Genomic DNA, 117235 nt, shown 5'->3' with positions numbered 1-117235 from the left:
GTTGCTGGGATCCAAAAAAGAAAGAAGAATATGCTGGAGAGGGTATTAGAGATACAGTTCCAAAGTAGATCTGCCAACATAGAACTTTATTCCAGCTTCAAAGCTGATTAGAAGGTAGCAAGACTATTCCTAAAACCTGCGGCACACAGTAGCATTTGTTAGAGCTACTGGGATCCCTGTCCAAGCATTCAAAGAAGAATGTGAAGGAGAATATTAAAAATCCTCAGTTTTGTGTTATGCAATTTGTTGAATTGTTCCAAAGTAGATTTAACTATATAGAACTTAATTCTAGCTTCAAAGCTTATGAGAAGGGAGCAAGATTATTCTTAATATTTTTCATAATACAGTGATAAAAAGCAAGGAAAAAATAATATAATTATATTACACTGTAATTAGAATTAAAGGGACATTCCTGATTTGCTGCAATTTTTAAGATGTTATCCACTAACAGAGACTTTAAATGATTGTAATTACATATCAAATATATTTTTCTGCATAAAATATTTGTGGCTGTATATTAAACGTGTTTCTGAATGTTCTAATATTTGTACTAGGTTAAATTTCATTTATTTTCAAAAATATAATTTTTTTGTACGTACAAAATTATTTGAAGACAAAATCCAGTTTGGGCTTCTTACAAATATTAAGATGATCAGAAACACACTGAATATACAGACACTGATATTCTAAACCAGAAAATATATTTAATATGTAAGTTTAATCACAGAAATATTTTATTAGTCAGAAACATCTTACAATGCAGCAAACTCAGGAATGTCCCTTTAATGCATGTGACTATTATGATACAAAAGGTGGCTATTGACAAAGGAGAATCATTGATAATAGCAACAACAATCCACTTTCAATTAATATGTTCTGTATTAATACACACTAAAGTTAACATAATCATGAGACAAAATGTAACAAGAAGAAAAAAATCCTTATTTTTTCCATCAGAACAATAGAAGAACTTTTCACATTTTCGGATGCTATAGGTAGTTTGTTATTATAAAAATAATAATTAAATTACTATTATATTTATTACAATTTGAAGCTTTATTGTTACAGAACCAAAAAAATAAAAAAATAAAAATATGATCTTGCTTGTGTTATTATTAATAAGTATGTTTCAAATTGAATACCTCTAAATGTCATTTAAAACTCCTCACCCTAACACGTTCATTTTAAAATGACATTTAGAGGTATTAAATCCACGATAATCTACCTCAAAAATGAAATGAGAATGTTTATCTCCTAATTCATCTGGACAAAAGACAAAGTAGAAGGCAAGGTTTTATTTTCATAAATGTATCAATCAATATCTGTAAGTTTGTCTAATATTCATATATATTTTTTCTTTTTAATGTGACAATCATAGTTTTGTGTAGATGTACTTTATGTATTTAAATATGTGAATGCAAGATCAAATAAAAATGACCATAATCATAAATCATAATCATAAATTTTCATCCCCACACCCCGTTTTATTATTGGTAAAAAAATAAAATAAACTTTGTGTGTAGCATTTCCAAAAATTAAATTAAAAATGCAAGTTTACCCATGCCCCCATTTTGAAAAACCTCCACATTGGTTGGAAATCGAGCATTTACTTTATTATAGTCTAACTGAATCCATTATACTGGTTATTATTTTTACAGCATGGAAAGTATATGTCAACATTTGAATTTCTTCGCATTCGTAATAACATTCAAAATGGTACAACCATCACTTTTGTTTAAGTCTTTGACTTCATTTTATTTTGTTATTAACTGTAAAATAGAATAGAATAGATGCTTAAGACACCCCAGCACGGAAAATACATGGGCCATTTCTTAACTGTGGAAGAAGAAAATAAAATCCTGGTCCTCACTTAGAAATCTTTCCTTTGTGTTCACATCCTGTGTTTGATGTACTTCTTCCACTCGCATCCGGTCTTTAAAAAGCCAGTCTATTCCACAGTATGAATCATTTGCTTGTTGTCCACCTTTTCTGACAATACAGCTAGTTTATTATACATAGCAGTATACATATATATATTATATATTCAGTATTCACCATCTCTGCTTCATATTTGCTCCTGAGTAAGTAATATAGATTTAGCGGGACCTTTTTGTGTTCAATCTCTTGGCATTAAAGCAATTTTTTATTTTTTTGGGTTAATTTTCTTTCATAAGTCATATAGGTTTGGTTAAAACCTTTTGTATCCAATCTCCTGACATTAATGAATGTTTAACAATACCCCAGCACAAAAATACACATCGGCTATTGGGTGTCTCCCGACATTAAGACAATTGCTTTTGGTTTTAGTTTGCTTTCATTAGTAAGAAACGTTTGGTTGAAACTTTTCGTGTTCAATCTCGTGATGTTAGGATCTATTTTTTTAAATTTGCTTTCATAAGTGAAATTTTTTGCCTTCAATCTCCCGACAGCATGGCAGATTTTGCGAAATTCCCTCTGATAAGAACTTCATCTATACACACGTCCGTGAGTCCTGAGGTGTCGACCAACTTGAGTGACATGACGCCATTCGCGTCGTCTTTACGCACAATGAAAGCAACGAGGTCTTTGTTCTGCACCAACTCGACAAACTTGAACTTAGCACTCTCCGACCAGTCACTGCCTGTGGGTTCGATACCTGAAATATTACACAGTCATACAAACAATATATATTATACAAATATTACATGCACAGCAAATACAGTGAACACAGTCATGCAAACAATATATATTATACAAATATTACACACACAGCAAATACAGTCAAGACAGTCATACAAACAATATATATTATACAAATATTACACACACAGCAAATGCTGAACGAATGAATGAATGAATGTTTAACAACACCCTAGCACAAATATACACATCAGCCCATATAATGGATTAGGATAATTCAGGATTAAGTACCATGCAATTCTGCACCAGAGACAGACACTCTACTGACTGAGCTAGAAGCCCCCCCCCCCTTCCCTCCCTCCCCCCCCACATATATAATGGATTAGGATAATTCAGGATTAAGTACCATGCAATTCTGCACCAGAGACAGACACTCTACTGAGCTAGAAGCTAGAAGCCCCCCCCCCCACCCCACCCCCCCCCCACACATAATGGATTAGGATAATTCAGGATTACTTACCATGCAATTCTGCTTTTATCGCAGCAAACGGGAGCTTGAGATATTTGTCTGGCAGGTCGAAGATCTCTGTGGCTGGTGTGATGTTGAACGTCGCTTGGTCCGGTATGTAAACAGAGGCCTGAAAGAGTTAAAAGTTTGTTTTCTTTAATCAGGAGTGGGACGTAATCCAGTGGTAAACGAAGGAAATATTTTATTTAATGATGCACTCAACACATTTTATTTACGGTTACATGGCGTCAGACATATGGTGAAGGACCACACAGATATTGAAAGAGGAAACCCGCTGTCGCCACTTCATGGGCTACTCTTTTCGATTAGCAGCAAGGGATCTTTTATATGCATCATCCCATAGACATGATAGCACATACCACGGCCTTTGATGTACCAGTCGTGGTCCACTGGCTGGAGCGAGAAGCAACCCAATTAGCCCACTGACGGAGATCGATCTCAAACTGACTAAGCATCAAGCAAGCGCTGTGCCACTGGGCTACGTCTCACGACTCTCCTGTGGTAAAGTGCACGTCTGATATGTGGTCAGTCTAGGATCGATCCCCGTCGGTGGGCACATTGGGCTATTTCTCATTCCAGCCAGTGCACCAAGACTGGTATAGCAAAGGCCGTGGTATGCAATATCCTGTCTGTGAGATTAATCATGTAAAAGATCCCTTGCTACTAATGGAAAAATGTAGCGGGTTTCATCTTTATGATCATGTCAAAATTACCAAATGTTTGACATCCAATAGCCAATGATTAATAAATCAATGTGCTCTAGTTGTGTTGTTTGGTAATTTTGACATATAGTCTTAGAGAGGAAACCCACTACATAATGGATCTTTTATATGCACCATCCCAGAGACAGGATAGCACACACCACAGCCTTTGATATACCAGTCGTGGTGCACCAAATCTGGATCAATCTCAGACCGCCCATGCATCAAGCGAGCGCTTTACCACTGGGTTGCATCCCACCCCAAGACGCCTGAAAGACAGAAACATATCAGCTGAATCTCAAACTGTCATATATTTGGATCCACTACGAACAATTCAAATTGACATCCCACCACAAGTGAGCACTAACCTACCCTACCCCCATCACCACCAAAGAGATAATCTGAAAATCATATAGAGAAACCTCTCAAAACTGGACCCTCTGTCAACCGGAATTCCCTCAAAACCAGACCCTCTGTAAACAGGAATTCCCTCAAAACTGGACATTTTTCGCGGGCCCCTTTTAAATATCTGTACAGAAGAGAACCTCTCTTAAACAGGATACCTCTTAAAACTGGACTTTTTACTTGGTCCTGAGGATGTCCAGTTTAGAGGAGTTTCACTGTACGTGAAAAATCATTCCCCATTCCCATGTTTTGGAGGGAAATATAAAAACTTATTTTATTATGAAACCTGAAGATTTATAGGGGATTCTTCATGCCAGTACCAGCTCCAACCCAGAGCGAGTGCTCTGCTAGGCTCAATGGGTAGGTGTATTAAAGCAACATACACAGAGTTTCATCCACTTCATGGGTGCGATTATGGGTGTGTTTCCCGAGTGTATGACCCCACATGGGGGATGATTACCCAGCATGCACGGCAGGTTCTGTGTACCCCGGGCTCGGGTCATACCGAGATACCGAGACGGCCCTGTCAAGTAGTCCCATACCGAAATGGAAATACTACGGCTTACTACGGCTTATCTCATCATCATCCATGTTTGTAATGTTCAAAAACGAAAAATGTCTGTATCTCTGTGTTAAATGTTTATGGCGTTTTAAAAAATAATAAAAAATCATAAGATTTTATATGTTGTTACCTCTTCCTCCCTAAAACCTTTTAATATTACTCGATACCAAGCGCCGTCTATGCACCCTGCATATACCTTTTCCAGCTGCAAGCTCTCCATTGGTAAAGGACGCAACTAAAAAACCAGAATGAATAAATGTTTAATGACATCCCAACAAGAAAAATACATCGGCTATTGGGTGTCAAACAAGGGTAAATGTTAAATTTTAATTTTCGCCCAGCGAGAACACTGTATATGCAACCCCTGCAACTCAAAGAAAGAAAAAAAAATTTATTTAACGATGCACTCAACACATTTTATTTCCGGTTATATGGCGTCAGACATATGGTTAAGGACATACAGATATTGAGAGAGGAAACCCGCTGTCGCCACTTCATGGACTACTCTTTTCGATTAGCAGCAAGGGATCTTTTATATGCACCATCCCACAGACAGGGTAGTACATACCACAGCCTTTGATATACCAGTCGTGGTGCACTGACTGGAACAAGAAATAGCGCAATGGGGCCACCGATGGGGATCGATCTCACACCGACCGCACGCTGTACCACTGGGCTACGTCCCGTCCTGCAATTAAGTAAATGTCCACGGCAAAAAGCCTGTCATTGAAAAAACTCTTGAATATAGTCTAACGGCAAAAACAAATGCTGTGGACAATTAAAAACTCAACGGCAATCTCCACAGCATTGCCGATTGACATGCAGCACGAATACAAACCTCTATCGAATTGTTGAACTCGTGGTTCAGTTCCAGCATCATCCGATGGAAACCATCCATCATTTCATAGAGAACAAACTGTAAGTAAAAAATAAAATAGTCGTCGAGTTGTACAAATCTTGCACTCTGAAAATGTGTGCAATAAATAAAATAGTCGTCGAGTTGTACAAATCTTGCACTCTGAAAATGTGTGCAATAAATAAAATGGGGGGAAAACAACTGCTATGTAATTCTGTATTTATTACATACCACCTCTGTATATTATCATGATCAACAAAAGTTTAATTAAATAACACAACTCACTTTGTCTGGAAAGACTGGGGAAATCATCTTTAGTCCTAACTTTCAATATGCATATTTTGCACGATCTTGTAACATGTGATATAAAATTTGATGTTATTATTTTTAGAGAACATCGGGGGGTGGGGGGCAGGTGCTGCTCTTTTGATGCACGATTGATTTATGATCTATAATCAAAGTTCATCAGTTTAACAAATCAACTGTGAGAAAGAAAACAGAACAGAATGATAAAAACAAGAATTCTATGAGATTAAATTTCTCGCCTACCATAAACTTTACTGGGTTTCAGTGCATGCAATGAACATCCCTATGACCCAGGACTTTTAGTTTGTGGGAAACGGATCAAAAGGCAAAACGTTAATGCAAAAGTCGATGATGTCGTCAGAAAATTAATACCTATATCTTGCTTTTTTACTTCGTAAAGGCAAGACAAAAAACAAACCCCCAAATAATAACAGTAACCTACCACAAAATGTGACGGGTCCACCACCCATATAACATGGATATCCATTAACTGCCCCTGCGCGGGAGTCAGAAGTCTCGGAGGTAAACCCACCGCGTCCCCACTGTTCATCACAGCATCCCTTTTTAACCCCATTTCTCTCTCTATCACGGCACTTTTTTCTGTACCGGCAGCTGTTTCACTCCCGACATTCTTTTCCGATCCGGAATTAGTTTCTGTCCCAACATGGCCTTCCATCCTGGCGTCCTTCTCTGTCTCAGTACGTCTTTTCGTCCCATCATCCGTTTCTGACCCACCACTTGTTTCCGTTCCGGAATAAAACAAATTATCTTTATCTTTTTCCGACAATGAATCTCTGTCTGATCCAACGTCACTTTCGACACATCTGTTTATTGGTGACAGACACAAGTTTCTCAAACTGGTATCTATTTCTGTTCTGGAATCTATTTCTGCCGTGGTATCTCTTCCCGTGCCGGCATTTATTTCTGCTGTGGTGTCTCTTTCCGAGCTGACATCTATTTCCGCTTTGGTATCTATTTCTGTCCCGGCATCGTTTTCCGTTATTACGTCAGTGTCCCCAGCATCCACATCTATGGAAGTACAGTCGGAGAACATTGAGAATGAGAAGGAAGAGTCGCCGATATCGACACCCTGTAACTTGAGCTCCAAGGCAACAATCTCATTAATATTCGTGTCCTCCTTAGATTCCGTGTCGAAGAGGACCACAGAGATATCCTCGTCCCTGCAAAACAAGAGATAAAAACCAATAGTCCCCTCTGGTTGGACCGGTAGGGGAATAATAACCAGCCACACCAAATAACCCTCTCACAACAGACGACAGAAACAAGAGATAAAAACCAATAGTCCCCTCTGGTTGGACCGGTAGGGGAATAATAACCAGCCACACCAAATAACCCTCTCACAACAGACGACAGAAACAAGAGATAAAAACCAATAGTCCCCTCTGGTTGGACCGGTAGGGGAATAATAACCAGCCACACCAAATAACCCTCTCACAACAGACGACAGAAACAAGAGATAAAAACCAATAGTCCCCTCTGGTTGGACCGGTAGGGGAATAATAACCAGCCACACCAAATAACCCTCTCACAACAGACGACAGAAACAAGAGATAAAAACCAATAGTCCCCTCTGGTTGGACCGGTAGGGGAATAATAACCAGCCACACCAAATAACCCTCTCACAACAGACGACAGAAACAAGAGATAAAAACCAATAGTCCCCTCTGGTTGGACCGGTAGGGGAATAATAACCAGCCACACCAAATATCCCTCTCACAACAGACGACCGAAACAAAAGATAAAAACATTTCCAAGAGGCATGATCATAGTCTAACAACAGCTGGGAACAACTGAAGAAAAAAGGACATCTGTTATTTAACGGATACACTCATTTTTATTTACCGTTATATGACCACACTGATAATGAGAAGGAAGGAAGGAAATGTTATATTTAACAATGCACTTCACACATTTCATGGATGGTTATATGGCGTCAGACATATGGTTAAGAACCACACAGATATTGAGAGAGGAAATCGGCTGTCGCCACTTTGTGGGCTACTCTTTTCAATTAGCAGTAAGGGATCTTTTATATGCACCATCCCACAGACAGGGTCGTACATACCACAGCCTCTGATATGCCAGTTGTGGTGCACTGGTTGGAACTAGAAATAGCCCAATGGGCCCATCGACGGGGATCGATCCCAGACTGACTGTGTATCGAGCAAGCACTTTACCACTGGGCTACGTCTCACTCCTCTAATAATGAGAAATGAAACCCAGTGCTTCCACAAGCTTTTCTATTAGCAGCAAGAGATCTTTTATATCTTAACATCCCACGGACAGGACAGCACATATCATGACCTTTGTTACACCAGTTGTGGAGCAGTGACTAAAACAAGAAATAACCCAGTGTGCCCACAACGTGGATCGATTCTAGCTGGTCATTAGTTAGACGAGCACCTTAACCATTGGGCTACATCCTGCCCCAGGGGAAAAAAAAGAAGTGTATTTTGTTTAAAGACACTACTAGAGCACACTGATTATTAACCATCGGCTATTGGATGTGAAACATTTGATAATTTTGAAATATAGCCTTAGAGAGGAAACCTGCTACATTTTTCCATTAGTAGCAAGGGATCACTTATATATTCCATCCCAGGCAAGATAGCACATACCACGACCCTTGATATATCAGTAGTGGTGCACTGGCTGGAATGAGAAATAGCCCAATGGGCCCACCAACTGGGATCGATCCTAAACCGACCATGCATCGGGCGAACATTATACCACTGGGATACGTACCGCCCCAGAAAAAACTAAAGAGCCACATCAAATATTCTCACCTGCTCATAACTTCAGCTACCAAGATCTTGCCAAGGGCAAGGTCAAGTAAGACTTCCAGAGCTGCAACATGATTTACAAGTGTTTCAAACCCATACAGGTGACACTGGATAGCCTGAAAGAGAGGAAAGGAAAGGAATGTCAGATACACCTGTCAAGAAAACACACTAAGGCTCAACAGACTGAGTCAACTCCTGTCACTGCTATGATGATAAATAAGAAAACAACTGAACAAAAATTTATTTGTTTGTTTTGTTTAATGAAACCACTAGAGCACATTGATTTATTAATCATTTTCTATGGATGTCAAACCTTTGGTAACTTTGACAGACTCAGGAAACCCGTTTCATTTTTTATTAGTAAGGAATTTGTTTATATACACCATCCAAATAGACAGGATAGTACATATCATGGCCTTTGATATATCAGTCGCGTTGCACTGGTTGGAACGAGAAATAGCCGAATGGGTCTACTGATGGGGATCGATCCTAGACCGACCACGCATCAGGCAAGCACTGTACCAGTAGAAAAGCCACAAAACCTCTACAGACTGAGCTAAATAGCTCTAAAGACTGAGAGGGGGCGAGACGTAACCCAGTGGTAACGCACTCGCTTAATGCGCAGTCAGTTTGGGATCGATCCCAGTCAGTGGGCCTATTGGGCTATTTCTCGCTCCAGCCAGTGCACCATGACTGGTACATCAAAGGCAGTGGTATGTGCTATCCTGTCTATGGGATGGTGAATATAAAAGATCCTTTGCTGCTAATCGAAAAAAAAGAGTAGTGGCAACAGCAGGTTTCCTCCCTCAATATCTGTGTGGTCCGTAACCATATGTTCGATGCCATATAACTGTAAATAAATCCTAAATAAATGTCACTGCCATGATGATAAATAAGAAAATCGTGAACAGACCTGATACGGAAGTGTTCTGTTCAAATCCGGTGGAAGAGGTCGAAGTTTACTCGTGTCAATGATTTCTTTATCACCATGGTCACAAAAATAAACAGATGCCTGAGAAAAAGAAAAAGCAGAACAGTTAAAAACACTGACTTGACAAAAAAAAAAAAACAGCGCATTATTTTAATCTACAGCTATTGTAAGTTTCAAATATATGTTAAAGGTACTTAGCTAGCAGGCTTCCACAAGTAGCAGGATTAGTGACACTTCCCAATAAATGTTAAAAATATTGGTTGAATGAATGAATGAATGAATGAATGAATGAATGAAATGAATGAATGAATGTTTAACACCACAGCACAGAAATACACATCGGCTATTGGGTGTCAGAAAAGGTAAGTATATGGAAATATTATTTATATAATTAGGAGATAACCATATGGAGTTTTTAGATTTGCAGGGGTTATTGTCCATTTGATTCCGCAAATGTCATTTTTGACCGAAGGCGTTAGCCCGTATCAGCCATACATTTAATATGTTTGGCTGATATGGGCATGGCACATGACTTCATCTTTCCTGCACTGTCTGTAGGAAAACTGTCATTCTCCTAGGACTGGTTTGACAGAAACAACTGGCAACTACTACTTAATATTTCAGAAATGGCTGGACCAATGGGACGCCTTTACAGTGTAATGAATGTAACAGAAAGTTAATTGTAACGATGTAGCAAATTAAAATTTATAAAATGTCACTGTGAATTGTAACATTATACTGAACAAAATGTTCCCCTATTAAAGAGATATTACCTTTCCATCAGCAACCGAGTAAACTCGAACACGGTGAAAGAGGTTATCGACGCTGGCGATGCAAATCATTCCGTCTGTGATCGGAGAAGTCGAATTGGTCAAACTGTAGAGTCCCTCCATAATTTTCTCCAGTTCTTCCAGGCGATCCTAGAATGTCAAGACAAACTTTGACTAACAACAGAAAACGATCCTAGAATGTCAAGACAAACTTCGAATAACAACAGATAACGATCCTAGAATGTCAAGACAAACTTTGACTGTAACAACAGAGAACGATCCTAGAATGTCAAGACAAACTTTGACTAACAACAGAGAACGATCCTAGAATGTCAAGACAAACTTTGACTAACAACAAAGAATGATCCTAGAATGTCAAGACAAACTTTGACTAACAACAGAACGATCCTAGAATGTCAAGACAAACTTCGACTAACTACAGAAAACAATTCTAGAATGTCAAGACAAACTTTGACTAACAACAGAGAACAATCCTAGAGTGTCAAGACAAACTTTGACTATCAACAGAGAACGATCCTAGAATGTCAAGACAAACTTCGACTGTAACAACAGAGAACAATCCTAGAATGTCAAGACAAACTTTGACTGTGACAACAGAGAACGATCCTAGAATGTCAAGACAAACTTCGACTAACAACAGAGAATGATCCTAGAATGTCAAGACAAACTTCAACATTAACAACAGAGAATGATCCTAGAATGTCAAGACAAAATTCAACATTAACAACAGAGAATGATCCTAGAATGTCAAGACAAACTTCAACATTAACAACAGAGAACGATCCTAGAATGTCAAGACAAACTTTGACTGTGACAACAGAGAACGATCCTAGAATGTCAAGACAAACTTCGACTAACAACAGAGAATGATCCTAGAATGTCAAGACAAACTTCAACATTAACAACAGAGAATGATCCTAGAATGTCAAAACAAACTTCAACATTAACAATAGAGAACGATCCTAGAATGTCAAAACAAACTTCAACATTAACAACAGAGAATGATCCTAGAATGTCAAGACAAACTTCAACATTAACAACAGAGAATGATCCTAGAATGTCAAGACAAACTTCAACATTAACAATAGAGAACGATCCTAGAATGTCAAAACAAACTTCAACATTAACAACAGAGAACGATCCTAGAATGTCAAGACAAACATCAGAGAATGTAGAGAACTGTTTCAACATATATGATCACTGTCTCTCTTTAAAAGATAAACAAATAGAACAACAACTATTTTAAGGGTTTGGGGTTGTAGTATCTATATCTGTGGTGTAATGTTGATAGAAATGTTGCATGTAAAAGCTTTAGCCATGTGTTACTACTGTCTTCTGTGATAAATGATTTAGTGGTACACACTCAACGGTACAGAGCGAAACTACTCACTGAGTACTCTTCCCCAACAAGCCTCATGTTAACCTCCAGGTTTGGCGTCAGGAAGGAAACGTACACATCCCAACATTTATTATCAGGAAGAACCAATTCATCTGGAATATTAATGACAAAAAAAAATTATTATTAAGTTTTTAATGAAGGTATATTCAATAAAACAATCAATAATCATAACTTTATGTTCAAGCAGAACTGTCAATAAAACAAAAAATAACACTCAAATTTTTTACATTTTTAATTGTAAAAATATTAAGAATTTTTTTTATCATAATGATTTTTGCGTCAGCTGCAACAAGCATTCTGAGAGTACTGCTAAAACAATACATGTCCACTACCAGGCCAAACAAATATTCATATCGCCTATCTTTGAAAAATGGGTAAATTGACATGCAAGTTAAACTGGATCTGTAACAGTGCATGACAAAGCTATATTCAAAACTTCAGCTCAATATCCTGAGGCATTGAAAAAACAAATGTCAGGAATTTTTTTGAATTTTTTTATTTCCCAAGTTCAAGGGCCATAACTATATGAAAAATGGGTAAATTGCCACAAGAGTCAAATTTGATCTGTAACAGTACATGATAAATTTATTACAAAAAATTTCAGGTCAATATCTCAGGGCATTGCGAAAAAAACATCCGGAAAACTCTATGTGGAACAATCAGACAGAGAAACAAACAGACAGAGAGACGGAAGGACGGAGATGAAACCTATAGTTCCCATAAGGCTGGTAGGTACTGGGTTCACAGCCCGGTACTGGCTCCTACCCAGAGCAAGTTTTAACAACTCAATGGGTAAGTGTAAGACCACTACACCCTCTTCTCTCTCACTAACCACTAACAATAATTAACAACTAACCCACTGTCCTGGACAGACAGCCCAGATAGGTTGAAATTTCAGGTTCAGTATCAGTATCGGTATCAGTATTTTTGGGGTGATTTACCTCAGTATCTGTAAGGTATTTGGTATTAATACAATACCAATACTGATACCGAGAGTTATTTTCGGTATACTCAGCTATAAATGCATGCCCGAGTTAAGTCTCACCCTCTAATTTCATCTAAATAAAATTAAATTCCATATACAAGGCTCTCATCTCGCTCTTCTTCTCAGCTACTTTGTGTTCATCAGATATATTGTTAGTGCTTTACAAAAGGGTGGATAACATTTTTCAATACTGAGATTTGCTCGGTACGGTAAATCCGTATTGACATGATACTGATACCAAACAGTATATATGGTATACCGCCCAGCTAATAGACCTCACTATTGAGCCCATTAGACTATTTCTCTTTCCAGCCAGTGCTCCACAACTGGTGTAACAAAGGCCGTATGACATCCAACAGCCGATAATGAATCAGTCAATGTTCTTTAGTGGTGTCATTAAACAAAACAAACTTTAACTTTAATCTCTTTATAAGGGGGTGGGGCGTAGCGCAGTGTTAAAGCGATCACTTGACGCACGGTCGGTTTGGGATCGATTCCCGTCGGTGGACCCATTGGGCTATTTCTCGTTCCAGCCAGTGCTCCACAACTGGTATAACAAAGGACATGGTATGTGCTATCATCTCTGTGGGATGGTGCATATAAAAGAACCCTTGCTGCTAACTGAAAAAAGTAGCCCATGAAGTGGCGACAGCGGGTTTCCTCTCTCATTATCTGTATGGTCCTTAACCATATGTCCGACATCATATAACAGTAATAAAAAATGTGTTAAATGAAAACATTTTTTACTTCTTTAACCCTCATGTACTCTTCTATCTGAATAAAACACAACTGATGCACGTCACATGCTGTGAAGAATTCACAATGCAATACTCTTTATCTAAACTGAACGAATCGGCAAGAACCTGACAATACTAAGTTAAACTGGCTATTACCTGGCTCTCCGTCAATTTCTCTCTCTTTCGTATCTGGTTTTTCTGCTTCAAGACCATTGCGATTAATTTCCACCGAAGCCAGAGAACATTCCACCAGCTGGCGCTCTATAAGTTGTCGATTGATAGACTCGCTGTCGCCTGAGACGTTCAACTCAACCTCGCACTGTCCAGCTGCAAAGAAAGGAATGTTGGATAACACCCAGCACATTATTTATTTAACAATTGTGCTATTTGCCCACCTCATTGGGTACGGTCTTGGTATTATATCTACATTAATTTTGGCAAAGAAGATTTTTGTGTGTGTGTGTGTGTGTGTGTGTGTGTGTGTGTGTGCATGTGCGTGCATGCGTAAGATTATCTTTAAGATATAGTCATTTTTTACTCTGTGTGTATGCGTGTACGCATGTCTGGTGTGTGTGTGTGTGTGAAAATGTATCTTTAAAAAAATGAAGTCAGCGTTAACTATGTATGTATGCATGCATGTGTGTGTATGTGCGAAAGATTTTATTTAAGAAATAGTCAGTTTTTACTGTTTGTATGCACACGTGTATGTGTATTTGAAAGATTATCGTGAGGAAATAAAAGTAAGTTTTTACAGTGTGTGCTTTCATGCATGTGTAAGTGCGTGTGTATGTGTGTGTCTAAGATCATCTCTAAGAAATAAAAACAGTGTTTACTATACGTATGTATGCTTTCATGCGTGTGTATGCTAGTGCGTGTCACAGATTATCTCTAAGAAATAAAAACAGTGTTTACTATGCGTATGTAAGCTTTCATGCGTGTGTATGCTAGTGCGTGTCACAGATTATCTCTAAGAAATAAAAACAGTGTTTACTATGCATATATAAGCTTTCATGCGTGTGTATGCTAGTGCGTGTCACAGATTATCTCTAAGAAATAAAAACAGTGTTTACTATGCGTATGTAAGCTTTCATGCGTGTGTATGCTAGTGCGTGTCACAGATTATCTCTAAGAAATAAAAACAGTGTTTACTATGCATATATAAGCTTTCATGCGTGTGTATGCTAGTGCGTGTCACAGATTATCTCTAAGAAATAAAAACAGTGTTTACTTAGTGTGTATGTGAGTGCGTGTGTATGTGAATGCCAAATATTATCTCTAAGAAATAAAACCAGTGTTTACTTAGCGTGTGAGCCACTGTCGTCGCCTCCAGTGCATTCTCCTTGACCAGCTCAGCAAACGCCAACACTGACGGTGACGTGCTACCATCCGTCTGAAAGGAAAATCAATTGATTAAAATAAATAATACAATTGATGGTCTATACTGTAAGGAAACTGGCAAACAAGACTACTGGACTCTGTTCCACGAAGCTATCTTAGCGCTAATATCACCTGAAGTGCATAACTACTTTATGCACATAAGGTGATCTTGGTGCTAAATTTGCTTCATGGAACAGGGCGCTGGTACAAAAACAAGAATTATTGTTTTTTCAAATTTTATGCATTTACTGAAGTATAACAGTCACAAACTGAATAAAATAGCAGTGATTCTAGATTATGGTAGCCCCACTCCTGTGGCTAGTGATATTCAATGTTGGGCTTGTCAATAACTACTTTTACCATGCCCAACGGTTAGTGAAAAAAAAAGATTGTCAAATAAGTCTATTTTGTAAATATGAAAATCCTGCCCCCATTCCTACCTCCCCAATCTGAGTGTTTTTAAGCTGTATCTCCCTGCCTGTGATTATTACTATTAGTAAAATTGTATTCAATTGTTTTCCAGACATCTTTTCTTTAGCTCTTGTAAAAACTAAGCCATAACGGGTTTTTTTTTCTGTTGTTTTAGTTACAGTGGGAAAATGCCATTTCTATTCTTTTAGTAGCTGAAACTGCTCCTTTGTTTGAAAATAGGCCCCGTGCTTATAAACGTTTTAAATTCAAGAGTCTAATAACATCTCGAGACAATAACATCATGGCAATCCATTCAAACTGCATGTGTGACATTATTAAAGATTTACATCTAGGCTCTAAACATTTTCAAGCACGGGCCCTTATAACAATGGCAGTAAATTTAAGTTAGTTGTTATAAACAGATACTCACTGCAGCGTCAACGACCTTGACACCGAACAAGGCACAGGGAATTGCTTGCACTGGAATATGAGCTATCTCTGCAGACAGCGGGCGGATGTTGTCGACACTAACTCTCTCTGTGTTACCATAGTCAACAAAAGTAACCTTCACCATCTGCAAGAAAGAAAAAAACATGTTTGTTAGGTAGTGCCATGGAACAGACCATCTTGATCATCAAGAAGTGCATATTTTAAACTAAAGCGATTTCTTGTGGTCAACTGTGGGTGCCAATTGAGACACTCGGTGTAATGTCCGATGGAAAAATTTAGCAGCACTGTCTACATTTGTCACGAGAAACAGAAAATGTTCTAATCAGTATGACTCTGACACAACTAGTCCTATAAGACTAATGTCATTACGATTTAAGTATTCTCACCGTCTTCGCTGGTGTTGTGTCAGACATAAGGCTGGTAGGTACAGAGTTCGCAGCCCGGTACCAGCCTCGGTGGTGTCGTGGTTAAGCAATCAGACATAAGGCTGGTAGGTACAGAGTTCGCAGCCCGGTACCAGCCTCGGTGGTGTCGTGGTTAAGCAATCAGACATAAGGCTGGTAGGTACAGAGTTCGCAGCCCGGTACCAGCCTCGGTGGTGTCGTGGTTAAGCAATCAGACATAAGGCTGGTAGGTACAGAGTTCGCAGCCCGGTACCAGCCTCGGTGGTGTCGTGGTTAAGCAATCAGACATAAGGCTGGTAGGTACAGTTCGTACAGCCACCCAGAGTTCGCAGCCCGGTACCAGCCTCGGTGGTGTCGTGGTTAAGCAATCAGACATAAGGCTGGTAGGTACAGAGTTCGCAGCCCGGTACCAGCCTCGGTGGTGTCGTGGTTAAGCAATCAGACATAAGGCTGGTAGGTACAGAGTTCGCAGCCCGGTACCGACTCCCACCCAAGAGCGAGTTAGTCACCCTCTTCTTTCTCACTACTCACTAACCATTAACAACTACCCACTAACCATTAACAACTAACCCATTGTCCTGGACAGACAGCCCAGCTAGCTGAGGTGTGTGCCCAGGACAGCGTGCTTGAATCTTAATTGGATATAAGCATGAAAACAAGTTGAAATGAAATGTGTTCCCACAGTATGATTCGATCACCTGCAACAGAATCAGTGTGAACTAATCGCATAATGAGAATGCCCTTTAACAAAGTTAAAAGTTAGTTTGTTTTGTTTAATGACACCACTAGAGCACATTGATTAATTAATCACAGGGTATTGGATGTCAAACATATGATACTTCTAACATGTAGTCATCAGAGGAAACCCGCTACAATTTTCCTAATGCAGCCTTTAACAAGTAGACACACACACACAGAAGGATGAAGTTTTTAAAAAAGAAATTTACCTCATCTTGGATTTCGGACAAAACCTGTGCTCGATACCAGTTCTTGTCTTCGTTGTAGAGGGCAGCACAGTACACACCTTTCATCAATACGGATGCACTGGGCGCACTCGCAGCCTGTTCAAAAACAAAACACAATCTTATAAAGAGGAAGAAGGAAGGAACTGTTTTATTTAATGATGCACTAAAAACACTTTATTTATGGTTATATGGAGTTGGACATATGGTTAAGAACCACACAGATATTGAGGGAGGAAACCCGCTGTCGCCACTTCATGGGCTACTCTTTCCGATTAGCAGCAAGAGATCTTTTATATGCGCCATCCCGCAGATAGGATAGTACATACCATGTCCTTTGTTATACCAGTTGTGGAGCACTGGCTGGAACGAGAAATAGCCCAATGGGTCCACCGACGGGAATCGATCCCAGACTGACCGTGCATCAAGCGATCGCTTTAACACTGGGCTACGCCCCAAACGATAAATAGCCCAAAAGCCCACTGTTTGTTTTGTTTAATGACACCACTAGACCACATGAGCAGTGTTTTACCACTGGGGATGTCCCACATTTTTTATTCTGACATCTTAGAGGAAATCAAACATTTTTGTAGTACCAGGGATCTTTTATATCCCACATCTCATTTATTTAATCACATAGACGGACATACCAGCATGGTGTACTTTACTAAACGAGGCTAATGGCCCACTAATGAGGATTAATCCTAGACCAATGGTGCATCAAGCAGTGTTTTACCACTGGGCTACATCCCACCTTTTTATTTAATCACGTATTGAACACATTTTAAGTATGGTTAAATGGTTTTCGACATATGGTTAAGGACAAATAATTAAATTTCCATTCAATATAATGTCATCCCATTATAAGTTAATGTCATCTCATTGGTCCAGCAACAGCAACGGGAGTTTGTTCATATCTCGATGAACATAATAATTACGTCCTCAGGAAATGTCATATCTGATGACGTCACTTTATATTGATAATTTGAGCATTATTGTTTAGAACCAAATATATAATTCAAAATAAAATATGAACTTTTAGTGTTATTATTAGTAAGTATGTTTTAAATTTAATTATAATGATTGACATTCATCAGGGTATGAACAACAACAAAATCATCCACAAACATGTGAGAATTGCTTTGACAATTCACACAAGTTTACAGATCATTTTTCTGGTTTATACCCTGATGAACGTAAAAGAAATAACAGACAATCCTTAAAGAGATAATCAGAGAGGAAACCCACTCAATGGACTACTCTGATTAATTAGCAGCAAGAGATCTTTTATTTGCACTATGCCACGGCACAGACATACCACCTTCTTTGTTACACCAGTTGTGGGACACTGGCTGGAACGAAAAATGGCCCAATCTAACCACCGACCCCCAATCTCTGAGAAGTGTTCGGCAAGGTGTTTTTCGTGTGTACCCCACCTGACAGTGTATTAACAGCTGGTCAGTGATGAAGTCAACGATACAATCTTCTCTCTGTACACAGAAGTTGTCACATCGCAGAGCAAACGTCACATACACAGTTATTCTATCTCTGAAAATAATTAAAAATTAAAAATGGATTTTCGTAGATTTTCAGTTAAGTCAAAAATATAAAAATTAAAATATGCTGTCAGTAGATGTAAACAATGGTTTCTACAGGACTAGCTCTGGGTGAGCAAAACATTTCGCCAAAATGTCTAATAAACTTTAAAAATTGCAGAAATCAAGTTATTTTCTAAAAACATTTCAATTATTACATGAACTTTTTTCGCCAAATTAAAATAAAATTCGCCTACTGCTTTCAAAATTCGCAACTGGTGAATTTGGCGAGTGCCAGAGCTAGCCCTCATTCTGAAAGAATTCTTGGGTAAAAACGGAAAGTAAACAGAAAAATGAATATCCCATATTTATCAAAATGGTAGCCTGTTCTTCGCCCTTAAAGAATTATTGAGTGGAAAATATGCGATAACTGGAACATAACATTTTAAAGACTTCCCAGTTAATAAAAAAAATTCTGCTAGTAAATGAAATTATTTTGCTGTAATGTGTTTATAAGCACATTGTTCAACTTATAGTATTTGTATTTCTACACCCAAATAAATTGGTAAATAATTTTATTTTCATCATCATCTAACTATATCTTCCCCTTTCACAGTTAAACATGTATATATGCATAATGAGTAGAACTGGGCAGTATACCGTATATACCGCTCAGTATCAGTATTATATCAATACCGACTTACCATACCAAGCAAATTTCAAAATATTCAAAATATTAGTATTGAAAAATATTTCCCGGAAAACACTAATATATGTGACGAACGCAAAATGGGTTGGTATAAATCAGACGAGAGCCTTGTGTATGAAATTTAATTATATTTAGATGAAATTAGCGGGTGAGCCATAACACAGACATGCATTTAAAGCTGACAATACCGAAAATAGCGCTCGATATCGGTATCATGTCAATACCGAATAGCATACAGATACCGAGGTAAATCACTCCCAAAATACTGATATCGATAACGAACCTCAAATTTCAATACCGCCCAGCTCTAATACCAACATTATGTTAGTGGAGAGAGCAGGGAAACAGAGCGACGTCCAAATACGTCCTACTGATTATTCTTTGTTGTCTCTTTTGCCCAATTTTATTTTAATTATAACAAGTATTCTGTGGAATTAAATGTTTACCTACCATACACTTTTTAGTGTACTGTGATGAACGTCCATAGGTACAACTATAAACCAAGTTTCATTAATCTAGGATTTATACTTTGTGAGAAACGGATCTAAACGCAAAACTTTAATGGAAAATGTGTTATTTAACGATGCACTCAACACATTTTATTTACGGTTATATGGCGTCAGACATATGGTTAAGGACCACACAGATATTGAGAGAGGAAACCCGCTGTTGCCACTTCATGAGCTACTCTTTTTCGATTAGTAGCAAGGGATCTTTTATATGCACCATCCCACAGACAGGATAGTACATACCATGGTCTTTGTTACACCAGTTGTGGAGCACTGGCTGGAACGAGAAATAGCCCAATGGGCCCACCAACAGGAAATTTTAACTTAAAACTTTAACACAACTCTGTTGCCATCAGAAAAGTAATATCTATATCTTGTCTATTTACTTCGTAAAGGCGAGACAAATTTGTCTTTTTTTTCATGATCATAGAGCTTGGTGCATGTACAGACATTTCCTTTCAGTTTCCACGCTAATGTTTATGCATAGCTTCTGTACTCTGACTTCAGTGAACTTGGTTTGAGTTTGGAGTTTTCCTTCTCCTAGGAGTTTCCTTACTAAGATTCTGAGCCTCTCAGATTTTGGAGTTTGCTTCTCCTTGACTCACATCCTCTGTCTGTCTGGTCCATATTAGTTTAGTCTTTACCCTTTGACCAGTCCAGCTTGCTACCAGGAGCTGATGTTCCAGCTGGCATAGCTCTCCGAGTCACTGAGACATGCAAGCTACCTCACCAGGTCAAGGAATGGACCATCAGATAGTTGGGTGATCCTACCAGGAGCTGATGCTCCAGCTGGCATAGCTCTCCGAGTCATTGAGACATGCAAGCTACCTCACCACGTCAAGGAATGGACCATGAGATAGTTGTCTTTAATTATGGAATTTACTACAAGTTATTTATTTCTGAGCAGACTGTTTTAAAAAATTGGGACACAAAAATATTGTTTTGTTATTTCCAAAACACTTTTACATTTCTTCTTATGCCAAACAAAACTGTAATTATTTACAAAAAAAACCAAAAACATTTTTGTATAAGGATAGGACGGACTATAAATGTACAGTAGAATATACTGACCTCTGACTGTACTAACACATTACGTAATGTTATTTTATCAAACCATACAGTTATACACACTGGCCAACAAAATCAGTATGCACAGCTCATATACTGGGTTATTTGAAGGAAGGAAGGAAATGTTTTATTTAAAAACGCACTCAACACATTTTATTTCCAGTTATATGGTGTCGGACTTATGGTTAAGGACCACATAGGTATTGAGAGAGGAAACCCACTGTCGCCACTTTGTGTGCTACTCTTTTCGATTAGCAGCAAGGGATCTTTTAAATGCACCATCCCACAGACAGGATAACATATACCACAGCCTTTGATATACCAGTCATGGTGCACTGGCTGGAACGAGAAACAGCCCAATGAGCCCACCGATGGGGATCGATCCCAAACCGACCGTGCATCAAGCTTTACCACTGGGTTACGTCCTGCCCCTGGGTTATTTGATGCACAAAACTAAACATTTATAAACAAATGTGATAAAATTCTCACCCTAACTCAAGTAAATCCGGGGGAGGAATCTTAAAATTCTGAAAAAGAAAAGAAAAGAAATATTTGTTTAATGACACCCCGGTACATTGTTTCATCCTAGCTATTTGGTACTTACAACACTCTGAATATTAAATTTAGAAGAAAGAAAAACTGTTTAACAACACCCCAGCACATTGTTTCATCCTAGCTATTTGGTACTTACAACACTCTGAATATTAAATTTAGAAGAAAGAAAAACGGTTTAACAACACCCCAGCACATTGTTTCATCCTAGCTATTTGGTACTTACAACACTCTGAATATTAAATTTAGAAGAAAGAAAAACTGTTTAACAACACCCCAGCACATTGCTTAATCTTAGCTATTTCGTAACTGCAATACATGGTCTAGTGGGTTATAAAGAGGGAAAAATCCTCCTGCCACCAAATGGACTATGTCTATCAATTAGAAGCAATTGATATATTTTTAAAAAGGGTTAATACAGTCATTATTTGATGACTGGTCTATCAAAAGATGTGGTAAGTGCTGTCACAAGTAGGTCTGCATAAAGAATTAATCTTTGTTAATTAAGAATAACATGCATTGATTTTTGTCCCCACGTCAATTAAAAGAAAAAAACCCACACAACAAATACAATCAGATTCTGTAATTGAGCCATAAGATACATTTTCATTGATAAACTCAGTTTGTGGTATGTGCTGTCCTTTTTATGGGAAAATGCAGAATTTTTTTCTCACTCTCATCTTTTCTCTCTCTCTCTCTCTCTCTCTCTCTCTCTCCCCCTCTTTCTCTTTCTCTCTGTCTGTCTCTCTCTCTCACTGGATCACTGGATGTTTTATGCACCATCAGCAAACCCCTCTAACAATTAAAAATAAAGTGTTCACCGACGGGATTCGAACCCACTAACCTTCCATATCACAGGTTGTGCTCTTATCACAGGTTTCTTGGTTGCTGCCATGCCGTCTGTTTGCGGTGTCGTCACTGTTGATGGTTTGGATGTCACTGGCGTTACCACGGTAACTGGAGCAGGTGGACTGTCTCGAACTAGATTGACAATTGCGCGGTCGGTGTTCGGTACTCTGGAGAACATAACACAGGGGTCGAATTTTAATTCTTGGAGGACACAGCAAGTGGTGCTTTTGGTTTAATAACAAAAATAAGGCATACAGCAAGTTGAAGAAGAGGCACAAAGGCAACTTACTTTCTAACGACTTTGCTCAGATAAAAATTGCCTTGGCCTCTAGCCTATGCAGTTTGTTGGATACAGGTGCCTTTTATCACATAAGAAATAATAATTTTATTATTTCTTACATATATACAACAAGCTATGTATGCAAAGTTATGTTTTATAAATATATTTATTTTACTGTCCTGTGACACAGACAAAACATAGAAATAAATGGGTCATATTATTAATGTGAATAACAGGGAATATTATGATCGCATTAATTTCAGGATCTACAAGATACATTTGATGAAATATTTATTAAATAAAGATCGTTAAATAATGATCGTTAACACTATTAAGTCGGAGGTCTAGAGGTCAAAAGCAGGAAATAAAAGACTTTCTTCAAATATGAAATATTTACCTATTAACCCAGAGTTCGACAAATCCACTAGCCCGACGCCCGGGGCTAGTGCTTTTTAACACAGGGCTAGTGACAAATGCAAAACCAGTAGCCCAATGGGCTAGTGGCTTTAAAAAAAACCCAAAAAAAAACAACAACAAAAACCACCGCTAGCTCACAATGTTTTTTCTCCACTGACATACATTTAAGATAAATGTTATTCTGACACTGGTCATCACATAATGTCAACAAATCAATAAGTATATATTAATATTCAACTTGAACTAGATTTCTATAAAATGCACTAACAAGAAGTTTCTACATTGTCAATTACAACAATACACACGATACAGACTTTGTTTCCTTTTCACTTTAAAGTTTCATGGACAGGAAACAACCTTAATAAAACACGTTTTGATTGGTTGTACAAGTCACATGTAATAAAATCTCGCACATGTATGTCACAAAGGTAACAAAGGTGTGAATAGCGAGTCCCAATTAATTAAAAGGCTAGTATAACTGAAGTACAACCCCAGTCATGTTTAGCAATGCTGTGTTTGTCTTATTTATCTATTCTTCTATTATAATGCCTTGTTTACTTGCGATAGGGATGTTGGCAATCAGGGAACACAATAACAGAGCCGGCTTGACCTGTTAAATGTGTCTAACAGTTTGGATAACGTTTCACATCTGTACAAGAGAATACTTTTTTTGTCTATCAATTGACGAGTTAAATCTTGCAATATATTTGTTGATATCTGTCTGACAATGGATATTTTGCCCTGTAGGCTATTTGAGCAACTGACATCATCGTTCCTGGTGACAATTCACTACCGAATACACTGACCAAGACATTATCGTGTTGCATTGTATTGTGGGTGGTTAGAGAGAGGAGTTTGTTAAATTACTTACCCACAATGGATGAGGTGGCAATGATTGGGGGGGGGGGGACCCGGGGGGGGGGGGGTGTGTGGTCAAAAGTAAAAACGGGACAATGGTTTTGGATCAGACATGATAAAATAGGGTAGGTCATGCAGTTTAAAAAAAAACCTAAATTATTAATTTATTTTTGAAACTTCATTCACCTCTACAGGTAGAGATAAATAATACACTAATAATAAAAAAATATATATTATCCTCATGTACATAAAAAAAGGAGGAAACGGGTCAGCCGGGGTTTTTTTAGGTACTATAGGGGTTGGGTTCCTTGAAACATTGTTTTTCAGCCCTATATAAAGTGTGTTGTAATTGATCAGGAATTTGGGCTAGTGTTTTATTTTGGTGGGCTAGTGGAATTTACAAACCCACTAGCCCTGCAGCTAGTGACTTTTAAAAATATTTGTCAGACCCTGATTAAGCGTTAAATACAAGTTGGGCAGACAACTATTCTGAGCGGCTGTTAAAGCAATACATGTCCCCTACTGGGCACAACAAATTTGTTTATTTCCCAACTTCAAGGGCCATAACTCTGTGACAAATGAGTAAATCGCCACAAAAGTCAAACTTGATTTGTAACAACACATGATAAAGCTACATACGAAATTTTAATACAATATCTTGTGGCATTGTGACCATTTTGATGCGGTACAGTTGAGTGAAATTTGTAATTTCGAGACCCTAAGGTTTGACTTGATCGAAAGGACCATACTTTGAAACTGACATCAATAAAAATGTCACTTAACTGTACATAAATGTCTATAGTGATGTCAAATGAAAATAAAGTCTATTGGAGCACTGCTGATATAATAAACACTGTTTCAAACACACACACCCTCAAAACAAATGGCATCCAATTAGAGTATTGTAAAGATTTAGAGTATTGTAAAGATTAGAGTATTGTAAAGATTAGAGTATTGTAAAGATTTAGAGTATTGTCAAGATTAGAGTATTGTAAAGATTTAGAGTATTGTAAAGATTTAGAGTATAGTAAAGATTAGAGTATTGTAAAGATTTAGAGTATTGTAAAGATTTAGAGTATTGTAAAGATTAGAGTATTGTAAAGATTTAGAGTATAGTAAAGATTAGAGTATTGTAAAGATTTAGAGTATTGTAAAGATTTAGAGTATTGTAAAGATTAGAGTATTGTAAAGATTTAGAGTATTGTAAAGATTTAGAGTATAGTAAAGATTAGAGTATTGTAAAGATTTAGAGTATTGTCAAGATTAGAGTATTGTAAAGATTTAGAGTATTGTAAAGATTAGAGTACTGTAAAGATTAGAGTATTGTAAAGATTAGAGTACTGTAAAGATTAGAGTATTGTAAAGTCGAAAGTACACAGTGTTACTTTCTATGACATAACATTCAATTGAGGTCACTTAAAACGGTTTTTTCCTTAAGCACTTTATTACATTTCTTTTGTATTAAAAAAAACCCCAAAACAAACAAACTGATGAAAAGGACAGCAAAAATCATAAATTTTAAATGTGGATAAGCTGAAAATCAGTATGGAACATGTAATTTACTGTTCATTGTTTTGAATATTGAACCTACAGTGAGGGCAAAAGAATCGATCACCTTTCCTGATCACTCTTTCTTTGGTGCAGGTACATTCAGTGTTCAAGATTAAAACATTTGTGCAGTATCCTAGTTGGATACTATCATTTCAAAATCTGGTATCCCACCTGAGAATTTAGTATCCTACTTAAATGAAATTCATAAATAACATCATAACAAACTTGGACTCAACTGTTACTTAACTTCATCAGTAAATGACGACTTTCATTGTTTCAGCGAAAAATAAAAACGCAGGATTAAAAAACAATAAAGAACAACAACATTATATGGTATCCTGTTGGGATACTGGGTTATTGAAGTCTGGTATCCAAAATTAAATTCTGGTATCCCCGGGATATCGGGATACCGTTAATCTTGAACACTGACATGTCCATTAAATGTGTTCAATGGGAGTGCATGTCACACTGTACCCACTTTGTGAAAATGAGTGCTTTATTTGCTGTTTATTTGATAAGACCCCCAATGGGCGTCTTAGCTGAAACAGGTGGAGATAACTCTATTCCAGATGGCGCGACGATCGACAGGGTCCCAGAAACCTGGTTTGTCTCTGACTGGCTTCAGGTTATAAGCGACCAACTGAGTGGCTTGAAATTACGTATCAGTTTGTTTTAACAGTAAAGTAATATTTTAAATATCAGAATGTGTTTTGTTGCATTTTTCTTAATGTCTATCTAACTGGGAAAAGGACATTAAAAAAAAAAATTGGGATGGCAAAGTTGAGTTTTTATGCGGCAAAGTGTACCCATGCACACGTTTTTATAGTGTCAACACGAACGCATTGAGTATTATACAAAATATATATTTATTACCTTTACTGTTAATGTCTTTTCCACCATATCTAAGTATATAAAATACTAGACCGCCCTGTGTAGTCCTGTATATATATATATATATTAATACTACACACCCACACCATATACCATCGACGTCCCAAACTGCGTTCACCTAACAACAAAAACACGAATACGATATATACGGAAATATTATTCTACATTTTTCACCTACGATACGTGAAACAAAATAGATTTTAATCATTTAACGTAAAAAAAATCAACAATTTGGATGTAAAACAAATCCATTCTAGTAAACAAAAGTGAAACACCCTACAGTAAACAGGAAAAAGTGCGACGTTTCTAACTGCGTCCAGGCGCATACGTTTGCAAAAAGTATCGTAATGCGCATGTGCAGTTCATTATTTTCCATTTTTAAGACAACTACATGAAAAAATATATGTTTCTTAATTATGCACAGTTGCCGAACACTTAATTTATTCAATTTTTTTAAAGGAAAAATTCATTTTGTCAAGCGTTCTGGTTTGGTCCGCGTTTTACCAACACACATCGCTCACACTTGATGTCAATACTGATAGGCATTACGTCTATATTTGCGCATAGTTTGTAAAATATAATTTTTTTAATGAATTGATTCTAAATTAACAAAATTTATATACTCAAAATTATTATGAATATTATTCACTACAATAGAGGCACAAAAATGTAGCATACCTTTTTGCAGATCGAATATAATAATTGAAAACAAATTCTAACAACAGGGGTCCTAAAAATCATAAAAATTTAATTCTTTGGCCTTGTTGATCTGGCACGTGTGAGGTCATGTGACACGCATCGAATGTTAATTCATCTTTCTCCATTTTAAGTCAATTTCTACGAGTCATGTGGACCCCATATCGGTAATTTTAAGGAATAAACAAAAACGACTTAGTCAAATTAATGGTTTTAGGGGTTTGTAAAGTTTTGTATTTAAATACTTACTTTTCTCAACTTTATTGTTTATAAAAATGTTCCTGAACTGTGAAGAAAAACCTTATAAATGAACGACATGCCGATGACAACAAATCGGATGTTGATTGCGCGAACCGTGCACGAGAAAACAAAGTGAAAGGAATTTGAAGCATAACGCAGTTAGGGACGTTGACGATATATAAAAAAAATCCCGGCTTTTCATATATATTTTATTGATTATTATCCACAATATATATATATTTTTTTTATTATTACTGACTTTCCCCCTCATATCTCAGTACACATGTAGACAAACATCAACTGGTACCCATTCACTGCAGTGTATACTATAGACCGTCATGTTCAGAACCGTGCTGTGTGGGAACATCCTGTACAGAGCCGTCATCACTATATATATATTTTTTAATACTCGCATACGCACACGTTAAATATATATTCTTTTTTTCCCCGAGTATTATCCAAAATATACATATATTTTCTTTATATACAAAATATATATTTATTCCCTTTACTGTTATGCGTTTTCCACCATATTTAAGTATATAAAATACTAGACCGCCGTCATCACTATATATTTTTTTTAATACTATTATCCACAATATACATATATTTTCTTTATTATTACTCACCCCGTCCCCCTCCCCATATCTCAGTATCTCGGTACACGTAAAGACAAACATCAACTGGTAACCGTTCACTGCAGCGTATACTATAGACCGTCCTGTGCAGAACTGTGCTGTATAGGAACGTCCTGTACAAAGCCGATACGGTTTTGGTCCCTTATGATCATGGTATAACAAAGAATGACAAAGCAATGAAAAAATATAGCTATTGTCCGAGTTTGTTGGACCCTAACGAGTGACGCGCCACCTGTTTTATTATCTCCCCTGTTCTGAGCTAAGACACCCATTCTGTTAGTACCCATTTAATTACTTTATCGAGGCCTTACAGAGTCCTTCCCAATGTATCATGTTCTGGTTATATCTGTTTGTGTGAAACTTGTTCGTAACCTCTTGGTGTCTCTTCTGATGTTTTTATTAGCAAAGACATGAGCGTGCTCGCAAATTTCATGAAAATCGCCAAATCTTGAACTTAGAATACTCTTGATTTTACAATACTTGACCATTTGTGGGACATACAGATGGACAACAGACAGACAGACAGACAGACTCGTCACCACTCACGGCTCAACGATTGCGACGTGCGGCCATGTCTTGATCTTCTCGATGAGATCAAACGGCGGTTCACCGTACTTTTCCGTGTAGACGAACACCACTCGCGTACTCCACAAACCATTCATAGCGTCGGACAGAATCTGAAACATTCATTCACATGGAAAAATAATAGTACGCAATATCCTCTTATTTATCACAGACTTTAGTATTGGGTCACTAGGAATCTGAAACATTCATTCACAGGGAAGAATAATAGTATGCAATATCTCTTATTTATCATAGACTTTAGTATTGAGTCCCTAGGAATCTGAAACATTCATTTACATGGAAAAATAATAGTACGCAATATCTCTTATTTATCATACAGCTTAGTATTGGGTCCCTAGGAATCTGAAACATTCATTTACAAGGAAAAATAATTGATCTTATTGATCCAGGGAACATTTTATTCAGTAATGCGTCATGATTCGCTACATCAAGTTTCAGAGATTGCTACAAAATTTTAAAACATTAAATAATAATGGCTAATGAATTTTCAGTTAGTTGGTAACTGTTGTTAATCATATTTAAACAAACAAAATATTCTGTTGATCATGGATGCCATAGGGCTACCCTCTTCTGAGGTAACTTTAGTGGTCAGAAAATACATCACCCCTCCCCAGTTTTACTTGACTAGCACCCTCCAGTTACTGGTATCTTCCGATGTCTATCTTTATAAATACAAAATAAAACAGGTCAATTTTTAACCTTCTGACTACTGCAGGTGAGATATCTCGCCCAACATCACGCCACTTGACATACTGTATACTGCATACGGTACATTCCCCAATTCATATTTCCTGCCGTTCTGCACGTGGCACTGGAATCGAAGTGTTCGAAACCATAAAGGTATATGAACACGTTAAAAACCTAGCCAAACTGGAATCGATTTATTAACAGGAAACTGAAGACAACTCAGCTTCCTGTGTCTTTAAATGTAGATTTTTCACAGTAAAATGCCTTGGAATTTTGAGTTGAAAAAGTGGTTTTCGGCAAGTATTTTCGCTTGACAAGAATGGCGGCACGTTGCGGTCATTTTCAGGGATCGATAGCTGATTGTGACAGCTAATTTGATAATAAATTTGATCGTTTAACCAACAATGAAAATCACCAAATATTGGTTCAGTTCAGTTTTTTTTAAACATTCTGGTCAGAAACCTACTGTTATTGGGAATAATGGACGTCAATACTGGACAGCTGGCCACAAATGCCCATATGTAAACAAGAAATATTTTAGATTTTTTTGCCTAATTTTAATCACCATTGACTGATCTAAAATATTATTAAAATTTGAAAAATCCACGAAAATAATACTTACCGATTCAAATATCAACTTTATTTTATATATTTATAAAACATTTAAGTGAATATATGTGAGTAAAAATTATAAACTTGTACACACTTAACATGGTTTTTGTCAAATATTAATCCAGTAGTCTAAAGGTTAGAGTTTAAGGTGTCAAAATCACTTTTTGTCAAAAAACATTTTAATACATCTCAAGCAACAATGTCAATACTATACAACAGAAGAATCTGGCGTTTTTGGGTGTGTTTTTTACCATATTTAAAGAAAAATGCGGAAAATATTGACTGGTTCTAAATGAATTTTGTTCAGTATAGATTTTAAAATGTGCTGAAGTGTCAGTGACCAAAACCAGACATTTATCCAGGATATTTTGCAAGTGTTCCACGTCTGATGGCACTGTGAAAAATAGTGCTAGTAAATCATACTTGGGATATGTTTTCTTCTGGGGAGGGTCCTATGTCTGAACCCACAGAATGCCTGGATAAATCGCTGAAAACATTACTGTCCTCACCTCTCTAACACGTCTCTGAATCAGAACATCATCTGCATTATTTGTCACTGTGGAAGAACCTAGAAAGTAAGCAAAAATATAAATTATCAAGTTATCAAGTGGTTGTTATTATTATTATTATTATTTTGTTTTTCAAAAGGTTTAGTGAACAAAAATGTCTTTACTTTCCAAATGACTAAAATGCAATATTACATCCCGAAAATCTGCCTGGTTTGTTCCAGTTTGTTGCATGTACCAGTAAAAGGTTTTAAATCTTAAGATAAACTCTGGGCAAGCTCATATGATAAAATAACTAATAAGGGTCAATGCAGATGAGCAGTACAAAACATAGTAACATATATATATATATATATGTTATGTAACAAATAACGACTAATGTACCTTTTGAAAGTTCGGCTGGTTTTGATGTCCCCGATGAAAATGCCTTTACTTTTGTTGTGACATCTTTATTTTGAAATCGTGGCGGGACTTCGTATGATCTGGGAGGATTTTTAGAATTATATTTTGCTTTGTTCTGCAAAAACAATTAATGTGTTTTTTTATAAAAATTGTAAGAATGATTGTTTCATTCACGCATTGCTCATACAAAGCAAATTTTACATTACCTATTTTTTTTTAGATGAAAGTTGGTTACCACACAAGATCCAGGAATTTTAATACTCTCCAATGTTTTCCCTAGCTTGTTTCAGCATGGTGCAGCACCATGCCTCAATAGTCCAGCACCATCTTGCCTTAATCAGCATCATGCCGCCCTTAGATTAAACAAGCCTTTTTCACTAATTAATTCTAAAATTGCTTTTATAAAACACTCAGAAATGTATTACAGTGAAACCTCTCAAAACAGGACCCTCTATAAACCAGAATCCCCTCAAAACCGGACATTTTGGTTTTGTTGAATGACACCAATAGAGCACAATGATTTCTGCACTATCAGCGATTGGATGTCAAACACTTGGTAATTTTGACATTTAGCGAGGAAACCAAAGACGTGATAGCACATTCCATAGCCTTTGATATACCCCAATCATGGTGTATTGGCAGGAACAAGAAATATCCCAATGGGCCCACTGACAGGGATTGATTCTAGACCAAAAATGATCAAGTGAGTGCTTTACCACTGGGCTATGTCCAACCCCTGGATGGATGAAAGGATGGATATTTGGAAGAATGAATCAGGCCCTAATCTTGAATGGAAAGAGTAGGAGAGGTGACGTCTCCCTTCCCAGAAGAAAGGGGAGAAGTTAATACAAATAGGGGAAGTGAACATTTATTGGTACATTTCGTAAAAAGTTTTGCCAGTTTCTGGGTTCAATCCGTAAAATTCTGAATGTTAAACTTGGTTCTAATCGTAATATTTCGATATAAAGTACTACTTCTAGGTAATAACATTTAAACAAAACAGTGGTATTTTTCACTAAAAACATCATATTATTAAGCAGTTATGTTAAAACGAAAGTATTAATTAGTATTTTCTGGCGATTAACAAAGCTTGACTGGTCATATCAAACAGCGTGACACGTGTCGATGTACAGTCTGGTGACAAAGTAAAACCACGGACCGACATACTGCGACAAGGTGTCAAGTGAGCTATGACCCTAAACAAGTCGAGGTCTTGACGTCTGTTGTGTGATTTCGTTTTTGAAATTGAATTTGGTCCAGAATATTACAGCGACTTCGACTTCTCACTACTGCTAATAACTCGGTGACTTGAAAAAAAACGCATTTCACCATCAAGATTAGGCCCTGTGAATGGGTGTATACTTTAATGGATGGATGGATGGATGGATGGATGGATGGATAGACTGGGCTCAGTGGCGCAGTGGTTAAGCCATCGAACATACGGCTGGTAGGTACTGGATTCGCAACCCGGTACCAGCTCCCACCCAGAGCGAGTTTTAAAGACTCAATGGGTAGGTGTAAGACCGCTACACCCTCTTCGCTCTCACTAGCCACTAACAACTAACCCACTGTCCTGGATAGAGAGCCCAGATGGCTGAGGTATGTGACCAAGAACGCGTGCTTGAACCTTAATTGGATATAAGCACGAAAATAAGAAAAAATGTAATGAATGGAAGATGAATGGATGGATGGATGGATGGATGGATGATGGATTGATGGATGATGAATGATGGATGGGTAGATGGATGGATGGATAGATACATGGATCTATTAATTAAACCCACAGAAATAAAAACCACGAAAATATCCTATTTGCCAACTGCGAAAAAATTGTAAAAATTAGCAAAAACAATTTACAGTTTCCCAAAACACACTTGCAACCAGTTAGTAATATGTTTAAGACATGTTACATTGTTAATACTAAATGTTTGATCACTAATTTTTAATGTTTTAAATAAAAAATAAGTAGTTATTTTAACTGTTATTATTTATTAACTAATGTATAGACCTTATCCAGGTGTGTATAATAATATCACATGAACCAAAGATGACTCATTGCCACGATTGGCTTTACCTACGTTACTTAGTTTGTTTTACACATTTTGATTGGTTAATGTACAAATGTAAAAGTAAGTTAGTTACAGTAGTTTGTGGTTTATTTAATTATTTTTAAATGATGGAGCTAATAATAATTCTTTATGTTAATATAATTTTCGTGATAAAGTTACAATCTTGAAAATGATTTACAGACAATTAAATTTAGAGGGGGGTGGGTTTAGGACATCACAAACATATAGACAATGATGATGATGATGATGATGATGATGATGAGATGAATGGTGAAGCTGCAGAATTTCTCTTTCAGAATGGGACTACTTGACAGGACCATTCTGTAAAGGGGCGGGGAGGGTGTGTGTTGCACATTACAAAATACTGACTATGATGATGATAATGAAGATGAGATGAATGGTAAAGCTGCAGAATTTCTTTTTCAGTATGGTGGTACTTGAAAGGACCATTCTGTAAGGGACGGGGGACTGCTATCAGTTGAGCTATCTCGGCATACACATAAACTGCAGTATCTGCAGGGTAACCCTCCTTCATTTGAAGTCATACATTTGTAAGACACATCTTAATCACATCTGGGAAGTGCCCATACAACATTAAACATTCCCAATGGAGCCAGTACTGAAATCCCCCACTGCCTCAGGTGAGAGAAAAAAACTGAAAATATGAGTGTTAAGTTCAATCGTTTAACCATTACATCACTAGAGCCAGTTATATAAAGTTACAGTTTGTTTTGTTTAACAACATCACTAGAGCACATTGATTAATTAATCATCGGTAATTGGATGTCAAACATTTCGTAATTCTGACTTGTAGTCATCAGAGGAAATCCGATACATTTTTCCCAATGCAGCAAGAGATTTTTATATACACTTTCCCACAGACAGGAAAGCACATACCGTTGGCTTTGACCAATCATGGCGCACTTGTTGAACGAGAAATCACCCAATTAGTTAAATGGATCCACTGAGGTGGTTCGATCCAGCGATGCAAGCACCTTAAGTGAGCACTTAACTGAGTGAGCTAAATCTTGCCCCAAGTTATATAAATACACCGGGCCCAACAAATGTTCATGGGGACATGAATACAACATTTCTAAGAAGGAAACGGTGATAGATGGTATTACACTGATTACATCACTGTGGCTATATCGTGCACAACCACAGTGGTCTCTCCAGTATTCAGGAAAGGGATGGAGGGAATCGGTAGAGCTAGTTCCACTTATAGGAAGAGATGATACTTATGATATGCAAGGTACAAGTACTTCGAAAATGTCTTGTCAATGGTGATGAACCTGATTACTCTGGTAGTTCAAGACAATGGCATGACTTTTGTTTTTGGATGGCAACCTAAATAAACGAATGGCGGATATTACTATAGCTGCCAATGGATGGCGGGCGTATTGGAAATTAGTCTTAAGAGATGGTGGGCCTGCCATTGCTTATGACATGTAGCGAGACCCCTGAACCAGTCGTGCGGTTAAACGTTCAGGGACCATAACTTTGTTAAAAATTTCCAAAACCCCATGAAGCTCAAACTCTACTTGATAAAGCTACATGCAAAATTTCTGCTAAATATCTTGAAGCATTGCAAAGAAAGATCTGGCAAACTGTGACGAACGAATTATCTCCAGGATCAAGGGAAATAACTCTGTAAACAAAAAAAGGAAATCTCCATGAAACTCAAACTGATCAACCTATACACAAAATTTCAACTCAAAAATTTCACTGCGTATATAAAAAAAAGTCCAGAAAACCACATGCAATCTCGACAGTTGTAATAGTTCCAAAATTCAAGAGCCATAACTCTGTTCAAAATTGGCAAATTCCGAAGATACTGTCACACTACATGAAGAAGCCAAACACAAAATTTTAGCACAACACCTTGACGCACTGCTAAAAAGCAAATCTACAATACAAAATACAGGAAAGTTGTAAGATCTCCTGAGTTCAAGGGCCATAACTCTGTTAAAAATGGGCTAACTCCCATGAAAGTCAAACCCGATCTTTAACTCTACACGAATAAGCAACACACAAAATTTCATCTCATTATTTCGAGGCATTGTGAAAAACAAAAAAGGGTGAATACAAACCAATGCTTGCTGTTGCAGAAATGTTGCATCAAGTGCCTTAAAAATCATTCTATTTGAGTCAGTCACTTTCCGACTTGCACTCGCACTGTCGTGGCGAATGGTCGACGATGAATTGTTCACATTAAATGTAATTTTCATATCCTTAAGCGTCGACCGCTGCTCGTCCCAGTTATCTGATTCATCCTTTCCGCAATCATTGTCGACATTTTCAATGTCTTCCGTCACCCAGATCTCCGCACCAGCATTAGAATGCTGGGACTGTGTAGTGTCCGAAAATGGGGTTCTCTCCATTGGAGTGCTCAGAAGTGGAGGTCTGTCCCTTGGTGTGTTTAAAAGTGGAGTTCTCCCCCGTACAGGATAGCCTCCTCTTGCAGCCAACCCTCTCCCTCTCTTGTGTTCGAATCCGCCGCGTACAGAGGGTGCTGACCACGAAGATACTGGGTGGCGTCCCCGAGAGTGCATGTAGCCACCTCTTCCTCTGAACGGCTTTGTCGGGTGTCGAACCGACGTCAACTAATGCAAAAGAGATTGTTGTAATAAAGACAAATAAATGAAACTAAAGACCTGATCAAAGTTAGAATCACCATCACCACAAGCCACTGAAAATTTGCGAGAATAATAACTTCATTCATCCATCAACCACGTACGTCTAGTTTTGGCATAATCTAGTTTTTGTTCACACAATACATTTAGGACATCATGGACATCCTTAACATCTTCAAGACAGGTTACTGAAAAATTAAATGGGTTCCCTGAAATGGCCTTTGCAAATTTTACCTTTTCAGAGGCCTGGCCCCACCCCCCCAATTTCTTTTTATTATCATTTTTGTTTTTTTAACCTAAGCTCCATTTTCAAGTTTTTATTCCAATAATAAACAAAACTGGTGGGTATAATTTTTATTAAAACTTTAGTACCGTACTTTCTTGGTCCTTTTACAACATTGTATGGCATAATTATGTGGCGAAAACTTTAGTTTCTTTCTTCAAATTATATTGAAATCAGTCATGTAAAAATTTAAGCACCTACAAAATCCTCCATTACCCTGAAAGTCGAATTTTGTTTTACATCCGATTTGGTAAAATGTCTGCCGCTATATTAAAATACTTGGGTGTTTGTGGTCTTTTTGGGTGGGTTTTTTTTTTTAATATCCATCTATGCTGTCATAGTCCAATTGAAATAAAAAATTCATTCCATTTATGCAACTGGCCATGTGGTGTGCATTTTACGGTCGCCCCAGACTAGTGAAAACATCTGAGGGCAGGGTTGAAAATTAACATGAAAACAATGGTCGCCAGCAGGGCCAGCTGAAGAAAATTCTTACTGGCCTTTCTCATTCAAATTTAACCACACAGCCAAAATCAAAACTAGAATGTCCTTTGTTGAATAATAACCATGTGCTCATCGTATATAATCTGTTTGCTTCAAAAGGAAACCGATGAATTGGCATGTAACTTCATTATGAATAAAGTTTAAATTCATATAAAAACATGTTCTTAAGTCTTAAACCCATAACAACTCAAATAACATTTAAAAAAAAAAAAAATCCAGTATAAATAAAAATGTTTCTTTACAAATTATATATTAAATCTCATTTTTAATACAGTGGTGAAGACAAAATGCTAGAACAGCCAAGGTATGCAGGTGGACTTGCACTGTCTTTGAAGAAAACAATAAAATAAGGCAGTAAATTATTATATAAATTAGTCTGGGTGACAGTTCTCTTTTGGCGATGCAAGGTTATTGTAAATGCTACAGTAGTAGACTACTAATAAAATAAATTTGAAAATAAAAATAAATCTGTGACAAAAATAAACGTGTGGGTTTTTTTTTTTTAACCAAAATATACGCTGTACTTAGTTATCATATTACAAAGCATAAAAATGTATTTATTGTTTATTACAGTAATATTTGGATAGTTGTGTCATCATGTAACTTTTGGTGTTACTTTAGATCCGATCTGTTCTTATTTCAGGCAAACCGCTTAAACTTAAACTTAAAACAATACTGACAACTACAATCAATTCACTGACTTTCGGACGAAGCCCTGTAGTGATGGAAAATGTTATTGCTATTTTATATGCGCGCATGCATTCATGTTAATTAAGTTAAAACTACACGATAGATTTTGATTTTGTCCAAAAATAATGTAAGCTAATTAAATATGATTCCTTTTTACCACAACAATGAATAGCGTTTCTTTTTTAACCAGTACCATACTCGCCAGACCCTAAAATCAACGGTCGCCCAACAGACTACCTTTGCAAACTTCTTAGTCGCCCTTAGCCAATAAGGGTCGCCACGGACTACTGCTAATTTTCAACCCTGTGAGGGTAGCCTGTTCTGGTTATGGTTGTTCACTAGACTGGTTTTTGTGCCTAACACTAGATGAATATGATGTGATAGATGATGGTACCAGTCAACTTGCTCGTGATCGCTTGGCCACCTGAACAAGCCACTACTTTCAGAATGAAAAAGGATCTAAATGGAAAGTAACATGTTGGTTTAACTGTACTTATTCTCTTATGTTACCGAGAATGGGTATTGAGACAAGCTCTAGTTATTTCAAGATGGTGTACATGTGTTAACAATTTCAAGACATACGACTGGCTGCTCCTAGGTGATGACCAGGTCACCAATGCCATACAACCAATGAAAAACTACACGATGGAAATCAATTAGACTGTGACGTATAGTTAACCTGATATTCATGTGTCTGTGATGAGTAAATCAGCTACAAATGCAACGGCTGTAAATAACTTTTAGTAAAAAAAGATGTTAAAATTTGCTTAAAACCTGGTTTTTGAGGATATGTAAGAAATAGAATAATACATTCATGTCCGTTAGATACCATTTATCTCACAACTCGTTATTTAAAAACGTATCAAACTTGCTTTCGCTCGTTAGATACATTTTAACCTTCTGAATACTGCAGGCGAGATATCTCGCCCGACGTCACGTCAGTCGACATACTGTACACTGTATACAGTGCATTCCCCAATTCATATTTTTTGCCGTTTTGCACACGACATTCACCAGAAACGGAAATATAATAAAACAAAAAAGATTTTTTTTCAAAATGGTGGCTTTTGTTTTTATTTTTTCAATTGAAAATACCTTTAAATTTTTAGTTCAAAAAGTGGTTTTCGGCAAGTATTTTCGCTTGACAACAATGGCGGCACGTCGCGGTCATTTTCAGGGATCGATAGCTGATTGTGACAGCTAATTTGATAATAAATTTGATCATTTTACCAACAACGAAAATTACCAAATATTGCAATATGAATCATAGTTTGGGTTTAAAAAAAAATTCTGGTCAGAAAACCACTGTTATCGGGAATAATGGACATAAATACTGGACAGCTGGCCACAAATGCCCGTAAGTAAACGCAACTTTTTCGATTTTTTGCCTATTTTTAATCACCATTAGCCGATCTAAAAATAATAAAAATTACAAAAAAGACACGAAAATAATACTTACCGATTCATATATGAACTTTATTTCATGTATTTATAAAACATTTAAGTGAATATATGTGAGTAAAAATTATAAACTTGTACCCACTCAACGTGGTTTTTGTTAAAAATTAATCCAGTAGTCTAAAGGTTAAAAACAACTTGTTGTGAGATAAATGGTATCTAACGGCCACTAATGTATTATTCTCTATAACAACTCACTCTTCGAAGAGGTCCCTTCGTCTTCTTACTCTTCTGTTTGGACACCAGCCTCTGTATGTGAGCGGTCGTCTCATCCGCAACTGCATGGTAAACCGTCTCCCCAAACTTGTTCCTGGAAAACACACAACCAGAAACCTATACAGTAAAGTTTGTTTTGTTTAATGACACCACTAGAGCACATTGACTGTTTAATCATCGGCTATTGGATGTCAAACATTTAATAATTCTGACTTATATAGTCTTAGAGGAAACCCGCTAGTTTTCTATTAGTAGCAAGGGATTTTTTTTATATACACCATAGACAGAATAGCACATACCACAGCCTTTGATATACCAGTTGTGGTGAACTGGCTGGAACGAGAAATAACCCAATAGCCCACCGACGGGGATTGATCCTAAAAACTAATACTGAACAACAAAACAAACACGGATATTTTAACTTTCTTTTTTTCCATGATTCAATTAAAGTGACTGACCCTAGTTTTTAAACACTAAGGCATATTTTTCACTATTAGAGTCATTTATGATCACTGAAATCAAACATTAGTTATATTTTATTGTTTAGATTATCCATTTCCATACATCCGAAGTGTTTCTGGTCATCTTGGTGTTTCTAATACCACAAAATGCATTTTTCAAATTTTTAAAAATGCACATGTGTCTGAGAATAATGATTATGAAGTCGTGTTTTATTCCATTCTTAAGGGTATTTCAACATCAGACTCTTGTTTCACTCTGTTGTATCCAAATTTGTTACAGGTTTGTAAATTAACCAAACTTAGTGTCCATTTTTACAGGCTGAAACTAGAGTCTAGGTGAAAAATATGCCTTAGTGTTTAAAAACTAGGGTGGCGAGACGTAGCCCAGTGGTAAGGCGCTTGCTCGATGCGTGGTCAGTATGGGATCGATGCCCGTCGGTAGGCCCATTGGGCTATTTCTCGTTCCAGCCAGTGCACCACGACTGGTATATCAAAGGCCGTGGTATATACTATCCTATCTGTGGGATGGTGCATATAAAAGATCCCTTGCTAATAATCAAAGAGAGTAGCCCATGAAGTGGCGATAGCGGGTTTCCTCTCTCAATATCTGTGTGGTCCTTAACCATATGTCTGACGCCATATAACTGTAAATAAAATGTGTTGTGTGCGTCATTAAATAAAACATTTCTCTCTCTCTTTCTTCTGTTGTGTATACATATATATTGTAATTTGTTTTATCAGACCACCTTTTTCAAAATAATTAAATTCAAACATTGAAGTATGTTCGAATGAAACAATTTAAAATTTGTTGCCCACCTTCTGATGTGCACAACATCAGGAAGACTCTCTATGAAACTACTCTGCGAGGTGTAGCCAAATTTCTTAAAGGGAAGCAACTCTCCTGTCACGGACCGGTAATCCGCTACAAAAAAAAGAAATCAATTTCACAAGTTGTCATGGAAAGTATTTAATATTTTAACTACCCAGTATCTGGATATCTAAATAATTCTGGGTATATAAAATAATTGTTTTATTGATCATCAGCTTACATTTTCGCCATTTAATACACAGTGAAACCTGTCTGAACCGGATCATGTTGGGGACCTAATATTTATCCGGTTTAGACAGGATCCAGTGTTTAGAGGGTTGCACAGTTATTTCCCTTGACATCGGCATCGAATTTGTAACTGTAAACAAATAAGTCATAGAATTACCAAATGAATTTGACTGTTGGACTAATAATAATGTCGTTATATCCCAATTTTGTTACGTATCTTTCTTGTTTATGAACCAACATTAAAACATAATTAAACATTTCAATGTCATTTAGTTTTTACCACAATTAAGGTTTCCAAATGACAGATAATTCCACACGCCTATGTTTAGCTTATGGTGGCCGAGACATTTTCGTTTTTTGTTAGTAAAATCATGTATGCATATTTCTCACTTGTATCACCAAAATGATATCATTTCTGTTTGTATTTAGTGTATAAAATACAAATTAAGTCAAGTGTGAGTATTTTACTCTAAATTTAGTTGTTTCTTGTATTTTAGTGTGTCAGCATTTCATTATCAAAGCACACTGACCAAAAATCATAGGTGGAAACTGTGTAAGTATCTGAGATTTGTTTGAAGATGAAAAGAATTTGCAATGCACCAGACAGTAGAACTGAAAACAATCGAGCATTAATAACTCTGATGTCTGCTAAGCTGCACCAAGACCGAGGAAATTGGTGACCTGTGACGTAACACTGAATGGTGCACTAGAAAACAATATTTCGGTCAGCATTGTTTTCTAGTAGTCATGTTTTCGTTAAGTTGACTCTTCATTTGTTTACACTACACCGGTTTGTTCAGGTTAATTAATTAAGGATTTTAAATTTCTGAACCAAAAATCAGTCTGGTTTCCAAAATGGACAGGTTAAATACATGGTTTAAATAAGAGAATTTTCAGGATCATGAATTTGGCTGGTTTTGACAGGATTTTGGTATGTTCAGGGTCTGGTTTAGACAGGAGTTTGGTATATTCAGGGTTCGGTTTAGACAGAAGTTTGATATTTTCAGGGTCCGGTTTAGACAGGATTTTTGTATGTTCAGGGTCTGGTTTTGACAGGATTTTTGTATATTCAGGGTCCGGTTTTGACAGAATTTTGGTATGTTCAAGGTCCAGTTTCGACAGGAGTTTGGTATGTTCACGGTCCGGTTTAGACAGGAGTTTGGTATATTCAGGGTCCATTTTAGACAGGAGTTTGGTATATTCAGGGTCCGTTTTAGACAGGATTTTGGTATATTCAAGGTCCGGTTTAGACAGGAGTTTGGTATATTCAGGGTCCGATTTAGACAGGTTTCACTATACTATTTAGTTATTTAAATTACACTGTGCAACTCACACCTGCCTTCTGCTTCATATAATGTACATGTTCCAGGTATAGTATTTATACACAGATATACATTTCTATTAAATATTAAATAAAGAGACTGACCAATCAATAACTCATCCTAAAAAAAAAATTGCTACACAAAGGCCAGTTTGACAAACCACAAAAAGCGTTTATAAAGCTTCTTTTGTTCAACAACACCACTAGAGCACTTTAATTTATTAATCATCAGCTACTGATATCAAACAGTTGATATTTCTGACACATAAACTTCTGACAGGAAAGCAGCTAAATGTTTTCATCAGCAGCAAGGGATCTTTCATATGCACTTTCAAACTGACAGAACAGCACATACCACGGCCTTTGACATACCAGTCATGGGGTACTGGTTTGAACATTAAAAAAAAAAAGCAATCAGAGAATGGGTCCACTGAGGTGGTTCGATCCTATGAACCAAGCAATGTAGGCGAGCGCTCTACCAACTTATCAACCTTTTACTCCAAGTTATAAATCAGACCTCGAAGGGGCGAGACGTAGCCCAGTGGTAGAGTGCTCGCTTGATGCACGGTCGGTTTGGGATCGATCTCCCTCAGTGGGCCTATGGGGCAATTTCTCACTCCAGCCAGCGCACCACGACTGGTATATCAAAGGCTGCGGTATGTGCTATCCTGTATGTGAAATGGTGCATATAAAAAATCCCTTGCTACTAATGGAAAAATGTAGCGGGTTTCCTCTGATGACTACGAGTCAGAATTACCAAATGTTTGACATCCAATAGCCGATGATTAATTATTCAATGTGCTCCAGTGGTGTCGCTAAACAAAAATAAAATAGACCTCGAAATTTTACAACAGCAATCAGTTGTGCCACATTTCAATCATCAGTCTGTAGTTACTTCGTTATCTGTACTACACTGCCATCACAAAATGATCTCAATTCAGAGGGCTGATAAATAAATGAAAAAATAAAGATCTCTCATATTACAACGTTAGTTGAAGAGGGTTGGTGGGTGTTAGTTGGGAGGAGGGTTGTTCTCCATATATTTTACTTTAATTAAAAAAATTAAGTATTAAGATTATGGATATACAAGTATATGTACCTAGTTTTTCAGGGTCACTCGGTTTGTACATTTACCCTGAATATCCTTTGGCACATACTTTTTGTATGCTACTAGACTATGTGTTACTCACCAAGAAAGCGTTCTTCTATAACTCCCTCCTTGCTGCTGAGAAGCACCGACCTCAACATGGCCTTGACCTGCTGCAGTTCATCTTCCATTTTTCTTCTTTATCTCTAGACCTGTACCATGAAAAAAGTTTGTTCCTTTTAACTAACGACATAACTAGAACACATAGATTTATTAAACATCAGCTGATGAATGTCAAAATTTGGTAATTGTTTTACATGTAATCTTTCAGAGAAAACCAGCTACATTTTTTTCATTAGAAGCAATTGATCTTTTATATGCACCAACACAGACAGGATAGCTAAGCACATACTACAGCCGCTGATATACTGGCTGGAACGAAAAATGGTCCAATGGGCCAACAACAGGGATCGATCCTAGCGCGACCACGCATCAGGCGAGCACTTTATCACTGGGCTTTGTCCTGTTCTATTTCTCGCTCCAACCAGTGCTCCACAAATGGTTTAACAAAGGCCGTGGTATGTGCTATCCTGTCTGTGGGATGGTGCATATAAAAGATCACTTGCTGCTAATTGAAAAGAGAGGTCCATGAAGTGGCGACAGCGGATTTCCTCTCTTAATATATGTGTGGTCCTTAACCATCTGTCTAATGCCATATAACCGTAAATAAAATGTGTTGAGTGCCAGGGCTTCTAGATTATGGTAGCCCCACTCCCATGGCTAGTGATATTCAATGTTGGGCTAGTAAATAACTACTATTGCCATGCCCAACGGCTAGTGAATTATTTTGTTGTAAAATGTTGCAGTTAAGTCTATTTTGTAAATATGAATATCCTGCCCCCACCCAATGTTAGTGGGTTTTTTAGCTCTATGTCCCTCTTTAGGTATTATATCCGATTATTACTATTATTTAGTCAAATTGTATAAAGTAAAGTAGGGCTAGTGAGTTGTTAATCGTTACTAGTACATTTTTAAAATCACTGATCCCATGGCTAGTGTATTTTATAAAAATTCTAGAAGCCCTGAGTACGTCGTTAAATAAAACATTTTCTTCCTTCTTAAGGTCTTGTCAGTGGCAGAGCAATCTCCTGATGCACAATCAATCCAGGACCAATCCCTGTTGGTGTGCCCACTGGTCTACTTCTAGTTTCAGCCAATATGTTTTTTCATTTTTTTCATATTTTTTTTCATTATTGACATGTACACTAGTTTATACAATTTCTGACTTATTATTCATCAATCATTTCACAAAAAATTAAAATTAACAGCAGGTGACCGTATTTAATATTTTTTTCCAATTCAACATTATTGGATTTAAATAACTACAAATTAAGTATGCACACGCTGTTGTATAATAACTAAATATTACGGGCCGAATTTACAGTCTGTTTATGTCTTACACGGGTGTAACTACATACATTGTAATGCTTAAACACCTGTTTATATGTTACACACATGTAACTACGTACATTTATAATGCTTAAACACCTGTTTATTTGTTACACACATGTAACTACGTACATTCACAATGCTTAAACACCTGTTTATCTGTTACACACATGTAACTACGTACATTTACAATGCTTAAACACCTGTTTATCTGTTACACACATGTAACTAAGTACATTTACAATGCTTAAACACCTGTTTATTTGTTACACACATGTAACTACACACATTTACAATGCTTAAACACCTATTTATTTGTTACACACATGTAACTACACACATTTACAATGCTTAAACACCTGCATTTAAGAAAAACAGGCTTCATAAATTTTTTAAGTTTAAGTCTATAAGTTTAAGTGGTGATTTGAAATAATCACAATAATTTAGTTTTTATCTGATCAATGTATTATTCCTTGACACCCATTTGCCATTAGTAACAATTCTGTAATCAAATGTAAATTTTATTATATAGTGATGCTCAGACTATTGGTGGTGGAAAGAAAGAAAGAAAGAAAGGAAGAAAGAAAGAAATGTTTTATTTAACGACGCACTCAACACATTTTATTTAAGGTTATAAGGAGTCAGACATATGGTTAAGGACCACACAGATGAGAGAAGAAACCCGCTGTCGCTGCTTCATGGTCTACTGGAAGTAAGTCTGGTCTATTTAGGTATTAAAAACTGACAACAAGAATATATACTATAAGACTCCATCATATGTGGGATAGAAAAAAGTACACCGAGGTGGTGGAAATTTCAATTTGGGACGAGGCTTGTCCCATGGTCGAAATTTTCACCACCGAGGGTGTACTTTTTCTATCCCACATGACCACATATGATGGAGTCTTTTTCTCTCATTCATTCGGTAAATAAACCATTATTTTACACAAATAGACAAAGATGGCTGAACAAGTAACTTTTTTATTTGACCATTTTATTATAAATAAACTACACTATCGTATTTATCATGTTTGTTTCATGTGTTAAATAAAATTTAACAGTAAAAATTAACAAGATAGCTTTTATAATGAAGGTTTTAGTAACAGAATATTGATTTAAAATTGAGTCTAATGATCTCACATTAATATGACGTCATATATTACCAACAGCGTCATGTTAAAGGAGTGTGTGTGATATGCCATGTAGGATAGAAAGTTCTTACATAGCTTTCTTTTATGGGATATCTCTGTCCTATATAGCTGAGGGTGAGAGAAATTAGTATGTACACTGCATCAAAGCAAAATGTATCTGTATTTTTGTCAGAGTTTTCCCATGTCTTTCTTTGTCAACAATTAAATCACGTTTTTACTCCTCCAACTTCCCAACACCTATAATGCTAAGACCACCCCAACTCCTCCAAAATTACATGTTTACTAACATCCCCTCCATTCTCTGTCACTTGTGTTTAATTCAAGTAATGAGTCATTGATTCTTTTGAAAATGTTATATAACCCCCTCCAAGGTGGGTACAATGTAAAAAATAGTGGTATGGCTCGAGGTTGCCAGACTCTCCTTTCAAACTCACCTGTTAAGGCAATTTTCACATATACAACAAATATAACCAACAAACAAACAAAAAATGATATGGCCATGCCGTACCTCTTTGAAAAGTGGTATGGTCATGGCCATACCAGCTGCACCACCCCTGCCCTCTATCCCCTATAATGTTTTTGTAATATATCCAGTGATACTTCCTCCTCACCAGAGCATTACACAATTATTAAACAGCTCCAAATGTAGGGTATAACTTAATACTACTAGAACCAGATTGTGTGGTTACTGATGCAGGAAGTAACAAAACTTCAGCTTTAAATTTGATTAATTATGCTCTTTAACACACAAACAAAACTGACAAAAACAAATAAGGGAACATTTGGTATTGAAGACTGAATTTCCGTCCCTATTAGCATGTCTTTATAAAATACAAAAATGTAATATTATGGGATTGAATGTCAGTAATGTGTGATTGAATGTCAGTAATGTGAAATTAATGTCATCACGGTTACTGATCTCCTCACCAGAGAATTACACAATTGTTAAACTTGATACTACTAGAACCAGATTGTATGTTTACTGAAGCAGGAAGTAACAAAACGACAGCTTTAAATTGCTTTAATTTTACCATTTACCACAAACAAAAACAAATAAGGGAACATTTGGTACCTTGTAGACCAAATTTCTGTCACTATTAGCATCATACTTTCTTTATAAAATACAAAAATGTAATATCGGATTGAATGTCAATAATGTGAGATTAATGTCAGCATGGTTATCGATTAGTTTTTTCTCCTTTTTTTTTAAATCAGTGTATCTCAGACGCAGTTGTAATGACTATTAAATTTAAAATAATTATAATTTTTGCAATATCTATTATCACATCATTAACATAAAATTCATGCAATAACATTGATTAATAAAATGGATTAGGACTGTTTACAGGACTCATTACTGTTTACAAATTTATACTGGGGAGGGACAAAATACCCATCACGGTCACCCCAAAATTAATAAATTACTCAAACCAAGTATGCATAGAGAAAAGTTTATAACAGAATCAACAGGCATAAAATAATAGTAATGGTGCCACCTAGCCTACTCCCCTATGTGAGATTTAGAACCCTGTTAGTTAGTGACGTCGTCGAGGCTTATGACATATCATCATATGACGGGTTGCATTTTATAAAATATATTAATATTATTACATAAATATAATTGCTGAAATGACATCAAGGTTGCCCGTGTGAATTCAACAGGATCCAAAACCTTCTCAGCGCATCACAGCACGGAATCATAAGACATGATGCTGATCCAAAATTGAAAATAGAAAAAAAATTCATTTTTTTCCGCACGTAATTTTACCTTTTAACAATAAGTTATTTATGCCATCACTTTTCGTTACCTTCAGTAATAATTGGAAATAGTAGTATGCCACTTGTGGCTCAACTTCCAGTTGATAAACATTGATGATAAACACCAACGATCGTCTAAATCAGTAACTAGTTTTGTTTTCACGGGTTCTTTCGGTTTCGAAATTCTCGAAAACTTATGAAAGAACGAAAATAAAAATAAGAGTTCTTATTTGTCAAGGGAGATAACCAGAAGCCCATGTGCCTTGTTTTCTATAAATAGTTTTTGAAACGTTGCTTTTATAAAAAAAATTCATTAAAAAGGAAAAAAAGAAAGAAAAAACCTCTAAATAATGATGCAAATATACATAGCAAATTATGCTAATGATAAGAGACTTTGTTATAAAATAAATAAAATCAATCAATCTATACTCTTCAAAAAAAGAAACGCAAAAGGGTACAAATGGGTTATAACTCCGATTTTATGTTTCCTACCGGTTCATGCTTTGTGAATATAAGGTCATTGCATGTCCCAAACACATTCCCACGGTTACATTCGATAAAACGCAGCTACTGTACAATAAAGTTCCAAAATGTGAATATTCGCAAAAACGCAGCCACGTGCAAACCATGTCACCACTGCACGTGCGTTGTCTGCACGTGCAACATGAACACCGACAGTATAAAAGTGCAGGGTGTTCGCTTGCCTGGCCTCTGTATCTGGCCGACAGTTGACAATCCAGGACATGCCACGTCTCAGTGAACCGCAGAGAAACAATGCCATCGGCCGACTAGACGCAGGCGAATCCAGAACGGCCGTTGCCAGGGCATTCCATGTGTCCCCAAGCACCATCTCCAGACTGTGGGACCGTTACCAGCAACATGGATCAACACGTGACCTCCCTAGATCCGGTCGACCACGGGTCACTACCCCCGGGCATGACCGCTACATCCGGGTACGCCACCTTCGGGAACGATTGACTACTGCCACCTCCACAGCCGCAGCAATACCAGGTTTGCGCAGGATATCCGACCAGACCGTACGGAACCGCCTACGTGAGGTAGGAATTCGTGCCAGACGTCCAGTTCGAGGTGTCATCTTAACACCACAACACCGTCGACTCCGACTGCAGTGGTACCAGATTCATCGACAATGGCCTCAACTGCGATGGAGACAGGTGTGGTTCAGTGACGAGTCCCGATTTCTGCTCCGACGTCATGATGGAAGATGTCGCGTGTATAGGCGTCGTGGTGAACGTTATGCGGCAAACTGCGTGCAGGAAGTGGACAGATTCGGCGGGGGTAGTGTCATGGTGTGGGCAGCCATCTCACACACTGGCAGAACTGACCTGGTCCACGTGCAGGGCAACCTGAATGCACAGGGCTACATTGACCAGATCCTCCGGCCACACATCGTTCCAGTTATGGCCAACGCCAACGCAGTGTTCCAACATGACAACGCCAGGCCTCACACAGCACGTCTCACAACGGCTTTCCTACAGAACAACAACATTAATGTCCTTCCTTGGCCATCGACATCACCGGATTTGAACCCAATTGAGCATCTATGGGACGAGTTGGACCGACGCCTCCGACAGCGACAACCACAGCCCCAGACCCTGCCCGAGCTGGCAGCAGCCTTGCAGGCCGAGTGGGCCACCATCCCCCGGGACGTCATCCGTACTCTGGTTGCTTCAATGGGCAGGCGGTGCCAGGCAGTTGTCAACACACGCGGAGGCCACACCCGGTATTGACTCCAGATGACCTTGACCTTGGTGGTGTGTCCTATCACTTACTCACAATGGACTAGAGTGAATTGTGAACAATCCTGCAACATTTGGTAATTATCGGACTCACCATTCAATAATTAAATCAATTCTCCAAATGTTACGACAATGTGGTTTTGCGTTTCTTCTTTTGAAGAGTATATATCTATCTATCTATCTATATCTATCTTTATTTCTTCTTGTATGAATAATACAAACAACATGGCACATTTTAAAACATAAGTAAGAATAGTTAAATAAAAACATATAGGCCTATATACAATACAATACAATAACTTTATTTCCATGTTCATATATGTATAATAAAAATATAGTCTGGTTGACCAGCAAAAATAAAGTACATAAAATATTAAACGCTAACATCAAAAAACTAAACTACAACTCTTGTTTAATAAAGTACATGTAGTGTAACAGGTTCTATTGTCTTTTGTCTGTTCTTCGATATTTGGTTAATTAAAATAAATAAATATTATTAAGTGGCAGGGGGTCTAGTTAGAATGCTAGTTCGTGCTGTGTCCAAATCTGAGCAGAGTTGTGCGACTGTAATGAGTTGTGTTTTAGGGCAGTTGATGATGTAATAACATTTTTCGTATTTATTTAGTGTTTGGAATATTGGGAATTCTTGTGCGAGTGTAATACAATATTTTCTTCTGTTCGTTTCTAGCTGTTTGCAGTCCACGAGAAAATGTGCCTCATCTTCCACTGCCTCTTTGCAAAGCTTGCAGAGTCGGTCTTTTCTGAGAATATTGTGATACCTGCCTCTTTCGATTTCGAGGCGGTGTGCACATAGTCTTAAGTTTAGTTACATGTCTTCTTAGGTTACACCCCTGCGCGTGCTGTAACCTCACCGTGGTGCAGGGGTGTAACATTCTCTTTGAGAATGGCCAATACAGCACAAATTGAAGTTTAGAGTAAAATTCGGTGTCCGTAAAATTCTGTGATATTTGTATTTGTATTTTTGCACAGTTCTTTACACTGTTTTTGTTTAAACCTTGAATTTTTATATTGATGTTGATCATCACTTTATTTATTTGCATTACCATAGTTTGACACCCAATAGCCGATGTATTTTTCGTGCTGGGGTGTCGTTAAACATTCATTCATTCATTCTTAGGTTACAATTATTTAATGTTTCGAGGTATAGGGCAAGTTGATATGGTCGTATTATGTGTTTATAATATAACAGTTTTTCGGAGTCTTTTAATTTTTGTTTAAAGTATTGCCTGTAGTTGTGTTGTAGTTTTTCAGTTACTAGTTTGTTGAGAGTTTTCTTGTTTTTTGGTGTAGTGTCAATAGCTGTTATGTCGATGCAGTTTTTCTTAAGTATGTTTGCTGTGTAGTTGTGAAAGCTGTTTTTGTTATTGTTATCGAGTAGCTTTCTGTATTGAGCTGCATCAAGTTAAAGTGCGTGTTCTTGAGGTAGATTTTGTAGATGTGCCCAGTAGCTTATAATTTTCTGATTTATTTCATTTATTAGTGGGTATCTGCCTAGTTCACTTTTACATGTAATATTGGTTGTGTTTCTTCCTACCTGTAAGTTGAATTTGCAAAATTTTATATGTACTTTTTCGAATGGTTCCGATTCTAAAATGTCTAGTAGTTTATTAGGGTCATGTATTTTCATCTTATTATTTAGTTCAATGCCCCAGATTTCACAGTTATAGAGAAGGATCGGCTTGTTATATATCTGGGGAGGTGGAGGTGATCCAGAAAAGGATTTTTGGAGTCTGAATAGGGTTTTAAGTCCTTTAGTTGCAAGATCTGTTTTGATTGTACTTAAGTTTCCATTGGTGTTAATGGTGCAGCCCAAATAGATATATGTGTGTGTCTGTACATGTTTTGGTTTTCTTTTCTGTATAACCATGGAGTTTGTCTTTTTTAAGTTGACTGATAAGTGCCATTGTTGGCTATATGTGTGGAGTGCGTCTAACGCTTTTTGTAGACCTTGTTGAGTTTCTGATAAAGTACTAGGTCATCTGCCCATAATAAATGCGACACTCTTTCATTTAGTAGGTGTGGCGAGTGGCAGTCGCTGGAGAATGTCATATCGGCTAAATATATACTCTTCAAAAGAAGAAACGCAAAACCACATTGTCGTAACATTTGGAGAATTGATTTAATTATTGAATGGTGAGTCCGATAATTACCAAATGTTGCAGGATTGTTCACAATTCACTCTAGTCCATTGTGAGTAAGTGATAGGACACACCACCAAGGTCAAGGTCATCTGGAGTCAATACCGGGTGTGGCCTCCGCGTGTGTTGACAACTGCCTGGCACCGCCTGCCCATTGAAGCAACCAGAGTACGGATGACGTCCCGGGGGATGGTGGCCCACTCGGCCTGCAAGGCTGCTGCCAGCTCGGGCAGGGTCTGGGGCTGTGGTTGTCGCTGTCGGAGGCGTCGGTCCAACTCGTCCCATAGATGCTCAATTGGGTTCAAATCCGGTGATATCGATGGCCAAGGAAGGACATTAATGTTGTTGTTCTGTAGGAAAGCCGTTGTGAGACGTGCTGTGTGAGGCCTGGCGTTGTCATGTTGGAACACTGCGTTGGCGTTGGCCATAACTGGAACGATGTTTGGCCGGAGGATCTGGTCAATGTAGCCCTGTGCATTCAGGTTGCCCTGCACGTGGACCAGGTCAGTTCTGCCAGTGTGTGAGATGGCTGCCCACACCATGACACTACCCCCGCCGAATCTGTCCACTTCCTGCACGCAGTTTGCCGCATAACGTTCACCACGACGCCTATACACGCGACATCTTCCATCATGACGTCGGAGTAGAAATCGGGACTCGTCACTGAACCACACCTGTCTCCATCGCAGTTGAGGCCATTGTCGATGAATCTGGCACCACTGCAGTCGGAGTCGACGGTGTTGTGGTGTTAAGATGACACCTCGAACTGGACGTCTGGCACGAATTCCTATCTCACGTAGGCGGTTCCGTACGGTCTGGTCGGATATCCTGCGCAAACCTGGTATTGCTGCGGCTGTGGAGGTGGCAGTAGTCAATCGTTCCCGAAGGTTGCGTACCCGGATGTAGCGGTCCTGCCCGGGGGTAGTGACCCGTGGTCGACCGGATCTAGGGAGGTCACGTGTTGATCCATGTTGCTGGTAACGGTCCCACAGTCTGGAGATGGTGCTTGGGGACACATGGAATGCCCTGGCAACGGCCGTTCTGGATTCGCCTGCGTCTAGTCGGCCGATGGCATTGTTTCTCTGCGGTTCACTGAGACGTGGCATGTCCTGGATTGTCAACTGTCGGCCAGATACAGAGGCCAGGCAAGCGAACACCCTGCACTTTTATACTGTCGGTGTTCATGTTGCACGTGCAGACAACGCACGTGCAGTGGTGACATGGTTTGCACGTGGCTGCGTTTTTGCGAATATTCACATTTTGGAACTTTATTGTACAGTAGCTGCGTTTTATCGAATGTAACCGTGGGAATGTGTTTGGGACAAGCAATGACCTTATATTCACAAAGCATGAACCGGTAGGAAACATAAAATCGGAGTTATAACCCATTTGTACCCTTTTGCGTTTCTTTTTTTGAAGAGTATATGTTAAACATAGTGGGACTTAAATTATCTCCCTGTTTCACTCCTACTGTAGATGGGAACATGTCAGTTATTTGATTGTTAATTTTGACGGCTAGTTTGGTTTTGCTGTACATAGCTTTTAAGATCTGAAAGAATTTCCCGCCAATACCCAGTCTAAGTAATTTAAGGAGTAAGCCGGTTCTCCAAACAGTGTCGAATGCTTTGTGGAAATCAATGAAACCGAGATAAAGCTTGCTTTTTTTCTGTTCAATGTATTTGTTAATCAGCGTTTTTATGATAAAAAATGTTATTTGTAGTTCTTCTATTCTCTCTAAAGCCAGCTTGGTTGTCTACTATTAGGTTTTCTGATTCAATGTGACGTGTTAATCGTTTATTTAATATGGAGAATATTTTCCCTAGACAGCTTGTAATGGTAATTCCCCTATAGTTGTTTGGGTCTTGTTTAGATCCCTTTTTGTGTATTGGTGTGATATAACCAACTGTCCAAGAGGACGGTAGTATCCCATACTGGAATACTGTGTTGAATAATTTTGCTATGGGTGACATGATGATTTCATTTCCATATTTTAACATTTCGTTTGTAACTTGGTCTAAGCCACATGCCTTGTTGTTTTTCAGTGATTGTAGGGCTGTTTTAATCTCTTTGATCGTGATACTTTGGTCTAGTACATTGTTATTAGTTTGGGTGGATTCCGTTATCAAAAGTTCATCGAGCAATCTAGCATCAGATTCTATATTCACGGTTGTGTGTTGGGTAGGTTCAGCATTTATATCTCTAAAATGTTCGTGTATTTTCTTTGCCATATTTTCTGGCAGGTTGATACTTTTGCTGGTTCTTTCTGTTAGGTTATTTATTATTTTCCAATAGGCCTGTGGGTTACTGTTGTGTAGGTTTTGGAGTTTGTCATACAACATGTGTGTTTTTTTTTTCCGATTGTTTGTGTGCTTTCTTTGCTTTCTTTAGTTGTTTTTTTATATTGGATGTATTTTCCCCTAATTCTAGTGTTATTAGGTTCCTTAGATAGTGATTTAACAATTTCGGTAAATTTACTCTTGAGTTTTTGGATGTCTATTGGCATTTTTTTAATTTTTAGCTTTTTTGTTTTGTTATTGCAGATGCGAGTTTTGGGACATGATCTAGATGCTGCTCCAATGAGTATGTTGTTGAACTTGTTTACTGCTGTTTCTATATTTGTGTAGGAGTTATTGATGGGGTCATTCATAAAAGTTTGTATTTTGTATTGTGCTTCATCATCTAGGAGACTGTTTATATATGCCATCTTGTTTTTTTCAGACAGTTGATATTTTGTATGTATTGGATGAAGTGGAATAGTGTCACTACTGGTATGGGTTATGTTACATTTCAGTATGACAGATAAGGAGCAGTGGATAGATTCTTCTGTTAAGTAAGATATGTAAAGACCGACTACATGTTTCATAGTTCTGTCATCGGTTAGAACATACTCAACTGCGCTGTTTCCCTGGTAGTTGAAGCATGTGAGTTTTCCTAGATAATCCCCAGGTGTTCGTCCGTTGAGTATTCTGACAACACTTGTTTTACATAGTTCAATTAACTTTTTGCCGTGATTATTGTAAGTTATGTCCTGCGAGTGTCGTTGTCGGTATATGCTATCGGAAATGTAATCAGATGGAAAAGGTATGTGATTTGTGGGATCATGTTCTATGTAGTCTACTATAGGTAGGCGTGTATCCCCAGTTCTAGCGTTAAAATCACCCATTATCAAGACCGAGCCCTTTTGGCTGAATGTTGACAGTTCATTTTCGAGTGTTTGGAATTGGTCCTGAAAATATGGGGAGTTTGCTGGTGGTATATATAGCCAACATATATACAGATCACGTGACCACCCAAAGTATGTTTTTGAAAGTCTGAGCCAAAGGCTGTATGCGCTGCTTGTTTGGACTGTGTACCTGTTTATGGTATTTTGTTTTGTAGTAGATGTCTATGCCACCCGATCCCCTGCCACTTTGAGTTCTCGAGTCCTTTATGGCAAGCGTGATAAGGCGCGTGTCCAGACAATTGGGCAGCCCTGGGGGTCAAACTGGTGAGTGACATTTTTTCAGGGAGGTCGGGTCATATTTCCCGTGGAAATACATTTAAAAAAAAAAATTCTTGAGCAGGGAGGTTGACACAACACACCACCACCATTTGGTTGTTATAACTGACAAAACTAGCTGAATATCCCGTTTCTGAGATATAACCTCATTAAACCAACCACCTGTTTATGTCGTCACTGTCATGACTATATGGTTATTAGACCTACTTCCCTATGATGGAAATAAAACGGAACAAGCTTCGATGTTGTAACAGTTAAGCCGCCAGACTTAAAGCTTATAATGTTTGGGTTCGTATCTCGTAACCGGCTCCGATTTCAGACTAAAGCAAATTATTTTCCGGGACAAATGTCTCGACACTGGCGTAGGAAGCGGGAGGGGGTGGGGGTGAGGGGCATGTGCCCCCACCCCACGTTTCAGATATTTTGTTTTATATTTGCTTTATAATAGTGTAAAAGTGTGTAAATATAAGTGTGCCCCCCCCCCCCCCCCACACACACACTTTTTGGCACCTTCCTACCCCACTGCTCGACCTCACCAGTCTAAGACTATTCACCTGCGTTTTCAGTAGGTTATTTCCAGTGTGTCATTTGAATTCAAGGTTATTAGCATATTTTCCCCCTTTGCTGGTATTAATAAATACTTGCAATATATACACTGTATTATATTATATGTTTGTACTGTGGAGAAATATATTCTTATCTTACGCGAGCACCTTATATCATCACCGTTTAGACAGTTATTCTTTCAGGAACACCTGGTATCAATGTTTGGACTGTGTTTTATGAATACATCAAAACATGGTCTTCCTATAGGTTATAGGTACAGGGTGTGCTCTCCTAACACAAAACTCCTGTTAATATCAGTTTGGACTGTGGTTCACGAGTTCATCTTAACCATTCTGTAGGTTATAGGGACAGGACCACTCTCCTTCCACGAAACACCTGTTATCACCATTGTTTGAACAGTGAATCATGAATGCATGCAAACATAACTGTTTAATATTCAGCGCAGGTTTAGACTGGCCTAACGAGTCCTGTATGTGGCAGTCCTCTTACAAAGTAGCAAAGATTTAAATCCCGAGAAATTGCATTTCTATGAACAAAGTAGGATTTATGGTCCTGAGAAGTGGCAGCCCTATGAACAAAGTAGGATTTATAGTCCTGTGAAGTGGTAGTCCTAGGGACAACATAAGATTTATGGTCCTGAGAAGTGGCAGTCCTATGAACATAGGATTTATGGTCCTGAGAAGTGAGTCCTATGGACAAAGTAGGATTTGTGGGCCTGAGAAGTGGCAGTCCTATGGACAAAGTAGGATTTATAGTCCTGTGAAGTGGTATTCCTAGGGACAACATAGGATTTGTGTTCCTGAGAAGTGGCTGTCCTATGAACATAGGATTTATGGTCCTGAGAAGTGGCAGTCCTATGGACAAAGTAGGATTTATCATCCCGAGGGTTGGCAGTCCTATGGACAAAGTAGGATTTGTGATCCCAAGAAGTGGCAGTCCTATGGACAAAGTAGGATTTATGGTCCTGTCAAGTGGCAGTCCTGTGGACAAAGTAGATTTATGGTCCTGTCAAGTGGCAGTCCTGTGGACAAAGTAGGATTTATGGTCCTGTCAAGTGGCAGTCCTGTGGACAAAGTAGGATTTATGATCCTGTCAAGTGGCTGTCCTGTGGACAAAGTAGGATTTATGGTCCTGTCAAGTGGCAGTCCTGTGGACAAAGTAGGATTTATGGTCCTGTCAAGTGGCAGTCCTGTGGACAAAGTAGGATTTATGGTCCTGTCAAGTGGCAGTCCTATGGACAAAGTAGGATTTATGGTCCTGTCAAGTGGCAGTCCTATGGACAAAGTAGGATTTATGGTCCTGAGATGTGGCAGTCCTATGGACAAAGTAGGATTTATGGTCCTGAGATGTGGCAGTCCTATGAACAAAGTAGATTTATGGTCCTGTCAAGTGGCAGTCCTGTGGACAAAGTAGGATTTATGGTCCTGAGATGTGGCAGTCCTATGAACAAAGTAGATTTATGGTCCTGTCAAGTAGCAGTCCTGTGGACAAAGTAGATTTATGGTCCTGAGAAGTGGAAGTCCTCTGGACAAAGTAGATTTATGGATCTGTCAAGTGGCAGTCCTGTGGACAAAGTAGATTTATGGTCCTGTCAAGTGGTAGTCCTGTGGACAAAGTAGATTTATGGTCCTGAGAAGTGGCAGTCCTGTGGACAAAGTAGATTTATGGTCCTGAGAAGTGGCAGTCTTATGGGCAAAGTAGGATTTATGGTCCTGTTAAGTGGCAGTCCTGTATACAAAGTAGATTGTCCTGTGAAGTGGCAGTCCTGTAGACAAAGTAGATTTATAGTCCTGTGAAGTGGCAGTCCTGTGGACAAAGTAGATTTAGTCCTGTGAAGTGGCAATCCTGTGGACAAAGTAGATTGATAGTCCTGTGAAGTGGCAGTCCTGTGGACAAAGTAGATTTATAGTCCTGTGAAGTGGCAGTCCTGTATACAAAGTAGATTGTCCTATCAAGTGGCAGTCCTGTATACAAATTAGATTGTCCTGTCAAGTGGCAGTCCTGTGGACAAAGTAGGATTTATGGTCCTGTCAAGTGGTATTCCTAGGGACAACATAGGATTTGTGTTCCTGAGAAGTGGCTGTCCTATGAACATAGGATTTATCATCCCGAGGGTTGGCAGTCCTATGGACAAAGTAGGATTTGTGATCCTGAGAAGTTGCAGTCTATGGACAAAGTAGGATTTATGGTCCTGTCAAGTGGCAGTCCTGTGGACAAAGTAGGATTTATGGTCCTGTCAAGTGGCTGTCCTGTGGACAAAGTAGGATTTATGGTCCTGTCAAGTGGCTGTCCTGTGGACAAAGTAGGATTTATGGTCCTGTCAAGTGGCAGTCCTGTGGACAAAGTAGGATTTATGGTCCTGTCAAGTGGCAGTCCTGTGGACAAAGTAGATTTATGGTCCTGTCAAGTGGCAGTCCTGTGGACAAAGTAGGATTTATGGTCCTGTCAAGTGGCAGTCCTGTGGACAAAGTAGGATTTATGGTCCTGTCAAGTGGCAGTCCTATGGACATAGGATTTATGGTCCTGAGATGTGGCAGTCCTATGAACAAAGTAGATTTATGGTCCTGTCAAGTGTCAGTCCTGTGGACAAAGTAGATTTATTTATCTGTCAAGTGGCAGTCCTGTGGACAAAGTAGGATTTATGGTCCTGAGATGTGGCAGTCCTATGAACAAAGTAGATTTATGGTCCTGTCAAGTGGCAGTCCTGTGGACAAAGTAGGATTTATGGTCCTGAGATGTGGCAGTCCTATGAACAAAGTAGATTTATGGTCCTGTCAAGTGGCAGTCCTGTGGACAAAGTAGATTTATGGTCCTGAGAAGTGGAAGTCCTGTGGACAAAGTAGATTTATGGATGTCAAGTGGCAGTCCTGTGGACAAAGTAGATTTATGGTCCTGTCAAGTGGTAGTCCTGTGGACAAAGTAGATTCATGGTCCTGACAAGTGGCAGTCCTGTGGACAAAGTAGATTTATGGTCCTGAGAAGTGGCAGTCTTATGGGCAAAGTAGGATTTATGATCCTGTTAAGTGGCAGTCCTGTATACAAAGTAGATTGTCCTGTGAAGTGGCAGTCCTGTAGACAAAGTAGATTTATAGTCCTGTGAAGTGGCAGTCCTGTGGACAAAGTAGATTTAGTCCTGTGAAGTGGCAGTCCTGTGGACAAAGTAGATTTATAGTCCTGTTAAGTGGCAGTCCTGTATACAAAGTAGATTGTCCTATCAAGTGGCAGTCCTGTATACAAAGTAGACTGTCCTGTCAAGTGGCAGTCCTGTGGACAAAGTAGGATTTATGGTCCTGTCAAGTGGCAGTCCTGTGGACAAAGTAGGATTTATGGTCCTGTGAAGTGGCAGTCCTGTGGACAAAGTAGGATTTATGGTCCTGTGAAGTGGCAGTCCTGTGGATAAAGTAGGATTTGTGATCCTGAGAAGTGGCAGTCCTATGGACAAAGTAGGATTTATGGTCCTGTGAAGTGGCAGTCCTGTGGATAAAGTAGGATTTGTGATTCTGAGAAGTGGCAGTCCTATGGACAAAGTAGGATTTATGGTCCTGTCAAGTGGTAGTCCTGTGGACAAAGTAGGATTTATGGTCCTGTTAAGTGGCAGTCCTGTGGACAAAGTAGATTTATGGTCCGGTCAAGTGGCAGTCCTGTGGACAAAGTAGGATTTATGGTCCTGTCAAGTGGCAGTCCTGTAGACAAGTATGATTCATGGTCCTGAGAAGTGGCAGATTTATGGGGGGGGGGGGGGGAGAGATACTTTTGTTGTTGGTTTTGTTTTGTATATTTTATTTTACTTTCTTTTTTTTAAATCTTTGTTGTTGGTGGTGAGGTTTTGAGTTTTCTTAGTTTTTTTGGTTTTGCTCATCTAAAGAATAACTTAGGCAATAGCTACCGATCCCTGGGTGGGGGGGCAGAATCTCATTGTCGAGAGGAGAACCCATTAAAACCATCTTTCGTTGTCCTGTTCTTTATGTAGCTGCTTATAAACTTAACACATTTACCATTTGATTTGTGAGATAGGATGGATCATCCTGTGTTGTGGCAGTTCTCCTAATGGCTAAATACTTAGGATACCATCAGCAAATATTCTCAAAACAACCGTTTGACTCATCCTTGTGCAGAGATACAACTTTTACGAGAAGTTTCATTGTATGGTCAATTGTGCTACACTGTTGTTGGTTTTGGGGTTTTTTTTATCATGGGGGGGGGGGGGGGGGGCAGGTGGTTTATAAAGACACTTTGATATTGTTTAATGACTTTGTTTTCCTCCACAATATTGAGCAAGTCTGTTGTTTATCTTGTCCTCCCATCAACATTGTTTCTGCCTCTCTTTCCGTGTATAGTCACCCATTGTAAAGTCCAGTGTCCATCCATATTGAACAAATACGACAACGCCATGAAATATCACAATTTACATCAAAATGGAAGATGAACATTTAATACAAAAGTCAAACAATTTCGCATGAAGTAAAATATCAATTTGTTTTCCTATAACAACAATACAGAAATAAAAGTTGCAATTAAAATATACAGTGAAACCCCTCTAATCCAGACACCCTTGGAAAATATCACATATTTTGATTACAATGTATACGCTAGCTAATATATGATAAAGAACTTTGTCCTGCAATCACTATATATAATATATAAGATATGAAAAAAGTTGTAAAGTTTGTTTTATTTAACGACGCCGCTAGAGCACATTGATTTTTTATCTTATCATCGGCTATTGGACGTCAAACATATGGTCATTCTGACACTGTTTTTAGAGGAAACCCGCTGTCGCCACATAGGCTACTCTTTTTACGACAGGCAGCAAGGGATCTTTTATTTGCGCTTCCCACAGGCAGGATAGCACAAACCATGGCCTTTGTTGAACCAGTTATGGATCACTGGTCGGTGCAAGTGGTTTACACCTACCCATTGAGCCTTGCGGAGCACTCACTCAGGGTTTGGAGTCGGTATCTCGATTGAAAATCCCATGCCTCGACTGGGATCCGAACCCAGTACCTACCAGCCTGTAGACCGATGGCCTGCCACGACGCCACCGAGGCCGGTATATAAGATATGACGACTAGATAAATTTCTATATTTTCGGTCATTGACCAAAAACGTAGTTTTTTGGAACAGAACTACTTTTACACTAGTTATAAGCAAGGGAATGTGGTCTTGTTCAAAGTTACTTGTTCTTTTATTTCAGTTGATTGTTGTGGTTATTCAAAACAATTTTGAAATCAACTTTTATTTTAAAAACAGGAAATAAATTGTTACTTAAAAACTATTTTATTTTTGTGTAAAGATATTGTAAGTGATAAGGCATTCAACAGGTGTTGACATATACTACTCTAAAAATGGTAAAAACGTTTCAATTTATTAATGTTTTGTTTTATGTGGATTGCAGGATGAATAACTATAATGCATAACTTTATCCTGAAATCACTATATATAGTGACAAAATATAATAACTAGATACATTTCAGTCACTGACTAAACATATACCTTTTTGGAACGGAACTACTTTTACACTGGTTATTATTGGTAAAACTGTAAAGTTGTGGAAACAAAATGGTTCAGTTCATTAATTTTTTCATTTTTATGTGGATTCATGATAAATAAAAGAACAAGTTACTGTGTTATGATATCGGCTTTATCTTAATTAGGTCGTATGGCTAATGCCACTCGCTCGACAAAGCCTCACAGCATTCACCCTTCTAACCTCTGCAGGATAAGGAAGAAAATGTTTTATTTAACAACGCACTCAACACATTTTATTAAGGGGCCGTCCATAATTTTCAAAAATTTACGAGCGTACAAACCGTACGCAGGGGGAGGGGGTTAAGGGGCCAGCGTACACTTTTACGGTTATATGGCGTCTGTCAGACATGGTTAAGGACCACACAGATATTGAGGGAGGGAACCCGCTGTTGCCACTTCATGGGCTACTCTTTTCGATTAGCAACAAGGGGATCTTTCATATGCATCATCCCACAGACAAGATAACACATACCACAGCCTTTGATATGCCAGTCGTGGTGCATTGGCTGGAACGAAAAATAGCCAATGGGCCCACTGATGGAGATCAATCCCAAACTGACCACGCATCAAGTGAGCGCTTTACCACTGGACTACGTCCCGCCCCTTCACACGATAAAGCCGATATCTTAAGGCAGTAACCAGTTATTCCCTATATATAAGATAATAAAATATATCATAAAATGACTAGTACATGTGTATCAAGGAGGACCATATGTAAAAATATGGACGTACATAAAACGAGAAGCTGATGCATAATTAAAAACATTTAAAAGAATAGATAACTAAACACAATGCATTATAAAATATACAAAGTACAATACGACACTCATAACCACAAGCATAATGTCTAAAAGACATAAAATAAAATACGACTAGGATGACCGGGGTAAATATGCATAGATACACCATCTGAACAGTAAAATACACAATGGTATATACCAGGAGAAAATAGTAAAATAAATTATATATAAATAAATATATATATATATATATATATATATATATATAAAAATAAATTTCCATAAGTAGAAAACTTTGTTTTGTTTAATGACATCACTAGAGCACATTGATTAATAAATCATCGGCTATTGGATGTCAGACATTTGGTAATACTGATATGTAGTCATCAGAGGAAACCTGCTACATTTTTCTTAACGCAGAAAGGGATCTTTTATATGCACTTTCACACAGACAGGAAAGCACATACCACAGCCTTTTACCAGTTGTGCACTGGTTGGATTTCATAAGTAGATGAATAAAAAGTAAGTACGGCACTTAAAGGGGTACAGTGATACAGAACATATCATGTTACTAGGTAATATTATAGTATATTTCCTCGGTTTGAACAGCTTGTATTAACCCCCTAGACTTGGGCAGGGGTCGTTCTATTGAGGTTTTCAGGTGTGATTTGAAATCCTATTGGATGAACAAGATAAAAGTAACAGTATATCTCAACGAATGTGAGGTCAACTTATTCTCCCAGGATATAAGTCCAACACGCCTGCTAAACCTGACAAAGTGCAGTTATTTTACACTAAAAGTACTACATATGCGGGAATTACCACAAAAAATAAGTTACATGTTTTCAAATTACATGCTCTTCCCCGACAATTTCAGTCAAATAATTGTCACTACAAAGCTGTCAAACAAAAAATAATCAGTCAAACAGCAGACTACTTGTGCGGATTATTTCCGGGTTTTGGTAAACAAAAAATGGGAAGATAACTGTGATCTGTGGCCTATCAGTACAATTTTATTTATAAAAACTGGCCCACACTAATGCATTTTAATGATATACGGTACATTAAAGTAATGCTCACAGACTACCTGGATATCACCTTTAAATTTAAAATATATGGAGACTGTGTTTAAACATTTTAACCTAAATTCAAATAAAATTTTCTTTAATAAAATCTGTACCTGTGAAATTTAATATTTTAGAGATGATAATTGGGGGCTTGGTGCCTTATTATCTTAAAGACATGGTGAAGGTAAAAAAAGTGAAGACATTTGCAACAAATTTTATACACTATTCTGCGGGAATATTAGACATGTTTTGACATATTTTCTTGAATTTACCTAATTTACTGTGTTATACATGTGGCCACTTGGTAAAAGACAAAACAGCGCATATAAATGCATATTAATATGAATAGGTCCTGTATATGTTATATCAGTACACAACATATGTTTTTTGTTGTCGACAACTTTGAAAATGAAGATTTTGACACAAAAAACTGATATAAATCCTACTAAGAGGTGCTTGCACCATATTTGTCAGTTTGCAGTTAGAACTGTTAACAACTGTAATCATGTGCCAGTGTCTTGGAGTCCTCAGTGTATTATTGATAGTTCAATATTCCAGTAGAAAGGTGCCTGAAATCCGTGCTAGCACATGTCTCTTACACGGTAATGTGCCTTTTTCATTGGTTAATTGGTTTTGTTGTTTAGGAGGTTGGTACCTCTGTATTACGTCATTCCATAATCAACAATAGTACTGGACGTCACATAATATGTAATGCTGTATGCATTCCTTTTAGTGATGTAACATATATCAGCTGAGAGAAGGAGTGACCTCATGGTATACAAAAAAACATGCAGTGGATTTTATAATCATTATACTAAAATTATAAGAATCATTGAACTAGAAATTATTTCTGTCACTCATCCTTTTGTAGATGGTTTTTCTGAAACTCGCTCACTCCAAACATGCAGTGGATTTTATAATCATTATGTATGTGCGATACAAAATAAATTTATCACACGGTTTCAAAATGTCTATCACTATAGTAAGATTGAATAAGTATGTAATAAAAAATAATCACAGCCAAATAGCAGACACAGGCCTTTGGATTTCACAGAAAAATAAAACAGTTTCCAATTGGTTCCCATGATCACAAGGCACAGAACAAACAAAGTGTTTCCCATGAAATTTCAAATCCTATCTCCTGAGACTACTCGTGCCTATATATTTCAGGAGTTTGCTTTACATGTAAATGGGAAGATAACTGTGATCTATGGCCATCTGCTGGCACCATCTCATGTGCCTAAAAGGAGTTCTCTCCCTTGGATTGGTGAAACATGGAGCTTTCTCGGTTGGAGTCCTTAAAAGTGGAATTCTCCCCCATTCAGAGCAGCCTCCCCTTGGGGCTGACCATCGTCCTCCCTTGTGTTCGAATCCACCACTATGCACAGAGGGCGCTGACCATGAAGATACTGGAGGGCGTCCCCGAGAGTGCGTGTAGTCACCTCTTCCTCTGAATGGCTTTGTCAGGTGTCGAACTGACCTCACCTAATTTAAAAGAGAAGGTTTCATTAAACAAATGAACAGTTTTAAAATGGGGACTGTACGTCTCATGCACATTAACACATTCTGAACAACAGTTTCCTTGCTATAATTTATCTAAAAATATTACAATGGCACACAATACTATATCCATTAGTTGGCACAATTTTATGGTACATAATTTTACCCTTGGTACCCTATGCCTAAAACCTAACCTCCCCGTTTTGAAGTTTTCATTCCAAGGGTGTTCATGAATTGTGTTTTGAAGTTTTCATTCCAAGGGTGTTCATGAATTGTGTTTGAAGTTTTCATTCCAAGGGTGTTCATGAATTGTGTTTTGAAGTTTTCATTCCAGGGGTGTTCATGAATTGTGTTTTGAAGTTTTCATTCCAAGGGTGTTCATGAATTGTGTTTGAAGTTTTCATTCCAAGGGTGTTCATGAATTGTGTTTTGAAGTTTTCATTCCAGGAGTGTTCATGAATTGTGTTTTGAAGTTTTCATTCCAAGGGTGTTCATGAATTGTGTTTTGAAGTTTTCATTCCAAAGGTGTTCATGAATTGTTTTGAAGTTTTCATTCGAAGGGAGTTCATGAATTGTGTTTTCAAGTTTTCATTCCAAAGGTGTTCATGAATTGTGTTTTGAAGTTTTCATTCCAAGGGAGTTCATGAATTGTGTTTTCAAGTTTTCATTCCAAAGGTGTTCATGAATAATTGTATGCAACAATCTACAAAACAAGTGGGCATAATTTTCATTAGAACTTTAGTACTGTACTCTCTGTAGGTACATGTACTTGGTCCTTTTAAAAGACAGGAGGCATGAGTAGGAATAACCATCTATCAGTTTGCGTCAAGAGACTGAGTGTCATTCCTCAAATAACCACAATTGCTTAAAATGGTAAAAAGGTTCGGGATGTAGCCCAGTGGTAAAGTGCTCGCTTGATGCGCGGTCTGTTTAGGATCGATCCCCGTCGGTGGCCTCATCGGGCTATTTCTCGTTCAGCCAGTGCTCCACAACTGGTGTAACAAAGGCCATGGTATGTACTATCCTGTCTTTGGGATAGTGCATATAAAAGATGCCCTGCTGCTAATCTAAAAAGAGTAGCCCATGAAGTGGTGACAGTGGATTTCCTCTCTCATTATCTGTGTGGCCCGTAACCATATGTTTGACGCCATATAACTGTAAATAAAATGTGTTGAGTGCTTCATTAAATAAATAAATTAAAAAAAATTGTACAAATAAGCAAAAACAATTTACAGCTTGGCCTAACAAAAAAATAGAAAATTTTCTTATTTTGAATCTTAGTAACCAAACGCACCTGCAACTAGTCTTGACTGCTTTCTCTACGTCACAATGCGAACTAGTACTATCAGCATGCACAACCATGTATTCTCTCATCCTCAGGTATATAGGACAGCTAGCACATGAAAGAAAGCTGTGTAAGAAATTTCTATCTTACATGGGATATTACGCGCTCGCATTTCACGTGACATTGTTGGTAATATATGAAGTCATATTAATGTGAGATGGTGACGTGAGGTCATTAGACACCGTTTTTAAATTAATATTTTGTTACTAAAACCTTCATTAATTGATAAAAGCAATCTTGTTAAAATTGCAGTGTTAAATTTTATTTAACACATGACAAAAACAAGGCAAATACAAAATGGTCAAATAAAATTTAAGTTACTTTTTCTGCCACCTTTGTCTGTTCGTGTAAAATAATGGTCTATTTAACAAATTAATGAGAGAAAAAGACTCCATCATATGCAGTCATGTGGGATAGAAAAAGCACATCCTCGGTGGTGAAAATTTTGACTGCATATGATCAGTCCACTATTGTCAGTTAATTATTGTAAAGTGAGAAAACTGTTAGAATTATGTTAAAGACATGTTACATTGTTAAGATTAAATATTTGACTAGTAATTTTTAATTTTCGCCGATGAAAAATATATATTTAAAGAAAGAAAGAAATGTTTTATTTAATGATGCACTCAACACATTTTATGTACGGTTATATGGCGTCAAACATGGTTAAGGACCACACAGATAATGAGAGAGGAAACCCGCTGTCGCCACTTCATGGGCTACTCTTTTCGATTAGCAGCAAAGGATCTTTTATATGTACCATCCCACAGACAGGGTAGTACATACCACGGCCTTTGATATACCAGTCGTGGTGCACTGGCTGGAACGAGAAATAGCAGAATAGTAGTTCACAGATCATTTTCAAAACCCAAAGTTCTATATATTCTGTAAAAAAATAAAATCTTTTAACAAAAAAGTTTAACAATGAACCCAGAAAAATTTAAACGCAAATGCTTTAAACTATGTGACATTATTGTATGTGCTTTGCCAAATCGTGATGACGTCATATTTAGTCATATTTAGTACCGACAAGATGACTGGTTTGTTGGCGTCAAATCGTCCAATAGTAGTGTACATTAAAACATTAAACCATTGAGAAATTATGATTTTTATTTTCCCCGTTATGAGTCCCTACTGGGGTAATAAATCAATATAAGTCTGTGGTACATGGACTAATATAAAATATGTGACTTATAGTAGTAGTCTTTTTGCGAAAAAAACCAAAACTTTCTCAAACTTGGGCAAACTCAAACTTAATCTGTAACACTACAAGATAAATTTATATAAAAAATTTCAGCTGAATATATCTTGAGGCATTGCTATAAACAGTTAAGAAAATCATATAAAGAACGCCTAAAAAAAACCCTTTAAAAAATGGGCAATCCACATGAAATGCAGACTTGATCTATAAATCTGCATGAAAAAGCAATACAAAACACAACATTTCAGCTTAACACCTTGAGGCACTGCAAAAAAACCAATCCATAAAACAAAATACAGGAAAGTTGTAAATCTCCCGAGTTCAAGGACCATAACTCTGTCAAAAATGGGCAATGTCCCCATGAAAGAGTTTATTTTGTCTGACATTTTTGTTTAATGACACCACTAGAGCACATTGATTTATTAATAATTGGCTACTGGATGTCAAACATTTGGTAATTTTGACATATAGTCTTAGAGAGGAAACCCACTACATTTTCCCCATTAGTAGCAAGATATCTTTTATATGCACCATCCAACAAATGCAGCAGCATTATACCATGGCCTTTGATATACCAGCAGTGGTGCACTGGCTGAAACGAGAAATAACCCAATGGGCCCACTGATAGGGATTGATCACATACCGACCGGGCATTACCACTGAGATATGTCCCGCCCCAAATACCCATGAAAGTCAAATGATCTATAACTCTACATGAACAAGAATAACACTAAATTTCTTGAGGCATTTGTGGGTGAAAAAAAAATGTGAATACAAAACCAGTGCTTGCTGTTGCACAAATGCTGCATCAAGTGCCTTGAAAATCATTCTATTCAAGTCTCTCACCTTCCGATTTCCTTTCGCACTGTCATACCGATGGCTGGACGATGAATTGTTCACATTAAATGTAATTTTGATATCCATAAGTGGTATTGGCTGGTCATTCCAATTATCCGATTGGTCGTTTCCCAAGTTGTTGTCGATATTTTCAATGTCTTCCATCTCCCAGATCTCTGTATCATCGTTAGAATACTGGAACTGTGTAGTGTCCGAAAATGGAGTTCTCCCCCTTACAGGATAGCCTCCTCTTGCAGCCGACCCTCTCCCTCTCTTGTGTTTGAATCTGCTGTGTGTAGATGGCGCTGTCCACTCTGTATCATTGTTAGAATCCAGGGACTGTTTAATGTCAGAAAATGGAGTTCTCCCCCTTGGGGGGCTTAGATGTGGAGTTCTCCCCCTTACAGGATAGCCTCTTGCAGCCGACCCTCTCCCTCTCCTGTGTTCGAATCCGCCACGCATAGAGGGCGCTGACCACGAAGATACTGGGGGGCGTCCCTGAGAGTGTGTGTAGCCACCTCTTCCTGTGAACGGCTTTGTCGAGTGTCGAACTGACGTCAACTAATGCAAAAGAGATTGTTGTAATAAAAGTTAACAGTTTGTTTTGTTTAATGACACCACTAGAGCACATTGATTTTCTAATTATCTACTATTCAATTGGATGTCAAACATTTGGTACTTTTGACATACAGTCTTAGAGTTAAAGTTTATTTTGTTTAACAACACCACTAGAGTGCACTGATTAATTAATTATTGGCTATTATTATGATGTCAAGCATTTGGTAATTCTGACTCGTAGTCATCAGATGAAACATGCTACATTTTTCCATGAGCAGCAAGGGATCTTTTATATGCACTTTCCCACAGACAGTAAAGCACATCCCATAGCCTTTGACCAGTTGTGGTGCACTGGTTGGAATGTGAAAAACGCAATCAGTGGAACAGATCCATTGAGGTGGTTTGATCCTGTGACACAAGCACCTTAGACGAGTGCTCAACCGACTAAGATAAATCCCGCCCCCTGATGACAACTTATGCAAAAAAAATTGTTGCAATAAAAGTTAAAAGTTTGTTTTGTTCAACAACACCACTAGAGCACATTGATTTTTTAATCATTTGCCATTGGATGTCAAACATTTGGTAATTTTGACATATAGTCTTAAAAGAGGAAACTTGCTACATTTGTCCATTAGTAGTAAGGGATCTTTTATATGCATCATCTCATAGACAGGATAGCACATACCATGGCATTTGATATATCAATCCTGGTGTACTGGCTTTTCATAACCAAGAAACATGTTTGAAATCTTGATTAACAAACTTACTTCTCTGTCGTCCATAAGCACTTTAGTTTTGGTGTCCAATGGAAATTATATTTCGGTGTCGGATGGAAATAAAATGTCATACTTTTCATCAGTATAATTTTATTGAACACATTACATCACACTTAGATATATATTTTAAAGTGTTTTCTTCATCATCATATTTCATTAAGAAATCACAGTCATGATTCCTAAAGGGGCATTCCTGACGTCAAAAACATTTAAACATGCCTCCTGCTAACGTGGCTTTTAATGAATAAAACTGGATATTAATTACATTTTCATGCTTAGAATATTAATGTTTGTAAAACATGTGTTTATGAAATTCCTAATTTTTATAATAGCTTAAACAGGATTTATTTTTACAGGTACAAAATAATTCAAGGCAAAATCCAGTTTGATCTGCTAATTTGAATTTTTGGGCCTGGTCTTGATCACTTCTGAAATATGCCCAGTAGATGAATTTGATATGATAGAAGGTAGGTAATAAAAACAAATGACACTATAATTGCCCCATCTATGGTTATGGGTTTGAAATCTTTGAAATTTAACACTGCATTTCATGCACTTAGACCAATTTTAGCCAGCAGTTTTCTTACTATCATTTATTTAAAAATTGTAAAAATAAATCCATTAATTTCCAAGATCTAATCTTACCATCTGTACCCTTCTGGCTAGGGTATCCATGAGTTCTCTGGTACTCAGGCACGGTCCAAGCCTAGCAACACTCGAGTTCATTCACAGGACTAAATACCCATGCAAGGAAGAGAACTCTCATGTAAAATTTAAATTTTAACGTTATTTTGCCATATGTTTGCCGCCGGTTACATTACAGGGCTATGAGACTTATATGGGAAACAATTTCGAATGTGTGGAATGCAATACAGTTGTATGATTTGGCATCCATGTTCAGAGCTGGAATTAAAATGGAATAATAACATTTTACTTTATTCCTATTAGTCTCATTATCATCTAGAATGTAAGTGTCAGGTACTCGGGCCCGGGTCGAGTTTGACCTTCGAGTACTCAAGTCCAATTTTTGGACTTGTGGTTCTAGAAAGAAACAGAGTGTAAAGGGAGGCATAGACAAAAGTAAGTTGTGCAGGGGTGCAGAAAGTACTCACCCGTTTGCCAAATGCGAGTAAAAATCCGGACAGACGAGTTAAAAAATGCAACCACCAAGTCCGACGGGCGATCTGTCTTTTTGATTTTGTTTGCCACGTGATGTTGATCACTTACCAGGTGTTCTTAATAATGTTTTGTCAATATATCTATGTATATCATTTGAAGTGAAGACACTGTATATTATAATATTATTAATAATATATTATTCTATAGACTGGTGGACTAGTACAAATTACTACGGGCTAGTAAATTTTAGATGGTTCTGGTCTGGCGGGCTAGTGAAATATGTTCCATTTCTGCACCCCTAGTTGTGTGAGGTTGTTCAACGCACGTCCATACAGCAATTCCAGTCACAGAAAGAGGATATTAAAATAGGCTTTAAAAACAAAACAATTCTGTGATAAAAAGTAAACAACTGACTCCTCGATGAGGTCCCTTCATCTTCTTACTCTTCTGTTTAGACACCAGCCTCTGTATGTGAGCGGTCGTCTCATCCGCAACTGCATGGTAAACCGTCTCTCCCAAACTTGTTCCTGGAAAACACATTTTAATTAATATTTAAAAAAATTGTTATTATATAATAGCAAGCATATTCCGTGTAATCAAAGTATGTGTAATTTTTCAGATTGCATACTTACAGAATTTGATAATTTTGCTAATTAGATGTAAATTAATCAAGTTTACAGCACTAGGTTTATTAACATTTAAGCAAACGTACTTCAGTGACACGCCATAATTGACTTATTGATTCAGTCATCAAACAAAAATATTTCAACAGCAAAGTTACACTGAAAACTGTCCAGCATTCAGAAAACAAAAAATGTTAAGTACTAGTTTATTTTTATGTAAGGATATCCAAAATCGAGTTTGATGTCATTTCCATTCAAAAAGACAACGCATCACATAGTCTTACATCATTTGAATATCAGGTGATGGCTGACTGGAATTAAAGTTGCATGTACTTTACAGACAGGATAGCACATACCACAACCTTTGACATACCAGTCATGGTGCACTGGCTAGAACAAAAGATAGTCCAATGGGAATCGATCCCATGCATCAGGCAAGTGCTTTACCACATGGCAACAACCTGCCCACAATTATCAACTTTTTACAACTGTGTAGCAATCTCCAGGGATGTGAGAGGGACTGGAACAAAAAAGCTTACTGCTCACCACCTTTCTTCCCAAGTCGAACAAAGGCTTTCAAATAGCATATCCTTGATTGTATTATGTACGAATACTACTTGCGATTGCGCTATACTACTTTTGTCTTCGCATGTTTGTTTTTTTTGTTTTTTTTAGATGAAATGGAAAAGCGCACTTACGCATTTCCGCATAGCTCTTACATCCCCGAATCTCTGAAACTAGCACAGCCAATTGCAATGCAACATTGAACAAAATGATCCCAGTTAAGTCAGCAAATTCATTAGCAAATGTCACTAATCAAAATTTAAAAAAGAAAATGTTCTCCCCGCTTTAAAGAAAAGGTAAATTGAGTGTGTGAGATTTTACACTGTCCCTCTCTTCTTATACACCAATTGCATCTTGCTAATGTTGTATGGAGACTAAAGTGGTTTGACATTTTTGTTTGCTATTTTGTTAGTTTTCGTAGTAGTCCAGTAGTCCAGTCTATAAAATGAAATGCGCTGGGGTTTTCCACTTCTCCCGGGAAGATTATAGGACAGCTGCACATTGATTGCCATCGAATAAAATGTTTGAAACTTTGCATGACAACTCGTCAGGCATCATTTAAGGAGATATAGGAGATCTACAGCTCACCTCGATTTTCTGTTTCACGTTTTCGTAAATTCTGCTTTTAATTCATAACAAAAAGAATTTGCCAAAATGAGAAACAGAATTTGCTAAGATCTGAAACGGATAATCGTCCCTTCTACAAAGTACATTCGAATGAAACAATATAAAATGTGTTCCTCACCTTCTGATGTGTACAACATCGGGAAGACTTTCTATAAAACTACTCTGAGACATGTAGCCAAATTTCTTAAAGGGAAGCAACTCTCCCGTCACAGACTGGTAATCCTCTATAAAAAATCAAAAAATCAATCTCACAGGTGGTCATGAAAATAAAAAATATGTACTATTTAACATTTTAACTACTGGTATCTGTACATCCTAAAAAGTCCTGGGTATGTCGACTGTAAATTTTTCAATCAGTTTAACACATGACATTTTCGCAATTAAAATAATAATAGTGATCTTCCAATGACCGATTATAATCGAAAACTGACGTAAATATGCTGGGGTTTCTGTTTGTTTTAATAATAATAATAATAATCTTTATTCAAAGAAGGTTACACAAATAATAGTGCACTAATCTCCCTTGTGGCCTTCTGTCTATTAACTTGTTGTAAAACTTATTTGTGTAAATAAAGAAAACAGGTAAATATTGTAAACTGATGGCGAGTGTGTTCTGTAATGTGACTGAATAATTACATTGTTTTCCGGGATCAAATAGACAATAATATCTGCAAAGTTAATAGGGGAGCTTTTACATGCATTTTCAAACAGACAGGGCAGCACAAACCATGACCACATATTCACTTGTGGGAACTGGAGAAGAATTAAAACAATGTGTACGTATGTTTAATGGTAAGCCTTCTGACTGTATTTTGCTCATGTTATTTTGTAATATTGTGCATTGACTTTTTGGGACATGGGTGTATGGCGCAAGAGACAGCCGGAGTGAATCGGTTTATGAACCGCCTGTTCGGACCGGTACTACAGCCAGATACAGAAATGTTCTCAATTTTGGAGTGAAAATAAATGCTTATATAATGTATGTTCGCAATGGTGTATGTTGTTAGTGCCAAAGAGAACCCGTTCTATTGGCAATCTTCATATGAAGTTGAGCAATTTAACATGGGGTTCAATGGCAGATGACATCTGTGTCACTCACCAAGAAAGCATTCTTCTGTAACTCCCTCCTTGCTGCTAAGAAGCACCGACCTCAACATGGCCTTGACCTGCTGCAGTTCATCTTCCATCTTTCTTCTTTATTTCTAGTCCTGTAACATGAAAAAAGTTAAAGTTTGTTCTGTTTAACGACACCACAACAGAGTTTAATAGTCTAAAACTCATTAAACGGTTAAAAAGAGAATTTTCTTTAAATTTTAATTTCTATAAAAAAATTCCGGATTTATTTCTGGGGGCAGTGGGGGGCAACTGCCCGACTCCCCCCCCCCCCCGCTAGCTATGGCCCTGCACAGGAACACATTGATTTATTAAACATCGGCTGTTGGATGTCAACATTTGGTAATTTTGACATATACATGCATTCTTAGAGAGACCAAATTAGGTACGAACAGACTATGGTTACTACGAAATGATCTGATCATTTCCATGTTACGAACTATTACCACCTATCCGGTACCTTAAATATATGATTATTACATAAATATAATTGATGAAATGACTTCAATATCGTTACAAGCTCTAGGAAATTCAATAGGGTCCAAAACCGTACCGGTGCATCACAGGTTGGAATTAATCAATTATAGTGTAGTCCAGTTGTACAACGTTCGCTTGATGCGCGGTTGGTTTGGGATCGATCCCCGTCAGTGAGCCCATTGGGCTATTTCTCACTCCAGCAGTGCACTACGACTGGTATATCAAAGGCCGTGGTATGTGTTATCCTGTCTATGGGATGGTACATATAAAAGATTCCTTGCTGCTAATCGGAAAGAATAGCCCATGAAGTGGGGACAGCGGGTTTCCTCTCTCTATATCTGTGTAGTCCTTAACCATATGTCTGACGCCATATAACCATAATTAAAATGTGTTGAGTGCATCGTTAAATAAAACATTTCCTTCCTTTTAATCAATTATATGACATGGTCCAAAATAGAAAAATTATCTTTAATCTTTTTAGAACTTTTTTTTTCTCGCCCGTAATGGTACATTTTAACAAGCAGTTATGTTATCTATGCCATCACATTTTGTTGCCTTCAGTAGTATGCCACTTGTGGCACAACTTCCAGCTGATAAACACCAACGATGGTCTAAATCAGTATATTGTGTTTTATTTTCATCACAGGTTTTTTCGGTTTCGAAAAAAGAACGAAAATAAAAATAAGACTTCTTATTTGTCAAGGGAAATAACCACAAACCCATGTACGTTGTTTTCTATAAATAGTTTTTGAAACGTTGCTTTAATTATTTTTTTCAGTAAAATAAACAAGAAAAGACTAAATAATGATGCATGTATGCATAGCAATTTATGATAATGATAAGAGACTGTTATAATATATAGATCTGTAACCGGGTGTTTTAAACTACATTCACTACACACATACTATTTTAAAACACTGTTCACAAAGTTTTATTGTCAGGTTATACTTGTGTAGGCTTTCTTTGTTTTCCTGCTTTCTCTGGTTTTCTGGGCTTGGGTTGTGCTCACTGACAACTCAGTTCTTGCAAGCCCAGTGTCATTGTTTCTGTGTTCTGGTCAGAAGCTTTATGACATTCAAGGAGAACATACAACCATTCGGTAACATATAGGCCTATATATATATATCATTGGTGGACCAGTTTCGTTGAGCATAATGATAAGCATTCGATTCTAAATCATATCAGTATTTATATACAGACAGTAAGTTGTTATTCAATTGGCTACCTTTTTATTAGTATTTCTACGCTTCAAATGAGCTCTATACTGGCCGCTATGTAGGAAAGATCACTGCACGTGCGTCTAAAACTGTAGCATGCATCACCGGTAAATATTGTTAACTACGTCACCTGTTTCGGTGAGTGAAACGTTTAGTGGTATAGCTTACAGCCAAAACTTTCCAGCACAAAACTTTTCAGTGTTTTATCAAAACATGTATGTTGTTCAACAAAACATGTACTTATAATAATTTATAAAAAAATATTTAAAATATTTTAAGACAATTTACAAAATGGAGTCCTCGAGAACCAATGTTAACAGACAACATTTTAGGAACACGAATAGCCTTTAACAATTCTGATGATTTGCAATTGTGTTAAAAGTTGAACAAATGAATAGTTATAATGGTAAAACTGTTTAGTTAAAAAATATAAGCTGCATTCTGAGTTTTAATAAATATACAAACAGATATCCAGAAATATATTCATGTTAAAACATATAAGGACCATAAATTTGTGGCCAGTATCTGTAAAGAGAGTTTTGCCAGCAGACGCCGTGACAATCATGTGACTTCATGTGCAATCCTCCTGATTCTTTTTTGATCAATAAAATATCTCAAAACAAAAACAAAAACTTCAATAACAAAATAGCAGTACAGCTGAGAACAGACAAAACTAGTTTTTAAAAATAAGATTTCTTTCAAATAACAGTCTTCGAAAATCATAGAAAAAAGGTATTAAGAAATGTACCGTGTTTATGGGTAAAGTTCGATCTTGCTTTCTTTGCTCGTTTTAACCTTATTTTTACGAACATTTCTGTAAATGTGAAAGACATTTTTTTTTACTTTTCCCCATGCAAAAGTCAACGACGTCAGAAATCTTCAAATGTACGTACTGTTTAGCACAAACGACGAAACCACCGAAACAAGGCCCTCATCGAAACACGTCACCTCACCGAAACAGGGCTCTCACCGAAACAGGGCCACGGACGATATAGGCCCTATGAATGAATGAATCAATCTATCGAAGAAAGAAATAAAGAAATGTTTTATTTAACGACGCATTGAACACATTTTTATTTACGGTTATATGGCGTCAGACATATGGTTAAGGACCACATAAAAATTGAGAGAGGAAACCCGTTGTCGCCACTTCATGGGCTAGGCTACTCATTTCGATTAGCAGCAAGGGGTCTTTTATATGCACCATCCCACAGATAGGGTAGTACATACCACGACCTTTAATATACCAGTCGTGGTGCACTGGCTGGAACGAGAAATAGCCCAATGGGCCCACTGACGGCGATCGATCCTAAACCGACCGCGCGCTCTACCACTGGGTTACGTCTCGCCCCAATTTATTTCTTTATATATGAATAATACAAAGAAGATGACACATTTTTAAACAAAAGTAATAATATTTAAATAAGAACATATACGGTATTGATCTTTTTTAAAGTTAGTGCTTGTAGCGTGATAAGGCGCGTGTGCAGAAAATTGGGAAGCCTTGGGGGTAGCAAACTCGCGAGTGACATTTTTTTCCGGGAGGTCGGGTTATAAGTACATTTTCTCTTGGAGCAGGGGGGGTTTACCCCCCACCCCCATCATTTGGTTGTTATATCTGACAAAACTAGCTCAATATCCCGTTTCTGAGATATAACCTCATTAAACCGACCACCTGTTTATGTCATCACTGTCATGACTATAATATGGCCATAACTTCCCTATGATGGAAATAAAACGAAGGAAGGAAAATATTAAATTATTTAAGCAAGCTTCGATGTCGTAACGGTGAAGCCGTCAGACTTAAGGCTTATAGGTTTTGGGTTCGTATGTCATAACCGGCTCTGATTTCAGGCTAAAGCCAATTCTTTTTTAAAAGGTATTTTCAGAGACAAATGTCTCGATACCAATTCGATGGATGTCAAACATTTGGTAATTTTGACATATAGTTTTATAGAGGAAACTCGCTATTCGATTTTTATATGCATCATACCAGACAGAATAGCACATACCACGGTCTTTGATATGCCAGTTGTGGTGCTTTGGCTGGAATGAGAAATAACCCAATGGGCCCACAGACGGAGATCGATACCAAATCGACCGCGCATCAAGCGAGCACATTACCACTGGGCTACGTCCTACCCCGATTAAAGTAGGATTTATGGTTCTGAGAAGTGGCAGTCCTATGATTAAAGTAGGCTTTTATGGTTCTGAGAAGTGGCAGACCTATGATTAAAGTAGGATTTTATGGTTCTGAGAAGTGGCAGACCTATGATTAAAGTAGGCTTTTATGGTTCTGAGAAGTGGCAGTCCTATGATTAAAGTAGGATTTATGGTTCTGAGAAGTGGCAGTCCTATGATTAAAGTAGGATTTATGGTTCTGAGAAGTGGCAGTCCTATGATTAAAGTAGGCTTTTCTGAGAAGTGGCAGTCCTATGATTAAAGTAGGATTTATGGTTCTGAGGTTCCTGAGATTTAGTGGCAGTCCTATGATTAAAGTAGGCTTTATGGTTCTTGGGACCTGATAAAAATGGCAGTCCTATGATTAAAGTAGGATAAATGGTCCTGAGAAGTGGCAGTCCTATGATTAAAGTAGGATTTATGGTCCTGAGAAGTGGCAGTCCTATGATTAAAGTAGGATTTATGGTCCTGAGAAGTGGCAGTCCTATGATTAAAGTAGGATGAATGGTCTGAGAAGTGGCAGTCCTATGATTAAAGTAGGATTTATGGTTCTGAGAAGTGGCAGTCCTATGATTAAAGTAGGATTTATGGTCCTGAGAAGTGGCAGTCCTATGATTAAAGTAGGATTTATGGTTCTGAGAAGTGGCAGTCCTATGATTAAAGTAGGATTTATGGTCCTGAGAAGTGGCAGTCCTATGATTAAAGTAGGCTTTTATGGTTCTGAGAAGTGGCAGTCCTATGATTAAAGTAGGATTTATGGTCCTGAGAAGTGGCAGTCCTATGATTAAAGTAGGATTTTATGGTTCTGAGAAGTGGCAGTCCTATAATTTTTATGGTTCTGAGAAGTGGCAGTCCTATGATTAAAGTAGGATTTATGGTTCTGAGAAGTGGCAGTCCTATGATTAAAGTAGGCTTTTATGGTTCTGAGAAGTGGCAGTCCTATGATTAAAGTAGGATTTATGGTTCTGAGAAGTGGCAGTCCTATGATTAAAGTAGGATTTATGGTTCTGAGAAGTGGCAGTCCTATGATTAAAGTAGGATTTATGGTCCTGAGAAGTGGCAGTCCTATGATTAAAGTAGGATTTATGGTTCTGAGAAGTGGCAGTCCTATGATTAAAGTAGGCTTTTATGGTTCTGAGAAGTGGCAGTCCTATAATTAAAGTAGGATTTATGGTTCTGAGAAGTGGCAGTCCTATGATTAAAGTAGGATTTATGGTTCTGAGAAGTGGCAGTCCTATGATTAAAGTAGGATTTATGGTTCTGAGAAGTGGCAGTCCTATGATTAAAGTAGGCTTTTATGGTTCTGAGAAGTGGCAGTCCTATGATTAAAGTAGGCTTTATGGTTCTGAGAAGTGGCAGTCCTATGATTAAAGTAGGATTTATGGTTCTGAGAAGTGGCAGACCTATGATTAAAGTAGGATTTATGGTTCTGAGAAGTGGCAGTCCTATAATTAAAGTAGGATTTATGGTCCTGAGAAGAGGCAGTCTTATGATTAAAGTAGGATTTATGGTCCTGAGAAGTGGCAGTCCTATGATTAAAGTAGGATTTATGGTCCTGAGAAGTGGCAGTCCTATGATTAAAGTAGGATTTATGGTTCTGAGAAGTGGCAGTCCTATGATTAAAGTAGGATTTATGGTCCTGAGAAGTGGCAGTCCTATAATTAAAGTAGAATTTATGGTCCTGAGAAGTGGCAGTCCTATGATTAAAGTAGGATTTATGGTTCTGAGAAGTGGCAGTCCTATGATTAAAGTAGGCTTTATGGTTCTGAGAAGTGGCAGTCCTATGATTAAAGTAGGCTTTATGGTTCTGAGAAGTGGCAGTCCTATGATTAAAGTAGGATTTATGGTTCTGAGAAGTGGCAGTCCTATGATTAAAGTAGGCTTTATGGTCCTGAGAAGTGGCAGTCCTATGATTAAAGTAGGATTTATGGTTCTGAGAAGTGGCAGTCCTATGATTAAAGTAGGATTTATGGTCCTGAGAAGTGGCAGTCCTATGATTAAAGTAGGCTTTATGGTTCTGAGAAGTGGCAGTCCTATGATTAAAGTAGGATTTATGGTTCTGAGAAGTGGCAGTCCTATCCTAAAGTAGGATTTATGGTTCTGAGAAGTGGCAGACCTATGATTAAAGTAGGCTTTATGGAAGTGGCTATGATTAAAGTAGGATTTATGGTTTCTGAGTGTCAGTAGGCTTTATGGTTCTGAGAAGTGGCAGACCTATGATTAAAGTAGGCTTTTATGGTTCTGAGAAGTGGCAGACCTATGATTAAAGTAGGCTTTTATGGTTCTAGATGATTATTGGTTCTGAGAAGTGGCAGTCCTATGATTAAAGTAGGCTTTTATGGTTCTGAGAAGTGGCAGTCCTATGATTAAAGTACCTTTTTGGTTCTGAGAAGTGGCAGTCCTATGATTAAAGTAGGCTTTATGGTTCTGAGAAGTGGCAGTCCTATCTTGTAGGCACTGAGAAGTGGCAGTCCTATGATTAAAGTAGGCTTTTATGGTTCTGAGAAGTGGCAGTCCTATGATTATAGTAGGCCTGATGGTCCTGAAAGTAAAGTCCTATGATGATTGGTCCTGATAAATTCTGGTTCTGAGAAGTGGCAGTCCTATGATTAAAGTAGGATGAATGACCTGAGAAGTGGCAGTCCTATAATTAAACCTGCCAATCAAGAAACCACAGGTACAGCAGTCCTAAATTAAAGAAAGGATGGTTCTGAGAATGGCAGTCCATTAAAAAACACTCCGTCCTATTATTTCTGAAAAGTAGTCCTATGATTAAAGTAGGTGATTGGTCCTATGATTTTATATGCATGGTCCTGAGAAAATAATTAAAGTAGTTATTTCAACACTTTAGGACTGAGAAGTGGCAGTTTATTTTGTAGTAGGATTTAAAATGGCAGTCCTGTGATAAAGTAGGACACGTTGCTGTGATTAAAGTAGGCTTTTACTGAGAAGTGGCAGTCCTATGATTAAAGTAGGATTTATAGTCCTGAGAAGTGGCAGACCTATAATTAAAGTAGGATTACAGAAGAAGTGCGAGTCCTATAATTAAAGTAGGATTTATGGTCCTGAGAAGTGGCAGTCTTATGATTAAAGTAGGATTTATGACGTGACACTATTATTAAGGTAGGAGTTATAGATAAGTGGCAGTTATTAGATTTATGGTCCTGAGAACCACCAGCTCGTCCTGAGAAGTGGCAGTCCTATAATTATAGAATTTCTGGTCCTGAGAACTGGCAGTCTTATGATTAAATGGTACTGAGAAGTGGCAGTCCTATAATTATATGGTCAGGCCTTAAAGTAGGATTTCCACTGGGAACTGGCAGTCGCTATGATTAAAGTAGGATATATGGTCCTGAGAAGTGGCAGTCCTATGATTACAGTAGGATTTATGGTCCTGAGAAGTGGCAGTCCAGTGATTAAAGTAGGATGATTGGTTTGAGAAGTGGCAGTCCTATGATTAAAGTAGGACACATACCCTGAGAAGTGGCAGTCCTGTGATTAAAGTAGGATGATTGGTCCTGAGAAGTGGCAGTTCTCCCAGCTGATATTGGTCCTATAATTAAAATAGGCTTTTACCCTGAGAAGTGGCAGTCCGGATTAAAGTAGGATTTATGGTCCTGAGAAGTGGCAGTCCTATGATTAAAGTAGGCCGGAATTACCACAAGAAGTGGCAGTCCACATAAAGTAGGATGAATGGTTCTGAGAAGTGGCAGTCTGTGATTAAAGTAGGATGAATGGTCCTCTGAAACAGCTGTGATTAAAGTACTTTTATGTTCTGAGAAGTCAATCCTATAATTAAAGTAGGAATGGTCCTGAGAAGTGGAATGATTAAAGTGTATATCCTGAGAAGCAGACCTATAATTAAAGTAGCCCTAAGAAGTGGCAGTCCTATAATTAAAGTAGGATTTATGGTCCTGAGAAGAGGCAGTCTTATGATTAAAGTAGGATTTATGATCCTGAGAAGTGGCAGTCCTATTATTAAGGTAGAAGTTATAGTCCTGATAAGTGGCAGTCTTATAATTAGATTTATGGTCCTGAGAAGTGGCAGTCCTATAATTAGATTTATGGTCCTGAGAAGTGGCAGTCCTATAATTAAAGTAGAATTTCTGGTCCTGAGAACTGGCAGTCCTATGATTAAAGTAGGATGAATGGTCCTGAGAAGTGGCAGTCCTATAATTAGATTTATGGTCCTGAGAAGTGGCAGTCCTATAATTAAAGTAGGATTTCTGGTTCTGAGAAGTGGCAGTCTTATGATTAAAGTAGGATGAATGGTCCTGAGAAGTGGCAGTCCTATGATTAAAGTAGGATGAATGGTTCTGAGAAGTGGCAGTCCTATGATTAAAGTAGGATTTATAGTTCTAAGAAGTGGCAGTCCTATTATTAAAGTAGGATTTATAGTCCTGAGAAGTGGCAGTCCTATTAAGGTAGGAGTTATGGTCCTGAGAAGTGAGTCCTATGACTAAAGTATGATTTTTAGTTCTGAGAAGTGACAGTCCTCCTAACAGCAAAACACTCGTGAGAGTAGTCATGACAGTGTCAATACGTCCTGTTGACTCTGTCGTGTGTATAGATACTATTTTAAAACTGCTAATGGTTTCATCGTTTAGATGTCATTCACGCCAGGGTGATATGTGTTAAGATGCCGTTAACAATGCAGTCACCAGACACTGGGGGAGGTGGCTGGCCGAGAACGAGGGCGCAAAGCAAATTTTCTAGGAGCTTTGATGGCATGCTCCTCCGAAACTTTTTTTTTGGGGGGGGGGGGGGGGGGGTATGTTTTGTGGGATTTTTTTTGGATGTGTGTGTGTGTGTATTTTTCTTCTCTTTCGGGAGTTGGGTGGATCTTATGTTTAAAGGCACTTTGATATTCTTAAAATTACTTTTTGTTTACCTCCAAAATATTGGGCACGTCTTCCCATCAACGATGTTCCTTGCTCCTCTTTCGTGAAATCTCACCCATTATTCAATCCAGTGTCCGCCCCTCACAGAACACTGCTTTCTTTCATTATCGTGTTTACTTGGGGGTGGGGTGTTTTTAAATATCTCAATGTCATTAAACAGTGGTGTAGGATGGATGCAGTCGATTCGTCCACGGACGCGTCTGTTAATTTTTTGTCGCGAGCACTGTAAATCGTATGATGATGATCTATTCAAAATGATATAGGCTACATTTGGGTAATACTAAAACATATTTTAAAAGTTTGAAAATGTAAAGCGTCTCTCTCTCTCTCTCTCTCTCTCTCTCTCTCTCTCTCTCTCTCTCTCTCTCTCTCTCTCTCTCTCTCTCTCTCTGAGGGAAAATAACTAAGACACAAAAATATTGTGTTGGCAGGTAAAGCTATGTATAATGCTTTTTTTTTTTTTTTTCATTTTTTGGCGGGTAAAGCGCTCGTTGATGCGCTATCGGTCTAGGATCGATCCCCGTCCGTAGGCCCATTGGGCTATTCCTCGTTCCAGCCAGTGAACCACGACTGGTATATCAAGGCTGTGATATGTGCCATCCTGTCTGTGGATCCCTTGCTACTAAAGGAAAAATGTAGCGGGTTTCTTTTGATGACTATGTGTCACAATAACTTGACATCGAATAGCAGATGATTAATTAATCAATGTGCTTTAGTGGTGTCGTTAAACAAAATACCCCCCTCCCCCATAGCCGATGATTAATAAATCAATGTGCTCTAGTGGTGTCGTTAAAAAAGTTTGTATAGTAGTTGGTACATTGACACTAGTTCACATTAAATTGTAAGAATTTACTGGCCCGATAAATAAAAGTTTGATGTGTTTAACGACACCACTAGAGCACATTGATTTATTAATAATCGGCTACTGGATTTAAACATTTAGTAATTTTGACAGTCCTAGGGAAGAAACTCGCTACATTTTTCTATTAATAGTAAGGGATCTTTTGTATGCACCATCCCAGAGAGAGGATAGCACATACCACGGACTTTGATATACCAGTCGTGGTACATTGTCTAGAGCCATAAATACTATCGTTACAATGTCTGCCATAAAGCTAAATATAGTAATCTTTTTGAACCTATTTGAACCTATTATGCAGCTTGGCATGCATTGTCTCTGAAGTAATCGATAATGGAGTATAAAGATACTAAAACCTTAAAAGGTAGTACTGCGGTGTTTCGGTAAATTAGTCTGGGAGTGGCAGTCATCTTTATGGCGATGCAAGATGGATGAGCTCTCCAGTAAAGAATTTCCTCGGGAGTAGCTGTCCTATAGACACGGCACTAGATAAAGATTGATGGAATCATCCACTATTTTTCCAAGTATCCATTCGACTCTGCATTGTGCAGAGATGCGGCCCTGATCTCGTATTACTGTTTTATAGTTCACATTTACCTTGGATGTTCCATCAAGATTTAACCCAAGTTTTATAAATATATACATTTTTTTTATTTACACTGAACTTCCACAAAAAGTTATTTTAGATAGTATGAGTTTACAATTTAATAAATCACCACGTTTTTTTATATGAATTTCATATTTGCATGCCAATTACTAGTAATTAATTTTTGGAATAATCCCTGTAGTAATGGGGAAATGTCATTGTTAGTGTGAATTAAAATTACAAGGTAAATTTTAATTTTGTCCCAGAATAAAATACTAGTAAGCTAATTAAATAGCATTAATTTGTACTATAACTTTTAATAATGTCAAAACATAGGTCTACTAGATAATTATGGCGTTTCCAGTTCATTCCAATAAGCCGACGACTTTAAAAAACCCCACAATTTCAAGTGTCTACAATACGTGTCTCTCTCTCTCTCTCTCTCTCTCTCTCTGTGTGTGTGTGTGTGTGTGTGTCTTTTTCTCTGTCCCAGTGTTTGTCCGTCTCTCTGTCTCGTAGCAAGACTTTAAAATCATCGGCATAATATAGATTAATAATAATTAATTCCATATTAGACCAGCAACTAAAAACTTATTCTGAAACCTGTATTTCAAAATGTCTCAGTATCATATCAACAGAAAAAAATATAACTCACATAGGCCCTTACTGAATACCGTAACGTAGTTGTACACAAATCGATTTTATTTATGTATAGCACGATTTTCGATAGTATCGTAGAATCAAACGCACACACAAATCCAATAAGCTAAATATAGGCATTTAGAACACATCCCGAACATATCTTAATATTCCGAGCAATTTATACCGAAAGAATCCCGAACGCCACTTGCACAAAAATAAATACAATTTTTGTAAACAGTCGGTTCGCCTCGATAAAGTTTGTTTATAATCATTTTGATTGGCTACGGTTAACCGTGAGTAGAAATGATTGGCTACGGTTAACCGTGAGTAGAAATGATTGGCTACGGTTAACCGTAAGTCGGCTACGATTGGCTAATTATTAACTGAGGTCACAAGGAATGAATGACATCCCAGCACGAAAAATACATCGGCTAATGGGTGTCAAACTATGGTAATGCAAACAAATAAACATCAATATAAAATTCAAGATTTAAACAAAAACTCAGTGTAAAGAACTGTGCAAAAACACAAATATTACACTGGCTGGAGCGAGAAATAGCCCAATGGGTCCAATGACAGGGATCGATCCCAAACCGACCGTGCATCAAGCGAGCGCCACCACTGGGCTACGTCTCGCCCCTTGTCACAAACAGATGATGCATCAACTAACATAATTATAATGAATCATTTGTAAAAAAAAACAAAAAAAAAAACGCTCCACCTTTCCCACAATATTTTTACGTCGGTAAGTAGGCCTAGCCTAAGTTTTAAGTCAGTAAATAAAAACTTATTTTTTTGGACTCAATATACTCCCTCTCCCTCTCTATCTGTCTATGTCTGTATGTCTGTCTCCCTCTCTCTGTCACACTCTCTCTCTCTCTCTCTCTCTCTCTCTCTCTCTCTCTCTCTCTCTCTCTCTCTCTCTCTCTCTCTCTCTCTCTCTCTCTCTCTCTCTCTCTCTCTCTCTCTCTCTCTGTGTGTGTGTCCATTTCTCTATCTTAGTGTCTGTCTGTCTGTCTCTTTGTCTCGAAGCATGACTTTAAAATCATCGGCATAATATGGATTAATAATAATTCATTCCATATTAGACCAACAACTAAAAACTGATTCTGAAACCTGTATTTCAAAATGTCTCAGTATCATATTAACAGAAAAAAATGTAACTCACATAGGCCCTTAAAGCCGCACACCCTAGTTCCATCCAGCGAAAATAAATTATAATTTGGTTAATCTACAAACCTGTAACACACTTAGATCACGTTTTTATCAAATGGAGTGAAAAAGCAGGTTTTATATCGATAAATACCATGGGAATCCCCATGTCCCAATTGCTTGAAATAATTTTGAAAGTTAGTATTCTGATGTCACCGGTAGATGTCGCTCTAAGCACAACAATGCCTACGTCACGACAAATTTCACAGACTTGGGGTGCGTTCCTTTCACCTCTCCTGGACATGTTCTAACTGTTCTGTCCTGGTTGTATCCCCTCTCCAGATATCGTAAGACTTAGTAAAATTATTTGTTTTAAGGGTTTGTAACGTTTTGTATTGAGGCACTTACTTGTCTGAACTTTATTGTTACTGAAAATGTTCACGAACTGTGAAGAAAAATCTCACAAATGAACAACAACAAATCGGATGTTGATTGCGCGAACCGTGCACGAGAAAACAAACCGAACCAAAATGGTAACGGTCACGTGGTATACCAACGTCTGTGACATTGAAATGGAAATATCCCCTCTAAAAATAGATTAGACCTTGTCTGCTCAACGTTTTTTTCTCAGAGGCCCGTGCCATTTTATGAAATACGAAAAATGCATTTTGTGGTATTACAAAAACCAGGATTACCAAAAAACACTTCAGGAGAATGGAAATGTATATTCTAAATAATAAACGGTAAGTAAAGTGCAATTTTATTTGTGAAAAAATGGGTTTAATAGCGAAAAACAACGCCGTAATGGTTAACAACTAGCCGTAACTAGGGTGTGTCCCTTTAATGAATACCGTAACGTAGTTGTACACAAATCCATTTTATTTATGTATAGCACGATTTTCGATAGTATCGTAGAATCAAACGCACACACAAATCCAATAAGATGAATATAGGCATTCAGAACACATCCCGAACATATCTTACTATTCCGAGCAATTAATACAGAAAGAATCCAGAACGCCACTTGCACAAAAATAAATAAAATTTTCGTGAACAGTCACTATTATAAAGCAAAATATCTTAGTGTGTGTGTGTGTGTGGGGGGGGGGGGGGGGGGGGGGCTGGGGGCTTCCCACGCCAGTGTTAAAGCTGCATTCTCCGATATATTGTTTATAAAGTAATGAAATGTAAAGATTTATTCATTGAATTACATCCAAAATATTACATTTACTTCTACTTGTATTTTATAAATTTATATTATAGCAAAATCCAACATGGGTGACCGATAGGAAATTACGTAGCATCATAGTTTGAATTTGAATTTCATCTTATATATGGCTGCTATTTTAATGGATTATAATTAACGGTTGCAGCCAATCGCAATGAAATAACCGACTGCACGCGCCCTTTACGTATGGAGCAAATATGATAACGCCGTAAAATACCATAAAGTATATCAAAATGAAAGATGAACATTTATTACAAAAGTCAAACAATTTCACATCAACTAAAATACAAATTTGACTTCCTACAACAACACAGAAAAGAAAACACATGGTCAGTTGGATGGCCTTTGGATGTTCAGTGCAAGCGATATTATAGCAACAATACATAACTATATCTCTATCTATCTATCTCTATCTCTATCTCTATATCTATCTATCTATATATCTATATATCATCTGTAATAAAACAGCAACTGTGACGAAAGGTTGAATAGCTTGACACTGCAACCTTGTGTGTCGTCATAATTTTAAAGTTTTATTACAAACTAACTTTATACTGCTGCAAATAGAAAATCCACTTTCCTAGTAAATGACGAAAACCATTAGTGACAAAAGAGCAGAACAGGAAAACACTAAAAACATGAATCGATCAATTCTTCTTATCGATGTCTTGGATTTCGATACCGAGTCCTTAACAAAGGAGTCTACCGTACGGTTGTCTGGTTTGACCTTTGACCTCAGGGACGTCCGCATCCCGAAGGCCACACAGCCACCTCCGGGTTGCCCAGAGGCGTGATACATATTCAGTAGATAGATGGTGCTCATAATTGACAGACAACTCTGCGAGACGACCAGCATCAGGTAGATGGTCAACCGGGACAGGGAGTCGGACCGGGGCATGGTGCTGTAGACGAAGTTGAGGAACATGGCATAGGAGACGAGAATGGACACGAGGAACGACATTTTCTCCCCTGACTCCACCGGAAGCAGGAACACGCATGCGTTCATCAGAGAGAGAATCCCGATGGGAGACAGGATGCTCATGACGTAGAAAGCGCTGTAGCGTTTCAGCTTGAACTGGATGACAACTGTCTGGATTGGGAACGATAACTCGAACACGGGCTGCATGTAGCTCCTGTTTTGGAGCCTGACGCTCACCAGACGCCATTCGTTGCTTCTGAAGAAGTACTCGGGCGTGTCCACGTCAGACTTGGGGGTGTAGAAGCGATAGCGACCCGAGGGAAACAGCAGGACGTCGCACGTCTGCTCGTCGAAGGGGAAGTAACCCGTGTCGATCTCGCAGCTCGTCTCGTAGGCATCTACATAGAACATGGTGATCTGGCCGTTATTGACGATCAACGCGTCCTCCTTCAACGTCGTCGTAATCCTGCTCACGCTGTTGATGGCCGACACCTGGGGACTCCACAGCAGGTTGCTCTCGATGGTGACGGCGTGAGTGTTGTTGAAGTCTGCCGGGTTCCAGGCACTGGACAGATCCAGCCAGGCGGCCACGATTATTCCAGAGAAGGCGAAGACCTGAGTTTCCTCGTTGAGGCCAATGATCGCCACTGGGATGAAGTCTATGGCGATGTCGAAGAGCGATGCCATGGACACTGTGGTGTTTCTGATGGGGAGGGTCTGTTTTGAGACGATGTGCTGCTGGAGTCTCTGCAATACTGTGGTGGAGGTGGCGCAGTGGACGACGACACACAGGAATGTCACAAGTGCGACAGAACAGAGCAGACGTGTTTCCATTTTGTCAGTGTCTTCGTATTGTATTTAACAACAATTGTACACTCTCAATGATTTATATATTGTATTCCAATAAACAATGTAACAGAACAAAGCAGACGGGTTTAAGATAGGTCTATTTTGTCAATGTCTTAGTATTGTGTTTATAGACTACATTCCACTAAACAATGTAATAATCAGACAAGATGTGTGAAAAACGTCTATTTTGTCAGTGCCTTTGTATTATATTTAACAATAATTGATTTCTTCTTTTGCAGAATTCGTGGAGTATAGTACAATAATCTACTGAATAACTTATATAATATATTCTGCTAAACAATGTAAAAATAAATACAGTAAAAATATGTCAAAGAAAGTAGTAGTATACAGTATTTGTCGAATACAATTATGAATCTACTTAATGACTTTTTATACTATATTCTATAAAACAATGTAATAAACATAAAAGGCGTGTAAAAAAAACAACAAAAAAACCCATCTATTTTGTCAGTGTATTCATATTGTATTTGACAATAATTATTATTTCTAGTTCAGGAGTACCAGAATCCTCTGAATGATTTATAGACTACATTCTACTAAACAATGTAATAGACAGAAAAGATCTATTTTGTCAATGTCTTTGTATTATATTTAATAATAATTGTTCTATCGTTTGCAGTATTTGTCGAATACAAGAATCTACTGAATGACGGTTTTTTTTTACTATATTCTATAAAACAATGTACTAAACGGAGCAGAAAATTGGTCCATTCTTTCAAAGTCTTCGTATAGTATTCTGTTTACTTAAACAAAAAAACTTCATCATTGTCAATAATGTTGTTGGCTGGATGTGTCAAGTGTTCGAATGTTCTGAATGTTTTGACCGGCTCAAAGATTTATCTGTTGTATTTTATTCTAAGCAGTTTTGTTTTGTATTCTACTAAAACATTATTTCGTTATTCTTCTAAACAAAATCTGTTTTGTATTCTACTAAACAATTCTGTTTTGTATTTTATTTAACAATTCTGTTTTGTATTCTACTAAACAATTATAGTTTACAAGTATTCTGTTAAACAATTGTTTTGTTTTCTACTAAAATTTCTGGTTTGTATTCTACTACATAGTTGTCTTTTGTATTCTACTAAATAAATGTATATTCATTATTGTAATATATTAAACAATTCAGTTTTGTATTCTATTAAACAATTTTGTTTTGTAATTTATTAAACAATTCTGTTTTGTAATCTATTAAACAATTCAATTTTGTAATCTATTAAACAATTCAGTTTTCTAATCTATTAAACAATTCTGTTTTATATTCTGTTGAACAATTTTGTTTTGTATTCTATTAAACAATTCAGTTTTGTAATCTATTAAACAATTCTGTTTTGTATTCTATTAAACAATTTTGTTTTGTAATCTATTAAACAATACAGTTTTGTATTCTATTAAACAATTCTGTTTTGTATTCTATTAAACAATTCTGTTTTGTAATCTATTAAACAATTCAGTTTTGTAATCTATTAAACAATTCAGTTTTGTATTCTATTAAACAATTCTGTTTTATAATCTATTAAACAATTCTATTTTGTATTCTGTTAAACAATTCTATTTTGTTTTGTATTATATTAAACAATTCTATTTTGTATTCTATTAAACAATTCTCTTTTGTATTCTGTTAAACAATTCTATTTTGTTTTGTATTATATTAAACAATTCTATTTTGTAATCTATTAAACAATTCTGTTTTGTATTCTGTTAAATAATTCCGTTTTGTATTCTACTAAAACAATTCCGTTTTGTATATTCTATTAAACAATTATGTCTCGTTTTCTACTAAACAATTCTGGTATGTGTGCTATTAAACAATTGTATCATACTAAAAATGTCTACATAGTACAAAAAAGGAGATATCTTAGGTTTTTTCTCACAATATTCGTTTTGTATTCTGCTCACTGTAAACCATGAACTGTATGAATCAAAATAATTGTTTTCTTTCACTAGATTTGTTAAATTTCTCAATCTGCTGAATAAATTCTCTTTTGTATTCTACTAAACGAAACAGGATGTGTTACAGATAGGTCCATGTGTTATATTCTGGTCACTGTAAACAATCAACTGCACGAATCAAAATCAGTGTTCTTTAAAACTTTGACTGGATGTGTTGTGTTGAATCTGTTCGCAGTGTATTATAATAAACACTTATTTCTTGCATTCTACCAAACAATCCTTTTTTTGTGTTTTACAAAACAGTTCTGTATTGCATTCTGCTAAACAATTCTGTCTTAGATTTTACTAAACAATTTTGTATTGCATAATGCCATTCTACTAAAACAGTTATGTTTTATATTCTATTAAACAATATCATAAAACAGAACAATCGTGTCACATATATTTCCATTTTGTCATCGTCTTCGTCGTGTATTGTGCTCACTGTAAACAACAACTGTATGAATCAAAGTAACTGTTATTCTAATGACAGGATTTGTTGAGTACCAGACTATGCTGAATGACGTCACATTCTATCGTACTATTCTATATTGTTCTCTGTTAAACAGTTCTGATGCTGATGTCTGCACTGTATTCTGGTATCCAATTGTATTGCATTAATTCTGCTACACAATTCGTTATTGCATTCTGCTGAGCAATTGTGTTTTGGATTCTGATTAACAAAAAGTATTATTAATGTTTTCCATCCAATTCATGAGACATTAGTTAATTATTGTTGGTTGTAATTTCCTTTTGAATCAAGATATGCATCAGTCTGTTCAGGCAACTGTTAAACAATTCTTTATTGCATTCTGCTGAACAATTATATTTTGCATTCTGATAAACGAAAAGTACTATTAACGTTTTCACTACAACTCGTGAGACATTAGTTAATTATTGTTGATTGTAATTTCCTTTTGAATCAAGATATGCACCAGCCTATTCAGGCTACTAGAAATATAGAGTTAGACAAAATTCTTGTGACAACTTCCTTCAGAAACATCTTACGCATAACCCAAATACATCAACGGCGAGCACTAGAATCACAGATACAAACCTGTATACATAAACGTAAAGATCCCAAGTTTACCTTTTTCGTGAACACCTGATATCACCACCGTTTTGACAGTAATTCATGGGTGCATGTCATCACAGCTGTAATTATTCCAACGAGCACTGTCCTGTGCTGTGCTTGTTTTGATTTAGTAAAGTAGTCTATGAGTGGCAGTCCTCTTTTAAGCGGTGCAGAAAGGATGCATTGACCAATAAAAGATGTCCTCGAGAGAGAGGCTGTCCTACAGACGAGGTACTAGACAGAGATTTATAGAATCAACTACTTCTTTGTCAAATGCCCTTTGGACTCTGCATTGTGCAGATATACAATCTTGATGGCGGATAACGGTTTTGTCGTTTAGATTCCAGGTTCACCACTATCAAGGAGAGTGTGTCCCTCTGTTACAGATTCACTGCCTTGTGGTTATCAGAAAATCAGTAACACCCATGTCGGTGCTATCACACACCAATAATAAAACAAAAACATCAGAAATAAAAATTAATCGATTGTTTTGTTGACATGATAGATGTCACAGCACAGAATAATGGTAATGATCTGTGTGAACAATTTACAGTAGACTGTAATGTTCCTCGATGACAGTTTCCTAGTAAATATAGTCCTCCTTGGGGACCGATCACGACTCTATGGTGGTGTTCTGTCCAGTTTCTGCTTACGGACCGGGCAGTAATTAAAATGAGATGAATCACAGTTAACCTTACGGGGATATCGCAAATGACATTTACATTCATTTGTATCATGTGTATAATAATTATCTGCTTACAGGTTTTCATCGAGAGTGATAAAATTATCAATAACAACACCGCGGATGAGGCGTGGAACCACGTTTGGATAGAGCTACTGAGATGAGATAGGCATACGAATGCTGATAAATCTGAGTCTATTCCATTCTCAACTTCATTTCGTGCTTATATCCAATTAAGGTTCAAGCACGCTGTCCTGGGCATACACCTCAGCTATCTGGGTTGACAGAAGGTTAGTGGTTGGTGGTTAGTGAGAGTGAAGTCGATGTAGTGGTCTTACACCTATCCATTTAGTCGTTTAAACTCGCTCTGGAAGGGAGACGGTACCGAGATTTGAATCCAGTACCTACCAGCCTTATGTCCGATTGCTTGACCACGATTCATGAGCGCATGCTATCACAGCTGTCTGTTCACGGGAGTGGCAGTCTTCCTGCAGACTGACCAGCAAGGTTCAACAAATCGACTAGCCCTCGGTCCCGGCTAGTGAAGTTTTGGTCTGAGCTAGTTGAAATTATCAGCCGTATTACTGTTACATACGGAAAAACGTATTCGACGGCTAGTGTGGGGCGGGATTTAGCTCAGTAGGTTGAGTGCTCGCTCGCTTGAGGTACATCCGTCGCAGAATTGAACCACCTTGGTGAATTCATTCAATTGATTGGATTTTTTCTCGTTCCAACCAGTGCACCACGACTGGTATATCAAAGGCCGTGGTCTGGGCTATCCTGTCCGTGGGATGGTGCACATAAAAGATCTCTTGCTGCGTTAGAAAAAAAAATGTAGCGGGTTTCCTCTGAAGACTACGAGTCAGAATTACCATATTATGTTTGACATCCAATAGCCGATGATTAATTAATCAATGTGTTATGGTGGTGTTGTTAAACAGAAACAAACATTGACGGTTAGTGATTTTCTCAAACACTGGGATGTATACCATTCTGAAAAACCACGTGATAGTGTTTCATAGATTCTTTCTAGTGTAGAGATACGATTTCCAGCGATGGTAATGATGTTATCGTTCAGGTTCATAGCTGTCCATGTATTGCTGTGGGTATGGAAGGAAGGAAATGTTTTATTTAACGACGTACTCAACACATTTTATTTACGGTTATATGGCATCAGACATATGGTTAAGGACCACGCAGATGTAGAGAGAGGAAATCCGCTGTCGCCACTTCATGGGCTACTCTTTTCGATTAGCAGCAAGGGATCTTTTATGTGCATCATCCCAAAGACAGGGTAGTACATACCACGGCCTTTGTTACACTAGTTGTGGAGCACTGGTAGAACGAGAAATATGCCAATGGGGCTACCGACGGGGATCGAACCTAAACCGACCGCACATCAAGCGAGCGCTTTACCACTGTGCTGCTGTGGGTATGGAGTGGAATGTGATTGTTCGCTCCTGGGGGCGAGACGTAGCCCAGTAGTAAAGCGCTCGTCTGATGCGCTGTCCAAGTGTGTTACAGGTTTGTAGATTAACTAAACTTGCTGAAACTAGGTTCTGTCCCTTTTATCATCGGCTATTGGATGTCTCAAAAATGTGGTAATGTTGAGATATAGTCTTGGAGAGGAAAACCGCTACATTTTTCCATTAGTAGCAAGGGATCTTTTATATGCACCATCACACAGACAGGATAGCACATACCACGGCCTTTGATATACCAGTTGTGGTGCACTGATTGGAGCAAAAAATAGCCCAATGGGCCCACCGACGAGGGTCGATCCCAGACAGACCGCGCATCGATCGAACGCTTTACCACTGAGCTACGTCCCGCCCCCACAGACAATGAGAGAGGAAACCCACTGTTGACACGCAATGATCTACTGTTTCCAACTAGCAGTAAGGAATATTTTATATGCAGGATAACACATACCACAGTCTTTATTTACCAATGGGCTCACTGACAGATTTCTATTCTTGAGCGACCTCGCTCCAAGCAGCTGCAAGCGCATTACGACTGGACTCTAATCACTTCGGTGGATCCATTCAGCTGATTGGGTTTTTTCCTCGTTCCAACCAGTGCACCATTAATTGGTCAAATGTGGTGGTGTGTGCTTTCCTGTCTGTGAGAAAGGGCACTGGCTGGAACGAGAAATAGTCCAATGTGCCCACCGACGGGAATCGATCCTAAACCGACCGCGCATCAAGCGAGCGCTTTACCACCGGGCTATGTCCCGGCCTGTATATATCCTTTCAACTCCACTACTGCCGGCTATTCCTGTTTGCTACGATTGACTCAGGGGCGGGGTTTAGCTAGTCGGTTGAATCCTTGCTTGAGGTGCTTGCGTCGCAGGATCGAACCACCTCGGTGGATCCATTCAACTGATTGGGGTTTTTTTTCGTTCCAACCAGTGCACCATTAATTAGTCAAAGGCCGAGGTATGTGCTTTCCTGTCTGTGAGAAAGTCCATATAAAAGATCCCTTACTGCATTAGGAAAAATGTAGCGGGCTTCCTGTGATGACTACGTGTCACAATTACCAAATGTTTAACATCCAATACCGATGATTAATTTTTAAAATGTGCTTCAGTGGTGTCGTTAAACAAAACAAACTTTAACGAGTCGGAATTACCAAATGTTTAACATCCAATAGCCGATTATTAATCACCCAGAGTGAGTTTTAACGACTTAATGGGTAGATGTAAGATCACTACAGCCTCGTCTTTCTCACTAATAACAACTATCCCACTGTCTTGGACAGCCAGCTCAGATAGCTGTGTGTGCCCAGGACAGCGTGCTTGAACCTTAATTAGATATAAGCACGAAAATAAGGATAATACTGCTGCAGCATTTGTTTCCGCTAAATTTATTATTTAAATTTGTCGTCTAAGAAGCTAGTGCACCACGATTGGTATATCAAAAGGCCGTGGTATCTGCTATCCTGTCTATGCGATGGTGTATATAAAAGATCCCTTGCTACTAAATGTAGCGGGTTTCCTCTCTGAGACTATGTCAAAATTGCCAACTGTTTGACAACCAATAGCCGATGATACATAAACCAATGTGCTCTAGTAGTGTCGTTAAATAAAACAAAGATTTAAGAAAACAGACTAGTGTCTCGAAGTGATAGAAGTAGAGCTAGAATATTCGAGTTAACCAAAGCTCGACACAAACGTCGTGTATAAAGTGAGGAAATAATTCGGGATATCAACGAGAGAGACGAAACATTATTTGAATTCTGTCACCCGACTATTTTCATATCTCCTAAAATTCTACACTGTATATATTATAAACAAAAGCAATTAATTTCTTCATTACGTTTTATTATGTCAAGATGTGGTATGTGGGTTTTTTCTCTCTTTTTGTTATTAGGGGATTGGTGGGGTGTGTGTGTGTGTGTGTATGTGTGTGTGTGTGTGTGTGTGCTTGTGTGTTGTGTGCATGTATGCGTGTGTGTGTGTGCGTGTGCGTGGGTGTGGGTTTAGTATTTTGTAGTTTTTTGTTGTTTCTGGTTTATTTCGTTTTCTTTGTTGGTTTCCTTGTTTTGTTGTTGTTTGTTGTTGGGTTGTTGTTGTTATTGATGGGGGGGGGGGGGGTAGGAGAGGTATCTGTTTGTTCTTGTATATATATCGGGAAAGCACATGCACACACACAAAGAAACGAACAAACGAGCGCACACGCATATACAGTTTGTTTTATTTAATGACACGAATAGAGCACACATTGATTTATTAATCATCGGCTATTGGATGTCATGTATATATATATATATACATACACCTACCCATTGAGTCTTGCGGAGCGGAGAGAAATGTGTGTGTGTGTGTGTGTGTGTGTGTGTGTGTGTGTGTGTGTGTAACTATACATACAGTTTATGATTTCTTGTAAATAATAATAATAATAATAATAATAATAATAGTAATAGTAATAATAATCTTGTTACGCAATGTATTGGAAAAACAAAAAACGGGGAAAAAACGGGAAGTCTTATCTAGCCAAAATTCCCTGGACAACTTGCCGAACCCAATCAGATAGTTTTCCCATGTTCGAAAGAAATCTTCAGATCCGTCGTCTCGACGTTGAAACACCTATTAAATAAATATCAAAAATAAAACAACTGACAAATAGATATAAAAATAAAATACCTAATAAACATATATTAAAATAAAACACCTACAAAAATAGTTTAAATAGGTATACTCTGTCCAAACCGGCATCTGTCTCAACCGGCATTCTGTGTAAACCGGCAGAGTTTTGAAGTCCCGTCCAGCTACCGTTAATTTATTAGGAATAAAACTCTTCCTACAACGGATGCGGTCTATTCCGGACTTCGGATGCAAATTCAAGAACAAAAGAACGGTTTCAGTAGTAATTAGCTCTGTCTACAACGGCACGCGATCTTACCTCTACTGTCTGCCGGTGCATTCCCAGTCTGGAGCTCCTCGCGGTAAGACGTGTTTGCTTCGCTTGTGCACACTGCACGTGCTTTCGCGGCTCGACTTGGGGATGCTTCACTTTGTTGTTTTTATCAGCGAAGTGAAGTTTTCTACTGGGATGTATGCGGCCATTGGAACTGATGGAACGCTGGAACGCTTCTCGTTTCGACAGTCTGCACCTCCAGGTTGGATTCTTTATTAGCGAGATTCCTCGCCTCCACGTCATTTCTCCGTCTGACTATGTTGACTTGTTTTCTCGTGACTCGTATGACGGCCAGGCCATTCTGCAGAACACCACGGTGTTCGCGTTTAGTCTCTACATGTCCGAGCCTGTCTTAACAGCACTGGAAGATTGACCGCCCCACCCAAATAAGAAATAGGAAGCGGGGTCGGCCCCTACTACTCTTTTCTAGACTTTACTTTGTTTTATTGTGGTACCATCTTGTATCCTCCGGAGTCGGGCCCGTCCGCACCACTATACCAACCCATGACGACTGGACTATACCCTAGTCTGATTCTCTTTCTCGTTCAGATGGATCCGGCTTCTCAAGATCTGTATTTCAGCACAGCACTGCACCTTCAACGTCTATTGACTGTCAATCTAGGGGTTTTCTTGACGGATGCAACCCATCTCGTCCCTACAAGCTGTGCACCCTAACGGCCGTAAGGCCACTCACCTGGACATATAGATCGGACTTTAAACTTTTAGACCTTCGTTCCAAAGTTTGTCAAAATTACTTCTTCTTTTTTTTAAATATTATTAAATAGTCCGATCCTCTCTTCTTTCTCTCATTTATTTTTGGACTCTCCTTCTAAAATGCTCCAAATTATATAAATATTCGATCGAGCAGTCAATTCTTTTCTTCTTTTTAAAAAAATTCTATTAACTTTTTTACTAATTGCCATTTTCTAAATTCTGCCCATTTTCAACAATACCCCCCCCCCCCCCCCCCATCCCGAGTCAGGCCATCGATCTTATCTAATTTCTTTTTGACCACCCGATCTATTTAGCGACCAAATTTAATGAGTAGAATTTTCTTTATTTAATTATATTAATTAGAGATGCGTATCAAAATTTTAAAGGCCCACTATTTAATTTTTGGATGTAAATTTCAAAATTGTCTGCTTAATTTTTTTTTTCTGTCCCGGGACAAGCCCCTGGCTATCCATAGACAGGCCCCGGGACGGACATGCTCGAAATTCTAGTTGTAGGCCTATATGAGCATGTAGAAATTATTCGCACTCGCACTCGTCTGGCCGGTGGTCACCTTTCAAACTTTGACGGCACTTCCCCAGGAAACCAAAGAAAATGTTACGAAATAATCGCGCCTCTTTGAAAGCTTAATAAACAATGAACCACATCTGTTGTAACGAGTGTAGGTAACAAGATAAATCGGATTATTATTTGTATGTGTTCATACCTGCATTGTATTATACCAATCTATTGTTTTGTCAAAACTAGTAACTGCATAAATAGAATGACGTTTCCGTTTTGCATTGTCTTACTGAAGTTACAATGTCGGAGCGACTGAAAAAAACGGATCCGCTACTCGGATTTATAGGAAGGTTTCAATTAATATTAACCATCTGACGTCTCGGTGTGTGTGGGGGTGGGGGTGGGGGGAGGGGGTAATGACCTTGGTCATCTATCAACTGAACAAACGAAACAACAAATGAATTGATACCACCAAATCACAAACAATCTGAGTTTGTTTGGGTGTTATATATGTTATTGGCCGGCAGAAAATAGAAGCGAGGCACACATATCATTCCCAATATTAAAAACGCACGTACGTCTGAGAAGTAACAGTTATGGAGTCGAGGTTTAGTCTATTTTTAGAAGGTATTTCACCATTTCAAAGTCACAGACTCATGTTTCACTCAATTGTAACTTTATCCAAATGTATTACAGGTTTGTAGATTAACTAAACTTAGTGTTAATTTCCACGGGTTGAAACTAGGGTATGTCCCTTTAAAACATGTGTTTTTAATTTTGGGAATGATATGTGTGCCTCGCTTCTATTTTCTGCCGGCCGATGACATATATAACACCCAAACAGAAACTCAAATTGTTTGTTTGCGACTTTATGTCGCATACCATATCCACAAACCAGGGCCGTACCCTGACCAAAATCCATGGGGGGGCACTAAATTTTATAAATAATTTTTAACATACTATAAAGATTAAACATTTCTATGCTATTACTGGAGATATATAAAAAAAAAAAGGACGAGATTCTCGGGGGGGGGGGGGGGGGGGGCAGCTGCCCCCCCTGCCCCCCCGGAGGGTACGGCCCTGCAAACCTGTAAAACAGCTGTATAAAGTTATAATAAAATGAAACAAGACTTCTCCATAAGTTAGCCCGAGTACTCTGAAAATACGAGAGCTAGACGGACAGTAGGACAGTTATCATACTCTTAATAAGAGAGAATGATAACTGTTCAACTGTCCGTCTAGCTCTATAAGTGGGACGTAACACTTCGTGACGTCATAGATTGGCTCACTACAACCGTACAGGAATGTCAACCAAACGAGCTGAGTGATAAAAATTGAGATCGATTATGGACAAAAAATAGTCTATTAAACTTGCTACCATTTCGTATCATGTGAAATAATTTTCATTGTCACTCGCTAAAGCTCCTTGGGTCCCAGCTTCGGTCGCTCTGTGTCTATGTTTTTTTTTTCTTTTCTTACTTAGATCGCTCTAGGTCTAATTTATACGACCCGGCTCAAATTGTTACCTGTTAATGTGCTTTGGGAATTTATTTCTTGTCAACAGTGTTGCTCTAGGCTAAGAGCTCTTTTGTGAAGTGTGTCGTGAGGAGGCACATAAAAATTATTTTGTCAAATAATAAATTGTAATCTGCAACTGCTGCCGACTCTGACGTAATAATAAATAGGTACGTTTGTTGGCAGATTTGGATATTAGTCGGGCGCAACAATTAAAAATCAAAAATGTTCTTGAGTGCTGTAATTTAGTTTCACACTAATTAGTCTTATTACTAGCCCCAAATTAACTAGACTAAGTTTTTGCATAATTGGCAGGTGATACAATAACAATTAATTGAATCATACATGCACACTAAAAATATATAAACTACATTTGAATATAGTTTGATAATATTGATGAAACTTACATAAACGTACGAGACCAGGGGAAAATCCTCAAATTCAGGCAAAAATTATAGAGATATTCTGTCAAAATGTGCTAAACTGAGGCCTTTTTGCCATGTATTTCCATAATTCTATCCACAAAATTGGTTGTAATTCATGTAAAAATGCGCTTATGGTCAGCAATATCGTTAACATAAATAAAAAATAAAAATGTTTTTCATGCCCACGTTGCTTCAAGGTTCCGGCATCCTACCCAACCTAACGAGCGAAATCGCCTACCCTCTGAATACTACTCGGGGTAATTTAAACTAAAATGTTGTAGCTACCGGCCTCGGTGATGTTGTGGTTAAGCCATCGAACATAAGGCTGGTAGGTATTGGGTTCGCAGCCCGGTACCGGCTCCCACCCAAAACGAGTTTTAACGTCTCAAAGGGTAGGTGTAAGACCACTACACCCTCTTCTATCTCTCTAACCACTAACAACTAAACCACTGTCCCAGAAAATAAGTTGAATTCTAGTTCTAAACTAAAATGTTGTTGTTGTTGTAGCTGCAGACACCTGTGACGGCTATCATATCGGTCATCTTGTTATCAGTAATTGATCGTCTTGTAGCTGTATTGAAATCCAAGGGTAAACACAGGAAGGTAAACACCACTGAATTAAATTCCATACGCGATTAACATAACATGTGGCCATTACAACAACCTGGTTGAAACCACGGGAAAGACCCTCAACCCAACCTACTGCTGCGAGTTTCATTTCGTGTGATTTGATTTCATTTAGATTGGCTGAACCAGTCAAAACATATATCACAGAAACAAAAACAACGTAATATCAAGTACCGTATAATACCAGGGCTCGAAATTAAGAATTTGTCTCCCACGGCAGTTTTTTAAAAATAAAATGCAATGGGTGAAACAATCCACCGACGGCAATTTTGAGCCTGCCTATGGCAAATTTTTAAAAGTGACATTTGCAGCAAATAAACTTGACTGAAAGGCTATCTTGTTATATGTAGACATCTTTTTAATGTGAACATGTTAAATATTGGCAGATAATGTACAACAGGTGTATACATTTCGCCATTGTTGAGAAGCTTTACCGACGGCACAAACGTGCCATCGGTGATGCTCTCTACCTACAGCAATTTATATCTCAACGACAGCAATTGCCGTCTGTGCCGCCGTTAAGCTCGATCCTTGCGTATATCCACATGTTCATATATTTCATCGGGGCTATTACATTTCAAACATTTTAATTTTCCAGGACATTTAAGCACTATTTTGGTTCATTTTCCAGGACGTTTTTGTTTCTTCTTTTTTTTACATTTTTTCCAGGAGTCTGAATACATTACTTGGAATGGGATTTTTATTTAACGACACCCCAGTAAACTGTTTATTCAGGGTTGTTATGTCTCAGTTACACCTAATCTATCACATGGATGCTAAAGTTGTAAAAATACCTAAATAAAAAAAATATTGTAGTGTGCAGAATGAATCATTCTTAAATATAATTATTGTAATGACCAGGGCCCCGTTCCACAAAGCGATCTTAGCGTTAAAATCACCTTGAAGTGCATATGTCAGCTGTGCAGTTACGGTGATCTTAGAGCTAAGATCGCTTCGTGGAACGCGGCCCAGTGCCGTATTTTCACATGGTTATATATACTTTATTCTTTTAAATATTTATTCTAATTGCTAGTGTCGTATATCCACATGGTTATATATTTTTTTATTTCCTTTAAATAATTATCATAATTGCCAGTGCCGAATTTCCATATGGTTATATATTTCATTCTTATAAATAATTATCGTAATTGCTAGTGAGGTATTTCCATATGGTTACATATTTCATTCTTTATAAATAACTACAAACGAATTTATCTTCATTTAAGTCGGACTACTTTTCCTTCATTTATCTCAGGTCAGGTCAGGTCATAGGGTTTTACGTGGACATTCAGAACAAGCTGTTGTAGCGCACGCTTGTCATGGACGCAAGTACCGGCCTTGGCCGGATCCTCCGTCGGACAGGAAAAGGATAGGGGTGGAAGAGGAGACCGCCCTCACTGGCAAGCACAAGGAAGTACTAAAATCGTTATTTTGAAACATTACATTACTTTACTCCATTTGTATTATAGGCTACTATTGTCTTCATTTATTTTATTGGGGACGGAACGTAGCCCAGTGGTAAAGCGCTGTCCTGATGCGTGGTCAGTTTGGGATCGACCCCTGTCAGTGGCCCCATTATGCTATTTCTCGTTCCAGCCAGTGCACCACAACTGGTATTTCAAAGGCGGTGGTATGTGCTATCCTGTCTGTGGGGTGTTTGAACAAAACAAACACAATTTGGTTTTATTGCAACAACAGCATTTTTTATCGCTGCATATTTAAAAAAAAAAGACCAAACAACAACCGGTTGAGTACTTTTATATTGATACGAGTGCAGAGAAGATTTTCAGTGAAAATATACAGTGAAATACGCGTGTTTGTGCATGCTTGTGCATGCTTGTGCAATTTAGGGGGAAACAAAACAAACAAACAAAAGTGAAATCCGCGTTTTAGGTATTATGCAGGTTATTTCGAAAGTAAACAATGAGAGTGGTTTCCCTTATGTTGAGGCGGTAAATGTTGTTGAGCTTCAAACATGGAATCCTTGTTAAAACAGTTTAGTCAAGGTTAATTAACTAATATTATTTTATTGTATGTGTATGTATCAGTAGTGGTTGGTGGGTATGCTGCTGCTGCCGCTTTGACGTCTTGGTAACCCGAGTACTCTGTAAGAGAATCTGGGGCGGGACGTAGCCCAGAGGTAAAGCGTTCGCTTGACTCAGTTGATGCGCGATCAATCATGGATCGATCCCCGTCGGTAGGGCCATTGGGCTATTTCTCGCTCCAACCAGTGCACCACGACTGGTGTGTCAAAGGCCGTGGTATGTCACTATGTGTTATCCTGTCTGTGGGATGGTGCATATAAAAGATCCATTGCTGCTGCTAATCGAAAAGAGTAGCCCATGAAATGATGAAGTGGCGACAGCGGGTTTCCTCTTTCAATATCTGTGTGGTCTTTAACCATATACCTGATGCCATATAATCATAAATAAAATGGTGAGTGCATCATTAAATAAAACATTTCCTTCTGTAACTGTAAGAGAGTCTGAGACAGTCGCAGTGAGAGCTATGGTCGACGACGGCACTTTTCGCACCTTTGTTTTGGCGAAAGGACTTTCCTTTGGCACTGTTTCTATCCCTAACCCTGACTCTATTTGTTATAAGTATTTATAATGTTCTTTATACGTGTCAGTGCCAAAAGATAGTCCTACCGTTTTGGCTTCGTACACAATAATAAATAAAACATATCCAATGGTATGATATGATATATTTGACAAAAGGTACTGACTCCTGAGTGCCTTTAACATCTGGTAAAGATGTTACTGAAATGCATTTCAAGTTCTATCAGTCAAATAAATTTTTAACATTCAAGGTAAAAATATTTTGAGGTTTCTGTGTTTTGGGGTGTCATTAAAAAAATTCCTTTCCAGGTAATGTATTCAGACTCCTGGAAAAATGTTTAAAAAGTCCTGGAAAATGAACCAAAATAGTGTTTAAAGGGACATACCCTAGTTTCAACCCGTGAAAATTAACACTAAGTTTACTTAATCTACAAACCTGTAACACATTTGTATAAAGTTATAATTGAGTATAACACGAGTCTGTGACTTTGAAATGTTGAAATACCCTCGAAAAATAGACCCAAAACTCGACTCCATAACTGTTACTTCTCAGACGCATGTGCGTTTTTAAAAATATGAGAAATGCATTTTGCGATATTAAAAATACCAGGATGACCAAAAACACTTCGAATGCATGGAAATGGATAATCTAAACAATAAAATCTTAGTAAAGTATGATTTCAGTTATCAAAAAAGTGCTCTGATAGTAAAAAATATGCCTTAGTGTTTAAAAACTAGGGTATGTCCCTTTAAAAGTCCTGGAAAAGGAAAATATTTGAAGTGTATGAACCCAGTTTTTGCATAACGTCTATGCAGAGTTGTACTGTGTGACACCATTGTTCACATGATCGGAGGTCATGCCCTCTCAAAAGGCATATTCCTTAATGTGAAGACAATAAATATCACATGGGTATCTCTTCCACAGCAGTGTAATAAATGTTGGGCGCCCAATGTTTAGCTTGATGAACTACTGTCTTGCGGTGTTTCTGCCAGAAAGAAATTTTTGGGTATGGCACTATGGAATTGAATGCAATATATGGGGAGCCTCTCCTAGAAAGAAAATGGGTTAAGTTTAGGGTTAAGAAAATCATACATTAATGATAAGAGTAATTCATTTTGTTAAAAGGTTAACTTTAAAAAAAACATCTGCCAAAAATATATGGTGCCATACCCGTTTTACCCTCTGGCAGAAACCCTGTCTTGGGTACCATGACATCGGTGGGCTATTTGAAGTAATTCTTTTTCTAGCCAGTGTGCTGTTTCTGGTGTAATAAAGGATGTGGTATGTGCTGTCATGTCTGTGGAATGCTGTATATACTGGATTTTTTGCTGCTACTTAGAAAGAATAGCCCATTGCTACAGGTTTCCTCATGTGGTAAAGCATTCGCCTGATGTACGGTTGGCCTTAATTCTTCAAGATAAACATCATTTATCTTTTTGAACTAAATTGGTCTAAGATCCACCCCCATCGATCGGACCATTGTGCTGTTTCTCGTTCCAGCTAGTACACCATGACTGGTATATCAAAGGCTGTGGTATGTGCTATCCTGTCTGGGATGGTGCATATAAAAGATCCCTTGCAAAATATAACAGGTTTCCTTTGAGACTATATGTCAAAATTACCAAATGTTTGACATCCAATAGGTGACAATAAATAAATCAATGAACTCTAGTCGTTTAGTTAAACATTTGAACAAACTGTGAATGTAGAGAAATGGTTTGTGTTGTTTGTATGCAACAGGGCTTCTAGATTATGGTAGCCCCACGCCCATGGCTAATAATATTCAATGTTGGGCTAGTAAATACTATTGACATGCCCAATGGCTAGTGAAAAAAAAAGAGTCAAATGTTGCAGTTAACTTAAGTCTATTTTGTAAATATGAATATGCTGCCCCCATGCCAACCTTGCAGTGTTTGTATTTTTAAGCTCTATCTCTCTTTTGGGTGACATATCTGATTATTATTATTATTTAGTAAAATTGTATTAACTTAAAAATAATGTAGGGCTAGTGAATTTTTAATTGTGGCTAGTAAAAAAAATTAATCACTGATTCCATGGCTAGTGCATTTTTAAAAATTCTACAAGCCCTGATTCATGCATAAAAATGTTTTAAAATTATTTAATCTTTCAGGTGTGTTGAGCGATCTTGAAAATTTGGATGTTGCTGCGAAAGATCGGAAGAGGGCAAGACAGCAGTATTTGTCAGAGAAGAAATCTTTACATCAACTGGAGAAAAAAGTGAAAACATTAGAACGACGGAAGCATGAACTGCAACGAAAACTGAAGATAGCTGAACATAATCTAGTATGTCCCAGCAGGGTTTCTAGATTATGATAGCCCCACCACCCCCATGGCTAGTGATATTCAGTGTTGGGCTAGTAAATAACTACTATTGCCATGCCCAACAGCTGGTGAAAAAAGTTGTCAAATACTGTATTTAAGTCTATTTTGTAAATATGAATACCCTTCCTTCCCCAATCCTAGTGTTTTTCATCGCTATCTCACTCTTTAGGTAACACATCTGATTATTACTATTTTCATCGCTATCTCACTCTTTAGGTAACACATCTGATTATTACTATTTTCATCGCTATCTCACTCTTTAGGTAACACATCTGGACCCATATTCACAAAAAAGTGTAAATTTACGTCTACGACTAGCACTTACGTCTGCCGTAGATTTACGTTTACGTGCAAGAAGCACCTTATTCTCAAAGATGGTCGTAAATGTAAATGTAACTTAGTTGGATGTAAATCTACGATTTAACACTCTCACTGGAGTAATTAATAAAAACACATTAGAAACGATGGCTACCGGGTAAATAACAAATGCGCAAAACGCAATTTTGTTTGTCGTCTGCTAACAATAACATTGCGAACAGTGAACCATGGCAGTTTGGTATTGGTGGGGATCCGCGTTTTGGTACGAACTTGAGGACATTTCTTAAAAAGGAAAAAGATAACTCAGGAGAATTTGGCCGAGTCAAAAACATCTGTTCGATCACGAACAAAAATATCGCGTTCGCCATCGCAAACTGCTTCATTTATTGGAAATACTGCTAGTTTCCGTAAATAATAGTAAACAACGGCGATCGTGCTTGATTTATTATGTGTACACAACTTACGTGCAGCGTTAGTTGCAACCTGAGGCACTCTTATATTTACGTCCAACTTTACACGTAACTTACGTTTTCGTTGTTTCGTGAATAGCTCTTCAGTCGTAGATTTACGTTTACGTGTAAAACTAGGCTTACGATATTTTGTGAATATGGGTCCTGATTATTACTATTTTCATCACTATCTCACTCTTTAGGTAACACATCTGATTATTACTATTTTCATCACTATCTCACTCTTTAGGTAACGCATCTGATTATTACTATTTTCATCACTATCTCACTCTTCAGGTAACACATCTGATTATTACTATTTTCATCACTATCTCACTCTTTAGGTAACGCATCTGATTATTACTATTTTCATCACTATCTCACTCTTTAGGTAACGCATCTGATTATTACTATTTTCATCACTATCTCACTCTTTAGGTAACACATCTGATTATTACTATTTTCATCACTATCTCACTCTTTAGGTAACACATCTGATTATTACTATTTTCATCACTATCTCACTCTTTAGGTAACGCATCTGATTATTACTATTTTCATCACTATCTCACTCTTTAGGTAACGCATCTGATTATTACTATTTTCATCACTATCTCACTCTTTAGGTAACGCATCTGATTATTACTATTTTCATCGCCATCTCACTCTTTAGGTAACACATCTGATTATTACTATTTTCATCGCCATCTCACTCTTTAGGTAACGCATCTGATTATTACTATTTTCATCGCCATCTCACTCTTTAGGTAACGCATCTGATTATTACTATTTTCATCGCCATCTCACTCTTTAGGTAACGCATCTGATTATTACTATTTTCATCGCCATCTCACTCTTTAGGTAACGCATCTGATTATTACTATTTTCATCGCCATCTCACTCTTTAGGTAACGCATCTGATTATTACTATTTTCATCGCTATCTCACTCTTTAGGTAACGCATCTGATTATTACTATTTTCATCGCCATCTCACTCTTTAGGTAACGCATCTGATTATTACTATTTTCATCGCCATCTCACTCTTTAGGTAACGCATCTGATTATTACTATTTTCATCGCTATCTCACTCTTTAGGTAACGCATCTGATTATTACTATTTTCATCGCCATCTCACTCTTTAGGTAACACATCTGGACCCATATTCACAAAAAAGTGTAAATTTACGTCTACGACTAGCACTTACGTCTGCCGTAGATTTACGTTTACGTGCAAGAAGCACCTTATTCTCAAAGATGGTCGTAAATGTAAACGTAACTTAGTTGGATGTAAATCTACGATTTAACACTCTCACTGGAGTAATTAATAAAAACACATTAGAAACGATGGCTACCGGGTAAATAACAAATGCGCAAAACGCAATTTTGTTTGTCGTCTGCTAACAATAACATTGCAAACAGTGAACCATGGCAGTTTGGTATTGGTGGGGATCCGCGTTTTGGTACGAACTTGAGGACATTTCTTAAAAAGGAAAAAGATACCTCAGGAGAATTTGGCCGAGTCAAAAACATCTGTTCGATCACGAACAAAAATATCGCGTTCGCCATCGCAAACTGCTTCATTTATTGGAAATACTGCTAGTTTCCGTAAATAATAGTAAATAACGGCGATCGTGCTTGATTTATTATGTGTACACAACTTACGTGCAGCGTTAGTTGCAACCTGAGGCACTCTTATATTTACGTCCAACTTTATACGTAACTTACGTTTTCGTTGTTTCGTGAATAGCTCTTCAGTCGTAGATTTACGTTTATGTGTAAAACTAGGCTTACGATATTTTGTGAATATGGGTCCTGATTATTACTATTTTCATCACTATCTCACTCTTTAGGTAACACATCTGATTATTACTATTTTCATCGCTATCTCACTCTTTAGGTAACACATCTGATTATTACTATTTTCATCACTATCTCACTCTTTAGGTAACACATCTGATTATTACTATTTTCATCACTATCTCACTCTTTAGGTAACACATCTGATTATTACTATTTTCATCGCTATCTCACTCTTTAGGTAACACATCTGATTATTACTATTTTCATCACTATATCACTCTTTAGGTAACACATCTGATTATTACTATTTTCATCACTATCTCACTCTTTAGGTAACACATCTGATTATTACTATTTTCATCACTATCTCACTCTTTAGGTAACACATCTGATTATTACTATTTTCATCACTATCTCACTCTTTAGGTAACACATCTGATTATTACTATTTTCATCACTATCTCACTCTTTAGGTAACGCATCTGATTATTACTATTTTCATCACTATCTCACTCTTTAGGTAACACATCTGATTATTACTATTTTCATCACTATCTCACTCTTTAGGTAACGCATCTGATTATTACTATTTTCATCACTATCTCACTCTTTAGGTAACACATCTGATTATTACTATTTTCATCACTATCTCACTCTTTAGGTAACACATCTGATTATTACTATTAGTAAAATTGTATTAAGTAAAGTAGGGCTGATGAAGGATCTTTTCTGAGTATATAGCCATCTTAAAATGTTTTCAGCAAATAAAAACAAAAAAATCATGATTAAAAACGGGTTAAAATTGGCAGAAATTCCTGCCGGATGTTAGGTCCGGCAAGTTATAAATTCTGCCAGCCCGAATGAAAACCTACCGGACCAAACATGGTTGACTAAAACTATTGTCTGAATATAAATGTAAAATAATTTCTGGTCCAACGGCAAGACGGGCAACAACAAATCTGGCCGACGGTTGTGTTGATCCTCAGACCGGCAAGAAACACTTGGGTATGGCAGTATTTCAACCCATGTTAAAATTACAACTTACTTACATTTTCTTGTTTGTAATATGAATTTATCTATAAGCATTGCATTTCAGGACATCATAACGTTTTGTAGTATCTGAATATTGACTTTTGTCTAATACAATTTTGAAGTATAAATTGAATATTTTTTCCAATGGCCAAACGAAATTTGAAATAATTCAGCCAGATGTCATTCCAAATGCATTTATTAGTACAATGCTTTATAACATGTTAAAACATGTTACGGTTAAACTAGTCTTCCAAAAAAGACAGGAAAAACCAAGATACTTGTGTGGGGTTTATTGTCTAAAATATTTTAGTTTTGCGGCATTGCTGAATATAGTTGCAGATTTCTAGATTTGTGATTGGTCAGTTGAATTAGAAAGATCAACTGGCTGTGTTGTGACACTGGTTTTGTTCAGATCTACTGACACACCTTCACGGTCCGACTGACCAGTAAGATCTGCTGTCAATTTAGATGCTATTTTTCAGACCTGTGAGGGTGAGGAGACACGTGACGAGACGGTCAAGTCCGATGAAGTTACAGACAGTGTCGCCAGGCTCACGAAACTCACAGAAATTGCTGATTTGTATCGTCTAACAGGTCAGATAATATTCGGTTGATGAGCTTAACAGAGATGTGATTTTTCAGCTCTTTTTTTGGCTTAAAATAATTTTCACAAAATGGACTGGATTTGATTGGAAATACTAAAAAATTACCTCTATGTAGGTATTGTAGAGAGAGTTCAGCTTTTAAAAGATATTTTCAGCTTTTATTTTAAAATGGGTATCACATCACTGGCTTAAAGGTGCAATCCCTAGTTTCGGACCGACAAAATGGACACTAAGTTTGGTTAAACTGCAAACCTGCAACATATTTGGATAAAGTTATAAGAGAGAAAAGCTAAAATATGTGATGTTTAAACGGGGAAATATTGTCTAAAAATAACTATTCTTGTGTAGACCAGCGTGTGTGTGCAGCCAGAGTTCCAGGAGTAAAAATAATCTGACCCCGATAGCTCTGATTGATCAATATGCCACAGAGTACTGCACATCAAATCATGTTCTAGTCACATGGTCTGTGACTTTCTAACAAACGTATTAAACAAACAAAAAATAAATAGTCGGCTATGATCATTGATTACTGTTACTATATTTTGTACATATATACATATATAAATAACATATGTATATTCATTAACCTCTAGCTGAAATACAAATATTTAAATTAAATTATTTGATTTTGTTTAAAAATTAGAGAGTGGGGGGTGGGGAGAGAGAAAGAAAGAGAGAGAAATAATAGACGTAAAAAAAGATACCTTTTTGGTAAACGAGACCTAGGCCTATTCCTACATGTACATACCTATTATCATTTCATTTCCTTCTTTTTATTATTCTGCCTACTATTGAATTGTCTTTGTCTCAATTTCATTTTTTTTTAAATAAAGTAGAAAGTTACATGCTTGCAATTTTCGAGACCTCATGTAAGCTTTGTAGGCTAACAGTTATGAACTACATGTAATTGAGACAATTTTACCGACTTCGCTGATTTCCATAACGAGTTCATTTGTGTAGGCTACAGAAGCCACTATTTAATTCAGTTCCTTTTTTCTTTCTTTTTTTCTTAATTATATGAACACTATACATGAGTTAGCCTTTTCAGACATTGTGATCTAGTACCGTACAAAAGTGGACTGTTTCTAATTAATAATAAATTAAATAGGCAAAAGAGGTTTGATCGGATTGGTACGTTTTCTTAAACCAGTGTTTTCCGATTTGTATAGAAAAGAGAAGTACCAGTCATATTAAAAGTTTGCATGGACGCTACCGTTCATGTCACTTTTTGTTGTTGATATTATTAAACGGGTCTTTCTATCAGCTACATATTGTAATTAGTGGCAATCAATATACAAAATTATTTTACGTGCACTGTTTATTAAGTGTAACGTACGCTATTTTTCACACTCGCCAGGTTGAAATTACATGCGCTGTACAAGCGCACCTTAAAAGACAAGGTCTACAGTTGTAGCACTTGCCTGGTCGATCCCCGTCGGTGGAACATTGGGCTATTTCTCTGTCTACCCAGTGCTCCACAACTGGTGTAATATAACTGTGGTATGTGCTATCCTGTTTGTGGGATGCTGCATATAAAAGATTCCTTGCTGTTAATCGAAAAAAGTAGCCCATGCATGGCGGCAGCTGGTTTCCTCTCTCATCTGTATGGTTCTTTAAAATTCACCTGCCAGACCCACCTGAAAAACTGCTGAGTAATCTTTCCAGAGACAGATTAAGTACAATGATCTTATCTGCTATTTAGCTTGTGATTCTGTTATGTACTAATTCCACAAGACTCTAAAATGCCTCTCAGAGATCCTAGAGGCGGGACGTAGCCCAGTGGTAAAGCACTCGCTCGATGCGCGGTCGGTTTAGGATCAATCCCCGTTGGTGGGTCCATTTGGCTATTTCTTGTTCCAGCCAGTGCTTCACAACTGGTGTAACAAAGTCCATGGTATGTACTATCTTATCTGGGATGGTGCATATAAAAGATCCCTTGCTGCTAATCGAAAAGAGTATCCTATGAAGTCCCAAACAGCGAGTTTCCTCTCTTTATATCTGTGTGGTTCTTAACCATATGTCCGACGCCATATAGCCATAATTAAATGTGTTGAGTGTGTTGTTTAATAAAACATTTCTTCTTCTTCTCGGGGGTCCTGATTTTTTTTATGCACTAGCCCAAACCCTTCCCTTTACTTGGAATGTGCCTCTGAAGATTACGAGAATGGTCATTTCGTTCGCACGTTTCTCGAGTAAACCTAATTTTAAACGTTAATTGGGTTGCATGGCTTAATTTGTCCTAAACCAATAAATGGGTCACACAGATTTTTAATTTTTTTTTCTTATCCGGACATATTTCTTTGATTTTATTATTTTAAAAAACCCCAACCCAGCAGGCTTATTTTACTTCGTTTTAAACACCTCTTGATTCAGTTGTTTTTACGGTTTGATGCAAACAGTGAATGTTGTTATTTTCAGGTATATCCGTGGATTCGGTGGGCGAGAATGAGCCAGTTGTCTTGCGGTTCGACACCAGCTGTGAAGGACAGTTCGTGAAGGCGTATTTCGTCGAGGTTGACAAGAACTGGAATCAGAGGGTTCTCCACCACACCCTGCCTGGCTTCATCCCCGTCGTCGATCTCGCCACCCGATCTGACCTGCAGACCTTCGTCTCAAAAATCAGAGAGTATCTCTTTGCATTTACGTCAAGACAGACCGAATTGATGGCATTGCAGGTAACAATTTTAAACCGTTTGCTTGCTGCCTGCACAAAAAAACCCACAAAAAAAACCTGCCCAAGTTTAGATTTTTCTGACCAGCTACCAGCAGGACTTGCCTAAAGTAAGCTTCTCATTTTCATTCCAATTTAAATCAGTGTCCTCAGGACTTGAAATTAACAGGAAGGAAATGTTTTATTTAACGACGCACTCAAGACATTTTAATTACGGTTATATGGCATCAGACATATGGTTAAGGACCACACAGATATAGAGAGAGAAAACCCGCTGTCGCCACTTCTTGTGCTACTCTTTTTGATTAGCAGCAAGGGATCTTTTGTATGCACCATCCCACAGATAAGATAACACATACCACTGGCTGGAGTGAGAAATAGCCCAATGGTCCCACTGACGGGGATCGATCCCAAACCGACCGCTCATCAAGCGAACGCTTTACCAGTGGACTATGTCCCGCCCCCGAAATTAACAGTTCCCTGACGGTAATTACTGTAGCTGAAATATGAATAGGATACGAACGGTCAGAGAGTTTAGCAATGGCAGGTTTTTGCCGCTGGATAATTTTTATTGCCGTCGGTTTAAGCAGACTACAATATCCTCAGCCTTTTCTCGTTCCAATCAGTGCACCACAACTGGTCAAAGGCCATCGTATGTACTTTCCTGTCTGTGGAAAAATCCACATAAACGATCCCTTGCTACATTAAGAAAATGTAGCGGGTTTCCTCTATCTACTATGAGTCAGAATTACCAAGTGTTTGACATCCAATAGCGGATGATTGATTAATCGATGTGCTCTAATGGTGTTTAAACAAGACAAACTTTATTTTCATCCTCAGCCCTTCATATATAGACGGAACCACATACCAGTTTTGCCATGTTATTTATTTCACGGAGGCCAGACTCGGAATAGGCGTGTTCGAAACTCTAGTGGTATATGGACACGTTAAACCAGTTATTAAGCTAAGCACAAGTTTATAGTGCGCAAGAATATTATAAAATCATGCGCACTATAAACGAGCATGTGGTTGTGTCTGTTGATTACGTACCACCTTGCTATATTATGATTAACAAAAGTTTAATTAAATAACACAATTTAATTCGTTTCAAAAGTTGGTTGAATTTTATGGAATTGACGGAACACTGAACATCCTGGCTAGGAACTTGGGCCCAATTCACAAAGTTCTCTTAGGCTCTGCTAGACAACAAAGCATCCTCTTTGCAAGTCTTTTAGCATTGCATTGAGAGATCGCAAAGTTGCGAGAGTTTAGTGAGTTAGGCCCCTGATGTCATTCAGGTGAACACATACTATGCATGCAAGATTTTATATCACACATAATATGTTCAATAAAATAAAATAAATTATTGCAGTCAGAATTGCTTTTATTACTATAATAAGATTAAATGTGTATGTAATAAAATATTAAAACTTTTGTGTTTTTCAGAGAGATTGTTCGGCAATAATACGTGGTGAGATTGAAAGCAGCTTTGCTGTGGATTATATAAGAATGACCATGACCCCGTTTGAAGACGCATTTCCAGTGAAGGTCACCCTGGCTTACGACAGCTTAATGGATGTCTTGCCCTCCTCGGTGATCTTGAAGCCAGTAATATCTGGTATGTACATACAGGTGCTTTTTATTAGTCCCCTACCGGGGTCGAGATGTAGCTCAGTGGTACAGCCCTCACTTGATGCGCGGTTGGTGTGGGATCGATCCCCGTTAGTGGGCCCATTGGGCTATTTCTTGCTCCAGCCAGTGCACCAAAGGTACATCAAAGGCTGTGGTATGTGCTATCCTGTCTGGGATGGTGCATATAAAAGATCTCTTGCTGCTAATTGAAAAGAGTAGCCCATGAAGTGGTGACAGCAGGTTTCCTCCCTCAATATCTGTGTGGTCCTTAACCATATGTCCGAAGCTATAAAACCGTAAATAAAATGTGGTGAGTGCATCGTTAAATAAACATTTCGTTCCTTCGTCCCCTACTGATCCAACCACAAGGAATTATAGGTTTCGTCTCTGTCCTGTCTGTCCTGTCCTGTCTGTCTGTCTGTCTTCCTGTCCTGTCTGTCTGTCCTGTCTGTCTTCCTGTCCTGTCTGTCTGTCCCATTAACCGATTTATTTCAGGGCTAGCTCTGGCACTCACCAAATTCGCCAATAATGAATTTTGAAAGCAGTTGGCGAATTTTTCTTTTTTAATTTTGCGAAATAATTTCATGTAATAATTGACATTTTTAACAAAATAACTTTTGTTTTCTACAATGTTTAACGTTTAATAGACAATTTGGTGAAATGTTTTGCTCACCCAGAGCCAGCCCTGTATTTTTGTGTTGGGGTGTCGTTAAACATTCATTCAGTCCCATATACAGTTTTCCTGACATTTTTTTCTTCACAATTCTTCAAGATATTGAGCTGAAATTTGGTGTATAGCTTTCTCATGTAGAGTTACAGATCAAGTTTGACGTTCATAGGAATTTGCTCATTTTGGACAGAGTTATGGTCCTTGGATCATCCTCCTCCTCATCACCACCCCCATGTATTATAAATGACGTTATACCGTATTAATGTCATTAATTAATTATATACGTTATAGGCCTCTTTGCTGTCAGGTGTATATATACTGTGAGGCAGTGAATATGGCTCGCCAGCCTATTCACTGTCTATGGTCTGGGGACAATTGATCTTTCTTTTTATTAAAAATAAAAATAAAAATAACTACTGGTCTCTTTGGGATCGTCCACAACTGTTGCACCTCCGAGAGTAGCATGGTTTTTTAAATATTTAAGTCTCCCAAATGTTTCGAGCCCTGGTGATTTTTGTATTTTTATGGCTAGTGAAAATTATGTTTCTGCCCATTAACTGGTAATGTTTTGTTTTTTCTAATATATATTTGTTCATATGTACGAAATTATTGGGAGGTAACAACATGTCTCGGCTTCTAGAAACATTCAAGCAATCGGAAACACCTTGTATATGTAGACACTGATATCAAGGTTCTAACTCATTAATGTGTCGCCTATAGTGATATTTTAAAAACATTGCCATGTGTGAAACGGCCCACCAACAGTAATTTAAATTTTGAGCCTGCCTATATCAGTTTTGTTTCAAACTGACGTTTGCAGCAAATCAACATGACTGAAAGGTTATTTTTCTGTACATGTATGTAGACATATTTCAAAAGCACAAATGTTAAATACTAGCAGATAATATACACCAGGGTCCATATTTTCGAAGCAATCTTAGCCTACGAAATCGTAAAATCATCTTGAGCTATGACGTCACTATGACGTGCTGTAGTGACGGCACAACCTACGATGGTTTTACGATTTCGTAGGGCTAAGATAGCTTCGAAAATATGGTCTCAGGTATATACAGTTTGCCACTTGCCAGAAAAGTGTTGTCGCAATTTATATCTCAATTTTTGTCGTTAAGTTCAAGCCCTGTGATATTCTGAACAACAACAACAACAACAACATTTGTTACGTAATTAGAGTCATTAAAAATGCTCTGCCAGTCAGAAACATGTTACAATATCATCAAACTCGGGACAGTCTCTTCAGATTTGTTCTTCTGTTCATTCTTTCTCAATTCGTCAGGCTCCACTTTCCTCCTGGATTCCCACTGCTTGTATTTCAGTATTCGGTAAAGCCGAAACACTGACTGGTCTGTTTGTTTGCGTATCTTTGCTCCGATTGGACGATGTCTTAGCACTTGGCTTCCCATTGGCTGTTTTTTTGTGCAAATCTGCTCTCGCCCTCTCATCATTATCGTTATCATTATCCGTCTCTGGGTGGACCTTGTTGCCTTGGCAACAGATGATCCTCTTGAATGTCCTCCAGAAGCGTCTGTTGAGTGTGCAGTACAGCAGGAAATTGCAGGCAAAGTTCAGAGAGGTGAGCGCGGTGCTGACCAGTCGCAGCGCGAGGTACGCCTCCGTGTGGTAGGCGAGCGTGTAGCCGACAAGCTGCATTGCAGAGCTGGGCACCATGGTAACGAGGAACAGGACGATGATCCCGACCAGCATGAAGACGATCCGCGTCTGCTCCACCTCAAACCTCTGCTCCAGCCGCCGGTTCTTGTCGTCGCCGCCGCCGCCAGCACCAATGAGGCATTGCCGCCGGCAACGGCGCTGGTGTGACCGGAGGTAGAGGACGAGGATGACGTTGAAGATGAAAAGGACCACCATGGGCAGGAACTGGAAGCAGACGGCGTCAGACCAACCGTAGATCAGGAAAGCCCGACTCTTGCCGTAGTCGGTGATCTCAATGTCGCCGGCGTTGGTGATCTGCACCTGCCAGAATGTCGGCAGGTTCTCGAGCGTGCAGACGACACCGGCGCAGACGACGATGATGAGAGCTGTGGTCGTGCGTCTGGTCTGCAGACGGGTCAAGGTCGTGAAGCAGACGACGATGCACCGCTCAATGGTGAGGATCACCGTGGTGAGGATGCTCGCCTTGAGGAAGATGTCGCCGATGGGGATATAGACGTAGGCAACATACGCCATTGTGAACGCGTCGGAAACCTGACAGATCGGGCAGCGGATCACACAGATGGGGACAATGAAGAGCAGACCCAGTATGTCATAGAGGGCCAGGCCTTTCAGGTACATGAAGGCCACCCCCTGGAACTGGCCCTTTATCAGCACGACCAGGGTGAGGATGTTTCCGATGATGCCGAAAATGCATATGGCTGGGATGACGAAAAGGTAGCCTGTGATTGTGACTGCCTCTGGTAGAGATGCTGTCATGTTTGCAGGCTTGGTACAGATGTGGTTTATTCAGGCTACAGTGACTGTAGCCTTACTTTCCATAAAAAAGATTGAAATGATTTGTAAAGTGGTTGTTTTTTTGTTAATCCTAAAGGTATGAAGACTGTGTTAAAAGACTCCATCATTATGTCAAGCTTGTTGGTTGTAAGTCTGATTTTTAAAAAATAATATTTTTAATAGGCTGTAGTATTTAATGCAGGTAGGTGCCAATCTGATTTACCAAAATTAAAACTTTTTTTTATTATTGTCTTTTAATATTTCTGCAGTATTTGAAGCCTGGTATCAGATGATGTGCAAGTTAGGAAATAATGTCTGTCTTTTGTTATTTTTGTCTTCTGTTGTTTTGGGTTTTTTGAGAACATGTCTGAATGTACTCAATTTTGAATTGTTTGTTTCATCACATCTTTCTTTACATCTTTGTCTCAATCTGTATTCTTTTGGTAGTCTCCCCTTGTAACTTCTCTTTTTGTTGTTTTGGGGTTCACCAATCACAAATCTTTTTTACACATTTGTCAAAATTCTATCAGTTGTTTTTGACATCGGTAATGAGATATCTTTCTGATTGTCTCCCCTTTTATTATGTCTGGTCCAAGTCTTTCATACTTTTGTTACAGTTAATTTTATTCTGGCATAGATAATCAGGTGTCTTTTTAGTGGTAGTAGTCTCTCTTTAGCTACATGGAGTAGTCTCCCTTTAGATACTTGTAGTAGTCTCCTGTTATCTACCTGTAGTAGTCTCCCTTAGCTACTTGTAGTAGTCTCCTTTTATATATACTTGTAGTAGTCTCCTTTTATATATACCTGTAGTAGTCTCCCTTTAGCTACTCCCTTTATTCACACTTGTCTCTTTCATCCCTTTATTTCAGTCTTTTGTTTCTGGGCTTTTTGAGTGGGTTTTTTTTTTCAAACATGGGTAACAACGTAGCTTTCAGATTATCTCCCCTTTTACATTTCACATCTTTATCTCTTTATCTTAGTTCTGTGTTGTCCATTTTTTATTTTTTCCCGGGTAGTTTTTATCTTAGTACTATTTTACTTCTTTTTTTCCTTCCTGTAGCTATCACTCAAGGCTTATAGCACCACATGTATATAGTACCTAGTACTATTTTGTCTTTAGTGAAAATTAAATCCATTGAGTTTCAGTCAGACATGTGCTGTCTCGTTATTGTGTGTGCTGTCCAGTCTTGTTAGTAATATTGATGTCTGAAAAATAGAA

At 37.9% G+C, this 117235-nt stretch overlaps 4 protein-coding genes across 5 annotated transcripts in view; 1 reads left to right on the top strand and 3 right to left on the bottom strand.

The window, feature by feature from the left end:
* Window positions 1-860: 860 nt before the first annotated feature.
* LOC121377318 (tudor domain-containing protein 7-like) lies at window positions 861-75266 on the bottom strand. 2 transcript variants are annotated; one of them, XM_041505258.1, is made up of 24 exons: window positions 75123-75266; window positions 72522-72630; window positions 71541-71646; window positions 38650-38761; window positions 34974-35486; window positions 30797-30929; window positions 30416-30474; window positions 28569-28699; window positions 22447-22618; window positions 21540-21577; window positions 18666-18777; window positions 17215-17328; window positions 15844-15987; window positions 14925-15015; window positions 13782-13952; window positions 11895-11995; window positions 10487-10633; window positions 9696-9794; window positions 8786-8898; window positions 6421-7159; window positions 5655-5732; window positions 4947-5051; window positions 3140-3257; window positions 861-2635 (listed from the first exon to the last, which is right to left on the bottom strand). In XM_041505258.1, exons 2-24 carry the CDS (start codon window positions 72607-72609, stop codon window positions 2415-2417), a joined length of 3705 nt encoding a protein of 1234 aa, XP_041361192.1. In that variant the 5' UTR covers window positions 72610-72630; window positions 75123-75266; the 3' UTR covers window positions 861-2414. The 2 variants fall into 2 exon arrangements, with proteins under 2 accessions (XP_041361192.1, XP_041361193.1); XM_041505259.1 differs by lacking the exons at window positions 71541-71646; window positions 72522-72630; window positions 75123-75266 and adding exons at window positions 39945-40050; window positions 42697-42805; window positions 47002-47131.
* Window positions 61598-67826, bottom strand: LOC121377319. The gene is made up of 2 exons (XM_041505260.1): window positions 67165-67826; window positions 61598-63757 (listed from the first exon to the last, which is right to left on the bottom strand). The coding sequence occupies exons 1-2, from the start codon at window positions 67615-67617 to the stop codon at window positions 63452-63454; spliced, it is 759 nt and encodes a 252-aa protein (XP_041361194.1). The 5' UTR covers window positions 67618-67826; the 3' UTR covers window positions 61598-63451.
* An 11092-nt stretch (window positions 75267-86358) lies between the features above and the next one.
* On the bottom strand, window positions 86359-87531 carry LOC121378092 (neuronal acetylcholine receptor subunit alpha-2-like). Its single transcript, XM_041506192.1, has one exon. It carries the CDS (start codon window positions 87529-87531, stop codon window positions 86359-86361), a length of 1173 nt encoding a protein of 390 aa, XP_041362126.1.
* Window positions 87532-101353: 13822 nt separating this feature from the next.
* LOC121377260 (centromere protein O-like) overlaps window positions 101354-117235 on the top strand; it is a 27459-nt gene continuing 11577 nt past the window's right edge. Inside the window, exons 1-5 of the mRNA XM_041505183.1 lie at window positions 101354-101477; window positions 104165-104337; window positions 108458-108569; window positions 110999-111255; window positions 112698-112869. Of these exons, the coding sequence (XP_041361117.1) occupies window positions 101447-101477; window positions 104165-104337; window positions 108458-108569; window positions 110999-111255; window positions 112698-112869 (745 nt within the window). The 5' untranslated portion in view covers window positions 101354-101446. The remainder of the gene's footprint in view (window positions 101478-104164; window positions 104338-108457; window positions 108570-110998; window positions 111256-112697; window positions 112870-117235) is intronic.

The sequence above is a fragment of the Gigantopelta aegis genome, chromosome 7, assembly GCF_016097555.1.
Source record: "Gigantopelta aegis isolate Gae_Host chromosome 7, Gae_host_genome, whole genome shotgun sequence".
In the NCBI taxonomy this organism is placed as follows: Eukaryota; Metazoa; Mollusca; class Gastropoda; order Neomphalida; family Peltospiridae; genus Gigantopelta; species Gigantopelta aegis.
Note: the sequence above shows the minus strand (reverse complement) of the source record. Positions and strands in the feature narration are given on the sequence as shown.

Coding starts and splice junctions, on each gene's coding strand:
- LOC121378092 (XM_041506192.1), bottom strand. CDS start 87,531: ATGGAAACACGTCTGCTCTGTTCTGTCGCACTTGTGACATTCCTGTGT.
- LOC121377318 (XM_041505258.1), bottom strand. CDS start 72,609: ATGGAAGATGAACTGCAGCAGGTCAAGGCCATGTTGAGGTCGGTGCTT. Junction 28,700..30,415: donor TTCAGAGACGTGTTAGAGAG/GTGAGGACAGTA, acceptor TGAATGTTTCAG/ATTCTGTCCGACGCTATGAA. Junction 3,258..4,946: donor AAGGTTTTAGGGAGGAAGAG/GTAACAACATAT, acceptor TAACTCTTTCAG/GCCTCTGTTTACATACCGGA.
- LOC121377319 (XM_041505260.1), bottom strand. CDS start 67,617: ATGCGTGGCGGATTCGAACACAGGAGAGGGAGAGGGTCGGCTGCAAGA. Junction 63,758..67,164: donor GTGCGAAAGGAAATCGGAAG/GTGAGAGACTTG, acceptor CTTTTAAATTAG/GTGAGGTCAGTTCGACACCT.